The 144,179-nt window shown below is 44.5% G+C and overlaps 1 protein-coding gene and 1 long non-coding RNA gene across 12 annotated transcripts; both read right to left on the bottom strand.

The window, feature by feature from the left end:
* Nucleotides 1-26,059: 26,059 nt before the first annotated feature.
* On the bottom strand, nucleotides 26,060-135,610 carry ZNF532 (zinc finger protein 532). 11 transcript variants are annotated; one of them, XM_060029143.1, is made up of 11 exons: nucleotides 135,300-135,610; nucleotides 133,636-133,717; nucleotides 133,442-133,551; nucleotides 83,254-85,616; nucleotides 71,086-71,267; nucleotides 66,231-66,407; nucleotides 58,903-59,065; nucleotides 54,552-54,833; nucleotides 31,853-31,965; nucleotides 29,505-29,652; nucleotides 26,060-28,088 (listed from the first exon to the last, which is right to left on the bottom strand). In XM_060029143.1, exons 4-11 carry the CDS (start codon nucleotides 85,597-85,599, stop codon nucleotides 27,594-27,596), a joined length of 3,906 nt encoding a protein of 1,301 aa, XP_059885126.1. In that variant the 5' UTR covers nucleotides 85,600-85,616; nucleotides 133,442-133,551; nucleotides 133,636-133,717; nucleotides 135,300-135,610; the 3' UTR covers nucleotides 26,060-27,593. The 11 variants fall into 11 exon arrangements, with proteins under 11 accessions (XP_059885126.1, XP_059885128.1, XP_059885123.1 ...); XM_060029145.1 differs by having other exon boundaries at nucleotides 135,364-135,610; XM_060029140.1 differs by having other exon boundaries at nucleotides 133,442-133,509; nucleotides 135,364-135,610.
* LOC132436316 (uncharacterized) lies at nucleotides 92,440-94,581 on the bottom strand. The gene is made up of 3 exons (XR_009521765.1): nucleotides 94,335-94,581; nucleotides 92,642-92,734; nucleotides 92,440-92,451 (listed from the first exon to the last, which is right to left on the bottom strand). It is a non-coding gene; the product is annotated as an uncharacterized lncRNA (long non-coding RNA).
* Nucleotides 135,611-144,179: the final 8,569 nt, after the last annotated feature.

Here is a 144,179-nt window from a genome sequence, read left to right as displayed (position 1 = left end):
ATCATTAGTCTGCTTGGAAAATAGGATATGAACCCTCAAGCAATCATTGTCCAATTTTCAGCGTGGCAGATGGAGCTGGGTGATAATCTCCCTATCTTCATTGGCTAACAATTGTAAGACCATTTTATAGCATTAACATCAAAGAGCTTGGTTTTCTTATTGTTATTTTATACAACTGTTATTAGCCAACTCGTAATGTATTTTCTCTTAGTGTTGTGTGCCAGGCATAAAGTATATCTTTGTATGTAATAGGAGGCTGTGCTGTTCCTAGCTTTTTCCCCCCAAAAGTAAAAGAATTAACATGCTTTGAAGATAGTGAGTCCTGTGACCTCAGTCAACCTATTTAGTGATGTATTTGTAAAAGTTCCAACCCATCTGCTAGGATAACCTCAGATTCACGTCTCAGAGCTCTGTTTCTGGGAAAGGATTATGGGTAATGGGAAGTCCATTTCCTTTGGTATTCCAAACACTGATGGTGAGTCAGGAGTTAATGCTCAGGAATATTGGCTGGAACTTGACCTTGGATTCCCCACAAAGGTCATCCAGAGGTCTTGTCCCATGCAATGTGGTAGGAGGAACATCTGAAGACCTGTTTGGTTTGTGGACAACTACCTCCTATAATGTCCCATACTCAGGACATGCAAGCAACTTTCCACCAACTGTTTAAAATTTAACTTTTGCGAAACATCTTCATAGTTTGTTGTTTTTTCAATGAAGATAAGCAACCAGTGGAGTTGTATCAGGTTTCATATCATGAGTCCCATGTTCACCAGTCTTTTAAGAGTGCGTGTGTAGATCCCACGCTCACATGCAGGACGTGAAGCTTGCAGGACTGCCCTTGGAAACGCCCCGATGGAGCGTGGGTGGAGAGACACTCACTGGAAGATCCCAGCCTGTCCACATTTCCATTAAAAATATTGCTTCCCAGCTTCCCGAAAGGGTCATACACTGAATTTCAAAGCAAAAATGGGCACATTTAGCTTCCTTGTGTCACTTTCAAATGAATTTATTGGCATTCAGCTCCACCTCCTAAACCTCTAAAATTTAAATGATCGAAAAAAGAAGAGGCAAGTATTCAGATGGCGCTCTTGGGCCCACATTCTGCACCCACAGCCCATCTCTTCACTGAGGAGAACCATGATGTATGTTCTCACACATGACCTGTTGCTGAAAAAATGAAGAGTTTGAAATCTTTTAAAAAATAAATGCTGGGGGAGTAAAAAAGATGTAACTAAAATTTGGCAACTTTTCTTTCTCCTCCATACAGCCAGGAGAAAATCCTCATGTCTTAAAATTTTTTAATCCAATTTTGTAGGACCTTATTTTGGAGAGAGGTTTTTGATTGTTTGTTTTTTAATCTTGGGAGTAAAAGCGGGCAGTCATCAAGTTCCACGGTTAATGCCTCTCTAGCCCTGGTCCTGTAAAGCTCCTATTTTATTAGTTTGTGCTCGTATATGTCCTCTTCCCCTTCATTTTAAATAATTCATTTCCTTTCCTCTTTCTTCATCTCTCTCTTTCTCTTTCCCTTCCCCCAATACCCCCCACCCCCATGTTTGATATATATCGTCTCATTTGTAGGTGTTTTTATTTTATGTATTTGTAATTTATATGAATGGGCTTGTGCTTCAGATCTCCTGTTTCCACACATGTAACTCAGAGCTGGTGTTACTGTGCTCATCGAGTCCAGAGCTTCTGATTTCTGTATAATAACTCATCATCATCTTAGACTTAGCTATTCCCCGGGTGATGGACCCATAGATGGCCTCTAACACACAAAAACACACAGGGACAAACTCCTCATACGTATCCCTGTATAAACCTACGTGAGGCTTCAGCTCAGATATACACACCTGTGAGTGGGCTTGCTGGATCAGAAGGCACACAGATACTGTGTAAATCCCACCGGATTGTGCTCCAGAGTGACTGCCCCAATCTACATCCCCAGGGATGCTGACTCCTATCTCTTCTTTGCATCGTCCAGCTTTCCCATTTTTGGTGGTTAATGGATATAAAATGATATCCAATTGTTTGGATTTTTGTCTATCAAATTACAAATAAGTCAGGATATTTTTGTTTAAAATAGCTAAGCCATTTAAATTTTCTCTTCTTGTAAAGTACCTGTTTGTATCCTTTGCCCACTTCTTAATGAATTTTCTTTTCTTGATTTGCAAGAGCTCCTTATCATTCTATATATTGGTCCTATTCTACCTGAGTTATCGAAAATACTTACTCTCAGTCAGTTATCTGTCAGTTCTTTATCTATTGGTTTCCTTATTGGATAGAAATCTGTTCTTTTGAGCCTGTAATTTTTGTTCTAGTCTTGAACAATCTTTGTTCTAGTCAAGACTGACTACATAATTTGCAGGGCTAATACAGAATGAAAATGCAGGACCTCTTGTTTAAAAATTAATTAAGCATTTCAAGATGATGACACCAAATCACGCTAAAGGCAGCATGGGGCCCTCTTATGTGTGGGGCACAGTGTGACTGCAAAGGTCACATGCCTACGAAGCCAGTCTGATTCTAATACCAGAACCATATGGTTTTTATTATTACGGATTTGAGGTATATTAAGTATTTAGCCTTTAGTCATCTTTTCAAAGTTGAGCTAGTTAATATTTGTGGACTGTTAATCATTCAAATTTCAGAAAATTCGTATCCAGAAACTTTCAGAAAATTCATATTCAGAAAATTTTTAGAAAGTGCAGAAAATCTCAGAAAAAGTTTATTGAGTTCCTCAAATACTAGAATACTAGAATAATAGAATACTGATTGAAATCGCTTCAAATTTATTTATAGGTTATATGGGGGAAATTGACATCATTGTTGTATCAAGCTATCATTGGATGTCATGCAATTTACTAAAATCTTCTTTTGTGTCCTTATTTATAACTTTATATTTTTCCTTGATAATCTTAAGACAGATTACGTAAACAATTCCTAGGTAGTGTAGAGTTGGCTATTTTCCTCAGTGTTTTATTTTCAATTTTATTTTCCAACTGACTGTTGCTGGTGTGGAAAAATGCTGTCGATTTTTGTAATTTGTTCTGGTATCTGGAGAATTTGCTGAACTTTCTTAATAGTTCTACCTTCTTATTTCTTTCTTTCTAATCTTTAGACCACTATTTTTTTTTCCTTTTCTAGTTTTGGAATCAAAGTTACAGTCAAATTTACTGTAATTATAACTGTTTGCCAAGGGTCAGTGATTGTGGGGGGAAGGGGCTGCATACGTCTATAAAGCAGGAACAAGAGGGATGTGGTGATGGATGGTTATGGTCTTGATTGTGGTATGAGTTCCACAAATCTACACATGTGCTAAAATGACACAGAGCTGTACACACACGTACCAATGTTAATTTCTGAGGCATAGGGAGGTCAAGTCACTCGCCCAGGGTCACACCATTGTTAAGTGATAGAACAAGTAAGAAAACCGAAGCACAGAGATGATAAGTAATATACACAGCAATACAAATCTACCTCTTTTTAATTGCTAGCAAGAATCAGAGCGGAGTATTCAAAGCAGCTAATAAGGATCAGAGCTATGTGTTCAAACCCATTTTAATCGGAACCCATAACTTCTTGCCCTCTAAGATATACAAAAAGACCCTGTTTTTGTTTGTCAGTTTGGTATGTCGGTTCTTATATATAGCTAAAGATAATGATCTTCCTTAGAGTGAGTGGGGAGGAAACCCCAAATACAGCTGGGAAAATTATACAGCTCCTCTTGCCTTTCTGTCTCTGTCTTTACTAATAATTGGGTTCCCAAGGTGTAATGTAGAAATCAGGTTGAGGGAACTGCATGTTGCTTACATGAGTGCTCTTTAAGAAAGTGATATGTTGGGCTTCCCTGGTGGCGCAGTGGTTGAGAGTCTGCCTGCCGATGCAGGGGACACAGGTTTGTGCCCCGGTCCGGGAGGATCCCACATGCTGCGGAGCGGCTGGGCCCGTGAGCCATGGCCGCTGAGCCTGCGCGTCCGGAGCCTGTGCTCCGCAGCGGAAGAGGCCGCAGCAGTGAGAGGCCTGCGTACCGCAAAAAAAAAAAAAAGAAAAGAAAAGAAAAGAAAGTAGTATGTTATTTTGAAAACCTTCTGGCCATAATTGGGCAAATGGTCCTTGCTGAGCTGCCCAGGGTAAACTGACTTTCACCATGAACCCTCTCCTCTTCTGGCAAGTTCTGCTGCTCTGGCCACTTGGGCTCATCCAGTGGGTGTCTGTTATCACTGGCCTCATTTTTATGCTTCCAAGTATTCCAGGTTATTGCTGTGATGAGCGAAACTTACTTTCCCCTTTTCCCTCCCGTGAATGTGACCCTCCTTGGCTCTGACCACACCCAGAACCTTAGAGCTGGTATCCACAGTGACTTGTAGCCAGCGCTCAACTTTTAAGCTAAACTGCCTGAGTCACAAGATTGACCACATCCCTCCTCTCCTTACAACGCTTCCAAGGCACCATGAACAAAGTTAAAACGTAACTCTTAAGGGAGAGGTCATATTTACTGTATTAATAACTCGGATAAAGAATTGTATTCTGATCATATAAAAAACCCTTACAAATCAGTAATTTTTATTTTTTTCATTATTTTTTTGCATTTATATTGGAGTATGGTTGATTTACAAATCAGTAATTTGGGGGGACTTCTCTAGCGGTCCAGTGTTTAAGACTTGGCACTTTTACTGCTGTGGGCCCAGGTTCGATCTCTGGTCGGGAAACTAAGATCCCACAAGCTGTGCGGTGTGGCCAAAAGAAGAAAAACCCAAAACAAATACGAATCAGTAATTTTTAAAAAGTCAAAGAAACTGATTTAAAACCTGCTAAGGATATGAACAGGCAACTCTTGGAGAAGGAAATCCAAGTGACCAATAAATATAAGAAAGTTGTTCAGTCTCACCAAGAAACCACAATTAGACACCAAGTTTTTCTAGCCATGTGATTGGTAAAAATTTAGAAGGTTGATAAAATTGAATGTTGGTAAGAATATGAAGAAATAGTTCTCTCAATCCAGCCTCGTGGGAGCTAATCTCCTTCCTAATAGCAACTAAATTTTCTTTTAGAAAATTGTCACTTTCCAACTGCATAGAGTCTTGAAAAAATATCAAGGTGCTGTGTCCTCTCATTATGGAAGCTGATGGGAGCCCTGGAGGCCACTCCTGCGCTGCCCTCCTGTCCCTGTGACATGAGGTCCCAGGACTAGTGTGGAGTGAGTCAAGGCCTGAAGAGAAGCTTGGGCTTCATTCATCCACAGGTGGTTTCCTCAGAGGCTGTAGAACGTGCACCACTGTGGAGGCTGTTTGGACCTCACTGGTCCAGTGACCAGTTTCAAGCCTAGCAGGCCTTTCTCTCCCTTCTGTGAGCTGCCCATCGTCTGCCGATAAACTCCCCTTTTTGCTGAAGGTTGTCAGGGTTGTTGTCTGTGGTTTAACCGAAGGTTCCTTTCTAACCGTATCCCCAGTGGCCCAGCAATTCACCATCTCAGAATCTGCTCCAGGGAAACACATATGAGCAGAGAACTGCCAGATGCTTGTGGCATTAATGCTTGTAAAAGCAGAAAAATGGACACAAACTGTTAGGTTGAACCACATGAAAGATCCATTTTATGGGGCAAAAACAGTTTAATGTCAGTAGTTTCAAATCGTTCAGCAGGAAAAAGTTAAATGTTCATAGGCAACAACTAAAATGAGATAGATCTATATTTGCTGCTGTGGGAAATGCTCCAAGACACTGTAACATGGAAAAAAAAAAAGATTAAGAACAATAAATACATTTTTCAATTTTACAAAACAAAACAATATCTTTCTGGTAGATATAGATGAACAAAAATGCATGGAGAAAGTTCTAGAAGGATACACACCTATTGCTAAACAGCTGTTATCCAGAAAGGGGACTAAGAATTGAATGAGTGAACAAGAAAGACTTGAGCTTTGTATTGTTTCCATTCTTTTTGTTTGTTTGTTTGCGGTACGCAGGCCTCTCACTGTTGTGGCCTCTCCCTTTGTGGAGCACAGGCTCCGGACGCGCAGGCTCAGCGGCCATGGCTCACGGGCCCAGCCGCCCCGCAGCATGTGGGATCTTCCCGGACTGGGGCACGAACCTGTGTCCCCTGCATCGGCAGGCGGACTCTCAACCACTGCGCCACCAGGGAAGCCCTGTTTCCATTCTTTTACAATGAGAATAGAATCACATATTTAACAAATATAGTGTGTAAACAATAAAATATGAACAGAATTTTTAAATCAATATTTTCAAAAATTCTTCAAAGATACTCGTTCCATCCTCTAGAGTAGGAGTTGGCAAACTATGGCCCTGCTATTTTTGTAAGTAGTTTTATTGGAATACAGCCATCTCATTTGTTTACATATTGTCAATGCTGCTTTACTAATACAGGCAAGGTTGAGTAGTTGCAACAGAGGCTGTAAGGCCCACAAAACTGAAAATATTTACTATCTGGTTCTTTAGAGGAAACCTTTGCAGATCTCTTATCTAGAGAGGGGATTTTCAATCCTGGGCAGACATGAGAATCACCTGGGGCAATTTTTAAAAAACACTAAAGCCCAGGCTCCACCCTCACAAAGAATGACTTAATTGGTCAGGGGTGAGGCCTGGGCATTAATTGTTTTTGAAATGTTCCCAGGAGATGCTATGTGCCGCTAGCCTTGACTGCTGTGCTCTTTCAGATTAATTCCAGACTCCAAGCTCGGTTTAAAAGGCCTTTCGTGACCAGACCTGCCTGTAGTTTCATCGTCCCACACCCACGCCCATTTCCTCTGCTCCATTATACAGAACGCACCAGGCCCGCACTTGTCTGTCTTTCTGCCTGGAATGTCCCTCCTTCCTGTCTGCCTGGCAAATGCTGAATCATCCTTTGAGTCTGGGCTGAAAGATGGTCTGCCCAGGAAGCAGCCCAGACTCCAGCTTAGTGTATCAGACTAGAAGGCCTGTAGCTGTTGGCCTGTCTCCCCGTGAGGGAGGGGCTGTGTCTTCATCAGTGGATATTTCAGAGCAGGAGGTCAATAAACATTTGCTGAGTTAACTGAATTAAATTTTGAAAAAACTAAGTGCAGATGCCCCAAATCCAGCTCCACAAATGTATTGTAAGGTCCTCTGTGTGTCAGAAACAAAACTGGATGTACTTATTATAAATAGACTGCATGATTTCCAAATTCCCTTCTCCATCACTGAGTATTCCAAACTTGATAGCCTAAAGTTTAAGGATCTGGAACTATAAGAGCCTTTCTTGACCCTTGGATAAATCCCTGAAGGACAAATGTAGAGAGACACCTAATTCTTCACTTGAGAAGATTAAACGCTAGTTCTCTTTCCAATTGGTGTTTTGCTTTGTAAATGGATTGGATTTAGGGTTTTCTACCTGAGGTTATTCTGTATGCTGTGCATACAGAAAGAGAGGCCTTGGTCAATGGTCTTAAATTTTAAAATACGGATGTACTTACATCAGGAAGGTGAAGGCACCAGAAGCTTCTAGAATGCTGAGCCACAAACAAATCCTGTAAGCAGCGATCATCTTCAGCATTGACAGCAAATATTTATTAAGCACCTACCAGATGGCTGTGTTACACGGCAGATTTTTTAAAACTAGAATTGAACAGTCCTTGCCCTGCGTTGGATACACATTAAATGCTAAGCATCAGTTGTCAGTGGTCTCCTTGTGGATAAAGGATCGGAATGTGCTGTCAATTTGATATCCAGGTTCCTGAAGCAGGCTCTTCACAAACACCTCTTGGCAGTCCCCCTCGCGTCTGACCAACTATTAATCTTGGACTTCAAGAACGAGAATAGTATGTGTATTAGTTTCCTGTGACTGCTATTACAAATTACCACAAACTTGGTGGCACAGAAATTTACTCTCTCACAGTTTTGGAGGCCAGAAGTCCAAAATCAGTAGCACTGAGTCAAAATCAAGGTGTGTCACTGAGTCAAAATCAAGGTGTGAGCAGGGCTGTGCTCCCTCTGGAGGCTTCAGGGGAAAGTCCGTCCTTTGCCTCTTCCAGCTTCTGGTGGCTGCCTGCATCCCTTGGCTTGTGGCCGCATCGCTCCGATCTCTGCATCTGTGGTCACGTCACCTTCTCCTCTGTATGTCAAATCTCCCTCCACCTCTGCCTCCATCTTCTAAGGATACATGTGATTGCATTTAGGGCCCATCTGGGTAAGCCAGGATAAACTCCTCATCTCAAAATCTTTAACTTAAACATATCTGCATAGCTCTTGCTTCCATATAAGGTAATATTCACAGGTCCCAGGGATTAGAATGAGATATCTTTGGGGATCCATGTTTCAGCCTACCACAACATGGATATTTGAAATCCAGCTAACCCAGAAATTTCAATGAAGCCCCTTGTGTCACCCTTTCTCTATTCTGAGATTTTCTTGGTTTCAGCATCTTTTCTTCCCCTAGCTCCAGCACCCGTGGAGAGGCTGGGCTTGAGTAAAATGCCCTCTAGACTGGCAGCCAGATGGGAAAAGAGGCGACATTCTGAGAACGCAACTCATGTAGATGGTCAGTCCTCCACTGATGACCACAGAACAAAGGCAGGGCTGGGGCCAGTGATTGGCTCGCCCAGTGAGTGCCATCTATGGATTACCTCCTATGCCAGGAGTGTAACCACAGGCCTTGGCTTCCAGGGGAGAGGATGAGACACACAGATAGGCGACATGAAATAATCACCTCAAGAGATAAACGATGAGACCAAGGGAGTAAGTGATCAGAGTAGGAAGTTCGGCAACCCAGCCGTCAGGGTGGGCTGAGGCATGAGGACCAGGGAGAAGGGACTTGAAGGGTTAAGGAAGTTTCATAGCAAAAGTAGCTGCTTGGGGAAGATTTCAAGACTGTGAGGAGATTAGAGAAAACAGGAAATGAAAAACCCTGCAGGCTGCTTGGGAACCAGAAGCCTCCCTCCACCCGCCTCCTTCCCAGGAACAAAGTACAGGAAAATGCAGACATCACGTGAAAACATCAGGCCCTCGATATGCTAAGCAAAGTTTTAATTCCATATAAATAGATGCCCTCTGAAAGGCCTCCACTGCAGACAGTGCTACAAATGGGTATGCTTGGACTTGATGAAATGACCATGGGTGGGCCTGGTACATCGCAAGGAAAATGAATTCCAGGATCTACCTGAGACTGCTTGTTTTGCTTTTTTATTTTTGTCTCAGATAATAAACACATGCTTTTTTCTTCCGGATGGTGGTTTTGAGAGGCCACAGCTCCCTGCATTTGTTTCCTAGGGCTGTCTTAACAAATTTCCACCAACTGGGTGGCTTGAAACAACAGAAATTTTTTGTCCCACAGTTCTGGAGACTAGAAGTCTGAAATCAAGGGGTCAGCGGGGTTGGTTCCTTCTGGAGGAGAGTCTGCCCACTCCTCTCTCTGCGCTCCTGGTGGTCGCGGGCAGTCCTTGGCGTTCCTTGGCTTCTAGACACATCACTTCAATCTCTGCCTCAGTCATTACGTATCAATTCTCCCTGTGTGTCTCTGTGTCTGCGTGTGTAGTTCCCTCATAAGGACACCAGTCACTGGGTTAGGACTCTTCCAAATCCAGCATGACCTCATCTTAACTTGATTACATCTAGAAAGAGCCTATTTCCAAATAGGATCACAAATCCATGGTACCAGGGGCTCGGGATTCAACATATCTTTTTGGAGGACACAGTTCAACCCGCAACGCTCTCAGAGTGGGGATTCTAATCCAAGCCAAGGATGCTACTAACTAGCTTGTGAGGTGCGGTTGGGGAAGCTACGAGCCTAGACAGAAGCAGCAGCCATGTGCTTGGGGAAGGTGTGACAAGTTCATGGAGAGACAGGATGCCAGGAGGGTGGAAATTGGAGAACACAGTAGGCCATGGAAAGACCTGAAGAAATAACTGATCGGATGCCTGATGGGACCAAAGACACACAACATGGCTTCAGAGCCCCCTTTCAATAGTTTTTCTATTGTGTGGTCTGGTCATCTGCTTTTTAAATTATATACATTTATACCAACTGCCAACATAGAAGGGCATACACCCTTCTTAGTTTCCAGGTGCTCTTCCTCCAGAGAAAAGATGGAACCAGACAAGATATTCAGACAAGAGACATGAAATCATTATCCTAGAACACATATGATAAAGCCAAAGGCAGTCAGTTCCCAGATTAGAATAACTGAAAAGGATATATGGATATATAGATATACTCCTGCCTCCACATATATTTAATAAGGATCACATATTTACTAAATAAATTCACCATTTTATACTGGAGTCCAATATTAAAAACAAAGCAAGGAAAACAAGTAGATGTTGGAAGTGGAGAACCAAAAGTGGAGATAGAACAAAAGGGTAGGAAAAACTGTAAGAAATGGGGTCACCGGGATGTGTGGCCACACTAGTCAAAGTGAGCTTCCTGCAAGTCTATGGGTTTCCTGTGGCTGCTGTAAAAAAAGGTAACTTTGATTGTTGTAACTCTGTGGCTTAAAACAACATATGTTATTTATCGTATAGTTCTCGAGGTTAGAAATCCACAGTGGGCTTTTACAGGGTGCATGGGCTGATCTGATACACCCACCTCCCCACATCCCGATATTCATATGTTGAAGCCCTAACCCACATTACCTCAGAATGTGACTACATTTGGAGATAGGGCCTTTAAAAGGAGGTGATTAGGTTAATATTTATTTATTTATTTGTTTATTTATTTTGGCTGCACCGGATCTTAGTTGCAGCATGCAGGATCTTTTTAGTTGTGACATGCAGTCTTCTTAGTTGTGGCATGTGGACTCCTTAGTTGTGGCATGTGGACTCTTAGCTGCGGCATGCATGTGGGATCGAGTTCCCCAACCAGGGATTGAACCCAGGCCCCCTGCATTGGGAGCTTGGAGTCTTACCCACTGGACCACCAGGGAAGTCCCGAAAAGGGGTTTTTAGGTTAAAATGAGGCTGTTAGAGTGGGCCCTGATCCAATCTGACTGGTGTCTGTATAAAAGGATATTTGGACACACAGAGAGACACCAGGGAGAAGGTGGTCATTGGCCATCTGCAAGCCAAGGAGAGAGGTCACAGAGGAAACCAACCCTACCAGCATCCTGATCTTGAACTTCCAGCCTCCAGAGCTGTGAGAAAATAAATTTCCCTTGTTTAAGCCCCTCAGTCTGTGGTACTTTGTTACAGCAGCCCTAGCAAATTAATACAGGGGGGTGGGTTTTTTGTCTACTTTTGGAATCTTGTCTGACGTATGTTTTCACCAGTAATTACCAGTAAAACTGACATCCGTATTTTCAGCTGACCATCACAATGATCAGAATCAGGTAAGAAGCTTCCTTAAAATTCAGATTCTTAAGTCCAGCTCCTAGGGACTTCCCTGGTGGCGCAGTGCTAAAGAATCCGCCTGCCAATGCAGGGGACATGGGTTCGAGCCCTGGTCGGGGAAGATCCCACATGCCACGGAGCAACTAAGCCCGCGTGCCACAACTACTGAGCCCGTGCACCACAACTACTGAAGCCCATGTGCCCTAGAGCCCTTGCACTGCAACTACTGAGCCCACATGCCGCAACTACTGAGCCCACATGCCACAACTACTGAAGCCCACATGCCTAGAGCCTGTGCTCTGCAACAAGAGAAGCCACCACAATGAGAAGCCCGTGCACCACAACGAAGAGTAGCCCCCATTCGCTGCAACTAGAGAAAGCCCGTGCACAGCAATGAAGACCCAATGCAGCCAAAAAAAAAAAAGTCCAGCTCCTATAGGTTTTGCTAGCAGTGGGGTGGAGCCGGGCAGTGAAGATAAATGTTTAATAATCTGCTCTCTCCCCAAATTGAGGGGAAAATATATATATACATATATACACACACACATACACCATAAATTATACTGATATAAAGAATGTATAGCATAGTGTATTACTTTGCTCAGGCTACCATTACAAAATACCACAGACTGGGTGGCTTAAACAACAGAAATATATTTCCTCACAGTCATGGAGGCTAAAAGTTCAAGATCAAGGTGTTGGCAGGGTTGGTTTCTGCTGAGGCCTCTCTCCTTGGCTTATAGATGGACACCTTCTCTGCACCTTCACTTGGCCTTCCCTCTGAGTGTGTCTGTGTCCTAATCTCTTCTTATAAAAGCACCTGTCATATTAGATTAGGGCCCATCCCAACGACCTCATTTCACATTAATTATCTCCTTAACGACCCTGTCTCCAAGTACAGTCACATTCTGAAGTACTGGGATTAAGTCCTCAACATATGAATTTGGGAGGAATGCAATTCAGCCCATAACACGCACAGATTACAAATAATAATTAAATCAATAATATTCCTTGTTATAAATTCCATATATAGCCAACTGATTCTCACAGAATGCGTTCACTAATTTTTGCCAAACTCTCATATCTGTAGCCAACCTATGATTTTACCTATGACACCAGTGAGTGTCATCCCCACATAAATGTTGGGTGATATTTTTTGTCCACCTTAATGAGTAATACGGATGTGAAGCCAGAAAGATATATGTCAGAACTTCACTCATGTGTCCATGATGTGAGCAATGTTTTTGCTGAATAACAGTTTTTGGGTGCTATTTATAATGCAAAGGCTGTAGACATAACACGTTTAAGTTTTATTTTAATTTGCAACATTTTCTCCATCAACTTCTGAAGCCTAGACAGTCAACAAAACATCAAGCCCTGACCTACAGTGACTGCTGACTTGTGTGGTGAATACACTTCTACCACAGCAGACTTCAAGCTCCCAGCCTGATCCCTGAACTTGAGCTTAAAGGATGATGTGCGGTAGCACAGCAATACATTTCCACCAGACAGACTCAGTTCAAGAGTACAGACGATGGTCAAGTGCATACAACCGTTAGGAAGTGGTGAATTTGGGGTATTCATTCCTTTTGCTCTTAACATAATTTACTCAATTGTTTACTCAATTTACTCAATTGTTAACCCTTAAAAGTCACTGTGTTGGACAACCAGATTGAACATTTAACCCCGGCTGGAGCAGATTGGTGGGTGCAGGAATTAGAACATGTTTTAAGCGGCTGTAGATTTTCAGACTTTGGGAAACACAGCCTCTCCACTTCATAGGTGAGGAAACTTGTTCAGCAAAGTGACATGGCTTGGGTAGAGCCAACCGCACAGCTGACTATCGGCCTCAACAGGATGAGAGCCCAGGCATCAGGACTGCCAGCCCAACACGACGTCTGTGGGCAACACCTTGTCTCTAAAATGTGATTTGTTACAAGAAATGTACAATGAGGAAAGGAACAGGTGGGAAGGTACAGGCGATCGGGTAGAGAGAGAAAGGGCAGGAGAGAGAAGGATTCCCATCAGGAAGGACCATCCCTGAACCAGAAACAGATGAGTTTTAAGAAGGAAGTGAATACCACAGTGGTCAAGGAGAAAGAAAATTGAGAGAAAAAAATGATTAATCAGGAGGGAGGATGCCAGAGATTTTTTTTGAATGTTTTCATAGTCTTTTATTAATCATTCATTTATATATATGTGATTGATGTGGTATACACCTAATACACACTCTGAGTTCCAGGCACCGTGCTAGGTTTTGAGTTTGCAAAGGAAAACAAGATAGACAATCTCTCTCTACAAAAGAGACATAGCACCTCTCTCTCTCTCTGTCTCTATAAATATATGTTTATGTATAAATATATATATATATTACATATATACACACAGTTATCTCTACATGTTTTCCAAAAAAGTTATTATATTATACATATTGTTTTGTATCCTGATTGTTTTCCTTAATAATATACTAAGATTATCTTCCATACCATTAAATATTTTTCAAAGGCATTATTTTTAGTTCATAATATTTTATTTTCTAGATGCTCAATAGTTTTCAATCTAATTTTTCTCTTCTTGATAATGTAAGTTGTATCTACTTGGTTACAGAGATCTTTTAGGCTGCAATTTTTATATGTAATAAGGGATTCAGTGTAGATTTCTGTGGATTATGGAGTGTAAAAACAAAACAAAAACAAAATCAGAAGCAGAGGCGCCAGGGCTTCCCTGGTGGCACAGTGGTTGACAGTCGGCCTGCCGATGCAGGGGACACGAGTTCGTGCCCTAGTCCGGGAGGATCCCACATGCCGCGGAGCGGCTGGGCCCGTGAGCCATGGCTGCTGAGCCTGCGCGTCCGGAGCCTGTGCTCCGCAACGGGAGAGGCCACAACAGTGAGAGGCCCACGTACCTTAAAAAAATAAAATAAAGAGAAGCAGAGGGGCCAGAACAATGGCCTGAGGACTTCAGCAATGAAAGAAGGGATAAAATCAGACAGGGATCCAAGAGCGTGGCAAGATTAAAGCACACAAATACTGTTTGATGGATTCTGTTCCCGTTAAGATGGTGGGCGTGACAGTGAATGCAGAAGGATGGTGGGAAGGACGCACAGAAACTTCACTTTGGAGGTGTATTACTATACTCTTCCTTCTCATAAGCTCTATGCTGCTTAATCCGTCCTCCCACTGCCAGACTGAGTGTCTGTCTCAGGCTCTAATATCAGGCTCTCTCCCTGCTCCTGAGCTGCAACGACGCCAATTCCCTTGTGTAAAAACGTGTCAGCCTGAATTTCAAGAACACTTTCTCTCCACTTTATTCCTCAGACCCCACCCATATTCAGAGGTTCTCCTATTGTCATCTCTGTGTTTTGGATTGGGGATGGAGTTTTGAAACATTATTGTGCAACATTTCATATCTTAAAAAGGCATAAAGAGAAACAGTAAGAAACACCTATGTTTCAATCACCCAGTTTAAAAAAAACACAACTTGACCCATCGTTTGAGATCTGGTGGGTCCCCAATTACATCTGCACCCTCACCATGCCCACTGCAAGGCAACCTCTAACTGAATTTGGAGGTTATCATTCTCATGAATTTCTTTCCATTTGTACTACATACATACATCTCCCAAAGAAGTAGAGCACCTTAATTTGCATCTTTTAAACTTTACATACTATATATATTCTTCTACAACTTTTTTTTCTTGATGTTACTTAGGTATATTCCCTCCATATTGATACATGTATCTCTGCTTCGTTCCTTTTTTTGCTGATGACTATTTTTTTGGTCTTGTTTCTCTGGTGGCTGCTTCTTTAGACAGTGATTGAAAATGCAGGCTCGGAAATCAGATGATCTGGGTTGAAATCCTATCTGCACCACTTATTTCGGCAAGATACTTTACAACTTCGTGGTTCATTTATAAAATAGAGGTGATAATAACACCCTCCCCATGGTGGTGGGGTGCATTACGCCTAAGGGAGACAACTCTTGCATAGGGCTGGGGACAGTACCTGCCATGTAAAAGTACTCTCTAAATATCGACTCATAGTTTTGCATCCACATGACTGCCAGGAAAACCATGCTGAGAGCAAAGGTCAGAACTACGTTCTGCGCTCAAAAGTCTCAGGCAAGGGCTTCCCTGGTGGCGCAGTGGTTGAGAGTCCGCCTGCCGATGCAGGGGACATGGGTTCGTGCCCCGGTCCGGGAAGATCCCACATGCCGTGGAGCAGCTGGGCCCGTGAGCCATGGCCGCTGAGCCTGCGCGTCCGGAGCCTGTGCTCCGCAATGGGAGAGGCCACAACAGTGAGACGCCCGCGTACCGAAAAAAAAAAAAAAAAGTCTCAGGCAAAATGTCAAAGCAACGATGTCAAGTTTATTTGGGGTGCGTTAGAAAGAAAATCAGTTAAAACACTAGATAGTAGTATTCATCTGTTAAATTAAGTTATTGTCATCTATCCACTTATGTACATCATTCAATTCTTTCTTGGACCATTCAACACAGGGAAATATTTTTAACTAAAAAAAAAAAAGAATTTCAACTTTCAGATGCCTACAGATGAAACATTGTTGGTACATGACTAGAGTAACTTATAAGACAAATAAAGCATCAACAAGGCTGTGACTAATGATGACGGTAGGTACCACCACCGCATCACCAGAAATCGTTGCACCCTTCTGGATTTTCTTGGCCAGCTTATTTGGCGTGGGTTTGTCAGAATGTTCCCTGTCAAACAACACCAAATGTTGTAGCAAAACGTAATCAATTCCAAAATACAACTTGAAGGTGGTTATTGAATCCACTGGATTCATATCTCCCACCTTTTCATTAACTATCAGGACATATAATTCAGTGTAGAACGGCACTCGCTTCAAACCACGTGCCATTTTGAATGACTCAATATTAGATCAAAACTTTTGTTTTCTCTTTATAATGTATATTATGCTACTAAAGGTTTTCCAATACAAAATAAACTAGTCGTGCGTACAAAACAGAAATGGAAATTGCTATGATAGTGTTTCTGGCTTTGGAAAGAGCGAGTTTTTACATTTTTCCTTGTTAGTGGTTTACATCAGCATCAACAGTGAATCATTCTCCTAGAGAGGTTATCCCACTGAAAATGAATCTGATTGCCTGCCCCTTTCCTTCAGGAAGATACCAATATATGTCCCTTTATTTGTGAAAATAATTTTGGGAAACTAACAAAAATAATTACAGCCGCCTGAGGTCCACCCATACCACGCGCAAAGAGGCCTGGCTACCATTGAACTTCTTCCAGTTTGAGCCAATGCCGTCACCAGAACACTCCTCAGAATCTACTATCCAACATATAATGGGCAAGACCTGTTTCCTGAATAATGAAGCAATTCTTTACCAAAAGCAGACTAAATGTCTAGAAAAAGAAATAAACCAAGCCATCCCCTATGACAGCGAAATGTTATCAACTTCAGAATAGTGAACATAGTAAATCATACAGTTTACAAGTAATCCTCGTCATATTAAGAGATGGGTCCTCACGAGATTCCTTCTGGCTAGAATACCACCCCCGCTATTGCCTTCTGCAATAAAAATGCCTCCTCCCTCCTTGATTCCTGGAGCAATTTATAAATTGAGGATCATCTTCTCTTTCCTATTTGGTTCTGGGTTTTTTAACTCTCAGGAGTTTTTCTAGCCCCCAGCCCAAACCTGTCTGCCCTGTGTCCACCTACCCAACGGGTTAGGGAAAACCTACTTACTTCTTTGAGCATAGTCTTTGGGTTCCACTGAATTCAGATCAGAAAGGAATTCATCAGTGTCCTGCAGGCACTTGAGAGAAATGTTTCCTGCGGGAAAAACAAAAGGCAGTTGAAACTGAAAAGAGAGAAGACAAAATAGTAAGGTCAGGACCATCTTTGGTCAGGATCTTAACCTGTCAGGATAAAACTCCCCTCTTAGACAAAGAGCCTCAAATGTATGAAACACTAGTCTATAATGTGTGGTGGGGAAATGTGACATTCTCACCCCTTAACATGCAGAGACAGGCTGCGACTCCTGCGCCACCTGCAAAGCGGCTGCAATGAACAAGCCATGGAAACGGATTCGTATACAACTTGTTATTGTTGAGCAAAATCGTGCTGTGGATGTGAGGGCCGCTGACCACCTGGCTTCCTTTAGTTATGCAGATTAACATTTCCAGCTAACATGGATAAAACTAGATTTTCTCTAGTTAGATGTCTTGTATATACCTCTGGGTTTAAAAAATAAATATACCGAGGATGTTAAGTGGCAATATTTGGTTTTTATCTGAGAATGAGTGTGAATCCAACCTATATAACATTCAGATAAATGATAAGCAAAGAAGGACTTCTACGTCATCATCTGTTAATGTGTTTGCCGGCCTTGGAAGCCACACGTGGGAGTGATGAACTCCCCCATGGAAAGAGACGGCATTGCGGTAGGACAAATAAACACACCCGTCCTCTTGTGGGAGCTTAGGACACATGTCCTGGGAAGCAAATGGTGCTGTCAAAAGACGGTGGCAACTGCGTTCATCTACTTTAAAAAAACATAAAATGTGTGGATCTGGATTTCTCATGGTGTAAATATTTTCTTTCCAGAAAGCCTGTCCTTAAATAATAACCTCGCTAATTACATTTAAAATGTGATGCAAATTTTGTTTACACTGATGGAAAACATCCACTGTGACTCAGTTGTACTTCCTGGCTTCACAGCAGCCTCTAGCCTCCCAGACCCCTACCCTTTGTCTGAGTCCATTGGGGCTGCTATCACAAAATACCACAGACTGGGTGTCTTATAAACAACAGAAACTTCGGGCTCACAGTTCTGGAGACTGGGAAGTCAAGATGAAGTTGCTGTTCTGGTAAAGTTCCTCCTGCTGTCTTAGCCAGCACCTTCTGTGTCCTCATGCGACAGCAGGGAAGGGGGCAGGACACAACCTTCAGCCATGGAGTACAGGACATGAACTGGTTAGCACCAATTAGGCCCAAGAAGGTGGAAGATTCGACTTCCAGAAGACCTTGAGCCTCATTATACGCTCATTGTAATATATTTGCATATGCTAAGTGACACACTCACAGTCGCCATGACAGTTCCGAGGCTGACCATAAAAGGTCAAAATGTGGGTGGTGGCCCAGTTCCTGGAAATCCCTACCCCTTCTCTGGAAGAGTTGGAATAATCCTCCCACTTAGCCTGTGAAATTACCCAGCCCATAAACACTAACCACCCCACTTTTCCAGATGACCCGACACCCTGGGACCACTCTCGCCTCCTGAGACAGACCACTTCTGCCTATGGAATGTGTATCTCTGTCAGTAAACCTGCTTTCACTTTACTATGGTTCACTCTCTTGGATTCTTTTCAAGGACTCTCACTTGGCGGCCCGTCCCAGGGACTCACCCAAGACCTGGGACGTGACCATCCCCTCGCGTCCAATTTTCCTGGAACACTCACAGGATGGAAGTGGCGAGGGAGCTCTGTGGGATCTCTTTTAAAAGAGCACCATCTCATTCATGAGGGGTCCACCCTTAAGACCTAATCACTTCCCCAAGGCCCCACTTCCTATTATCATCTTTAGGGGTTAGGATTTCAACATCTGGATTTTAGGGGGACACAAATATTCAGACCAGAGCACACTTCCTTGTACACACTCCACTGTCTCTCATCTCTGTTCTTTTGTTCCTGCTGTGCCCTCTGTCCCAGTGCTCTTCACCCAGCTCACCTCCTCCTGAGAATTACTAGCCTACTTATTCTTCTAAGCCCTCTCGTCCAGGAAGCCCTCCTGGACTTCCCCTTGGGTCAGAATAGGTGTCTGTTCTCTGTACTCCCCACTCGCCTGGCATATTCTCTTTATCTCCTCACACTGAAGGCATCTGTTTTCTGTTTCCCTCTCTCCTACAGCCTAGATGCTCCATCTGGGCAGGCAGTGTGCCCTTTTTAACCTTTTGTGCTCTTCTGAGAGGCAGTTCATATAATAGCTAAGACCCAAAGCTGACACTTCCTGTGTGACCCAGGGAAATCTCACTGCCTCAGTTACTGCATCTGGAAAATTAGGAAAACAAGTAGCCTCTACCTCTTGGAATTGCTGTGTGATTTAATTAACATATTTAAAGTACTGCCAGTATCTGGCTCACCATGAATACTCAAAACAATTAGCTGTTATTCTCCTTATATTCAAAATGCCTACTACACACATGGCAGATGATAATATATACACCAGACACCCAGATAGTGTATACACAAGGGGGCCTTGCAGGGTCTGACCTATAGCAGACCCGTAACAAACATTGGCGATTTATTATTACCCTTTGTTATTGCTATTGACCTAAAGAAAAAGATTCAGGCATACAAGCTGAAACAGTTACAATGCTACTGGTGAATAGCTCCTTGAAAAAAACAGATCATTAGATCCACGTTACAAAGGGACAGTTTTGAAACAATAAAGAGTTTTCTCTTCAAAACTACCCAAAGATGAACTGGGCTCTTTCCAGGGGTATAGAGGTCTCCAACCTTGGAGGTATCCAAATAGTGGCTGAGCACTGGATGAGAGTGTTAAAGACAAGATTCAGCATCAAAGGGTCTGTATAAAAATTACCTTTAAGGTCTTCTCTGACCTTGAAACCCTCTGAGTCTACCTTCAAAATTATTTTCTGCCATGAATACATTGGTTGTTACTGTGCACCAGGGAGACTGTTCTTAAATTGAAGTAGAAGCTGAAATTTCAGTGCAAAAAATGAAGCGTAACATCCCATCTGGAACTACACAGAGAAAGCAACAACTTGGATTAAAAAAGGGACCGAATTTGGCCCCAGAAACCAGGGTTTAAGCTCTTCACTTTCCCCATTTGTAAATTCATAAAAACACATAATCAGCCTACCTCAGTTGTTTCCTAGTATTACGTTAGAGTGATAGGCAAACATTAGTCAGTGTTTAAGGTCTCCATTCCGTATGTATCTCCTGTGCTTACCTCTCTTTCAAAGTTAAAAAACAGTGAAGAAGGGGGAGGGATGAAAGTACTGGAGGTTTAGGTACTTTGAATATTCAAGAATGCTTAAACAGAAAAATCCCTGAAACGTAGATTGATTTCCAAGTCAGTTGTTGATATTGTGTAGTTACTGAAAATATGAAATTGCTGTTAGAATTCAGTATGAAGTACTCCACCTTTTGTCAACTGGGGGCAAAATATAATGAGCGGAACACATATCCACATTTTAATCATTAGTAATAAAAACCACCTAAATGATTTTTTAAATTCCACCTAAATAAAAAGGAAAAAGAGAATCTTACATTTCAAGATCCTTGTAATGTTTGTCCCAACCCTTAAGGAATAAAATTATGACTAATCAAGTTTCAAAGAGATTCAGCTGTTTTATGAAGACATTTTAAGCACCTGTTTTCCACAAGGCAATGAGCTGGGCATAAAAATAGGACCTGAAAATAAGTAACGCCTTCCTTTCCTGAAAGCAAGCCTCTATCATTTCCTGAGGCAGTGGCAATCACTGGCTGATACTGTTATTAATGCCACAGTCATTTTATTCAAGTAACTAGCTCCACAGAAAAGGAAGGAGCATTTGGCCTCTCATCATTTGGCAATGGACTTGAGAAAACAAGGATTTGTCTTTGCTGACAAGAGTAAGGGTCAACCTGATGGGAAAACTAATATCTGCTGCTCCCAGGTTGTAAAATTTTCAAAAAACGCCTCTTGCAATGAGAGGAGATGGTGAACGCGGATGAGAGCGCAGGCAAGAGTTCACGGAGCAGCTTGGAATGTTTCATCCAGAGGATGGCACAGGGTTAACAAATCAGCACACAGTGGCAGGAGGGATTAGCGCTGGGAAGAAAAATAAAACGCGGGTAAAGAAACGGAGAGTGTCGAAGCGGGTGTGTGCTGTTGGTGGGCGTGGGCACTTTGAGGGAGGTGACCCGGAGATCCCTCTGAGCAGGTGACTTCAGAGCCAAGCTGAAAGAAGGGGAAAGGCCCCCGTGGGAATAACCACAGGGGCAGGCAGTCCAGGCAGAGGGATCAGCAAGTACCATGTCCTGTGATGGGAGGAGGAGGGGTGCGGGAGGGAAGGATTGGGAGTTTGGGATTAGCAGATGCAAACTAGTAGACATAGGATGCATAAACAGCAAGGTGCTACTTGTCCCTATAGCACAGGGAACTATACTCAATATCAATATCCTGTGCTAAACCATGAAGGAAAATAATATGAAAAGAAGGTATATATGTATAACTGAATCACTTTGCTCTACAGCAGAAATTAACATAACACTGTAAATCAACTATACTTCAATAAAATATTAGAATAATTGATATCGTCATGTTGCTTGGATGGTGTCTTATTAAGAGGGAAGGAAAGGATTAAGCTTCTAAATGGCCCACCACAATGGCACCCCTGGGTCCAAGATGGTCAGTGGTTCCCGGAAGGCAGACTGGTTCCCAACTGGCAGAGATTCCGAGGAATGTCTACATTCTTTTCTTCCAGATCTTGGTTCTTCCTTTGCCCTGACCGACCAACAAAAGCAATGCTCTGTGTAATTCTCCATCTGCAATCACCATGACCATCGCCCCTGTGCCACCAGAATGAGTACATTTAAACTGTCCCTACTTTGTTGTATCACCTGCTCGAGAGTCAAAGCAGGAGCAGCATTTGGACCGAGTATTGGTCATCCCATGCCTAAGGTTAGGCTGCTGGGGGTCAGGGAGAGTGACCTTCTGGTTTCGGGAGTAGGAGGCAAGATCCGTCCCTCAGAGATTCATACAATGGTAGATTCCCAACCCCAGAAAGGGATCAGATACTGAACTGACAAAGCCAAGATAAATGTCCATCACCCCTACTTAGAGATGTGTCTTCTACCCTTTCGAAGACAGGGCCATTCCCTTTGACACATACAACTCTGCTTTTTTCTGACTCACGTCAACCTCACACCATTCTCTCCAGTCAGTGGATCTCTGCCTTCCTTGTTTTTTTCAAAAAATAGATGATGTTTCTTCTCCAGAAATAACCGATCCAATTAAACTTGACTCGACCTGAAGGTCAGGCAATTACTCTTAGGCTAAACCCACACCTTCTGGAACTGAGTTGGAGGTGTGATAGGGTGAACTCTAATTATAGACTGCCTCTAGATAAAAATATCATCTTGCAAAGGAGTGCGCTTAGAAACAGACTTGCCGTGGTAGTGTAATTTACACTTATAACTATAAGAAAAGCTCAAGGATAGCAGCTTATGATAAAAAGCAAAGCAAATTAAATAATCAGTTCCTTTAAATACTGTGAAACAGTATAAATAGTGTTGCTTTCTGAGTCAAAACTAACCTCATAAATTTAATTTGGAAACTAGCTAGGGAAGACTGACAGTAGCCAAGTCTCAAATTCGGCCTTACACCCAAAACATGTGGACCGAGACTGGGCTGTTCAGAATCAGTGCTTTGGGAGTAATGGTGACTACAAAATTACAACTGGCTAGTCCAGAGACTTCTAGCAGCAGGAGAAGAGGCTCTTTGCAGAGAAATAAGTTCACATTGTCATATCCCAAAGGTTTATGATTTAACTCTGTAGGGATGTGAGGTTCCTCACTGCAAAAAGAAAGTCAAACAAGAAGGTTCAAGGATCCATTTAAGCAAAGACTGCATTGTGCCAAAGCAGAAGCCAAGTTTTTAAGGAAACTAACTCCAGGTTCTTTATTTAAAAGATGTATGCTTAAAAGTAAGAGCTACAATCTGGGATCCTTACAGCATCTGATTTGCAGAGAGAGAGAGAGAGAGAGAGGGAGGGAGGGAGAGAGAGAAACTAAATGGCATAAATACCCTGCATTTGGCACTCCCCTCTTTATTTTCAGACAATTCTCTGGGACAGATGAATGGTTCCTTTAAGTCATATTTTATTTATGAAGTTCTTTAAACACATTTCTTTTTTCCCCTTCCAAGTAGGCATCAAAAAAAAAAAAAAAGAATAACAGTGTTCACGGCATGATGAATATATTATGAAATAATATATTAATCTCGGCCAAAGTTTTCAACAGGAAATTTCCGTTGGTCAAAGATCCTGGGACGGAACTCACTAGCCCACCGACCGTGAAGAGAGGCACCCATCAGAGCTTTGGGGTGGAACAGTTGTTCTTTGGAATACTTACTGGAGTAGGAGTCAGGAATTTGCAGAAAATGTGTTTGGGAGGAAGCAGTTGTCTATGCCAGGGATGCTAAGCCTGCACTGTCCTTGTCTTCGTTTCATGTTTTACCACCTTGATGGTATTCTTCTTTATGCATTACTGTTACTCAATTATTGCTAATAAAATCACCCAACCACACACATTCAAACAAAAACTAACCTTGAATGAATATCTAAAGTTCATCTGCCCCATGAACAGCTCTTAATTTTGACTTCCATATTTCTATTTAAGTAATCTAAACGTTGAAAAAAAATCTGTTCACGAAATCACCTAGGTCTGAACTTTCAGGCTTCTCTTCTTTCTCTGTATCCCACAGCACGAAATTTTCCTTGATACTCCTGAAATGCTACCTACAACTGCAGCCTCTTTCAAAGAGTACTTCCCCCACCCTGAGCCGAGTCCTCATGCCCATGTGGACCACTGTGTTGGCACCATAGTGACTTTGATTTCAACTTTATTCCTGTGATGGTCATTTATGCTGTGCCAATATTTTCAGTCTTCTGCTTTCCGGGCACGTGGTAGGATTGCACTTCTTGACCTCCTTGTGATTAGGTGGGACCGTTACTGGTTTTGGTCAATGAAATGTGAAAAGTGACATCTGTCACTTCTGGGCCAGAACATTCAATTGCACTTTCTGTCTGCCCCAATAAGCAGCAATTTTGTTGAAAGTGGGGTAAGGGGATCAAGAGATTTGGAGCAATGTCTCCAGTCTGAGCAAGAAATAAGTCTCAGGGGACTTCCCTGGCGATCCAGTGGTTAAGACTCTGCACTTCCACTGCAGGGGGCACAGGTTCAAGCCCTGGTCAGGGAACTAAGATACTACATGCAGTGGGGTGCAGCCGAAAAAAAAAGAAAGAAAAATAAGTCTTGTTATAAGCCGTTAAGATTCAGGGTTACAACCATAGCATAACCTAACTTATGCCAATTGATACACTCCCACCATCCATCTCTTTTTTGTTTAATAAATTTATTTATTTACTTTGGCTGTGTTGGGTCTTCATTGCTGTGCGCAGGCTTTCTCTAGTTGCGGTGAGCGGGGGCTACTCTTCATAGCACAGCCTGCGCTCAGGCTTCAGCACTTGTGGCTCGTGGGCTCTAGAGCACAGGCTCAGTAGTTGTGGCGCACGGGCTTAGTTGCTCCATGGCATGTGGGATCTTCCCGGACCAGGGCTCAAACCCGTGTCCCCTGCATTGGCAGGCAGATTCTTAACAACTGTGCCACCAGGGAAATCCCTTCCACCCTCCATCTTAAGCACTGTCACCAATTAATCTGGTAGTCACTCCCCTGTCCAAATAACTCATCTCTATCAGAGTACAAACCCCCAAAGATTGTCATTCAAGGCTTTTTACACCTTGGACCCAGCCTACTCTGTCAGCCTCGCCTCCCTTTCCCCACCAAAAGAGGAAATTCCTAAAAGTTCTAAAAGTTCCTAAAAAAAGTTCCTTTTAGATTCCTAAAAGTTCATGGAATGTGCCCCAGTTTTCTACCTTTGGTCTATGTCCTGTTTCTCAAATGCCCACATTGACAACCACACCCAGTATCTTCAACTAATGAAAAATGGGTAGAATTCACAAGTCCCAACGTGGATTTTTTGCTCAGCATTCACCATGTTAACCCAAGTATTCATGTCTTTTCATTAACAGCTAAGAATTTTCCACACTGGCTCTCTCCAGTTCCTTCTATTCCCCCTCTGGAGCTCCTATGAAACTTGTTAGAGCTGCTTATTTCGTCCTGGACTCCTATGCTCTTCCATATATTTCATCTCCTTATCTCTTTGCTGCATTCTAGGGAATTTCTTCACAATCCATCTTCCAGTTCGTTCATCAATTCTCTCTTCAGTTGAACCATCCAGGTTTCCTCCCAGGGCTACAGCATCGGGTGCTGTTTTTCTACTCTGGATTTTAGTTTCTTCTTCATTTTGGACCTCTGGGCCTATTTAAAACCTTTCCTGGATGCTCATCTAGGCATTTAATAGATGCCAATTTCGTATTACCCAGCACATCTGGGTATTAATAAGTAGACAGCCTCCCAAGTTATCTTATAAAAGTCATAGTGCCACAAACAAAAATTTCTAGTATTGTGTTTTGCATACTTTTTATTTGTTGAATAAAGGAGTATTTGTGAATATGTACATAAACACATAGAGCGAGCACTAGATTTAGAGCAAGAATATCTGGGTTCTAATACGCAAAGCCACTTACCAGCTCTGAGGGCTTAGGCCAAGAACTTAATGAGTTCAGCTTCCTCGACTGTAAAACTAGGCTATTAGACCCGTGCAGCCCACCACACAGGTTTATTGCAAGGTTCAAATGCAGAAACATATGAAAAGTGCTATGAATACAACTTAAGAGCAATACAAGTATAAATATAACAAGTAACAGCCATTGAATTTCAAGTTGAGGCGTACTTAATCACACCCTCGGGTTATACCGATGTACTGATGGAGTCGATATGTTAGCCGATTGCTAACAAGAATGAATATGCCGCTCTCCTGAGCAGGGAGAATTCTGCAATATCCCGTAGCCCATCCCCGCAATGAATCACTCCCTAAACTGCATGAAGATGTCAGCGACCCACCATCAATAACTCTCTCACGGAAGCACAAGGGCCAAATGTCCCACGTTTATTTACATATGAAATGTGTTTAATACAGTTAGGATGGATATGGTTAGTGCATGACACCTGACAGCAGCAAGACCTTCTGAGGAACCGAACGTCGACTACAGTATATCATGCAAGTATATCTATATATACACAAAAGAATTTCTTCTCTTAAAAAAAAAAAAGTACAAAACATGTTTAGGGATAAATACAAGATATAAAATGCAAAAGAAAACACAAAACACAAAACCAAAAAGTGTAACTCTCCCAGAGAACTATAAACGTTTGGAAGGGACAGAAGAGTACCTCGGCTGCACTAAGGAAGCGGAACTACCGATGTTAAAGATACTTATTTAAATGGCTGAACTAAACCCAGGTGGCTCAGTGCTGACTCGAACGGCCAATTGCGACATGCCGGCTGCTGCATCAATAAGGTGGAAGTTGTGCATCCCAAGTCTAAGTACCAGGACGTACGGCAGTAGCACCCTGAACAGGAAACGCCAACTCTTTAGACAGCAAAGGGTTAAGTCAATTGTGATTTTTTTTTTTCCCTGTCAAGAGCCAGAGAAATACTTGATATTTTTAGTTGTGTCTTTGCAATAGTTAATAAATTACATGACAAAAGCTTGACTATATAAATCTATTGGTCTAACTACGTATTTGTAACTTTGACAGTAGTCCAGCCCTTTCGCTGCTGTATCTCCTTGTGCTCTTTAGAAGTCAGCCTTGCAAATCGGCCCAGAAAGCCACCGCGGCCCCCAGCCACCCCGCACCCCCGTGTCTTCCCTTTAGGATATCCTTCTTCCCCGTTCTGAGATGGAATCAATCCACGTTCCTTACTGGATCTCTGGCCCAAGTTTTCATCCCCCCACTGAGGAAGAAGCGACCTGCAAGGCTGCTTTCGACACAGTTTGGCCTGGAGAAGACGCCACACGCCGGGCTGCGGTCCTGACGGGGCCGGCACCCCCTGGCGGAGCAGGCACGTTGAGGATAGTGCTAAGACACTTAAAAGTCCCTAGTGTTTTTGAGACCTACAATCACCTACGATTTATGTAGTGAATTCTAAAAATTAAAAACACTAAAAAAGGCATTATCGTAGCCTGTAATTAGTTAACCCATTCAAATCTGTGACATACAAAATGGTTTATTTGAATTCAGGAACTGCCCCTGATACTAAGAACTGTTTTAAAGAAACAGTACAAAAAGAAAAATTCTAACTCAAATTAAAAAAAAAAAAACAAACCAAGAACAAAACAAAAAAAAACTTCAAAACATTTCCCACTAAATACTGATATAAACATGTAACAAAGAGTATAAAAAGTTATTCATTTAAATATATACAAACTCTTTTCAACTCAAATACTGTTTTAATACTTAATCGAGGAGGATATACAGGAGGAGGCGGAGAAGGGAGTGGAAGGAGGATATATTGCAACAGCCTAGACAGTACTGTTAACTCTATGATAACTGCCAATTTTTTGTAAGAAAACTGTCTCTTTGCTTCCAACGTGGACCGGGACTCTCGGCGGGAAGGGTGCGCGGCTATTTCTCCGCTGAGCTCACTCTTTTGGATTTGATGAAGGCCATGCCGTGGGTCCGCATGTGGGCGTTTAAGGCAGCTTCCGTCTCGAACGTCTTTGCACACACTTTGCACGTTCTGTCCGACACGGGGCCGTCGGCCGGCGCGTCCTCTGGGCCAGGCTTGTTCTCCTGCTGGCTCTCCTCGCCGGCCCCGTTCTGCTTGGCCGCTGGCTGCGGCTCCTTCAGTTTGTGGACGATGAAGAGGTGCCGGGACAGGGAGACGTGCGACGTGTAGCAGAGGCCGCACTCGCGGCACTGGTGGGACGAGCCGTCTGACTTGTGCTGTGGAATGTGCTCGTGGAACTGCAGCAGGTTCTCCGTGGTGAAGCCGCACACGGCGCACTTGTGCACCTTGAACACATTAATCTTCAGCTTCTTCAGGGGCTGCGTGATGGCTCCTCGGGGAGGTCTGAACTCTAAAACGGGTTCTTCCAACTTCCGCTTGGGACTGGGAACCTTGGAGAGAAAAACAGAGCGGGTGACGCACTGAAAACCGGTCTCTGGGCGGGTGACGGGCGGTCGGTGCTCGCGGGCTCTGGGGCTGCGGGGAAACGTGTCCCAGGAGCGAGGGGGTGCGGGCTCCTTACGGCTGCGTGGCTGCCGCCCCACCCAAGGGTCGTGCCTTCCAGCCCCCCAACAGAGGTGGACTCAGCTCCGGGATGACCAGGCATCCTCCAACAGCCGGCTTGGTAGGACAGACAGGTCCCAGCCCTCGTGGGACACAGGCGCCAATGGAGTGACGAAGAGCCACGAAGGAGCCAGCGTGCAGTGTGGCAGGGACAGCCTGAGCCAGGAGGCCACACGGGGAAAGGGGCCCAGGAGGCGGGCCAGGGGGGCCGGGGCAGGGCGACCAGGTGAGTGTGCAGATGAGGCCGAGGAGAGGCAGGGGGCGGGCGGACTGAAAAGCACCTCGTGGAGGAGAAGATGTCCGCACTTGTGCTTCTCCCGAGACTCAGGCGGAGCCACCTGAGCCTCACCGGGTCTCCTAAGCGCCCTTTCCTGCCCACTCACCTTCCTCCCACCCCTTCCCCTCTGGCCTCATCAAATCCCCTCCCTTCCAGCTCTCTAAAAAGCCAAGACGAGGCGCCGCCCTGTCCTCCCAGCTCTGCAGCCGTCCTGCTTTTCCGCCTTGACCTAGGGCTGCTCCTGCACGTACATTCTTTAATTCCATCCCCGCCTCCCCATCACTTGAGGGAAAGGGTTACAATTTAATGCGACACGAGTCTGACTTGTATTCTGATTTCAATGATGAACTCCTTGAAAGCACACACAGGCTTTTACCCAGGAACGTTCCAGACGCAGCACAGGGCCAAAGACGGCAGGTCTCCTAAGTGCCTGCTTTACTGCAACAGCACTTGCGACACACACACACCGTGTACTCAGGTTAGTATATGTGCACTCAGGTTAGTATACGTTCTGTTGTCTGCTTCAAGTTCACTACCTACTGATAAGGCACTATCTACGGATCTTATCTTAATCCTTTATCAGTACAAAGAGAAGCTAAATGGAATCAATTTTGATTAGGCACCTCTCACAACCAATATACTGCCAATGAAGAGGAGTCTAGATTCATACAATCTCCTGGCTGAGAGACCACTTCTGTGAGTCAGCATAACATTTTATATGTAAGTAGATCAATCCCTAAAGTTGTGTCTGGAAGGATACAGAAGAAACTTAATAAAGGTTACCTTTTAGGAGCAAGATGAAAGCTCAGAACGAGTGCAGAGAGAGCGTCCCTATTATTTTAAAGTTTTAGACACAGTGTGAATTTTTAAAACTGTGTAACCGTAGAATAATTTAAATGCAAAAAAAAAAATGGCAAAAGCAAGTCAACACAACTTCACTGTAAAGAGAACACGTGCAGTGTTTGACCTTGGTATCTTCTTTTATTTCTGCTTCCTCCTCATTGGTGGCTTCTGTCATTTCTTTCAAGTCAGGATCCTTAATTCCGTGCATGAGTTGGATGTGTTTCTCCAGCATTAACCGTTTCGTGAAGGTACGCCTGGAGTCTGGGCAGTGCCTGTGAGGAAAAAGACAAGGAAATAACCTACTTGCTTTAAAGGAACTCACTGAGGCGCACATTCACTGCTGAAAGCCCTCAGCCGGCCGACAGCCCCGCTCAGAGGGGCCAGGGTCGTCTGCATGAGTACCACTGGTCCAAAGCGAAAGAGTAATTTTGCTATGAATCATAGTTTCCAATTGGTGGAAAAAAAAAAAAAACTCTTGCAGCTTTTGTTAAAAGTTTTCTATCAGTTTTTGTGTCCTTACAGGATCAGCCTAATTTGGGTCAGATGGAGTATTTATTTTCTGAGTTTGGTTAAAGTATTACTTGATTCGTTATTCTAGATGGCTGTAATTTTTAACATGGAGAACATTAAATTTCAAAAGTTTCCTTTCCAGTGACTCAGACGGTTCCCTCAGAATTTACGTCATGAGACACTCTGATAGGAAGAAAGTCCGTGCCTGACTCCTTCACGCTGGTGTTAACGATTCCTGTCCACTCTGCCGTAACACAGACAAGACAGACTGTCTCCCCGTCAAATTCCTCATCAAAGCACAAATGCAATATGCATGGTTAGAACCGCAGCGCTCAAATACATGTGTTCAGTCAGTCGATTAAAATGTAGAAAACTGTGAACAGATATCCAAGACAGGTCAATTATTTAAACTGTCATTTCAGCGTGTGCAAAATTATGTTAATTACGATTACAGTTCTTCTTTAGAAGATATGAATTTATCATTTTCTTAATCAAACAGGCCAAACACAGGTAAACGAAAGTTAATGACCATGGTGATTACAGATACGCTAAGCCAGACATCAGGAATACCACTGCAGCGAAGGTGGATGGAAAGTGCCTCACGGCTTATGAAGAACCAAATTTGCTGTCTTCAGAGAGGCTTCTAAGCATTTTATAATGATTGGCTCCCAATTCTGGTGTCATGTTAGAGACGCTCTGTGGGGCAGCAGTGGGAGTCAGCACCGACACCAAAGAACAGACGAAATAGCTGGACAATCCCGGCGTCTTACTGCCTTACAGGCACTTCACGAGGAAACGAACACCCCCGTTAGAGGAAGGACTGTGCCATCCACGCCAGCATTGCTTTCCATTTTCTCAGCCCAGGGTTTCCTCCTAAATTCACTGATTCTTTCAATGCAGTCTCAGCATACAGACTGTATTTACAGACTGTTCTCGTCTCACCAAAATCACTCCCAGCTTCAATTTCACGGAAGGAGGGTCCCTGTTCTCCTACCCAAGAAACATTCCCTACCTAACCAAGACACAGCAAAGCCCCGGCGATCTGGTAGCTGACTTTCTCACGTTCCCTCAGCCACGTGGTACACGGAGTCCTGCTTTCATCACGGCCACACGCTGGCTGTATGGCTTCTGTGTCGTTTAGTCCTCTTTTATGGGAAGTGCCTTAAAGTAAGTAACCCTGTTACATCACCTCACTTCAGGCATGTTCTGAGTGGGTGAGAAAGCTTTCTCACTAATAATAGTATGACAATCGCTGACCTTCATACACAAAGAGTCTCATGGACTGTCCACTCAGTGGGGTGGCCCACTCAGTTCCTTGAATTTGGTCTCTAACCAACAGCGTGTGCTGAGATGAGGGATGCACTGCAGCCGAGGGGCAAACGTCCAGCCCAGGATGACTCCACGACTGGCCCCACCACGGCCTGCTCGGAACCCTGAGTACATCTACCAGCCCAAACGGCTTACTGATGCTGCCAACTCCCTGTGTGTAAGAGACCGAAGAGCATCTCATTCAACCGTGCACCTACCTGCCCGTGAGCCACTTCTCCAAAATTCTCAGTAATAAAACGCCTACCTCTGTATAATGGATAAGAACATAGGTGGGAATTCCCTGGGAGTACAGTGGTTAGGACTCTGTGCTTTCACTGCTGAGGGCCCGGGTTCAATCCCTGGGCGGGGAACTAAGATCCCACAAACTGTGTGGCCAAAAAAAAAGAACAAAGGTAACAGATAAGAACATACAAAGGGTGGGCAAGGGGCTGCTCCTTTTTATTTTAATATTGTTAAGTGTTACAAACCAAGCAAGAATGGTCTGTCAAAACAAAATACAATTCCGAAAGGAAATCCATACACCATGGAGCAGAGAATGGGAAAATGAAAAGTTAATGGTGAAATGGGAAAACCTTCGAGAAGTTCCAGGCTAATCCTTTCACTGTGCTTCCCACATTAGAAATCACGACTTACGAGCAGGTATAAACTTTCCTGATGCCTTTGTGCTTGATCCGGTTGTGACGGCACAGGCTGTGGGATGAGCTAAAAGACTTGTCACACTGGCGGCAGGGGTGCTTCTTCATTTGCTTTATTAGGAGAAAAAAGAAAGAAAGACACTTGAGAGAACAAAAACGGGAACACTTTACAAATTAAAAACTCTTTTGTAAGAGTCTAAGTATCACTGCTGTTTAGCAATACAGTAACAAGACTAGAAGATTTTAAAGGTGTAACAGAGGACTTCCCTGGTGGTGCAGTGGTTAGCCTGCCAATGCAGGGGACACGGGTTTGAGCCCCGGTCTGGGAGGATCCCACATGCCACGGAGCAACTAAGCCCGTGCGCCACAACTACTGAGCCTGCCTGCGCTCTAGAGCTTGTGCGCCACAACTACAGAGCCTGTGAGCCACAACTACTGAAGCCTACACGCCTAGAGCCAGTGCTCCGCAACAAGAGAAGCCACCACAATGAGAAGCCTGGGCACCACAGTGAAGAGTAGCCCCTGCTCAACGCAACTAGAGAACAGCCCACACGCAGCAATAAAGACCCAATGCAGCCAAAAATCAATCAATCAATCAATCAATTTAAAAAAAAAACGTAACAGAAAGGGTGGGCAGGGCTGGAGTAATCATGGAGGGGTTCATTTCTAGAGAACACACTTTATCATAAGACTAAAAAACTATTTTTTTCCTTAAAAAGACTTACTGTTTTGATTGAACACAAACACCCAGATAGCTGAAAAGAAAACATTACATAAATTTTCTTTGCGTAAGAGACGTTATTTTTAAAAAACAGATAACCTAGAAAAACAATCTTCAGCAGATACCAAATAAAGCCATTAGTTAATTTGTTATATCCAGAAAGAACAGGTTTCCTTCTCCAATATGCCATTTTAAATTACATCTCTGGCTAATTTTAAACATTTTAGCTTCTCCCCCTAATAACTAATTATTGCTTAAATAAGGAAAGAGTTTTCCAAGAATGCTTTTTGTTTTAAATGATACCATTTGGTTATCTCAAGAACACAAGTTTGAAACCACTTTGGGGATATTGCCTGTTGGTATATGTAGAGTGTGTGTGTGTGTGTGTGTGTGCAGGGGAGGGACACTGAGAAAGCAAGAGAGCACGATCAAGAGATATATAAAAATCTGGGCTTCCCTGGTGGCGCAGTGGTTGAGAGTCCGCCTGCCGATGCAGGGGACATGTGTTCGTGTCCCGGTCTGGGAAGATGCCACGGAGCAGCTGGGCCCGTGAGCCATGGCCGCTGAGCCTGCGCGTCCGGAGCCTGTGCTCCGCAACTGGAGAGGCCACAGCAGTGAGAGGCCCGCGTACCACAAAAAAAAAAAAAAAAGAGAGAGAGAGAGATAAAAGTCAAAGTTTCCCACTTTGGCTAAGACATAATGTTAATTCAACAGATTCCCATGTGGAACCTCTGAAGTCAAATTAGTGGCTTAACATTTAACACAGATTATTTGGGCATGATACGCACTGCAGTCTGGAAGTAATGTCACATCACAAGGAAATGAAATCAAGAAAGAACTGTTCGCCTCGTGAATGAAACAAATTTGGCTCATCAGCCCTCGTAAAAAATGGGGATGAAGAAGGAATACGTTCTCACGTGAAATTGTGTTACTACTTTGGCAGTAAGAAGAGATAAGCAAGCAACTGTGACCTAAGTGATAAAGAAATGATGTTTTCTAAAAAATTATTTTTACATTAATCACCTGACAAACACATCCTTATTCAAGCTGGGAAGCAATTCTATTCAGGCGGCTGAGAGGAGTCCCAGAGATGGGCTGGCACCTTTTCTCCACCACTCACTAACCATGTGGTGGGGGAAAGTGTCCCAACCTCCATAAACACCCACTCCCCAAGCTGTCAAGTGGGGATCACAGCAGTGCCGTCCTCAGAGAGAGTGCTGGGGGAAGGGGGCCACTGAAGGGCTAGCACAGTGCTTGGGACACAGAGAAATCCTCAATATGTGTTACTTTATTGGTAATAAGAAAGTTACATGTCCAAGTTTCATTTTTTAAAAAGTGGAAAACACAATCTTTTAAATAAAACAAATCAGTCCGGCGGACGCTGAAAAGGTCTTGAGCCCAGACAAAGGCAAAGGAGGAAGTTCCTTCTCCAAGTTAAAGATGAAAGTCGTACCATTGCTTGTACTGCTTTCCTAAGCATATCCCCGGGATATATGCATATACATCATGTATCCCAGACTGTAAGAATCATCTCTGGGGAAAAAAAGACACAACAAAGCAAGTGACCAACTAGTGCCTGAGATATCCTGTCCCTTCTCCTTCATAAAAATTTTCGATCACATTGAATAGGCCATCCCTAGTCTCTTTTATTAGCATATGTAGCCAGAGAATGAATAAGAGGTTTCTTTTACAATAAAACTTTAAGTCAAGAACAGTCAGTTATGAAGAGTTCTACTATGTTTCAATAAAGGTTTTTAACATCTACAAATACCTAACTCCTGTTGAATTCTGTACATATAAAATGGACAATGTTAAGATCACCTGGGAGAGCTGAAACATAAGACATCTTTCTAAAAGCAAGACAGTTGTAGCAAATAATCATAAAGGAGGGAGACAACGGAAGTGTATCTTTCTAAGCACAGAACAGGGCAGAGACCTCAGAGACATGCAGACTGGATTTTCTATTATGGTGAAGATTTTAATATTCTACTTCTTGTTACTGTGTAGTTATATTAATATCAAATCAAAATTGTAATAGAGAAATATCAATAAAGAAATCCTCAGAAGATAATAAAATAAATGAAGAGCAGTTTAGCTAAATCAATAATTATTATTTTCAAAAAGAGTTGACGATGTATGAGATACTCTTTTTCAACATCTTTATGAAAAAAAATTGCAGAAATGAACTGTGCAATCTCAAAACAATGGGGCAAGGTTTCAAAATCACTGGTGACAAGAAAACTACAAGTTAAACTCCAGTTTCCAGATCAAACCTGCCATGTTCACCATACCTATCAAGACAAATGACTTTCTTCTTTGTTAAATTTTAAATACTAACTTGTTTAAAGGTGCTTTGCCTAATTTATCTTCATAACTTGTATCTTCAATATTATAATAGTTCATACTGCTACTTTATGACACAGGGAACAATTTTTAATCAAACAAACATGGGAAAAAACAGTATTAAGAAAGTGTAGGACTTCCCTGGTGGCACAGTGGTTACGAATCCACCTGCCGATGCAGGGGACACGGGTTCAAGCCCTGGTCCGGGAAGATTCCACATGCCACAGAGTAACTACGCCCGTGCGCCACAACTACTGAGCCTGCGCTCTAGAGCCTGCGAGCCACAACTACTGAGCCCACGTGCCCCAACTACTGAAGCTCTTGCGCCTAGAGCTCGTGCTCCGCAACAAGAGGAGGCACTTCAGTGAGAAGCCCGCGCACCGCAATGAAGAGTGGCCCCCGCTCGCCGCAACTAGAGAAAGCCCGCGCGCAGCAACAAAGAGCCAACACAGCCAAAAACAAATAAATAATTAACTTTTAAAAAAAGGAAAAAAAGTGTAAAAGTCTATCATCATTCTGTTTTCAAGACTTTTAATGTCCTTTACTTCTGCTGGCTCCAAGGCTGCATAAACTGATATCAACAGAACCAGGGCCTTAAGTGCACTCTTTATAGTTAACTAAAATCAGAAAAGAAATTTATGAATTATAAATTATTTTGTTTTTAAATAGAACTCTTTAAAGAAACAGTGAACTAATAAGCTGGAAGGGTCTGAAAATTCTGCTAAAACGTTAGAGCAAAATATCAAATAAAACACGTGGGCACACCTCCTGAACTGTCTCCCTCATCTCCAATTTCTGACTCTTTTACCTTTGTGTCCTGTAGGGAAGAAAGCATTATTATTAACTGCTCTTACCAAACAAACTCCTTTGTTCTACATGCCCCAGCCCTGGGCTCAGGTCTGAGCTCTGGGATTTAAAATGCCTCTGAGAGCCATTCTTTTCGGATGGCACTTGGTGGAGGTGGGCGCTCTCACGATCAGACATTTCCATGCTGATAACCAGTCCCTTCCTGTCTCTTGGCTTGAAGGCCTCTGTCTCAGGTGACTCTGAAGAAGTTAGAGGGAGAAAAGCCACAACTTCACACTCCCATCTGGCCAGACACCCACGCATCTCCATCTCTTCTGCGATTCCCTCCTCCACGAGATATCTGCCTCACACCAACACGCACAGGGCCTCCTTGACAACCAGCACACGTCCAGGAACAGCCGCAAGTTTAAGATTAAACGGGAGCGAAGTTATTCCCAAAGCACGCTGACATACATCCTTCAGCTCTTATCATAGCGGTTTCTATGAAAAAGGAAAATCAAACCAACTGCATAATTTACGCCTACCACAGCAGCAATCCCTCAGAATTTAACTCCTAAAACCCTGGACCCTTCCACTTGGGAATCTATTCTACAGATAAACCCGCACATGGTACAGTCAGTTCTGATTTAACACAATATACATAGAACACGTGCTCTAAATCATTGAACTATGCAGAATCAGGCAACAAAACCCACAAGACTTCCAGCAACAGTGAAGTTCAGGGCATAATTTTCAAAAACTGCCAATGACCCATTTAATAAAAAACTAAACTAGCATGGATTTGCACATGTTAAACGGTTAAGAAACACATATTAGGTGCTGCAAAAAATGTGGCACTTTACCTCGAAAAAGACCTTCAGTTTGCTTGTGGAAGTGAGCGCCAGGGGGCTTGCTTGAGTTTCTGTGAAGTGGTGTAAGGAGGGTTATCTGAAATTGGAGGGAAGTTGTAACACCAGGTGTGGACGTGTGTGACTCAGCCCACGGGGAGATGAGGTCACTGGTGAAGGCAGAAGGTGTGTGCACAAGTGTGCCGGGTGGACTCCTACACAACTCTGTTGCACAGTTTAATGATCACCTAGTGTTTCTCAGGGATGGAATCACACGAGTAAACTCGGAATTCACATTATGTTTCAATTGTTCCCTGATGTATCAACTACATTGGAACAAATCTGTGTTTTCAACACAGGCATTACAGCAGAACTGACTGTACATACAAGGTTATTCACTGCAGCCCTGTATGTAAGGGGAAAAGATGGGGAAAAATGTGGGTCCCTCCAAGGAGGAATGGTTAAATAAATGATATGCGCTCAAAACAATATTCTTGTAGAAAAGAATGAAAGATCTCAAAGCACTGGTATGAAAAGAACTGTAACATAAATTACATGGAGACGGAACCGGTGCAGAAAATTAACTTAATAAACTGTGTTCTGTGTTAAAAAGAGGTAAAAATGAGAACACAGATGCATATACGATGATACTGGCATAGAGAAACTTCAAGGGTGGCAAGGGTAGAAATAATGAGGCTTTTAACTGCATTCCTTCATATTATTTGGATTTTTGAACCATGTGAATATAGCTCATATAAAAAAATTATTTTTTTCTGTTGCCTCAAAAAGATCTTAGGTCAGGTTCACTGAGGTATTAATTTACGAAATGTAAAATTCACTTTTTAATGAGTTTTGGGAAATGGACACAGTTAAGTAACTGCTACTGCAATCAAGATATAGAACAGTTCCATCACCCCCCAAATTCCCACGTGCCCCTTTAGCGTCAACCCCTCCTTCCTACACCCAACTCTTAAAAACCACTCATCTGTTTTCCATCCTACAGTTTTGCTTTTTCCATTTGTCACGTACGTGGGACCATGCAGTATAATGTGTGTGGTTTTGTGAGCCTGGCATCTCTCACTCGGCATCACGCATCGGCAACTCTATCGAGTGCATCAGTAGTCCGTGCTTCTCGCTGCAGAGGAGTACTCCGTTGTATGGACAGACCCCTGTTTGTTTACCACTTACCAGGTGAAGGACTTCAAGGCTGTTTCCAGTTTTTGAAAATTATTAAAGTATACAGTATAAACTATAAACATTCATGGACAGGTTCTGGTGTCAACATATGATCTTATTTCTCTTGGGTAAATACCTAGGAATGGGATTACTGGGTCCTATGGTAAATTACATAAGAAACTGTCACAGTGTTTTCCAGATGGCTGTACTCTGTTTTTCCACCAGCAATGGATAAGAGCTCCAATGGCTCTGCAGCCTTCCCAGCACTTGATATTGCCATTTTGTTTTATTTTATTTTATTATAGCCATTATCAAGGGTGGCTAGTGGTATTTCATTGTGGTTTAATCTGCATTTCTCTAATGACTAATGATAGTAAGGTAAAAATTTTTCAGTTAACAGATAAAATACCTATTTATATGGTGTGCCTCTTCCTCCAAAGAAAAGCCCTGAACTCTGTTTTTAGTTTTTTATTTTGATTTCAGGAGGAATTTCACTCTCTTGTAAGGTCCTTGAAAACAGAAGCTGTGGGTCATCCATCCTTACAGCCCTGGCATTCAGCACACAGAAAACACTCAGTAAATAGTCACTGTGTAAATGAATAAAAGAAAAAAATAACTGAATACACAATTATCTACTGGAAAAATACGAGCATGTGCTACAAAGTGTTCACAGAATAACAAATTTACCATAAAGTCCTGGACAGAGAGCAAGCACTGCTTGTTTCTGGAAGATGGGTGAGATGCGGGCATGTTTAAATCCTGGTAAGAGCCTCTAAAAAACAAAAACACTGGGCTTCCCTGGTGGCGCAGTGGTTGAGAGTCCGCCTGCCGATGCAGGGGACACGGGTTCGTGCCCCGGTCCGGGAAGATCCCACATGCCGCGGAGCGGCTGCGCCCGTGAGCCAGGGCCGCTGAGCTGAGCCTGCGCGTCCGGAGCCTGTGCTCCGCAACGGGAGAGGCCACAACAGTGAGAGGCCCGCGTACCGCAAAAAAAAACAAAACAAAACACTGAGGACAGAGGTGGGGAGACAGGGAGGGACTCACACAGAAGGAAGAGCACATCCTCCTGTGTGACTGGAGATAAGGCTCTGCCCATAAACAGGTGCAATGCTTACACGGCCAGTGGTGGGCGGGTGAAGAAGGGATTGGGAAACGGAAGGAACTCCTGCCTGGCAGCTTCCATATCAAAGTGAAGTGATACGATGCATCTAGATGCTGCAGCGTTCACTTTCTTTCTCTTACTGTTGCCAATTATGAAAATAACAAATGGTTATTGCAAAATAAAAGACAATGAGATTGCTTCTAATCTCACCAACTGAGGTAACCACTATCAATTTCTAGCTGTATATCCTGCCCATGTCTTTTCTGGATACACGGATTCACGTGTACTTATGAGTCTGTATTATACATATTGATTTGTCACCTGATTTTTTGCTTGTAAAGCACACACAGCTACACATATTTTGATGACTCCACATTCTTCTGAATCCACCATCGTATTCTATTGTATAAATGGACCATAATCCATTTAAATATCTTCTATTAATGATTTAGATTATTTCAACTTTTACAGATAAAATTTTCTATAGTCAACCAATTATTTCCTTTGGATAGATTTCTGAAAATAGACTTTCAAGTTGTAAAAATGTTAAGGCTCTGTGTCCCTTCTTGCCGAACTGTCCTCAAAAAGGACACCAGTGACCTAAGTCGGTGTCTCTTCATCAGGAGTCTTCAACACCAGGTCACATTCTTCAACTCTGCCGAAGTCAATGGTAAAAATTCTACTGCACTTTTGTTTCTCTTCAATGCCTAGTGACGCTGGACATCTAGGCACGTACTCCTGAGCCATTTATATTTCCCTGGGGAACTGCCCGATCACATCCATTCTGCGGTTTTCTATGCAGTGAGGGCTGGAGACAGCAGGTGGGGAGCTCAGAGGGCAGACAACAGAGCCTTGCACACCATGGTGAGGGCTCTGGATCGTCCATGAGTGCGAGGAGGGGGCACTGAAGGGTTTGAGCAGAGGACCAATATGACCGACACAGTTTAGATGGGTCACCCCGGCTGCCAAGTGTGGAAGCAGGGAGCCAGGGCACAGGCTCCAGAGGAGAGATCCTGTGCCCTGGGCTTGGGAAAAAGGGTGATGATAAGTGGTTAGATTTGGTATGTACCTCCAGGGTAGATGTATGGATGGGCTGAATGTAGGTGACAAAGAAGAGAAAAAGAGGGGTCAAGTCATCATTCCAAATTCTTTGGCCTGGGCATCGGTGGAGCAGAGTTACCAGCTACTAGTTGGGAAAACAGGGGAGAAGCAGGATTAGGGAAGGAGAGGGATCAAAAGAGTTACGTTTTGGATACGTTAAGTGTGAGAAGCCCACTGGAGATCTAAGCAGAGATGTTAAATAAATAGGTGGTTAGCGTCAAGTCCGGATCTCAGGGGAGAGGTCTGGCTGCAGATACAGATCCGTGAGTCACTAGGACATAGATGCCACTCTGAGTCATGGGCCTGGATGAGAACTGTCTGAGAGTCAAAGGACACGTCAACGTTCATAAGATGATAAAGACCAAGAAGAGCTATCGATGAGGCAGGATGAGAACCAAGAGAAGACAGTGCTTAAGAGGCCCAGCAAAGAAAGCACTTCTAGGAGGACAGAGCAGACGAGTGCTTCAGGCAGGTCAACGAAGACGCCAACTGAGAAACCCAAGGCCCCTGAACTCAGGGACACGGAAGCACTGGACAGGTTGGCAAGAGTGGCTCTGGTGGAATGGGGGGACGAAAGTCTAAACAGGAGAAGGAGGCAGAAAACAGAAGGACAGAAAACGATTCCAGGGAGATTTATTATAAAGGGAGGGAGAGAAAAAATGGCAGTAGGGAAGGGGGGTGAGGAAGGCTGCTTTGCTAGGATAAGGGTACCAGGGCAGAGCTTTATGATGCTGAGAAAGATGCAGGAGAGAGTGGACGAGTGCGGGCGGCTGTGACACCCTCGAGTGGTCAACAGGGGGCTGGATGGAGCGTGCAGATGGATGGGCTGCCCTTACAGGGGGCGGGGACGCAGGATCATCCTTTGTAACGGGAGATGACACAGTATTTGAGATCAGATGCAACAGGGTTTTCACTGCACCGTCTCCTTATGTGTAAGGCAAAATCCAAACTTCTTGGCTTTCGAGACGGTCCACAATCTAATCCTCAAGCCACCATTATGACTACATCTCCTGGGACTTTATAAACCTTCCATTCAAAGCCTCTCAAATCCACATCTTCTGGAGACCATGACACATTCCTCCCTGCTCTTCTGAGACAGCCTTCCCTCTCCTGGATGCCCATTCACGCCCTTTCCCCCTCCAGCCAGCTCAGCTCTCAGGTCCTTGGTGGGCCTTCCGCTCTCCAGCCACCTGCCTCTCCTTCTCTTGCCCACATCCCATACAGCTACGAGTGAACCTCTGGAAACACACATCTCAATGTGTCCCTTCTCTCCCTAAAGCCCACCTGGCGTTCTCTGTAGCTTCAGGGAATGAGGCCGTTGGACTTGCCCGCCTCACCCATCCCAGCCTCCCATCACCCCCTTCCTAGAGCATCACCCTCCAGTACTACGTGCTGGCAGCCACCTGGCAAAGCCGTGACGGTTTGTACCACATATCCATTCTCCTCCTGCTCGTCTGCACACAGGGCAAATCCCTCTTGTGCACCCTCCAAATACCTCTTTGGATAGTATGAGGTAGCATCTCTTCTGTGCAGCCTTCCCTGGCATCTCCCCACCCCTGCCGATGTCCCACGGAACAGTGACGCTCAAATCCTGTACCTTAGATGTAAGTCTAATTCTTCTCTTCCACGTATCAAACCCAATTTTAATTTTTAATTTCACTCTATCCTCCCGTGATTTAAGGCTGGACTATATTTTATTGCTCGCTTTATTCACAGAGCCTCAACAGGTACTGAGCTAAAATCTGAATTGAATGCACCTTTCGCTTAGCACTTAATTACGTTCACACCTTGTGATGCTCCTGAGACTCTTGTTTCATACCCAACTCAAACTAGTTTTAGCTTTAAAAGTATTTATCCTTTATTTTTCTACCCAACTATAAGCATCTATAAGGCAAGAATTACATTTCACACTTGGAGCTCCCTCATAGCAAACACTATGCAATTTGATAAATATTTATAGAATAAAAGAAAGATACATATGGAAGAACATGGTGTAAAGCTAAACATTCCCTAAGTATGACTGAATGGCCTGTTCTAAGCAGTTGCAGAACTGTACATTATTCCTATAATATGCAAGTACCCAGAGGCACCAAAGACTTTAAAAACAAAACAGTCTAGACTGATAATCTGAACAGGTGAAAAACCTATCTATCTATCTATATATATATACATATAGTCTAATATATGCCTCCTGTAATATAAATTAGCTTCCCTACAGAATAAGAATGTACTCAGATTACATATAAATAACTCAATAAGTTGATTATTAAAAAAGAAATTCACGAATGAAACATGTATCATTAGCATATGTATTAAATAAATAAAAGGTATAATTTGCATTGTGAGGATTCTTGAAACTTTTCACCAGGATAAATAAAAAGTAATGCTTCGTTACGTATTTAATTCATCTGTTTCTATTAGATCCGGATACAGTCAGTATGTGCCCACAAAACTGTAACGCTTTCACTCTGTACGAGTATTACCTACAGTCACGGATGGTGAATCACAAGAAATAGCCCTGCTCACCCAAGCCACCTGTGCTCTCTTAGAAAATGCTCTTGTACGCACACAAGTAGAGTAGCCTTCCTCCGAAATCTGGAATACTGTGGGTCATAAATTCTAGTCTTTTCTGAGAGAATTTAATATCTAGGACACTAGTGAGATTTTCCAGTCTCACTACATCTAAGAATAGACAAATAAAAAGGTATTTAGATGAACACAGCACAGGAAGCTCAAACTTCGTACATGTGAAAGCACCAAGAAAAATAATTTTTGAGTACTAAACCATCCAAGCTTCCACAAACTGGAACTGCGTGGTTTGGGGGAAATACATACAGAGTATAAATTTAGACCAGAGGTTGGCAGACTTTTTGTGTAAAGGGCCAGATTGTAAATAGTTCAGGCTTTGCAGGCCATAAAGTCTCTGCTGCAACTACTCAACTCTGCCTTGTAGTTCAAAAGCAGCCACCACAGACAATGACGAATAAATGAGTGGGCGTGGCTGTGTTTCAATAAATTATTTACAATAACAGGTGGCTGGCCTGGGAACCAGTTTGCTAACCCAGATTTAGACCCCTGTCTCGCATTCTACAGAAAACAGAGCCAAGTCTCAATCATTCAGAACCAAAACTATTTAACAAAGTAAGTAATCCATCCGGGTAAGAAAAGAAAAAGTCATAACTACCAAGTAAGGAGAATTGTTTCCTTTCATAGGAAGTGCTCAGAACATGTCCCGCGCACCACCAGGATCTAGATTACTGAATGAACACTGAGTGGGAATCTGTGACCTCTGAGTCACCTTCCAGAGCCATCTATTTTATGATTCTTACCAAGTCAACCATGGCCTTGTATTTTCTTTGATGCCCCCACTTCGGGATGTAAAATTATTTTCTGGTTGTTTTGGGCTTCAAGGTAGTATCAGCTTACTGAATCGGGTGCTGAATTATTATTTTTTTAATTTTAATTTTTTATTGGCGTAGAGTTGCTTTACAATGTTGTGTTAGTTTCTGTTGTACCACAAAGTGAATAAGCTGTATGTATACGTATATTCCCTCCCTCATGGACCTCCCCCCACCCCGCCCCATCCCACCCATGTAGGTCACCACAGTCGGGTGCTAAATTCTTAAAATTTAAAAATCTGGTCTGCCAGTTGGGACTTAGGAACGTATTTTCCTAAAGAGATTACACATGGATGCTGCATTCCTGGTCAAGCACACAGAAGTCTCCTCACATCACACCACAATACCGCACCAATATTCTAAAGCCTCGCCACCATTCTCCGATCTGGTTCAATGAAGAAACCCAATCCCAGAGCAAACCTGGACACTTCAGGTCATAAAAGAAACTACTCTCCTCCCCTAGCCTCAGCCCACTGGATCTATACCTACATCTGCCTGCCGGGGATGCCACGGGCAGGGAGGGGACGCTGGGGCACAGGAAGGGACTGAGGTTTGACAGAGAACAGGGGGTGGGACCCTGGGAGGCTTCAGTCTGCGTCGGGGGCAGTGGAAGCGGAGAGGAGGAAAACTGCTCATTGGTGACAGCGAGGGAAGTCAGTCCCCGGCTTCAGGCAATGTTTTTAATAACAAACGTTCTTAGGCCAGCAAGTCCTGGTACATTCACCCAAAGCAGACGGAGACGGCCAAGTCTCGTATTCCTCCCATCTGGCAACAGCGCCAGCCCGGCATCCAGGGAGCCTCCACCTCCTAAACCTCGAGAGATAAACAGAAAGAGCCCAGGGAGGAAGAGTCTTCCTCGGTCTCCAAAATCACAGCAACCCTGCTGGGCCGTGCACTGCAAGCACCTGAACATCTGTGAACACCTCAGTCCCTGCAGGCGCGGGAGGCAGCCCTCTCTAACCAGGTGCTGCCTGTACGCTCCCAGGGCAGAGGACCACCGAGCTGTACTTCAAGTGCAAAGACACGCTGCGCTGCAAGGAACTATATTCAACACCCTGTGATAAACCGTAATGGAAAAGAATATGAAAAAGAATGTATATATGTGTATAACTGAATCACCTGCCTGTACAATAGAAATTAACACAACACTGTCAATCGACTATACTCAAGTACAAAAAAAAAAAAGATACCTTGTGCTGGTCGGCAGCACCAGTGCTTTAAGTTCGATGAGCTCACACTGATCCAGCCCCTTTTGGCCAGAGGCTTGCACCCGCCAGGCGGCAAGGTAAAAAATACAGGTGCCATCCACACTTCCACAAAGGAGTGAGAGTAGCCAGCCAGGGCCTGGGCCTGGCCACACTGAAGGCCCGGACAGCCTGGTTCTCCAGTACCCCATGGGGCCCAGGGCTCTCTGATTCATTCCACACTGTTAACTGAGCTCCTACTTTCAGTCACCAGGATCTCCCTGCTGTGTAGCGGGAAGATCACAGTCTGCTGAAGAAGACAGAAAAAAAAAAAAGAGTGGATGTCCCATTTATGACTGCAGTGGCCACAGGCAGGCGGAAGAACACAGAGGGGCCCCACGGGCACAGGGGCACTGCTGCTGGCCACAATTAGCTGGATCCACCTGGGAGTTAACCAGGCAATGAGGCAAGGACAGGGATTTCCAGGCAAAGGGAACCGAAGTGGCAAAGACAAGGAAGAGTGTGGTGTGTGTGAAGGGACCGTAAGCAGCTCTTCTTGCTGCAACCACAAGGCCTGGCAGGGCAGGTGTGGGAAGGCCCAGGGGAGACACCAAGGGCCTCGGGACTCCACCTCAGACAAACCCACAAGGGTCCACTCGTGACAGAAAGACAACGTTCCCAGGAGATGCTCTGGCAGTCATGCGGGGATCTACCGCTAAGCTGTGTTACCTGCTGCTGGGTCTGATCTCCTGAGTTCTGACTGCAGGGCGACTGGTTCTGTTGGGGACCCTCTCTATTGGGACCACTAGCAGCTCCCGCTCTGGCTCCACCAGCCCCTAAATCCTACAAGACTTTCAGAGGCGACCTCACTGATCTGAGACTTAACATATTTGCCTACTACTTTGTTATTATGTGTATTGTACATCTTTTTTGGTTTTTTTTGGCCATGCTGCAAAGCTTGCAGGATCTCAGCTGCCCGACCATGGATTGAACCCAGACCACGGCAGTAAAAGCGCCAAGTCCTAACCACTGGACAGCCAGGAAATTCCCTGTACATTTTTCAATTTGGGGTTTTATACTGAATATCCAATGGAATGTGCAGTCACATGCCATGTCCTACAGTGAAGCAGAAAACGTTCACCAAAGGAGCTCACAGAGAAAGCCATTCTTATCCTTTAGACTATGTAACTGGGCATATATAGATATATATTTAGGGCTTCCCTGGTGGCGCAGTGGTTAAGAATCCTCCTGCCAATGCAGGGAACACGGGTTCAAGCCCTGGTCCGGGAAGATCCCACATGCCGCGGAGCAACTAAGCCCGTGCACCACAGCTACTGAGCCTGCACTCTAGAACCTGCAAGCCACGACTACTGAGCCCACGTGCCACGACTACTGAGCCCACGTGCCACAACTACTGAAGCCCACGTGCCTAGAGCCTGTGCTCCGCAACAAGAGAAGCCACCGAATGAGAAGCGTGCGCACCACAACGAAGAGTAGCCCCCACTCGCCGCAACTAGAGAGAGCTCTTGCACAGCGACAGAGACCCAACGCAGCCAAAAATAAATAAATTAAATAAATGTATTTTATAAATAAATAAATAAATAATATATATATATTCAAAGTCCTTCAACTTTGTTTGCAGAAACCTCTGGTGAGTTTACAGAAAATTGTCTCCTAAAATAGCTGCAACGGATGTACGAGCAGATATAAATGTTTTACATCTAAGAGCAAATCTTCTGAAGCATCTGCAAAAAAAATCTCTTCTGGCTATAAACAAAATTTGGAATAATATTTTAGAGTCTCATTTGAGTCACATTTTCAAAAGAACTTAATCTTTCTTGAAGGTTTTATTTTTCTTCATTTTCTGTCCCTCATAAATTTCAGAAGTGGAAACTGGTCACTCAACTTGTCCTTTCATCTTCTTTGAATTTAGTGCCAAATCTCATAGCTCCTTCTCTACATCTGTAACTGTATTTTGGTTCAGTGAAACAAGGCAGAATTGCCGGGAAGGCAGGGGCTTTCCAAGTTCTTGTTCAGGGTTAAAAAAAAAATAGGTCTGCTAAAATAGTTTAACTGGAATATATTAGAAACTAACATCAAAGAAGTAATTATTAAGCTTTTTTTTTGGCCGCACTGGGCGGCTTGCGGGATCTTAGTTCCCTGACCAGGGATTGAACCCAGGCCCTCAGCACAGAGTCCTAACCACTGGACCACCAGGAAATTCCCTGAACTTTTTAAATGGAAGGTAATGCCCAAGATAAAAACTTGCTGCTTTCTACATATTTTAAAAGATATATTAACTCCTAAATTGAAGTGATTCTCCAGTGCCATCTCCCTGTTAGGCATCAGTAAGAAGTGAACAGTGAACACCCTCAACAGCTCATCATGCAGAGTCAACTAACTAATTCCTTCGGAGCAGAACTTCAAGGGACACATCGAGGGGAGGAGTGTGACCAAGTGTGACGCTGTCACAGTTACCCACGGTGGACCCCACCCAGGTCCCACCCGCCTCTCCACGTCCCAACCCCCCAGACTCAGACCATCAGACAAACTCTCATCCTGATTCTGCTCTCCCTGAGAGCCTCTACTGTAGGTAACGCCTAGAGTCAGGCAGCGGACTCCTTCACGCATTTCTGCAGGTTTCTGAGCTCTCTTTCTGCAGGAAGATACTCTATCTCCCAGGAAGCCCACTCCCGCTACAATCCACTCAGCCACAAACACAACCCAGGCAGTCTCTAAGAAACGGGAGCCACCCCAAGCATCCCGAGACCCCGCAGGAAGACCCGCACAATGAATTAACGACACCTCCCATCACTGCAACCACTCCAGGAAAGCCGTGGGTCCCAGCTAAGGAATCTGAGACTGTTACGTTCAACCTTCTCCCTAAACCATAGACACATGCTCGTTTAAGGATGACATAAACAACTTTAACCAAGACCGAACGCCTAAATTAAAGTGACGATGGATGGAAAGTCACATATTTGCTAACTGTTCCACATCGGTATTGAAAGATCCAATGAGACGAAAAGTAAGCTCTTTTTGAAATATCAGGCTTTCCTGCTCTGCAAACAGTAGCTGCTAGCATTACACTGGGGAGTCTGGATCGGAATCCTCCCTCTGCTGCTTACAAGCTGTAGAGCCTGGGGCAATAAATCAACCTTCCCTAAGGTTCCATTCCTCGCCTGTAAAACGGCATTCGTAACAACGTCCACCTTAGAGCCTGCTTCAAGGACAAGCGCACTACTTATCAAAATGGTGCACGCCACACAGGCAGGAAGTCCTCAAACCCTGTCATCTCATCACCCCACCTTCCAAATCAGCACAACTCACCGACATCATCAATAGGTGTGTCTTAATATGCTTTCAACTAAAAACGTTGACATTTTTACCTTTAAAGTTTTTGAATCACATAGAAGACTTTTATAAAACCATATAAACTATACTAATAAACCATGTAATAGAATAAAATATACTAAAATTATAATAAATGTATAATTTAATTATATAGTAAAATATATAATTAAAATATATTCTAAAATTTTACATATTATAATTGAATTATAATAAAAGAATAAATATATTAACAAAATATCAATTTCAGTGGCCAAAATTAAAAATAAGTCTCCTGAAACCAGCAATGATGTACATTTCTTGCACAAAGCATTAATATACAAACTCTAACTTATGTGACTTTCAACCCTTGGGTTCAAATCTGATGCCAAACATACAATCAGGTGGGAAACCATCCTTCACCAACAACTGACCAGGAATAGTGCAGAATACACAAGTGACTTAAACACACTTCTCCTGAGACCTTGAGCAATCACAAATAAGTTCTAAGCCAAAAAGATATGAGAAACTGATGTTTTTCACCTCTTGCCAGGGTGGTATAATTTTGGCAGAGTTAACACCACCACAGCTAAAAGACTGAGTTTCAGGATAAAACCCTATTCCTCTTCTTACAGTCATATTAATTAAAGGCCTTTTCGTATTGCTAAGTAACGCAGGCATAATGACAACAGGATGAACTCTAACTAAGGCTAAAAGAAAGTGAAAACATCTGGCAATTAACTGCAAACAGTTAACTGCAAACAATATTTTCATACTCTTAACTAATAATCACCACCACAGTAAAGCAGGAAGACAGCAACAAAAAGGAGATGTAACATTTTATTACATAATTTTCTCTAAAAGTGTTTCAGAAAGATTAAGGGAAAAGTATGCCCTATCATATATTTCATAAGCATGGCTAGGATCCAGGTCGGATGGGTGCTTAAAAAAAATATATACATAAACACACTCACAAACGTACACACACACAGGAAACTCAGCATCATTTAAAAAGGCAAATGACAGCACGCTCACGCCAAGAGCTCTGCTAAACTCCCAGACACTCTCATCGTTTCATTCTCCCATTTTCCGTTTCTGCCATTGCCCCCTTTTCACCTACACCTCTGAGTATGCTGAAAGTGTATTTCACAACAGAAGAGACGAAATAATATCAAGTATTCCAGGTCACGCGCAACCAGTACCAAAAAAGGAGGCGATGAGATCTGTGGACTTTTTTTAAAAGGGTTTACAAACCGATTAGAAACAGAAACATGAAGACATCCTGGAATAGTTTCCAATTAGGCACTGAAGAGTGAGACTCTAGGCCCAGTTGCGCATCTACTCACTAACGTTGAACTTTCCATGAGTTGTGTCACCTGCATTCACCCGCGACAGTGAGCATTAGGTGGAGTCTCATAAACAAATGCACTTGGGACCAGCCTCCCCTGCACCACAAACCAGCAAAGGTGTGTGCTCCAGTCAGATGAGCGAGGGCCACAGCAGGTCCCTGGTGATACCAGTGCTCTTGACCCTGTCTACACACCAGAATCACCTGGCCTAACATGCCAATGCCAGGTCCCATCCCCAGCATCGCCCAGGAAATTGGCCTGGGGAGCACATGGGTGCTGGGATTTTAGTGTTCCAGGTGATTCTAATGCGCGGTCACTCTGTTGGACTCAGTTCCACTGGGGGTCACAATGACTTTGTTCTGCAAGTTCTGCTGCAATTTACAAATCAGATCAACTGTGAGAAGAAATGCTTTTTGCAGATGGATGGAATGACTTTTAGACTATGATCGCATACAGATGCCTACTTCCTGGTAGCTAGGCCACCACTGTATGTATTACTACAGATGCTTTCATTTAATCCCGGTGTGAGTCTGAAAGGCATCCTTTCTATTCCATCCCTTTACAGGTGGTCACTTGGCTGCTGCCTGAATCTACCTGCCCATGACAAGTAGGGAGGTATTTCACCCACAAGGCTCCAGCTCCCCCGTAATTAATCACGCACTGGTCCTTCTATGGAGGATACAGGTATCTCAAGACAGCTATAAAAGCTCCCTCGGACTCCAACTTCTCTTCCTCCTTGCATTGTTTCCAGACCCTCACCCTTCCGGTTACCCTCCTAAGTGCTAGTGTCAATACCCACCTTCAGTCAGTGCCATGAGAACCCGGGCACACCACTTCCAATGCCGTAGCCACCGCACTGGGCATGGTAAACGTTGTCTGTCGTTTCCCCCTCCCCGGCCCCCCAGCCGGGGCACAGTGAAGACTACACTGCCAGTGGGTCTGCTCACATGACCTGTACTGGCCAATGGTATGTGTTGCATGTCACAGCCAGAAATATAAGGGCGTGTGATTCTCTAGTCTTTTTTCCCTACTGCAGGAAATGTTGAGATGATGGGGGTGAAAGAAATGGTCTTGATCACTGAGTCACTGGAAGGAGAGCTGCCCCAGAGAACCGCTCACACCTGTAACAAACTCTGCATGGGCAAGAAAAAAGCATTTCTCGTACAAATCGATGGGCTCTAGGGGCTTTTACTGCTACCTAGGGTACACCAACGGTTCTCAGAGTGGAGACCTATAAGAGATGCAAATTATCAGGCTCCATCTCAGACCTACTGCATCAGAAACTGTGGGGGGGATGGAACCCAGAAATAAAGATTTTAACCAGCCCTCCCCCAGGGGATTCAGCTGCACAGTCAAGTTTGGAGAGCCACTAGCTAGATTACAGCGCCAAATCAAAGGGCATCCGCCTCCCCGATGTGAAGGCTATCTCTGCAGCCACAAAGGATGGTGGTCTTAACATGGGCAAACAAAGGTGGAATGTTTTTTCACGTAAGATGACTAAACCCTATCTTCTCCACGTGATATCAGTGTGCTTGATTTATTTAAACCTAAATGAAACGTCTGTGTTTACTTGTTAAGATTTACCTTGTGAAATCCCCCCCCCCCCCCAGTTTCTTTCCCTACAGTCAAAAGTCACTGATAGAAACATTAGGTAAAATCTGATCCAGAATGGAAGCTTTCTCTCCAACAGAGCAATGAGTCATGAGCCAGCTATAAACTCAACGTCTCATCAGGCCCTTCTGGGCGATCCTACACAAAGCAGCACTGAGTGACCCTGTCAAAGGCTGTGCAAAACCCACTTACTCTCCACCTCTGGTGTTACTCTACCTACCACCAAGTACCCTGGTAAACGGAAGAAAATAAAACTTACCTGGAACTACCTGCAGTTAGGATTCACCACATTCTTTTTCCTGGTGCTCAGAACCAAGCTACTCGACAACCTGTTCTCTGAAATGGTTGGGCTCCGTAAGGCCAGAGGAAGAATTCAAACCCAAGTCTGTCAGGCTCTGAAAGCCCAGGCTCCTCCCAATTTCTAGACACAGAACTGGACCACACCTATACCCCGAGAGAACCTCAGCAAGTCTCATAAGGTCCATTTTGATGGCATCTGAGTCCCAGGATTCAGTAAATGCAAATCTGCTTTAGGACCTTTCTATTTAAAAGTTAATAATGGTCCCTTGATGGGTAGGGGTACCTGGCAGCAAATGAGAAAACGGCTACAGTTATCATAGATCACTGAGTAATTCTCAAGATATGAACAAGTACAGACAACTTTCACTTTTTTATTTACTATCAGGTGCCTTAAATTCTAGATTTATTTGATCTGTGAGAATGACCTCAGACACTATCTCATTGAGGGGATCCTAATCTGAGGTCCCCAGGACGCCCCTAGAGCAACCAAGAAAGTATCTCAGGAGGTACGTGAGCCCCTAAAATTGTATATAAAATTCTGTGTATTTGTACATTTATCTGGGAGAAGGCTCACAGCTTGGATGAGATCACTGGATTAATAATACTGACAAGCTCATCTTTCTGATTTCATATTTGAGAATAGTTTAAGTTCCTTGTTGAACAGGCTTAAAGCTTCTGTAAATGATACAAGAAGCTGAAACACTTGATAAGTGGCTGGATTTCAGGGACTGGAATACAGGCAAGAAACCAAAGCTATAAACAGAGATTTGGAAGTTATCTGCACATATATTGATATATATGAGAAGTGAAGCTGTGAGGATACCTGAAACTTCCCAGAGAATTACCAGGAGAAAACGCAGGAGAGAGTGTACTGTTCCACACTTAAGAGTAGAAAATGCTTTTAGGAAGAACTGTCAATCGGGTGAAATACTGCAGTGGGTCAGGGACGTAAGAAAGGAGAAATGACCACCTGCCTCGACAAGGAGGTCACGAGTGAGGCGGGTCTGGTGACGGAGCCCGCAGTGGTCAGCTGAGGAGCACAGGGGGTGGAAATGTGCGGAAGGCAGGGTGCCTGCTGGCTGTCCGAAGGCAGGAGAGAGAAAAGAAGGGGGCAGGAGATCTGAGGTTTGGGGACAGGAGGGAAGGAGGAAAGAGTGGGAACAGACACAAGGACGTCTGTAGGTGGGGTGTGGAAGCAGAGGGTCCAGTCTGACTCAGTGCGGAGAACTCGCACTTTGGTTTCTGACTCAAGTTCAACACTCTTTTCATTTCAAAACAGCTTATAAAGACGTGTCTTTCCTTCCCTCCCCACCTTCCTTTGGTTCTTTCAGGAGGCCCAAGTGAACAGAATTGAAGCTGTAATCTAACCTCATGTGCCTCACTCCAAAAGGCAGAGAGTCTCAACTTCTTCAAAGCTAATCCTAAAATCCTGCTAAGCTAAACATTTCCTCGGTGACGAGCGGTGCCCCGAACGTCAGGGCTCACACCGCGTGCGCGACGCGCATGCGCACACAGCCGGCTGTGGTCCCGCAGGAAGGTGTGCCATTTCATCCCACCAACTCTTTCAACGAGCTGTCTCTTCATGTTATATTCTAGACCCAATAATTGTCAGACGTGCAAGATAAAGATATTAAAAAAAAAAAAAGGAAAGAAAATAATTCTGAAAGGTTCCAAGTTGGTTACAGAAATCTCAAATGTATAAGAAATGAACGGTTCGGACTACCAGATAATTATTACCGTCTGCTCTCGTTTCAACATTTGTTAAATCCAGTTTGGATGCCAAGAAAAGAAGACTTTTCCTAGAATCATCACACTGGGCTCTGAAAGAACTACAGGTCATGTATTTATATACTAGGTTTATCAAGTATTGCTGCAAAAGAACTACCAAATATTTAGCACAAATATTCTAAGATGCTACAGCCCATGAGGGGAGCCTAAGGTTGAGACAGTTAAATGAGCGATGTGCTTGCTGCTACAGCCATTTATATTCTCTAAGTAACTAATTCTTACATGAGGAGATACTGAATTAAGTGTAGCTAGACAAAATATAATAAAAAAACATCTTTTTGCCATCTGTGATCATTGTGATCAACGCTCAAAGGCAAGCTTACATTGTTTGGATGGCAGGAAGGCCAAACATGCCAGCTTCATGAGTACCTCAAATAAACAGCATAAATGAGAATACAAAAGTAATGCTTTTAATTAATTCGTAAATGCTACAGAAACAGACTTTTCAAGGATCTAGTATATACTAATCACAAACCAATTCTTATGCACTTTTTACACAGGTTCCCCAAGAATAACTATTTGGTTTTATTGGCTTAAATTAAAGCAATAAGATGGTTTCTTTAAAAGTACAGTGTCATCTGAACCAAAAGTAGGACAAGCTGGTATTAGGTGCCTCAGGATGTGAAACAAAAATACAGCAACGATGACGTATTCCCATCTAAAAAATTCAACCTGAATCTAATCCAATTTCTAGGAATTATGGGATAAAGAGAAACAAACAATGTCAAAAGGAAGCAATTACCTAAGTCCAGAAATGTGAGGGACAACTACAGGACAGATAACCCAATTTTTCCAACATATACAGCACATTAAAAAATAAAACAAAATGGAAGAAGGAATGCTAGAGAATAAGAGATTTAAGTTATACAACAACCAAAAGCAAAGCAGACTCTTTGGATCCTAACTGGAACAAACCAACTTTGAGACAATGAGAGTAATATTAAAAAATAATCTTGCTATTTTTATTAAGTCTAATAACAGGCATTTAAAAAAATCCGTAGTAGTTAGAGATGTATACTTATTATTTTAAAAAGAAAAAGTATGCACACTCAGATTTTTCAGAGATTTTGAGTTACAGAGCTTCTCCTGGATGGTTTATGGCTGAGGTCCTTCTCCTATCACCAAACTCAGGAGAGAATCACAGAAGTCAGACAAATGTTACAGTTTTCAAAACACCCACTTTCTTTCTCTCCTCCTTTCTCCTTTGTTTGTCATAGAGCTAACAGGCAAATTCAAATGTTTTTAACCTTGGTTTATCATGGTTCTCCGTTTCCTCAGCTATAAACACGGCTGTGGTGGATAACTCCCTGCTGGCCCCGGGGAGGACAAGTGAAGGCGTTATCAGCAAAATCACACAAGATTATAAGGACTTGGAGAGTCTTTTTTTAAAAATTCTTTCGGCCACGGCACGCGGCATGTGGGATCTTAGCTCCCCCATCAGGGATCGAACCCGTGCCCCCTGCAATGGAAGTGCGAAGTCTTAACCACTGGAACACCAGGGAAATCCCAGAGAGTCCATTTTATAGACTAAGAAACTGAGGCTCAGAGATAATGAGTGATTTTAGAGGTCATCCTACTAATTACCAGCAGAGCCAAGCAAGCACCCACGTCTTGGAGTGTCCTCCTTACACTGACAGGGAGGATTTCACTCGTCACTTACCTTCCCATGCTCCTTCCTCACGTGGGAAATGTAAACATCTCTTTGCGTGAATAACCGGTCACACTCCCAACACGTCCACCCAGGACTGGCCACTTTCTTGGGTTCCAAAGATTTTTTCACGGGTGATGGGGATTTCTTTTCCAATTTCTCTTTCCCGTTCACGGATCTGGTGTCCTCTTTGTTTTGATTTGCTGAATTTTGAGTTGTGGGCTTAATGCTCAAAGGCAAGTTTATACCCAAGTTTGGAGGCCCTTCAATACTTTTCAATGTTCCATGCATAGACTATGTTATAAAAAAAAAAAAAAGAAATATCTTTCACAAGTCACACCACTAAAAGAAAGCACATGTGGACTATCTTACATTATAGACATTTCAGTATGATTTTATTTTCACTCAGAAATATTTCTTAATATAGCAAGATGAAAACCTAAGCAAGATATACACATAAAAAGAAATAAAGGAGTATTAACTTTTACAGTTGCTCTAAGTTATGCGTTTCTTGTTCCAAGTAATTTTTAAAAGCTTATTTGCTTGTGCCATTTTAAAATTTGAAAAGAAAGACTTCTGTATTGAGTCCAAATCATTCCTGGCACTCTGTCATCCCCCAATGTACCAGAGTGAGTCCTCTCTACCACAGACCACTTCTGGTGAAGAACATTTTACTTTCACATCTACCCAAAAATGTTTAAATAGGCTAATATACTGGTAGGGGTTCAAAACCCTTAGCTAACCAACTTTAACAAACACCTGAGACCAATGTGTTAATAGCAAACCTTTCTCCCTCCCTCGAATGTCTTTCACATTCTTGAAATACTTCTTACAGTTTGGGTTTTTGCTGGGGGGATTTTTGGTAATTTTAATCTCTCTACCCCTATCCCAATCCATCCCTTCTTACTGATAGCACCCAGACATGTGAACTATACACAGTAGCTGCTCAAAAAGCCTTTCTAAACTGCCTGTTTATTATCATTAACATAATAGCCTCCATAGCCTCAACTTAAACTCACAGGATTTCAAATTCCACTGGCGTAAAATTAGTGCAATTTGATCCTGAAGCCCTCGCTTTGGTTTCTGTTTTGTTTGTGTTCTAGAAGCCTGGAGTCCAAAAAGAGAAAGCAAGCAAATATGTCTGTGCCTCAATTTACAATTTATCTTTGGATGGGGCTGTCTCATATCAGTATCCTCTGAGTTCTTGAATCTTCAGAAAGACAACAGGACACGTCCTAACTCGTGTTAGCACGGCTAGTGCCCTGGGCCACAGAGACTCACACTGGCACAGACCTCAGCTCCCTACTCTGAGTGTTCAGGTAAGAAGCTGCTCCTCTGGCGAACTCACCAGCATACTTTCTCAAGGCAGGCTCTTCTCTAAATTGTACCAAGAATTAACCAACCTTCTTCAATACCGTCTCACCCCGGCGGGAAAAATGGGGCTTCTATAATTTCCTCATGAGCAGAGGTTATAGGTCTCCCCAGACAATCGTTAAACTGGGCTGTGAAAAGGGCCTGGGCTGAATGTCTAATGTGCCTCTGCAAAGAGAAAATCTGGGGAGAGATGTCATCTCTTGACACCAAACACTGTGCATTTGCTTCTTTTCCACCATGCAGTGCAGAGGCCTGTGTTTAAATGGTCCTTTTCAAAACAGAAGCCAAATTTTTACATTTTTAACCACTTAAAACCCAAAGAAAACAAACCCCAAATCTTCTGATATACTTTTCATAAGGTTCTAGGCAAATGCACTTTTACTAACTAAAAAGTTGAAGAGAGGGTAAAGTATCAAAGTATTCTAAGATAGCCTTATGCTATAGAAACTCCAGAAAGGCAGCAAAAAGTGCTGCTGTGACCACAGAGCAATGGAATGTGTGCAAAAATGAGAATTTCTGATTTACTCATTTTGTTTTTATATTTTAAGTAAAAATAAAATTATTTTTTAAGGATGAATGTCTTTTTTAAATAAAAGAAATACAACTTAATTCTTCTGGAATTAATGCTTCCTTAGCTCCTGCAACAATAAAAAACCTGAATGGGGCTTCCCTGGTGGCGCAGTGGTTGAGAGTCCGCCTGCCGATGCAGGGGACACGGGTTCGCGCCCTGGTCCGGGAAGATCCCACGTGCCACGGAGCGGCTGGGCCCGTGAGCCATGGCCGCTGAGCCTGCGCGTCCGGAGCCTGTGGCCACAACGGGAGAGGCCACAACAGTGAGAGGCCCGCGTACCACACACAAAAAAAACAAACAAAAAAAACCTGAATGACTATAACTTGAAGGTTTACTTTAAATGGAGATGCCAACATGGAGCACAGGGGTCCCACACAGTGAATAAGTCCACACTGTGGTGGAACAAAGAAATTATACAAATTGGATTAAATTGGGCAAATAAAAATCTACCTCTAAATAAATATGTATGTAGAGAAACAGGGTTCCTGGGCTCCTTTCTCTTAATTTCTTCCTCATGAAAAACTGAACAGCGCTAGTATTAGACAATGTAAATAAATTCACAAGCTAGATATATACATACATGTAAAAAACAAAAACAGGGTGCCCCTAAAACTAGCTTTATCCTTACCCAGCCCCAAACACGTAAGGGCAGGATAATATTTTCAAACATACAGAACATACTTGAAATAAGAACAAAAGTGAGCATTCCCACTGTTTTTGTACCATGGAGTCTCGTGAAGGTTCAGATGAATAAACACAGTTCTCTCCTCCTTGTGGCCACAGGGTTTACCAGTTTTCTTCAGTCTCTATTTCTTGGAACCTTGTATTCCTCCAAATTCAGTATTAACACAAGGAAGACCCTAACCACAAGTCGGATGACCCCACTTCCAGATGTAACACGAGTTCCAGAAAACAAATACTTTAAAAGCCTCTAAGAAGCAACTTTTCTTCTTTTCCTCGCACCCCACCCAACCTGCATATCGTACATGTAAAATATCTGGGTCTGATTCCTATGCCCCTGTGTTTTTATTAGCAGTATGTAGTTTCTCCTGATCATTCATTAAATATTTATTGTCAAGATAATTTTGTAATTTTAGTAAGAATCTTTAAAACATCTTCAGAGGATTTTATTGTACTTAAAGTGAGAATGAGGAAACACTTCTCCCATGCATTTTCTTCGTCCTAGTAATGCCACGCCGTCACCACCTTCACGTGGCTTCTAGTGAGTGGCTTCTAGGGAGTGGCTTCTAGTGAGTGAGTGGCTTCTAGGGAGTGGCTTCTAGCGAGTGGCTTCTAGGGAGTGGCTTCTAGGGAGAGGCTTCTAGGGAGTGGCTTCTAGGGAGTGGCTTCTAGGGAGAGGCTTCTAGGGAGTGGCTTCTAGTGAGTGGCTTCTAGTGAGTGGCTTCTAGTGAGTGGCCTCTCTGAGAGGTTTTAGGCAGTTATGCTCATATACACTCAACACGGGAACTTTCAAGAACTAAGAGTCCATTCATTTAACTAACATGAGGTTAGAATAATTTAGAGACTTGGTTTGCTATTTAAACTGAACTTTTCTGTATAATACATTTAAAAACAGAAAAACTAAGAGAAAGAGGGATTGAGTTTATGTAATACTGGGTCTGTTCTCTTTTTAAAAAGGAAGTCACTTTAATCTCTGAGAGCCAATGGATATTATCTCCTAATGACACAGGAATCAAACTGCTTAACCTCTCACAGTGGACAGTTAAGAGGCTAGGACTAAGCTCTGTCCTTAGTGAGCTTAAAAGGCTATAAAGAGATTTAGGTGCCCCTTTTGGGGACTGGAGAGTGGGTCGTCCAAACTGGACATTTATTCATTTCATTAACTGAACACCCAGCAGGTGCCAGATACTGTGCTGTATCCTGGACATTTCACTGTCAGTTTACATGCAAACTTGATTAAAAAAAAAAAGACTACAAGATCCAGGGCATCAATTATAATGCAAACTTAACTGCTTAAGTAATTTCAAGGGAAAACCTTCATTTTTCTAAACACACCAGTATTTATACAAATTAACATAATTCATCAGAGTCCCTGTCTATTTCTAAATCCTACATAACACCAAGTTCTCAAAAAAGTAAACTTCACAGCCTTCATTTTCACATATGGGGGAAAAAAAAAACCTAAAGCTTGATTATTCTTTTAAAGTCAGGGCATGCATTTGTTACTTTGCTTTGATTTTTCATGGTATGCAGACCAGGGCTCGGGAATAAAAAGCATCCCTCAGTTAAGTGAACTCGTGATGACAGCATGTTGTAAATTGCTCATTACCAACGACCAGCGTCCATCCCTTCCTTTGACAGAGCACATGCTTTACCGGAATCTGCAGCTCAGCCTTGATTTATGACCAATGAATGGATCTGCGGTTCATTTAAAGGATGTAAGAGATGCGCACACACCTTGATATGGTCCATCATGAGTTGCTTCTGTGCGTATAAGAGAGAACAGTCTGGACACTTGAAAACAGACACCTTCTGGTTTTCGATGTGTTGGTCAAAGTGGCGATACAGCAGGGTTTGCAGGGTAAATACAGTGTCACACATGGAACACTTATATATTATTCTAAAACAGAAGAGGTGCAGGGAAATGTCAGTCAGCCCTCATCTCTCAGGCCAAAGGAACCACTACTTCACATCCAAGAATTCAGGAGGCAGAAGCAGCAAGAACAGACAAACACAATAAAAAGAATAGAGCAGTTTAGCTTTGAAACAAACTTTCGAAGGCAGCTGGCATCACTGGAGTGCAGCTCAACTTAACATTTTGGGATAGAGGCACTGGATCACATTTGCTTAGAAATCATTCTACTACCCACAGATCTACAACTGACATGGTTTTACAAGGTCTTTACTCGTAAGCTACTTTAACACAGAGCAAAAGCATCCTTGATTTTTTTAAAATATTTTTAAAGATCAGACAAGGAACACAGCCTGATGGTAGTACCCTAACTTGAGAGAATTTGACTGATGAACTAAGCAGGCCCACACGTCTTGGATGCCTGAACACACTGTTACTTGTTCCAGGTTTTCTTTCAGAGTTAGTAGTAATTTTACACTTGAACATCACTATTTCTGTACCTGTTCTTAACAACGAAAGCCCTGCACCAGGAAGCAATTATGCATGAAAATAAAGACGCATACAATAAAATCCACAAATCAAATGCTGCTTCAACACCTGAGTGCCTACTGTGCTCTAAATGGTTTAAAATACTCACTATCCACTACAAACCATTTCCCTACCTAATATGTTACTACCAAGCAGCCTCCTGAAGTTAACTCAGCAGCTCTGAACCTTCTGGACATAATTCCTTTATCCATCCACACTTTCCTCTGGCCGTCAGGAGAGAGTCCTCCCCGCTGCCAACCTTTGCCCCCAGGGATTTACTGGGTCACTGGTGAGCGCGTCTGCCCACAGGAGGTCACCCTTTCCCAACAGGGTCGTCCTGGGCCTTAAGGGAGGCCCTAGGGACACCTGTGTTTCCTCTGAACAACCAGGATCACCAGAACAAAGAATACCGAAGAGCAGCTTAGGAAAATGGCAGAGAAACCCTGACCAAAGGTGTGAGCCACATGAGAAAGAAAAAGCTGAGGTTGTTTGCTATTTCTACAGAAAAGTTAAAAAAAAGGAATGGCTTTCTTCTTGAAACCACTTGTCTCCTCGTAAGGTTTTCTTAAGAGAGCACTTCTCACGTACCTTCGGACTTCACTCTCTATTTCTATACCCCAAAATTATAGATTTAACTTGTTTTCTCTTTTTCCACATGAAATTTATGAATTTAATTGGCGTGAGTGACATGTTTTTAGAAGGTCCTGACATGTCAGTTACCCTGGCACAGAGCACAAGCACCCTTGATGGGAGAAAGGTTTTTTTTTTTAAGATCAGACAAGGTTTACAGGATTTCATCATTCAGCCCAAAGGTGGTACATTAATGATGTGTCACCCTTAAGTCTACCAGATGCGACGAAGATGTGCATCTCCTCACTGTCTGAAATAGCTTAGAGCTGGAAATAACCCAAACGTCTAGTAATATAAGTAGTTAAATAAGAACAATAATGTATGATTTTTTTAAAATTATGATGCAGACATATACCAATGACATGGAATGATCTTCATGCAAATTAAAAAACAGGTAACAAGACAGTATGCGGGATACAACCACATTTGTTTAAAGGGTATAGAAAAGAAACAGATGGTATATAACTATCATAATCTCTGCTGGATGGTAATTTTTTATTGTTTTGCTTGCTTACATTTCCTGATTTTTCTGTAATTAGCAGAATAGCCTCAAGAAAAGTACTAAGACTTACTAGCTAGGCTAAATATTTTCTCAGGACTCTATTCTTACACTTTCAGAAATAACTCTTTCATGAAAAATGGCACGGCTTGTTTTATTCATGCTACATTCCTTTCAGGTTCTGTTTGTTTTGCTTTGTTGCCTTCTACTGAACTGCAAAGAAATTATAAGACAGGACATAATCTATTTACTTCAGCATATTTCTGAGGAACAGGTTTTTGGTGTAATACTGGAATACACCCTACAAACCACTAACAAATAACCAGGGGGAGGGACTTCCCTGGTGGTCCAGTGGTTAAGAATCCTCCTTCCAATGCAGGGGACGCAGGTTCGATCCCTGGTCCGGGAACTAAGATCACACATGCCGCGGAGCAGCTAAGCCCTCGCGCTGCAACAAAGAGCCCGCGTGCTGCAACAAAAGATCCCACATACCACAAGGAAGATCCCACATGCCACAACTAAGACCCGATGCAGCCAAATAAAAAAATTTAAAAAAAAAATTAGCTATCCTTAAAAAAAAAAAAAAACTAAGGGGAAATGGTGACCTCACAGTGCAGAAATCTGGCCGCTGCCAACTGGACTAGATGATGGAGGGTAACATCCCTAGAAGGACAGGTAGGCGGTGAGCATCCTCGATGGGATTTGATGAGGAGATTCCTGCCTGAGAATGTATCCTGAGTCCAACTATGAGAAAGCGGGGCTGGGCCGGGAAGGAGGGTCATCCTCAGAACACAAGACCGGTATCCTCTGCTGGATGAGAGGGGGAAAGACTGAGCAACTGCTCCAGATGGAAGCACGCTGATGGGACAGGACAATTAAATGCAAAATGTGCTCCTGGACTAGATTTTGTACCAGAAAGAAAGGGAAAAAAAAGACAATATCTCAACAACTAGAGAAATTTTCATGGGATCTATGAACTGGTTGGTAATGTAATCCATGCTGGTTCCTGGTTGGGAGGCTAGATGGTAGTAATAATATACATGAGTGTCCTTTTGGGGAGGAGAGGCAGAACACACTCAAATATTTATGTCATGATGCCCCATTATTCCTAAATAGGAGACAGGGAGAGATACAGAAAGAAGAAAATGAAAGGATGAAACAAATGTCAGAAATGCTAACAACTGGGGGATACGGGTGAAGGGGACGCACGAGTTCTCCACAGTGCTCTTTCAACTTTTCTGTAAGATAGAAACGATTAAAAAATTAAAAACTGGGGGCTTCCCTGGTGGCGCAGTGGTTGAGAGTCCGCCTGCCGATGCAGGGGACGCGGGTTCGTGCCCCGGTCAGGGAAGATCCCACATGCCGCGGAGCGGTTGGGCCCGTGAGCCACTGAGCCTGCGCGTCCGGAGCCTGTGCTCCGCAACGGGAGAGGCCACAACAGTGAGAGGCCCACGTACCAGAAAAATAAATAAATAAAAAAATAAAATAAAATCTGGTGCTAATGTCAAAAAAGAAAAGTCCAAATAAGGGTACCACGAACCTGACAGACATAGTGATAGGCCGTGACCACAGAGCAGACTCTCCAACTATTGCTACAGTGCAGGAAAGAACCACAGGGAGACTGGCGGGCAGAGAGGAGGGAGGGCTTTTGTTCAAGACAAGGAGACCAGGACTTCCCTGGTGGCGCAGTGGTTAAGAATCTGCCTGCCGAGGCAGGGGACAAGGGTTCAAGCCCTGGTCCGGGAAGAGCCCACATGCTGCGGGGCTACTAAGCCCGTGCGCCACAACTACTGAGCCTGCACTCTAGAGCCCGCGAGCCACAACTGCTGAGCCTGCGCACCTAGAGCCCATGCTCCACAACAAGAGAAGCCACTGCAAGGAGGAGCCCGCTCACTGCAACGAAGAGTAGCCCCCGCTCGACGCAACCAGAGAAAGCCCACATGCAGCAATGAAGACCCAATATAGCCCAAAATAAATAAATAAATAAATTAATTAGAAAAAAGACAGGGAGACCAGTGCACACAAAGGTGGAGTCTACACGGGCACAGCATGCTGGGGACACTGTGGCTGGATGCAGGGGAGGTACTCTGAAAGATAAACCTAAAAGTTTGACTTGACCCAACTGCAAGACTGAGTGAATGGCAGGATAACTGGACTAGAACAAAGGAGGGAGGAGGTGGCTGAAAAAAATCTGCAGGGGTGGGGAGGCAGGGGATGGAAGGTAGGGGAAGAAAAACAGGAGGTGGAAAGGAAAAAGTCAATCCAAAAACCCACCCTCAGTCAGGACAGAGTGCTACCCTTGAAACAAATGTAAAAACACATGAGTAAAGGATTCTAAGCTCAGAATTGCTGCCAACTGCCTCCATCACCACTGAGTGAGTACAGCCAGGTACAAGGCACCATCCGAGTAGGACACGTCCCCACACCTCCATTAGGTGAATCTGCACCACTGCCCCCTCACAGCTGGGACACGGGCTCAGAGATTAGAGAATCTGCTTGATGCTGTGTAAATCCCAGGGCCGTGCTTTAAATTCAGCTTCATCTGAATCAAAGTCCTCCACCACGCCGCTACTGTAGTTTTGTACCATTTTATTTCTTAGGAACTTGCTCCAAAACTCCATCTCTTGGGACTTCCCTGGTGGCGCAGTGGTTAAGACTCTGCACTCCCAATGCAGGGTGCCTGGGTTGGATCCCTGGTCAGGGAACTAGATCCCATGTGCCGCAACTAAGAGTTCACATGCCACAACTGAGGAGCATGCACGCCACAACTAAGGAAACGGCGAGCCGCAACTAAGGAGCTTGCCTGGCGCAACCAAATAAATAAATCTTTTTTTAAAAAAAGGAAAGAAAGAAAAGAAAAGAAACTGAGACATAAAAAATTAAACAACTTGCCAGTAAATGGCAGAGCAAATAATCTGGATTCAGGGCCCATGTTCAATCACATAGCAATCAGCTGAGCACTCATGATAGGAGACCCAGGAGTGTCATGGATGAGGGCACTCAGACTCTTTAAAAAAAAACAAAATGGAACAAAAAAAAGAACAACTCCGTCTCATACAATTCTTCACTTTGAAGTCCTCATTGCTCTATTTATATACATTTAGAAGAGGCAAATGGAAGGAAGGGAAAAGCACCCAAAGAAACGGCTGGTTAATCAGACGTCGAGGAAGATATAAAAACAGTCACAAGACTGTATCCCCATAAAATCTAGTAGTGGACATTCAAAATGATCTTAAATTACCCAGAAAAGATTAAAGGGTGTTCAAAGTTCCCTTTGACACAGCAGGGAAACATGCCTGACCACACAGTGGAAAACAAAGCACTGGAATGGTACCTGCACATAATAATCACTACATCTGTGAAATAAAAGTCTTATGTTGTGCTTTTCAAGTTGAGGTGCTGGGACTCTTCATGGGTGTATTTTCAGACTTCCATATATTCTCTAAAGGAAATGGGAGGTGGGATTTTTATATTGATCTTTAAAAATTAATGTAAATCATCTGCATAATTTTGAGTCATTTGCATAAAACCACCTTAACCAAAGATTTTGAGTCATTTGCATAAAACCAGTTAACCAAAGACTGCTGGGAGATTTCATGCCTGATGTTCTACTGGTGTGGGAGCTACTTATTTACGTGGGGCTATAACTTTAACAGAACAGAGATCTAATGTCGAACGAAAGCTTCTGGGTCAAACGTAGGCCAAGCAGCTCCCAGCATGGCACAGGAAGCCAGGCTTTATAGAGTGTGCATAGGGAAAGGTGGCACCTGTAGTACGGGTGACAATCACAGGGCCCGAGGAGCAGCATCTGCTGCTGCAGTGAGGTCTTGACTCATTACCCTGAATTAATGCTGTTAGCTGTGCTCACTGGTCTGGGAGTTTTGTTGTGTTTTACTTGTAAATCTGTTTTAGTTTTATAGTTTAAAACTCAATCGTTAATGCCTATCTTTGGGCTTGCACCTGTTAAAAAATGACTGTAGTAGAGAAAAGTTTTTAAGAAAATACTGGAATGATTTTTTTCCTATACATTACTCAAATTTGAGGAATATTGTTTTAGTTTGCTTTAATCGTTTGCTATGCTGTATTCCCAGGTAACAACTACTGTTCCAGATTTCATGCACATTCCAGTGAATAAAGTTTTATTTACTTGAATAAAAAAAACAAGTCAAAAACTATATTCACCGGGGGGGTTGTGGGGGGAGAGAGTAGGGGGTAGGGCAGACTATGCTATTGTCCGAAAGGCTGATGACCAGGAACACTGAAGGCTGTTTAACTGACGTTTCACTAATGTCTGTCTTCGGAGTCAAGACACCAAGTCGTATGTGGATCCCCTAATTTGTAATGTGTTTCATTTTGAAGATCTACAAAGATCAGAGTGAAGGTCCTATTAGAATAAAATTCCATTTTCTCATAGTTTTTTAGTAAACAGAGTCACTTCTATCGTGTTTAGCCAATGACATTTCCCCCAAACTAAATGTTACATGAAAGCCAGACATACATAACATGGCATATCCACATATCTTCCCCCAATGCTTCCTTGATTATAGAGTTTTAGACAAAACACACCAATAGGTTTGAGGCAGCAAATCTAGCCTCACATAATTATCAAATTCCACACTGCCGCAAACAACACAGGAAGAAAGTGAACATCAGGCCGGGCATCTGATCCAGGGCTGTGTGCACATCCAGGGACCAAGGAAGCAGGGGAGGTGCCGAGGCTACGGGCTCTCCGTGTGCCAGAGAGAGGGGCCACGTGCCATGCATTTTAAAGACCTCACCCTGCTTTATCCTCACACAAAAATCCTCACACAAACCCGGGGACAGAAGCGTGACCCTCACTTTACAGGGGTCAGTGCCGGCCCAAGGTCACTCAGCTGGTGGGTGGCAGCAGGATTCTGACCCCAGCGCCCTCACTGCCTCGTCTTTGCGAAGCTGGCCACCACTGCAGGCGGGCAGCCCGTAACTGCCTGCTGAAACACAAACTCAACGAGGCAAACACTGACAAAATTAAGAGCGAAATCAAGCAAAAGATGAAATTTACTTTTTACTAATCAAGGATTTACATCGGCTATGAAGTTAAATGCAGGAACCAGTGTCTTAAGTAGACTTCATCTTATAAATGTTACTGTGAAAAGTGTTTAAGAAACTCTGAAAATTGAAAGAGGACAGTTTTTTACAGTCTTCCAAGAACCTATTAAAATCGTCTTAAGAAAAAGAACAAAATCATCTTAAGAAAAAGAACAAAAATGATAAACATTCACTTGTTTAGCAGAAACTGATGACAAGCGCATGAATGGTAAGTGACATTTTAGGGCAAAGAGTCCCCCCTGGACAGGACTGAGAGGTTTAGGGAGTTACGAGCTATACTTCGCAGAGCATCAAAATCTGCACAGCGGCATAACTTTTCATATCTTAAATTATATCCCACAGAACTACCACCTCTTCTAAATTACTAATAAAGGAGTGGGGTAAAAGGCGAAAGGCAGCATGACTTACTTTGGCTCTCCTATCTTGATGCCGGGATGCTGCGTGTAGGCATGAGAATGTGTACTTGGGGCAGACTTAAACGCCATTGGACAAATAGGACACTTGTAGAAGACTTCACAGTGAGAACCTTGAATGTGAGACTTCAGTGCGGCCACATCAGAGTACACAACATTGCAATGCACACATCTGTTAGAAAATAAACACACAGTCGTTAGCACGAGACCACTAAACATGTATAACTTAACTGTGTAAAACTGGGTAAAATGAACAAATAGCCCTTTAAGGTTCTTAGGAGCTTTTTTAAGCGTGTGGGTTTTTTCTGTTTGTAACAGATCAAATTACTTTTATATATTTGAGAAGGAAGACCATGAAGAAGAGAACTAAAACTCCAATGGACTATTTTCTGAGCATCTTTCAAGTTTCTAAGAATGAACATCCAGACGCCAGGCTGTGGTGAAATCAATGGACCATGGGGCCACGTCAAGGCCAGCAGCACAGCAAGACCCTACGACTGCTGGCTTTGAGAGGACCCCCGCACGCTGGATTCTGAGGTTCCCACCCATCCCCAATACCCAAAGGAAGAAAGCTTTGCTGTCTAATCCTATATGCCATCGACAGAGGGACCCAGAGGAACAAATGAGTACTGGCTCCAAAGCCACAGCCGCTGTGTCGTGACCACACAGGAGGCACTGAACGTTCCTGGAGGCTACAGAGAAGGTCAACCACCTAGTGTGTTTGTCTCCTGGAGATTCAATTTAAGTACACTTACATTTGTTTAACAAATGACGTGAAAGATAAACCATCTGAAAAACCAACCTCCCTATGTAAATTGCCTATCTAACCTCTTCTTGAATTTCTAATAATTTGATGATTAGCTCACTCCTCACTCAAATCTAGTCTTACAGAAACAAACTTTAGAACTTGGAGACACTTCCCCCCAGCCTCACCTTTCTCACGCAAGGACGCCCAGCACCCCTTAACAGTCCACCCATCTATCACCTAGTCTTCCTTCTTTGTTCACACCTGAAAATTATTTGAGAGTGGTCTCTCTGTCGACCCTCGACCCTCGAGGGTCTGCAGGGGCAGACCTTTCACACACCCGGCAGACGTGCCCTGGGTGTGAATGTGAGGGCTGACCTGGGGTAGGAAGACTGCAGTTGGGGCTGCCTTCCAGGGGCAGCGCTCGATGGCGTTGACACCTAAGACACTTCTGTTCTTAGAACCTCCCTCCAAATTCAAGGAGCAGCTTCCAGAGTCATACACGAGTGACACACTCTAAACTACACGTGCTCTATAAAGCCTGCCATGTTAAGCTTTGCGGGCATTTCATAAAAATCATAATTAATGCCTTAGCATTTTAAATGACTTACGGCATCATGTTCAGCAGCATATACATTAAAAGCACTGAATATAGGAGAATAAATACAGAATGCTCCTCTGTCCTATCTACTTGACCTACTGTTTTAGGCAATGAAGCCACCCAAGCACACTGCAACAATTTTGAGTTAACTAGAACCTGGGTTTTCTTGAACAGGTTACTGATCCTCTCTGGGCTGGTTTCTCATTTGTTAAATGAGAAGAGTTGGAATAGATAATTTTTTAGTCCTTCCCAACCCTAGAAGCCAGTAATTCCTATGAAAGAGGAAGATAACACAGAACAAAAACAGATGGGTTACTAACTATTAAACAAAAGAATCTGCTACATTGTGAATCATAAAGTATTTTCCCCATCAAGAGTACAAAGGTGTATTCAAAGGGCAAAACACCAAGGAAGGGCTGTTTCTCTGAAGTCGCCTGGAGAGGAAGATTTAATCTCTAAGAAAACAAGCAGGAGGTTAGAGAACCTACAGCTGATAAAGGAGGTGGCTAAGGCTTGGTCCGAAGAGCCTCATGGAGGCAAGGGAAAGCCCCCCTCCCCTAACGTAAGGAAAGAAAGGAGAAAAATTTAAAAGAACTTGAAAGAAAGTTGTAAAATATCTGCCTACAAGTGGAAGAGGCCAATATGGAACGCAAATAAGACACAAAAATAGAAGGAGAATTTGAAGGGTTCATACAGCATCCTAATGCTACTAAAAACCCAGTCTATTAATAAATATTTAATATAGCTGAAGCCCTGTGTGTTCTGGGTACCCATTAAGTTTCTCTTCATTAAAAAAAAAATTTTACAGTATACAATCCTATAATTCCCCTTCCTAGATGCAGATCTAGTGGATCAAGAAGCAGAAAAATTCAGAGAAATAAATGACTTTTACCAAATCAACCAGAAGCTAGAAATGGCCTCCTCACTATCTGGGAGACGCAGTGTATGATCAGGAAGAGAGCAGACAAGGCACCAAACCAGGAAGAGGCTGGGATCCTGACACAGTCAGGCTGGGAGCCACGCCAGAGATGCTCCTCCGGCTAAAAATGAAATAAAAAAGTTTTTTAATTGGAAAAACTATGAAGCCAAAGAAGGAGGGGAAAATGTACAAGGTCAAGGGTCTGCTGAACCCCAGACAAGTAGCAGACTGGACCATTATTTGGAACAACAGGAAAAAAACTCAGGTCGAATTCTGTTCTATTACCTAAAGAGGTAAACATGAACTAAACTTCAGAATGTACCAACATAGTGTTTTTTTATAGCTCTTGTAACCCCCCAAATGCAAGAAAAAAAGTCTATACTAAACACAGAAATTTTAGTAAAAATTCAAAGTGCCAAATTTAAGCAACTCTGTGAATGAGGGGGGAAAAAAAAGAAAAGAAAAGCAAGGGATGGTCTTTTCCAAGTTGAGTTAATTACTTTTAGCTTGCCGGCAGAGCTTTTGTTTTAATTTAGAAAAGATACCAGGAATAGAGCTTCCCTGGTGGCGCAGTAGTCGAGAGTCCGCCTGCCGATGCAGGGGACGTGGGTTCATGCCCCGGTCCAGGAAGATCCCACATGCCGCGGAGCGGCTGGGCCCGTGAGCCATGGCCACTGAGCCTGCGCGTCTGGAGCCTGTGCTCCGCTCCGCAACGGGAGAGGCCACAACAGTGAGAGGCCCGCGTACCACAAAAAAAAAAAAAAAAAAGATACCAGGAATAGCTAGCATTATAGGAGTCTTACTTCCTTTATTCATTCCAACTTAAGTTCACTTTCATTATATTAGAAAAATCAACTATAAATATCTGAGGAAATTGGCATCCGTTAAAAGAACTGCACTTGTAGTTTTATATTAAATAAAGAATCCAGTAATAAGAGTTTCAAAACATGGGATAAGAACCAAAGTATCACTGTGTATGAATTCTGTGGAATCGAGGGCACCTTCAATGTGGAACATTCCTCTTAAGCACTTAGCATGCTTTTGGACTATCCTGTTTTGCTCTGTAACATGCCCACAGAGATGGAGGCAAACATCACACCCATTTTACAGACAGGGCACCAAGGCACGAAAAACACATGAATTACCACACAATGAGGAGTCTAACTGGTACAAAAACCCTGGTTTCTAAGTTTCCAAACCAAAGGTTTTCTACTAGGGTGGTTGCCGATCCATTAAATATCTGTGCATCACAGGTTTGGAGGCGTGAGATAAAAATGTGAACTAAGTCTTAGTGTTAGAAACATGGACTGAACCACCTAGAAACTGGTGATGCCATAACGTAAATTTAACTGAAATACAACTTTTAAATCATACCGACTGGCCTTCATTTTTATAAAACATCATATCTGTATCACAATTAAAAGAAAAAAAATAATTGTATATTAACAGTCTAACATTAACAATACCAGGTGAACAAATGTTCAAGTTTAAGATAAATACACAATACAGTAATACCTCTATTTTTTTTTTTTTTTTTTTTTTTTTTTTTTTTTTGCGGTACGCGGGCCTCTCACTGTTGTGGCCTCTCCCGTTGAGGAGCACAGGCTCCGGACGCGCAGGCTCAGCGGCCACGGCTCACGGGCCTAGCCACTCCGCAGCATGTGGGATCTTCCCGGACCGGGGCACGAACCCGTGTCCCCTGCATCGGCAGGCGGACTCTCAACCACTGCGCCACCAGGGAAGCCCCAGTAATACCTCTATTAACAAAGACACTGTATATCAATGACGTGTTTTCTTGGTGGACCTTCACTGGATCAAAATGTACAGGAATAAAATGTTTCTAAAAGGTACAGGAATGCATTTCAGAAGGTCGCAAAGTGGAGGATCAAGTTCAAATGCATCATCGCTCAATACTAAACTAACATTTAGATTTGTCAGATGTTGTAAAAGACTAACATTAGCCTTGTCAGATGTTGTAAAAGACACATCTGAGAATATTAGGGGGCAGTGAAAGGGGTCACGGTTAAGATGTGCAGAGATGAGGGAGAAGCCTGGACTCAGGTAATGGAGAAGAAGGAATAAAGGAAGGTGATCTGGGGTGGAAGGCTCTTCCACAAGAGCGGTGGTAGGAAAGGACACACACCCAATCCTTTAACAAGACAAGATAAAAGTAAGGGACCATGCATACCCTTTCTGTTTTGATGAGAGCAAGTATTCAGAGGTACAGAAATGCACTGCATTCTTGCAGGGCTTAAAATGCAGAGAGCGTGACAACAGAAGTATGCTAGAAAGGGTACAGAAAGTATAAAGGCTCTAACAGTCAATCAAAGCCAAACCTTACCACCTGCACACTTTTGCTTAGAAGGATGGGTCCCATTGACCCTCGGCTTCCTGTGGACCAGAGTCAATACCACATACAGGATTCACACAGATCAACTCGACTACAAATGAGCCAGGTTCCCAGAGGATCTGTTAATCGAGGTATCACTGTATGACCCTGAAAACGATGTGCACAGACCACTCAGAACCCTGTGCCCTCAGACGTGAATAAGCTTTATTTGCACGGAAATGAACGATATACTGACCGAAAACCAACTCTCCGCGTGTAGTGCAGACAGTTCTTGGTGACGTGGGTCTGGAAGTGCACCGACCTGCAGATGGCCCCGCACTCGGGGCAGGTGTAGGGAGATTTGTGCTGGTGGATTCTCTGATGAGATGCGTAACTGCACTGGTTAGGAAGCAGCATCTGGCAGACAGTGCAAGTCTTCTAAATAAACCAAAGGGGGAAACAGGGTTGGTCCTACGAAGTATTTTCTAATATGCAAAGAAGCTTGGTTAAACCTCAAAATAAGTATACAGCGGTCATTTCAAATACTACGATAATTGATTTCCAAAGAAAAAGCAAACTTGAAAGTTAAATGGTCAATGTAAAATGTTCCTGTAAAATACAGACAATATGTACTATGTAGTCATGCTCATCCCAAAGTACGATGTAAAGAGACTGTTAGCATTAGGTAGACTTCCAATTTTGTTACGTTTACATTTTTTTTTTTAGTGTGAAGAAGAGGTATCCTTATAAAGTATGTTAGTAAATCTACTTTAATGTATAATTAACTTTAAAATACAAGTTTATGGGCATCTATCTTGACAGTAGAGCTCCCACAACTCAAAAAGTTTCTTCAAAATAATAAAAATAAATTAGTGGTTAATCCAGGTTTCTTTCTTTCTTTTTTAAATTTTTTTCACTTCAGTTATTTGAGATATGAAACACAGGAATGCAAAAAGAATGGCCGCAGCAATCAGTTGTTCTTTTTTGCACATGAACTGGTTTCTTAAGTGGATGAACTGATCATTATGACTTATGATTAAAACCAACGAACCAAGTTTAGATACATAAATTCAGATATTAAATTGAAACTTCACAGAGCTTAAAATCTAATCACATATAAACTAAAACAGATTGAAATCCTCTTTGGAAAGGGCTCTACACCATTCACTACCCAGGAAAAACTGGAACACACTACATAGTTTTCATCCCCTTAGATATAAGCACTAAACAAACATGGCATGTTTTTAAAACACAAAAAACTCAAAGTAAGTATAAATAGAGAACTCAATTACTTCCATTCCAAAAATAAAGCTAACATAGCAGAAGATAAAATGTGTCTGAATACTATCTGGACATTCGTGCCACAAGTATCTACTACTACCTTCTAAAATGTGTAATTTTTATTAAAGTCAGTTAAAGAAAGCCTCAAAATATAGACTCCAGCTAAAACTGAAACAATCTTTTGTACTGACAACAGAATTAAGACATTTTCAAAAGACTTTTTATTCTTTCAGCTATTGCAAACAAATTAAGGTTTAAACTTCTGAGGAACATAAACTAAGAAAAATCAGAAACTCACTTGAAAACTCTTTCTTGGTTCTCTCCTGAAAGGCCTAAATTACAAATTTTATCCCATAAAATGTTTATTGCAGTCACAAAATAAGAACATTACAGGCAGCTATGATGAGGTTAAGCATCATTTAAAAATAGCATTCCTTTTCTAATAACACATATTCCAAAGCCACAGCAACGAAAACCAATCAACAGATGCATTAATTATAAGATCCTGGTGACACCTACATTATCACAGGTAGTCTGTTTCTTTGAACGAAGGTCTTCTATTCGCTTTTACCACACCGTCATTCATCCCAGGCAGTGAATGATAATGTCTGAATTTCCACAGACATCTCAGAATGTCTTGCACTTACTTAGGAATAAAACCAGTGTTTTCTACACTCAAGTCAAAACATTTTATGTTTATCATATGTATTGAGCCCATTCCGCTCTAAGCCAAGTGGTGAACTAGGTCCTTTAAACAGATGAACTTCGATACATCACCTCATCTGATTCTCATCATAACCTATGACGTGGATAATATTATCTCCAGTTTACAGATGAGGAAATGAGGTTTAGAGAAGTTAAGAAACTTGCCAAGACCTCACAGCTATGAGGTGGAAGAACCGGGATTTGAACTGGGCTCTGAATAATTAATTCCAAGGCCAAGGGAGGAGTAGGGTGGGGGTCCACAAGGAATAAACAAGCAAAAACGCGCCCCACCCACCCACCCCCCCGCCCCCCCCCCCACCCCGCCGCCGGGCAAATGCACGTGAAGGACAGAGGACCGCTGTCAGGGTTACAGGCCATCCCCCAATCCACCTCCGCAGCTTCTCCTTCTCGGAGAGTCATGTGGTTCTACCACTTTTATTATAGGGAGAGACAGCAACAAAAATAAAAACAGGAGATCTAAAAAGGAGACAAAGTATGTGCTCCTTAAAGCTGAAGAGAAGTTTCACATGATCTCTCATCAAGACATGTTAACAAACACGCTTCACGATACACATAAAATTCACAATGAATTACTTAAACACGCTCCCCTACTGGATGCCCGTATGTTTGTAACACACGTAACTATAAAAATAGTTATGGACCGGTTGGTGGGTGAAAGAGCTCTGTTACTAGCAGGTCAACTAAAATAAGTATCAAAATTATTCAAGAAGAGGTTTTGTTAATTAAAGTGCTCTTTACGATAGAAATGTCTGACTGCAAAGACTATGAAAAATGCTTTAGAGTAACAAGGTCACCCAATTACCAACCTTTCAATAGCGACCTCTCTCGCACCAGTCCTTGGAGAGGGGACGCATTCCCTTCACACTGCACTGTGCAGCGGGGCGCTCCCTGTGGCCCCAGGGCTCTGTGAGAGCAGGCGGCAGCCTCTGCCCTCCCTGTCCCCTCCACCACTGATGAGCTACAGGAATCTGCGCTCAGCCATTTCCATGGGCTGAGGCGCCTCACCCACTGTAGGTACAGAAAGAAGTACAGGCGAGGGTGGGAGCCAGAGTGGGCTACAGCCCCAAATCACAGTGCTTCCATATTGCTGAAATGGGAGAATTCAGTGCCTGGGAAATCACATCAGATTAAGTTCTACTCTTTAGTTTGCACACACGGATGCACGTGTATTTGTGCGCAGACTCTGTGCTGACTCCCACGTTTCCGTTTACCTGTTCCCACTCCATTCCATCTTGAGAACACGCAAGTTGTCTGGACTGCAGACGTTCTCTTCCTGGATACTTGTGTGCTAGCAATAGTTTTAGGGTTTACCTAATTGCTCTCCCTCCAGTTTTATCCACCGCCCCTGTTTTAGATAATGTGCCCTCTCTGCTTCCTGAGACAACGGTGACAGATCTTCACAGCACAGAGGAGCAGATGCCATTAGCTTCTCTGGGATACTGGGAATTCACAGTAATGACACACGTTCTCTGGATCTGGGGAGATGCATTTGAGGATGGGGGCAGGCCAGGATTTCTCTGTGGTCTACAAGAATCTGTCTTTTTTTCCTTACTTTAAATCAAAGAAACAAAAATGTATCTTAAAACTCTAACTCTCTACTATACAAGCTGAGGCTACTTTCGACAGGATAAAGCAGTTTAACGTGACAGGACCTGCCTTCTGAACAGAAAACAGTATAATAAAATGCACTTAAATAGTCTCGTGTGTCTTTTGACAGTTTACTTATGTCATCTGAAAATGGAAAACGTTTGCAGTACTTAGGTAATAAGCGGTTAATTTCTAGTCTGGGGCAGACTCATTTGCTCAGAGAACTGCTACTTTTTAAACTAAAACATTATTTTTCAATACTCAGGTAACATGAGAAAGCTGAAAATAAAGCTGAAAAGTAATCACACTCACACTTGACAGCTACCTGCATTGCACCCTTCTCTGCCCAATCCTGGCACAGAGAGTGAAGGCTAGGCCTCCAACGCAGGCGGTGAGGAACGGGGTACACTGGGGCCCTGGTAAGGATTCAGATAGCCCTAGGGCTCGGCACCCTCTCTGTATACAGGAGGAATTATCTGAGTAACAAGGAAAACAATTCTATGTGTTTCACCTCATGTTTTAGGGAGAAGAGGAGCAAGGGAAAAGATGAGGAAGGCTCGGGAAATGTGAGTAAACATAGCATCTACTCATGCTTACATTTCAAACAGACCAAAAGCCTGTGACAGCATGAGACCCACTGATCCAGAGGTCAAAACACTGTCAACTTAACAGTCAGCCCAGATGCTAAGTACACTGTTTCTGCCTCACTGACAGCAGTTTTGTAATTTTCCATCTACAGTATAATTACCAAATAATAGTAATAATAATAAAAGTATACCAGTTTGTTTTCTGGCTCTCACTTTCACCCAGTTTCACAATGAGAACACAGACAAAGCACTGCATTTCAGATCTCAGTTAAATGGAAGTAACACAAAGCAAGCATTATAGCAGAAATAACTGTATATACCATTGTTCCCAAAGCTAGCTGTTGGTGCTGGTTTTGTCCTCAAATCATTCTGCACTAAAAATCCCTAATAAAAGTTGACAGTGAAATGAGCAAATTCGCAGAAAGCAGTATGGTCCACACATATAATCCACTCAGATGACAATCGCTCAAGAAGACGGATAAATTAAGAGTTGATAACATTAAACTATCAACTGGGACAGGACTAGCCTGACCAAAATTAATAGTAAACGTTTAGGAGAGCAGGGCCAAAAACCAAGCTAATGATGGTGTTTGGGGTGGGCGCGGGAACTGAGGCGGCCCCACGGCCTCCAGAAGCAGCTGCTGGGGCAGAGTACGTCTAGAAATGAGACCTGGGGGAGGCTGCTCGGGATAATTTAATACACCTGGTATGTTCTAGTAATGATGCCCATAAACTCCCTGAACCTGAACTGAATCAGCAACCCCCCAAAATAAGGACCGTGGCAGATAAGTCACCTTCACTTGCACCCTTGAAGCTAATCTGAATGTAACCCCAGGGTCCATTGTCAGAAGACTCCTATGGTCCCTGCAGCTGTAAAGTTCTATGCTTCTACAGCTTAGGTTACCAGCATCAGAAACTGGAAAGAATAGCTAGCAATAAAGAAATCTTGCCTCAGGTTCTGAGTTGGCCACTGATTGGGCATTTGTCTCTTCAACTGTGAAATAAAAGAGTTGAGCAAAGGACCTATGACATCCTCTGATTCTACGGCTGATACAGATTCTACGGGAAGAAAACTGATTTTACCAATTCGGAGGTTATAATACGCGCTTCCAGTCTGTACTTGGCTAAGTTTAGTTGTGGTTTTACCAAGAGGTGAAGCAACAACATTCCAATAAGTTTAATTTTCAATTATTAAAACTACAGTTGTCAGCTCTTAACTACTTCATGGAGAGGAGGGAAACTTCTCTAGCCCCTCCACCCACTCCTTTTTCTCAGTGTGCCCCAAGGCAGGAATTATTAATGAGATAGGGTGGAACATAAACCGACAACCAGGGCAGTTTTACCGGGGTTAGAAGTCGATGTCCACGTGCTCCACTCTTATTGCACCGCTTGGTTCAGGGCGGCTGGGAAGGGCATGACCCATCCCAGATGCTCCATCGCACCCCCACTCCTCGGGGCTTGCTCCTCGGCAGGGTAAGCAGACGGAGGCAGGGCAGACTAACCTGGGCCCGAGCTTGCCTGGGGTCCTGGCTCGGATTCAGGCTCGGGGGATGCAGGGTGAAGAGGGCTTCCAGCTGAACCACAGATTCCCACCCGGCTCGCCACAGAGACCTGCATGCGGGTTCGCTGAGCACGGGGCCAGCGAATGATAAAGCGGCACTCTGAGTCCCTGAGTCCATCATTCCCTTGTATAGACTGGCCACAGAATACCTTTAAGAGAAGGAGTAACTGACAAGGCAGAATTCGGCAAATGCCACCCAAACCTTACTTTATCCCATGACATGCTGGCTCCAGAGCCTGAGCACGTATGTACGGGGTGACGGTGAGAGGGGGTTTCGCACAGACAGCCACAGCTGGTGTCAGAAGAAAAAGAAACCCTTCACCGGGTTCAAACAAGCGCCCCTGGACCAACCTGGAAAAGGAGCCTTTCGAACCATAAACAGGGGTGAAAATATAAATGGGGAGAAAATGAAAGATAAAAAGAGAAGGGAGATGGTGCCTGCACTACTCCAAGAAGCCATTCTCAACAGAAAGGCTGAGGTCTGAGGAGGCCGCGTTCAACACACAGGAAAGGGGGAAGAGACGCTCACTCCTGACAGCTGCCACAGATAGGCCAAGATGGAGGGGACCTCACTGAGCAGGGGACATGCCTCAGGCTCAGAGAGGAGAGGAGTCCAGAGTCAAGTGGAATGCTGTCGTCCCAGGAAGCCTGACTCCAAAAAGCGACTGAGAACCACAGGCCGGAGGGCCTCAGGCAGAGCCCAGTGATGTAACCACACATTCTCTCCTGGAGGAGCTGTATTTGAAAAAGTAGAGTGAAACTTCCACTTCCAGGGAAATGCAATAGAAGCACCTCTCTCTATTCCTTCCACTAAGTACAACTAACACTCCTGGGCGTTATATATACAACAAACATAATGAGGCTCTGGAAGGCAGAGAGGAGGCAGGCTGGCGAGGCACCTCAGGTCCCTAGTGATGAGTTCTCCGGGGTTCTTTTTGCCTCACGGATCCCCAGATTTGGAGCTGAGGAAACGGGGAACCCAGGAACGCCAAGGGGCACAGACAAAAAAATCCCCAACAAAAGCCTGCTATCTTTAGCCAAAGGATCCGGAAAGGGGAAGCCTAGCAAAAGACAATTACTGCTCTACTACAGCCAAACACCCCAGGAAGCACTGCGCCCTCACCCATAGCACGCCAAGTCCAGGTGGAGCCCAGACCTCCGCTCCTGAGGCTGTAATAAGGTGTCCTAGTACCCTCACCCAGATAGTATCAGAGATGGCAGCAGGGAAGTGGGACCTTCATCCCTACCAAGTGATAATGAGTCCCTCCACCAGCCCAGCGGGTGTTTAAAAAAAAATCCCAAAAAAAGAAATCTCCAGGCCCAGATGGTTTCACTGAAGAATTCTATCAAATATTTAAAGAAAATCTAACACCAGTTATAAGTCCCTTCCTATATGAATACAGATGCAAAATACTAACAAAATATTAGCAAATATAATTCACAATATATAAAAAGAATTACACACCTTGATCAAGTGGGATTCATCCCAGACATGCAAGGTTGGTTCAATATCTGAAAAATAATCAATATAATCTTTCCCCCCAAAAAATACCCTAAATCCAATAACGAGTTTAACAAAGACAAGGGATACATGATAAATACACAAAAATTAATTGTGTTTCCATATATTAGCAACGAACATGTGAACACTGAAAAATATAATACCATTTACACCTGCCCACGTGCAAGGGGGGCAGGGGGGAGGGGAAGCACCAACAAAACGTAAAGAAAGAAGGAAAGCAAGCAAACAAAACATGTATAGGGCTTGTATGATAAAAACTACAAAATGATAAATCAAAGAAGATCGAAATAAATGGAGAGACATTCTTTGTTCATAGACTGAAAGACTCAACATAATAAAGAAAAGACTTCCCCCCAAATTGATATACAGGTTTAACATAATTCCTATCAAAATCCCAACAAGAATTTTTTGGTAGATTATAGACAAGACTCTTCTAAAATATATATGGAAAGGCAAAATAACCAGAATAGCTACAAAACGATTTTGAGAGGAAAGAATAAAGTTGGAGGAGTCAGTCCACCAGAGTCCCAGAAATGCCTCCACAAATATGCCAGCTGACGTCTGACAAACTGCAAAGGCAATTCAATGGAGGAAAGGCAGCCTTCTCGACAAGTGGTACTGGAGAAAAAGGACATGCATGGGGCAAAAGAAATCTCCATCCAAGTCTCACACATTATACAAAAACTAACCCAAAACGGGTCACAGACTTAAACGCAAATCATAACACTAAACTTTTTTTAGAAAAAAAACATAAAAGAAGGTTCTCAGGATCTACAGCAAAGTGAACTTAGACCTGACACCAAAAGCACAGGCCGTAACAGAGAAAACTGATAAATGGGACTTCATCAAAATTAAAAACATTTATTCTGCCAAAGACCTCATAAGATGAAAAGACAAGCCACAGACTGGGAGAAAAGACTTGCAAACACATACCGACACAGGACCAGTATCTAAAATATATCAAGAACTCTTAACACTCAACAGTAAAAACAAACAAAAAAACGAATTAGAAAATGGACAGAAGAAGAGACATTTCACCAAAAAGGATAGGCAGATGGCAAATAAACACAAAAAGGTATTCAACATTATTAGCTATGGAGGAAACACAAATTAAAACCACAAGATATCACTACACACCTATCCGGATGGCTAAAATACGAAATGATGCCACCACCAAATGTCGGTGACGATGTGGAGAAACTAGACCACTAATACACTGCTCTTGAGATTCAAAATTGTACAGCCGCTGTGGAAAAGAATTTCTTGTGAATATAAATATGCAACTACCATACAACCCAGCACACAAAAGGATTTACCCCCGAGAAAGGAAAACTCACGTTCCCACAAAAACCTGCAGACAAATGTTTGTGGCAGCTTTATTCATAATAGCCCCAAACTGGGAACAAACTAGTGATACATCCAACAACCTGGACGAATCTCCAGGGAATTACGCTGAGTGGAAAAAAGCCAGTCTCAAAGGCTACATACGGTATGACTCCATTTATATTACATTCCTGAAATGACAAGATTATAGAAAGGAGAAGAGATTAGTGGCTCCTAGGGGTTAAGAGGGAGGCAGGGGTGGGAGGGAGGTGACTGGGGCTCTAAAAAGGCAATATGAGCGACTCTTATGGTCGTGGAAGGGCTCTACGTGTTGACAGCATCAGTGCCAACAGCCTGGATATGATACAGTTTAATAGTTTTGCAAGATGTTACCATTGGGGGAAACTGGGTAAAGGGTACACAGGATACCTCTGTATTATTTCCTACCATAATCTACAATTACCTCAAAATAAAAAGTTTAATTTGAAAATGGGATGATCTGAGAAGACTCAAGGTGTTAATTAGCACGGAATACTTTCGGCATTATCACATAAAATTTTTTAACTACCTTGGCAATTATAAGTAGAAGGTGGGCAGGAGAAAGGAAGGGAGGAATAGGAAAATCCCTGATGGGAGGCAGGAAGGGAAGGAGGAAGGAATATCCCCGCTGTCAGTGAACCGGCACACCTTTCTCTAGGTCTGGTAAACTCACACGTGGAAAGGCACGGAGCAAGGGCCCGGGGGCCTGTTAGTCTTGCCAGGGCCCTGAGGTCACACCCTTTAACCTCCAGAATCAACGCTAGCTGGGGTCAGTACAGGAAGCTGTTGTACATGACTCTAAGCCTACGTGCAGACGTAGGGAAGCCCGGCCTGGGCAGACCTGAGAAGAGCCAGAAGAGAAAACGGGCAGCTGCGGGCCCGCGGCTGACCCTGTAACGGTGCCCACCCCCGGGCAGTGAGGCAGCCTGCTCCGGCTCAAGTTCACGCACGAGTCACCAGGAACGGGGAGGCCAACGGAGAAACGGAAAGCAAGACAGAAAGAAGGCACTCAGGCAAAGACTGGTGCTTGAGGTGCCCTTAGATCTTCTTACAAAATTGAGAAGTTGAACTATGTGTTGTAAGTGCCCTCGTCAGAGAGGAAACAGTTTATACAGGTGGACTTTTTCCCCCACACTTAAATTTAAGTTCACAAACTGTAAACCGGCCAGCGGTTGTGTGAATAGCAAACTGGAGAAGACGAAATGAAGAATTTTTCTCTTTTCTCTCCCGTCCTTCCTGTCTTCAGCCCCAGCCTCCCATCGCCATGGGTACCTGATGCCGCGCCAGAGGCCAACCACAGGTGGGGACCACCCGAGCTCCCGCTACACTTGAGGCTAGGACAGCAGGAGCTGCACGGATGCCACTGGCCTCCTGGGGCTGCAGGAGAGACTCGAGGAAGGTGTTAAGGAGGCTGAAGAAGGGGCAGCCGCTCCGCACCCAGGGGCGCAGGCTGGGCGGCCGGGTGACAGACCAGACCAGGCTGCCCCTGGGTGCGCAGAGCCCCCGGCAGAGCCTGAGAAGAGTGGCAAGTTGTGGAGGGGATACCGTGGTGAAGGGCAGCGTTTGGGTGAAAGCAGGGGCACTAGGAGCGGGAGACGTGCCTCGGGGTATGCTGGCGCCGCCAGCCAGGCGGTGGCCGACTCAGGCGGCAGCTGAAGCTCACTCGACAGAAATGCTCTTCTCGGGTGGGCTGAGTGGACCCTAGCTCGGCAGAGTCAGAGGAAGGAACCAGAACACGGTGACTGTCCGGCCTAGTATTACCTGGCCCTGGAGTTAGCATATATTCTGCCCTGACTCATCCCTCAGTGCTCCAGGGGAAACGGGGGAGCTGCGCTACACACCTGTCCCAGCAAAATACAAAGAGTCAAGGCAAAGCAACCACCCACACAAGAAGAGACGTCAATCTCTTTCCCTGAGGGAAAGCGCTTCCCTATTTGACCCCGGTTCAGCGGATGAGCCTAAATGGTTAACAGAGAACAAAAACGAGGGGAAAACAGGGAAGAAAAGGTCCCCAAGGGAACAGACATCTCTCAAGGCAGCTCCACATGCCAATACGGACCAGCACACGTGAGCCGGGACATACTCCACCACCTGCACAAAATACCAGCAGAACAGAGAGAACTACGGAAACGGCTTTTTCTTTTTCTTTTTTTTTTAACTGCATCCTTTTAAGACAGAAGGAAAGACTGCCCCTTTGATGAAACGGTGACCAGGTAAGAGGAACCCAGAAAGAACCCAAGCCCTGTCACCAGGACGCGCTTGGGGGGCTGCAACAATCACTTCTTCTTGAACCAGCTTAACCACCTGAGCGCTTTACCGTCAGAGCCAATGAAACATGTAACATCCAACGTTCTCGACGCAAGAATGTTCTCGAAACTCTTTATCGCCTCCATTTCCACTCAACTGAATGTCCACAGGAAAAGTCACTGAGGTATTCTTGATCTTTTGTTCCCCAAACTTAAATCCTACAAAGAACTTGACTCAGCAGTTGCCCTTGGGGAGCTGATCACGGTGACAGTACCAGACGTCTGAACCACAGCATAAAGCTCCTCGTCACAAGACAGCGGAGGCAAGTAAGGGAAAGATCAGTTTACCACTGGGGCTTCCAAAACAGAAGTTTGAGCCAGGGTATATATCAGCTCAAACCAGCGCCCCTTCCAATATCACACGTTTCCTGGTTTGCACAATAAATCATATGGTCTCTCTAGCTTGAATTAGTTTCACTCAACATGCCCAGTTACTTCCATATATCTGTAAAACACATTTATCTACTACCCAGAAGTTGCCTCATGGAGAGAAGCAAATGGTAGAGATAAAACCGCCGACTGACGCGCACTGTGAAATACATCTCACCAACACCAACCTACACTTCACCACAAAAAAACAAACCAAAAATGCCACAAACAAGGGATTTCCCTGGTGGCACAGTGGTTAAGAATCCACCTGCCAAGGCAGGGGACAGGGGTTCAATCCCTGGTTCGGGAAGATCCCACATGCCACAGAGCAACTAAGCCCATGCGCCACCACTACTGAGCCTGCGCCCTAGAGCCCATGCGCCACAACTACTGAGCCCACGCACCGCAACTACTGAAGCCCGCACACTCTAGGGCCCGTGCTCCGCAACGAGAGAAGCCACCGCAACGAAGAACCAACGTAGCCCAAAAAAGAAAAAAAAAAAAAATGCCACAAACAAATTCAAAGGTATTCTATTTAAATGGATAGGTTTTCCGTTAGAAGGTTAAATTCACTGCAGTGGAGAATATTACTGAATATACCAGACCAACACCTTAAGTAAGCAGGCATGCCTGAAAAGTGGGTATCAACTGGGTGTGTTTAACTGTAAAAGACAATAATTATAAACAACAACAGGAAATTTTTAAATCCCACAACGGTCGCCAATAAATGACTCAGGAACGCTGGTGACGTAGCCTGACTTGAACACTTAATCCAAAGGGTCTATACTATCACTCGCTAGAGCTCAGACTTCCAACGTAAATTCCAATCACCCAACAATTAAGAACTCCTTTACTTACCCCACATCTAAGGTGCCATGACCCAACTAGTACACAGCTTCTGTCTAAAACAGTCATCTTCAAAAACACTGATTTTTAAATAAGATTCATATTTCAACACTGCTTTATGCAAACAATCCTCTCTCACATGTGAGTGTGTACACAAATAGACACACACATCCCCCCATTTAACTGAGCTCCCGCCCCTAAAATCCACGGGCACGGTATAGAGCACTCATGTCTACAGACTCATCACTGAAATACCAAAATGTAAATGATACTCTACTTGTCCACTTGTATCTGCAGCCTGCTGGAAATGAGTGGCCAGCGACGTCTCATCCTGGAAAACTTCATTACACTCCAAACATTTCAGACTATGCCTACAGAGCTTGGATGGGTCTTCATCCAGAGGCATAGCTGGAATGATGGGTGTGCTGGAAGGGGCTGATATGACTGTCCCGGTTATGCCAGACTGAATTTTTGTTACAGTGTGTGTGCCGGCTCCCGAGGAGCTCGGGAGGGCGGAAGATGAAGCAGGAGTATTGCTTGATGGAGAAACAATCATCTGATCTGCTGGGACTGGCTTCAAGATCAAGTGTGAACACTGCATCACCACTCCCTTCTCCTTGTGCCCGCGGGCATGGGACAGGAGACTGCACTTGTTGTAAAAAACGAGGTTCTTGGTGCAGTGGTTGCACGTTACTTCGATGCGCACGCTGCGCCTGTCGTAGTGTTGGGTCAGGCTCTTCTCGAGGGCGAAAGAGTCCCCACACTCCAAGCACTTGTAGCCGCGGGTCGGTAACGTGATGCCCGCGTTCGCAGGAGGACTAAGGTTGGGGATGTAAACTGGGACTGGGTTGACGCTGCTCAGCACCTTGTTGAAAGCTTCCACCACAGAACTCTGCAGGGAGGACACCACCTGGACCCGCGACACCTTCTTGGGTGGCTGTGAGGCCGCGGCACTGATTATTGCCTGCTTTATTTGCTGCTGAGGTTTGGTGAGCACCTGGCGGAGCTCGGAGGTGGCCTGGGCGCCCTGAGGCAGAAGGTTAAGGTTGGCAAGGTGCACAGTCTTTGGCACGAGTTTGGCATTGGCCAAGCTGGAGGCCGGCACCACGACGGTCTGCTGCTGGATGGCGTTGGCAGCTTTAATGATGGCACTGCTGGCGCTCTGCACGGAAGCAGCAGATATGACCGTGGCTTTGACCGTCGTGTTGTTGGCGAGCTTCAAATTAATGACTTGAGACCCGGCCGTCTTCACGGCCGACACCGGGAGGAAGGCAGTCGCCACAGGCTTGATGGTGACCTGTTTGGGGGTCAGCTCGGCGGGGGCCACCGCGTTGGTAACGACCGCCGATTGCAGAGGCGCCCTGGGCGGGGAGGAAAGGACAGCGGCCGAGGTCGGAGACGACAGCAGCGACGTCACGGACGCCACCATGGACCCCGTCTGCTCAGAAGGCTTTTTTCCGGCATCGAGATCGACTTCAGGCAACACCCTCGTCACTGTTCTCTTGATTTCCCCAGAAGACGTCTTGATGGTTTTTATGCGGACTTTGGGAATTGCTGGTGTTGACCCTGCAGGAGAGGATGGCGATCCCTTGCTACTGTTCTCACTGGAAATGCTCCTGGGACTATCCGGCTGCTTAAGGGATGCTTTTTTCGTCCCATCGATGAGACTCTGGGATTCCGGAGACTTTTCAATGGCTCTAGGGCTATCGTTTACTTCTTTTGGTAACGGAGAGGCCTCCCGGGAGTTGGTCACTGGTTCTTTAGAGGAGTCCGAAGCGGCCTTTTTAGCACTAAGAGCCGCAATTGCAGCGATGCAGGAAGAGAGCTTGGAGGATGGCTTGGTCCTCGAGGGCACCACACCGCCGAGGGAGGCGTCATTCTTCTCCGAGCTCAGCTTGCCCTCGGGGACCCTGTTTTCAAGCACCTTTTCAGAGTTTTCCTTCAGTTTATCCTCCATTTTTCTGACTTTGAAAGGTTCATAAACACTCAGGTTTATAGAATTTGTTTCCGTTTCTCTCTTGACAACTTTGTTTTTCTCTAGGTTGCCTGGCGTAGAGATGCCAGTTTTGCTTAAGCCTTCTCCCCCGAGTGCCTTCAGTTTGTCATAGTCCTGCTGGGGAACCGACCCTGTCAACACATTCGATCTGAAACCGGAGCGCATGTCCTCTTTGTCCGGGGGGTCGTCCACCTCTATCTTCTCATCGTCGTCAAACTCTTCAGCACTGGAGATGGGGCTGAACTGGCTGAAAGCGGAGTCTTTTAAAGTCACCTCTGAGGTAGGCACGTCTCCTTTCAAGGACTTCGATCCATCTTTACTGTAAGTGTCCAGAGAGGACGCCGAGAGAAACCCGTTGTGCAGGCCGTTGCCGGTGGGATTGTGGCCGTCCTTCTCTGCGCCCTCGGAGGAGTCGATGTTCCGCACATTCTTCACAATAACACTGACGCCGACGTCGGAGGAGGACGGCGTGTGGGAGTCGTCGTCCACGTGGGCGTTCTGCTTGATGTGGCCTTCCTGGTCGTCGTGTCCAGACTCAATAGCTGCTTTGGGATCGACCATATCTGGGATGTCAAATGCTGCCAGGAGGTCATCAAAGTCTGGGGTCTTCATATCCCCCATGGTCATGAATTTGATCAGATGTTCTGTTAAACGAACAGAAAATAATTCCATCAGCAATGAACATGCAGATAAACACCCCTATGGGACTTACACGAACAGTGATGATTATCATGAAAGAGCGAGTTGCCAACTGCACTTATTATAATGTCAGGACATTGAGCCAAAGTGAACAAGCATCTGGAGAACAGGTATAAAGCCCTGACGATTACAGCTTTGGAGTAATTCCTCCAAAAGGCCGTGCAGCACTGCCAGCGTGGAGCCTCTCTAACAAGCTGATCAAAACTATTATAGCACGAAGAGCAGGTTCTGGTGTTAATGACTAGAAAATGTTATTTATCATTGGATTCACCTCACCATTTTCACAAAAAACTACTTCCAAACATATCTTGATCTTGACAGCATTTAATTCTACTGGCAAAACTATTGCTAACACAGTCACCGTCAGACTTGGGGTATCACATGAAAAGCAATAGATTACAGGCAAAACCCCAATTACAGATTTCAATTCATCCACAGAAGTGAGCATCCCAACCCAGCACAGGCCGTCTACTGCTGATAAAGTTTCAAAAATCCCCCAGGAGCTCATTCCATCACGTTTTACTTAATCTTAATTCCCTCCATTATGTTAGGGAAAAAAAACACTCTCCAGGCAGAAAAGTGCAGTGTCCCTTCCATCTCCCTCCCCAGTCCAGTGGTTTCGCTAGTTAAGGGAATGCACAGCTGTTTCCTAATCAATACTCAGCCAACACAGTCTTGCAAATGGCTGTGGCAGCTGAGAAAGGCCTTCCACGAAATTACTCCCAGCACGTTGACAACATGGACCCAAGTACGTGACAGAGCCCGGGGGAGGAAGGCCCTCTCTTTGGCAGCCAGGCTAGATCAGGGTGGACAACAGTCTATGAAGAAGTGCTTTCATTGGGGCTTCCTTGGTGGCGCAGTGGTTGAGAGTAAGCCTGCCAATGCAGGGGACACGGATTCATGCCCCGGTCCGGGAAGATCCCACGTGCCGCGGAGCAGCTGGGCCCGTGAGCCATGGCCGCTGAGCCTGCGCGTCTGGAGCCTGTGCTCCGCAACGGGAGAGGCTGCAACAGTGAGAGGCCCGTGTACCGCAGGAAAAAAAAAAAAAAAAGAAGAAGTGCTTGCATTAATGTGCACGAAGCCCTGGATGGTAGAAGGATGGAGAGTTTTAGGAAAATGGACAGTCACAGCCGTTACTAAAGATGAAGGATATATAAATACACAGACTGCTTGCGGTCTTTACAAGGGGCCCTTCCACTGTAGGGGAGCTCTTCCTCCTCCCTGAACCCCCAGAGCACTCCATCTTATGATTCGATTATGCTCTGTATGTATTAAAGTGTGTGTGTACTTGTCTCTTCTTACCCACTGGCCTGGTCAGCTGCCTGAAGACAGGCAATGTCCCACTTGCCTTTGCACCATAAATGCCAAATAACCAACAGGACACAAGTCAGGGACCACAACACAGGACTTACAATAAGAACAGGCCTTGACCCTGCTCTGCAGACAACTCACTGCCTCTGAGACCCTCAGGAAGTAAGGGGATCTCTCTGGGCCTGTTCCTTCCTTCTGCCATGGAGGCCAGCAGCCAGGAAGAGAAGGAAAGGGAAGAGGATGAATGAAAAACTGGAAAGGGAAGGAGAGGGAGAGAAAGAAAGCAAAGGAGAAGAAGGGAAGAAGAGAGGGGAATCAAGAAACAATCAATGTCGGAAGAAACAAGGATCACAGCTGATCTTAGGCAACTTTCAATGGAAGAATCGGCCTAAGTGATTTGTAGACACCTAGACTCTTTCCTTGTCAGTATTTACTACATCATTCCTCCTTTAAGTCTGCTTTAAATCACTGAGAAGTTGTCTTTCATATTTTACGAAAGTATTTAATGATTTTTTTTCTTGTACTATCTGTAAAAAATCATGCATTCCTAATAAAAATAACTATAAGAGGATCACAGTAGGATTTCTACTCAGGCAACAATAAACATACCCGTGAAAATTCACATTAACCATAAATCCATCATCAGTTGCTAAGACACCCTCAGCATATTCACCCACTCTGGGACACACCCAAATACTTCAAAGAATTTCGTTGGGAAAAACTACTGTTGAAGATGAAACAAACACTTACGGTTCAATAGGAGCTGAAGAATAAATCACTTTCCAGGGCTTCCCTGGTGGCACAGTGGTTAAGAATCCGCCTGCCAATGCAGGGGACACGGGTTCAAGCCCTGGTCCAGGAAGATCCCACATGCCACGGAGCAACTAAGCCCGTGTGCCACAACTACTGAGGCTGCGCTCTAGAGCCTGCTAGCCACAACTACTGAGCCCACGTGCCACAACTACTGAAGCCCGTGAGCCTAGAGCCCGTGCTCCACAACAAGAGAAGCCACCACGATGAGAAGCCTGCGCACCACAATGAAGAGTAGCCTCCACTCACAACTAGAGAAAGCCTGAGTGCAACAACGAAGACCCAAAGCAGCCAAAAATAAATAAATTTTTTTAAAGTGCATTAATAAAGAGAGAAAGCAACAGAAAATATCATAAATAAAAGAATAGATCACTTTCCATGCACTTATGTCTCAGAAGTCACATGTACTTTTCTCTAGATGGTTTGCTTGGCCTAGAGAGAACACTCTGGGCCACTTTTCTCCCAGATGGGTGCCTGCAGGACCAGACAGGGAATAATGCACCCCCGGCATCAAAGTACAACACTTCTAAGCATATGATGACATGAAAACATCTATATGAAGTCAAATCTAGCGAGAAAGTTTGATATTATGATTTTCTTTTTTAAATGAAGCTGAACTGTAAAATGTGGGCAATGAAAAATCCATCTGTCAGACAATATACCCACTTAAGAGTCCACCCACTTAGGAATAATCCCTGAATGTCACCGTGTTATTTATTTATTTAATTTATTTATTTTTGACTGCGCTGGGTCTTCATTTCTGAGCGTGGGCTTTCTCTAGTTATGGCGAGCGGGGGCTACTCTTCGTTGCAGTGTGTGGGCTTCTCATTGCAGTGGCTTCTCTTGTTGCGGAGCACGGGCTCTAGGCGCGCGGGCTTCAGTAGTTGTGGCTCGCGGGCTTAGTTGCTCCTTGGCAAGTGAGATCTTCCCAGACCGGGGATCAAACCTGTGTCCCCTGCACTGGCAGGCGGATTCTTAACCACTGCGCCACCGGGGAAGTCCCTCACCAGCTTTATTTTTAAGCATCATACTGCCTTTATAAATTGAATACTCACAATAAAACCACCATTAGCGAAGCGTCCCTATGATCTATCTTTACCAGCCATGATGATCCAAGTCTGTACACCACTTTTTAGAGAATTCAAAACATAGACTCATGAACCACCCCCAAAACCCCACTGGAGTCGAATGGGCCTGAAAGGTGGTTTTTTAATGCCACCACTTATCCAAATCTGGGATCCAGCCTCTGGATGTCCCCAGTGGTGGCTGGGCTCTGCCTAAATCCCTCAACCCTTTCTTTACAGCTACATGGGATTTATGTCATTTGCCCTCTCCTTATGATTTTCGTGAGCAAAAGACGTCATCCAGTTTCACACCATTCATCCTAGAGGGCAGTCGGTTCAGGAACAAAAAGAACATAACAGAAAATTCAAATACTCAGTGGGTGGGAGGCCCAGAACACACAACCACAAGAAATGATAAAAGGGTCACCACGTGAAACACAACTTGCTAAGCGACTGGCAGTTCACACTGGCAGTGCAGCTGGCAGGCATTCTGATGAATACTTGGAAGATTAATACATGATTCGTACCATCTCCCTCCTGTTTACACACAACAGGGACCTGCCTGCTTTATGGACACACAGGTGCTCACATATGGCGGCGACAGCAGCAGCATTAAATCTTATCGTCAATGGTAGGATGTCGCCCACCACACTGCCGTTATCTTTTCCTATCTGCATAAATAAAGCAGAGTGAAGGCTTAGAAAACCCCAGAGAGGAACTTCCACATCTGCAAGCCCCCCAAGGAGTCCAGAAGACATTCCTGATGCAGGAACAACTTTTTCTGTGGACATCTAGGCATACCTGCCCCCACCCCCCCTTCCTCCTAACGCCTAAGATGTATACACTTTCTCTTTAGGGAAGAAGATAAACCCAGATGAACTCTTTGGGGTGAAGTACTGGGACACTGTGGAGAGGTAAGAGTGAATTAGCAGCAGTTTAAAAACATATGAGTCAGCTCTCCTAGTTCACCTGAAAGAATAAGGTGAAAATGCACAGCGGGCATAACAGGCCAAGTGCAGCGGCTGCTGAAAGCACATCGCATTGTCTGAAACCCAAGACCATAGTGGCGGTGAGTTCACCTCTCCCGGGCTGTATAATCGATGTAATAAACACCGCTGTCTGTAACTTCACACTTCTTTTTTGGTTTATAGAAATGTTTGTCATGCCCACAATCACACCGTCCTATTACTACCCTCACCCTTCCCACATTCTGGAAGGCAAGAGTGAATTTACCACTTGGGGGGAAAAATGCTTAACTCCTGCTTCATTTCTCCGTTCTATCAAGTACAGAGAGAAATGTTTATGTTTGAAAGTTTTCTTTACTTTTGTTCACCCCAATTCCTAAGTACTGTTTTAAAAATAGATTCTTCTGCTTAAAAACATTACAAAGATAAATCTCAGTCTTCTCGTTTAAAAGATAAGATAAAAAGATCTCATTTTAGCTTCCCTTTCCCTCAACAGCTTGACTTTCAAACAGAATTAGTTTTAGTTATTGCAACAATGTCTTTCATCTCATTTAAACCCTGTAAAATACAGCTTCCTTCAAAGGCACTAACAGTCTTTTAATTTAAAACTAAACCCCCTATAAATAACGTATAATTCACTAACAGCATTTGTGCTTGATGTATAAAAGTCCTTTCACCTTGAAAATGTCTTGGGGGGGGGGAATGCTAGGCCTGTTTATAAAAAAAGAAAATCAAAGAACTCAAGTCTGTCACATGGTCACTCTATTCCCTCCTATGACACAGACAAAACACTTCCTTTCCTACCAAAGTCTCTTAAAATTATAGTAAGCTATTTCATCTTTGTTGGTAAAAGTCAAAAGTTATCAAATCAAAAGAAAAACTTACGAAAAACCCATTCACCCCTTAATCATACTTCTTACACTTTGCAATAAGAAACTGTTCTTCATGAAGGCACTTGTCAATTTCCAACTAGAGGATGATGGCACAGAAGCTCCCAGTCATAAAGTAACCACTGAACCCAACTGCAAATAATCCCCAGATACACGCCTGCAAAATGAATACGCGAAGGTCAATGTGACCGGTGACAACACATCGGCTTCCCCATGTAAATGGAGAAACTAACATTTTCTTTAATGAAAATCAATAAACGCTAAGTCATAATAATCCTAAAGAAAAACAAATCCAAGCCTACAGATCGCCTCAACAGCATTACACAAACTTTTCAAAGAACAACCATGATAATCCAAGGTCTGTTATCCTTCTGGGGGACTGTATTTGTCACTGTTTTCTGGCACTTATCTGGCCACTGAAGCCCTTTTCGAAGAAGTAATTCAACAGATTAATGAATCTAACTCACATTTCTAACCTTCATTTCTTCAACTATGCAGTGTTCTTATGTGTGTTGATATTATGCAATGCTTCACATTCAGTTTGCTGCTCACAGGAAATGACTTAGCACCCTCAGGTTTCATGTCTTCAAAGAAATAAGCAGGGGGTTGGTTTCTCCCGGCCTCTACCTCCCAATCCCTGCCTTTCCCCTCATACTAGTACACACACACCCTTGGGCTCTTCCTTCTTCACCAATCCCTTTTCACCTTTAGCATTTTCAACGCCCTCCATCATGACATCTCTTCAACCACAAAAGAGAAAAAGACATCACATCTCTTTTTCCCCAACTGACCATTTCCTTCTCCCTCACTTCAATCTGAATTGCTTATCAGGGAAAAATATTTTCTCACTGCAATTCCATCCCCAACAGCAGGTTCAGTTACACAAATCTGCTTCATGCTTCTTTGCTCGCTCTTCCTAAACCAGCTGGGAAACGATGTCAGTTTTGTGGAGTTTAAAACAAAAAACAGAAACAAAACGAAACACCTGATGGGCTATGTCTCTGCCTCAGGGCTGCTCTCTAGGGAAGGGTGGGGGATGGACAACGAGACTGGGCCCCAAAAACTGGCAGACACTTAGGTCTCAAAAAAATAATAACTAAAAAAAATACACAAACACACACACACACACGAATGGCTACGTGCGTATAGCTTTGAGGGAAAAAATAAGCAATAATAAATGGAGCTATGGAATCTCTTAAATACATGTTAGTTGAAGGCCCCATACAAGTGCCAAAACGCCAGAGAGAAGTGTTTATTTTATCTCCATCCTCCACATTCATCAGGCCCTGGGTGGATCTGGACGGTAAGCCAGGGCACCATGTAGGTCTGAGGCTCCTCTCCAGCCACTGGGAAGAAGTGTGACCCAGGACCACAGAGCGCCCAGCCCCTCTCAGCTTCCAGCACTGGCGGGCATCCCCCCCACTCCCTGCACACCACCTGCTGAGGCCAGAAGAACTTCACTTTCTAAACAGCCCCCACCAGGTTAGCTGCCCACGTGTAAAAAGACAGTTTACACATAAGGTGAAAAGGAAAGAATATACGTTTTAATTCTGTATGAGTTAATAAGAAATTAGTAAAGGCAGCTGCTATCGTCCAGAATAGATATCTTCTTGTTTCACTGAATCCTGATGGTATCAATATTAACATACAGATACTCTGGTCAAGGCCGTGTTTTCTTCTTCAGTTAATACCTAATATTCCTGACTTGAAAAACCACCGATGTGAAAGTTCAAACTGCTTCTGGAAACATAAACACAGAGGCACTGCATCAGGGCACAACCTTGGGAAAGACAAGAATATATCCAGCCCCTGCCCCTCCCTGCGGGTTATCCTTCACTTTTCCCTCAAGGCTACACCGAAGAGCGCCTCCCCTTCCCTCCTCCACCCACCCTTCCTCCCACAGGAACAGAAGCAAATGGTCCCTACAAACCTCAGCCTCTTCCAGAAGCTTGACTCGCAGTTCTTGGCCTACTCCTCGCATCACTCCCCCCAACTCCAAGCACTCACAGGTCAAACGAAAGCTCTGCAGTAAAAAGCTCCTTTGCGTTTTCCACATGGTTCTGCAGCTGTCAAGGGTACCTCCAGAGAGGACTGCAGCAAATCCCCGCTCCTCGTGCCCCAGGCCGTCCTCTGTGTCACTCTGCCCCACCACCCTCTCTTTTCCTTCTCCTTAACTCCCACCCTGCCAGGGGACAGAGGCTGTTTTCCAACCTTCCCCTGGTACCTACTCCACACCTCCTTCTTTCCACAGTCAGCTGCGAAGACAACAGGCAGACCCCTCCCCACGGTCCGCCTGCCCCTTCAGACCCTGCCTGGTCCGCACAGCTGGCCTTTCCCAGCTGGTCCTCACTGGGAGGTTGCTGCCCGGCTCCGGGGCTTTTGGCCACTCCTATTACCTCTACCTACTGGCTAAAGAGACGTCCCCCAGCCTCAACCTGGAGACCCTACCCTTGTGCTCTGTCCATGGGCACGCTGCCCTCACAGTCAAGTTCTCAGTCGTCGGGGAGACCCTACACCGCCCAGCTCCCTCCCCACCCCTTTGCTACCCACTCGCCTGAAACCACTGTTAAGATCCAGGCTGTAGGGGGAAACGTGGAGGTGACAGAACTGTTCTGTACCACAACTGTGGGGCTGGATACACACGTCTATGTCTTTGTCAAGACCCAGAGAGTTTTACTGTGTGTAAACAAAAAATAAAAGCAATCAGGAATGAGGAGAGGCCCAAAATAAGAGACCAAGTGTAACAAAGAACTAACTATATCACAAGCAAATGACGTAACACCCATGCTGAAGAGACCGTATGGAGGAAAAGAACCCACCCAAGTAACTTTGGAAAACAAAACCTTGACTGTATACTGTAAGGTTACAGAGAAAGGGAACTGTACACAAATAGTGCCCTCCACTTAGTTGAAAACTGCTGAAATTTGAGTAAAGTCTATGGTCTAGTTAGCATTATACCAATGATAATTTTTTAGTTTTGATTAATATGTTATCATTATACAAGGTGGCTAGGGAAAATTGGGTAAAGGGCACCTGGAAATTCTTTGTATTATTTTTGCAATTTTTCTAGAAGCTAAAATTATTCCAAAATAAAAAGTTAAATGAAAATGCATGCGTTCATTTAATAGTGTATAGCTACTAAATGAAATAAAGCGAGTGCCTCACAGCTAGAAAACACTCCAAAAACGGTCCATTCCCATTCTTTGTTGCCTTGTGCTGGTCCTTGTTGCCTGTGGTTCTTACTGCCACTGCCTTTCAGCAGAATTTCATTTTCCAGCCATCTTGTCCTCTCGTGGACCCTGCAAGCACTGCTAGAAGCCCCTCGGGTTTCCCCTGACTCCCTGGCTCTTCCCCTCCTGGGTCCCGTCAGACTCTGTCACCTACCTTTGTCCAAAGGCAGCCTCGGCCACCCCTGTGGTCACAACAATCCCATATATTCACAGAACTCACACACTTCTACCTACAGCCCTAATTCTGCCTTCAGAGCCACCTTTCCAATTGCCAACTTTATATGCCACTTGACTCTCCCAACAGGAGGTCAAACTTACACTAAAGCCCTCCTTCGTCTTCCCTCCCAACCTGTCCCCCGTCCAAGTCCTATCCACGTTGTCCATGACACTCACCTCCACTAGGAAAACAGTAAAAGCCCTTCACGTGCTGCACTTCACACACTGCGAAACACAGACCCCAGTTTTGAAGGACCTTACTAGGCTTTTCACAAACGCAGCACTGAAATACATAGAGTAAATGCTGAATTTTTCTACGCTGAACAGATTTCTTTCTGCAGGACAGCCTCTATTACGCAACAAATATTGTAAGTCTCCAAAAAGAGGGATGCTATAGTTCCCAAATTTTGATCTAACCATAGGTCGTTTTTTCTGATCTGTGAACACAAATGCCAGAATGATTTCCCAGATGGCTGCACCAATTCTGTTGCTGCCACCATGCATTAGAGTTACTTTAAGCCCACCCTGCCCCCAACTTTATAAATATTTATGACACACAATGATGACTTCTTATACAACTTCTACATTACTAGAAAGTTTAAACTTTTCCTAATACGGTTTGCTTACTAGCTGTAAAAGAAATATTTGTTCTGTGACTGATGAATGAATGCATGGAGGGAGATGATGAATTTCCTATTTACTTCTCTCTGCAGCTCCATGAAATCACTTACCGACCTACGTTCTTGTCACTTAATAAGCAAGAGCATACAAAAACCCATCCATACAGTTGCCTAAAATAAACTAGTTTCTATGGACAAACCCTGGTGAAGAGAATGAGCTTTAATGTCCCAGCGACAACACACAGACAGCGGGTGTGAGGCCCAATGTCCCTCCCAGCACTAACGTTCCCTGTGCTCTCTCTGGCTTCTTTGTGTTGGAAAGTTTTCCACCTAAAAATGGAGATAACAGCATACACCCAACCCCAGGGCTGTGCTATTTAGATATCTAGAGGGAACTTTGTCATGATCAAATACACTACACAAAAAGCACAGAGAGCATAACATTCAAACACGGAGGGCAGGTGGTCAGACATTTTCAAGGCATGTTCCTACTCTTTTCATCCCACAACCAGACCAGAGACCTGCAACCACAGCCAGGAGACCCGTGTGGCTGACAGGTTCCTCGTCAGCGTCTGGATCTGAGCAAGAAAAGAAAGGAGCCTAAGTGGGCAGCACTCTCAGCAGGGGGGCTGGTAACGAGGGGCTAGGGGTCAAAGGTCAGGGGCTCACCCTGTCCAGCACAGAACCCACAGGCTGAGGCGTGAGCCTCAGTCAGGATCAGAATTAGAGGCTGAGGTGCAAATGACCCAGCAGGTCAGAACCAGGGGGGTGGACAAAGAGATGCTCAGACCAGAGGCGTGGGGCACCGCCCTCACTTGAGCTCCGCAGCGCCCAACGGACAGCAGAACTATGGACTAGCAACTCCATGGTGGGCAAAGCTTCCCACGAGCAGCGGCAGCAAGCTCGGCAGCCACAGCTGAAAGGATTCTGGCTGCTCGGTGCCCTGCAGAAGACGTACTGTCCTCCAGATGCAGGGCAGGCCGGGGGTGAGACCTGCCTTCTCCAAATCCTCAGGACCCGCACGAGTAAGTTTTCCCCACGGGAGATCCAAGAATTTTATCAAGCTCTAAGTTTTGAGTCTCAGTTAGTAAAATAAAATAGAATAAAAAACTGATTAATAGGGCCTCCCTGGTGGCGCAGTGGTTGAAAGTCCGCCTGCCGATGCAGGGGACACGGGTTCGTGCCCCGGTCACGGAGGATCCCACATGCCGCAGAGCGGCTGGGCCCGTGAGCCATGGCCGCTGAGCCTGTGCTCCACAGCGGGAGAGGCCGCAACAGTGAGAGGCCCGCTTATGGCAAAAAAAAAAAAAAAAAAAAAAAAAAAAAAAAAAAAAAAAACTGATTAATAATTAATGTGATGTGGGGAACAGAAAAGAAAATGTGTATCTCTGTTTTGAGACAAGGAGTAAAGAAGAATATTCACTTCAGCTTACAGCCCCCCCTCACACTCGATAGCAAGACACATGCTCAGAAGGTTCTCAGGCAGGGTTTCCCAGGAAGGACAAATACAGAGAAGAAATTACATCCGGAAGATGTGAATTTTATATCATTCCAGTTGCCTACACTTTAATTAATCTCCTTCATTTAACTATACTGCTACCCTTGGCACTCTCTACCATCTAAGCTGCACCTTAAATTGGGGAATGATAAATGCAAGCCTCTAGCTCCCAGGTCCATTTTATTTCAGCTGCTTATTTTGCCTTCATAAAACCAAATGCACAAAATTTAATTTTAATAGGTTTTTAACTATCTCCCTAAGGTTCATGAATCTGTAAAATTCTTGTAAAAACTGTATTAAAAGACAAATCACAGACCAAAAATATCACCCACCCAAATGCAATCTAAATTTGTAGCCAGATTCCTATGTAGTGTTGATACTAGAACACAAAACACGTTTTTAAAATATATAAAAGCAGCTTGATTGCCCATCCAAGGAATAATTTTGTATTGATCTAGGCTAAAATTCTGACAGCTATAAAAACCAGATCTGGGGACTTCCTTGGTGGTGCAGTGATTAAGAATCTGCCTGCCAATGCAGGGGGCATGGGTTCGAGCCCTGGTCCGGGAAGATCCCACATGCAGCAGAGCAACTAAGCCCATGGCCACAAATACTAAGCCTGCGCTCTAGAGCCCGTGAGCCACAACTACTGAGCCACAACTACTGAAGCCCGCGCACCTAGAGCCTGTGCTCCGCGACAAAAGAAGCCACCGCAACGAGAAGCCCACGCACCGCAACGAAGAGTAGTCCCTGCTCGCCGCAACTAGAGAAAGCCTGGGCACAGCAACGAAGACCCAACGCAGCCAAAAATTTTTAAATTGATTAATTAATTTAAAAAAAAACAGATCTGGGCAACCATATGAAAAGATTTGACAGGAAAATGAAGAAATGAGTCATGTGAGGTGAACCCAGCACTGGGGCAGATGCCTGGCAAAGACCAAAAGTGAGGACAGCCAGCACCGAGACCTGGGTTTCTAACACTGCTCTCCACTAGAAAAAGAGACCAGCGCTCCTTGAAGAAATGGCCAATTCCAGCACTGGGCAGGAAATGCACAAAATGAGCCTGGAGCATTCTGTGGTGCCAGAAATTAAGGAAGTGCTCCAAAACAAGACAAAAAGAAAGGAAACAAACTGCATGGAGAGGAGCATGTCAGAGGGACACAGAGGTGAACTGAAAGAGTTCCCAACGGCTCAAGCTGTTACAACACAAGCAACAAATAAAGCAATACTGGGTTGTAACCTGAAATATAAAATAAACATCCATGAGTCCGTACTGATACAAATGATTGAATAAATGGGGAAAGGCAAACAAATCTGTGCAGAACTCCAAATAACTTAGGTAGATGCCCTACCCTTACGGAGGCAAAGAATAATCCCACTCCTTAAGTGACTCTCCTCCAAAGACGACAGTACGGAAAGGGGAGAGAAAAGAGTAACTCCACAGTGGAAAGGCCTCACCAACACTACCTGAGCCAGGTGACCAAGGGCAACATCAACAGTGATAAGTCATATGGATAGTATGTCCCCTTGATGTGACAGAACAGCACGTTATCCCAGAAACACATCACACCCCAGCCTAACCACAGGGAAAACAGACAAATCCCAACTGAGGGACATTCTACAAAATTACCTGACCAGTCCTGCTCCAAACTATCAAGGTCACAAAAAACAAGGGAAGTCTGAGGAACCGTCACAGCAAGAGGAGTCTAAGGCGACACGGTGACTAAATGCAATGTGATCTCCTGGATAGGATCCTGGGACAGAAAAAGGACACTGGGTAAAAACTGAGGAAATCTAAATAAAGCATGGACTTTAGTTTTTGTTTAAAAAGTAAGAGAGATAATGAATAGTTAAGAGAGTGGGGGAGTATTAAAATGCAAAGAAGGGAGCTGGGATGAGCAGAAGTTGGGTACTTCTATCCTTTTACTCCCAAAGAACGTTGGCGAATGGCATTACAAACAAGAAGTAATTCCTAAAATGTTTAAATAACAGCTCTGCATATGTGGAGATTAATTTTCCATTTTATCCTCTTACCAATAAGCTGCCTCAAGGTCAGCCACTGAGCAATCAAAACAGCTTAGCAACTTTTAAACCTAAGTTTATTAGAAATAGAATTTCTAAAAGTTTGCATTCCCCATGCTTTCTTGCACACAAAATGATGGAGATGACCGTTTGCTACTACAGGCAGCCCCAGCCTGTGGCCAGAGACAATAAACGATTTATTCGGTTTCTCTTTATGCCCAAGGTGGGCAGCTGGACTACTGAATCACTCACAGTTAGCCGTATAAAACAACAGCCTATGTGGGGACTTCCCTGGAGGTCCAGTGGTCAGGACTTCCACTGCAGGGGACACAGGTTCAATCCCTGGTTGGGGAACTAAGACCCCGCATGCCACGTGGCGCAGGCAAAAAAACAAACAGCCTGAAAAATAAGTCCCTCCTAGCAATTTGGTTATACAGGTCACGTGGAAAGAAATGAATCATTTACCCCTCTTGTCATCCTTCAGGTGTCTTCTAACAAGGCCAGCCTTTCCTTTTTTACAATAACAGCATAACTGGGTTTTGCCATTTCAGAAGTTAACAGCTAAAATGGGAACTACTGTTTCCCTTTAAATAAATTATAAGCAGTATAAGTTCCCAACCAAATATTAAAATCCACACATATCACGAAGCCAATGTAATTAACAGCCCACATACAGGAAAGCAAAGCAAGGTACGCATTTCATTTTTTAAAACTGTGATAAAATTTACCATCTCAAATATATACATTTACTTTTTATATGAAATTTTTCTCTCTCACCAAGTCCTGTATCTTTTCCTTGGCAATGTTACATCCATGCTGAACATAATCCCTGTCACTCCTCTCACTGTGGACCATCCCATCTTACACCTAGAAAAACACAACACCCCGTTCTCTATGCTCTCATTCAGAATTGCCAGATTAATCTTTCTAAAACTACACTTTAATCCTATCTATCACTCCCTTCTATTAAAAATCCTTGAACCAGGGCTTCCCTGGTGGCGCAGTGGTTGAGAGTCCCCCTGCCGATGCAGGGGACACGGGTTCGTGCCCCGGTCCAGGAGGATCCCACGTGCCGCGGAGCGGCTGGGCCCGTGAGCCATGGCCGCTGAGCCTGCGCGTCCGGAGCCTGTGCTCCACGACGGGAGAGGCCACAACAGTGAGAGGCCCGCGTACCGCAATAAAAAAAAAAAAAAAAAAATCCTTGAATCACCTTCCAAATTAAGTCCAAATTCCTTGGCCTGACACCAAAGACCTTATTCAATCAGAGACCAACCACTGTTCTCCTTGGGTGGGGGGGTGGGGGACACACACACACACACACACACACACACACACACACACACCTTTCCTCCTAGGGCCATGCTATTTCTTAACCTGGAATCTCTCTCTCTCTCTCTCTCTCTCTCTCTCTCTCTCTCTCACACACACACACACACACACACAGACACACACACACACACCCCTCCATTAGCCAAGGATGAAGAACCCATTCCTCAGGTTTTTCTGAAGAAAGAGCCTTAATTTCCTCATCTTTCAAATGAGAACTAATAACAACTTCCATATCATAAGACTGCTGTATTTAAGAAAACAATATGTATGAAAAGAACCAAACACGTAGGCGTTAAAATGCTATTTTCTTCCTCTTTGTCTCTTTGTTAGAATAAAACAAACTAGGGGGAAAGAAAGGAAAAATGAAGAAATGTTCTTGAGACAAGAAAATGAAGTAGTTTTGAGGTGATGATGGTCTGACTGGAGAAAAAGGAGGAGGAACATTCTTGGGTACTTACAGAACGATGCCCTGGCTCTTTATCACATCTCATTTCATTTCGAAACGCTGGCCCCTCTCCTAGTGTAGATGTGCCTCCAAGGCCTGCTCTCGGGATCACCCACTGGTGGGTCACCTGGAGTTCATACATTGAAAAGAATACCGCTTCCTCTTCAAGGGCAGCAAAAGGAAACCATAAACAAGACCAAAAGACAACCCTCAGAATGGGAGAAAATATTTGCAAATGAAGTAACCGACAAAGGATTAATCACCAAAATTTACAAGCAGCTCATGCAGCTCAATAACAAAAAAACAAACAACCCAATCCAAAAATGGGCAGAAGACCTAAACAGACATTTCTCCAAAGAAGATATACAGACTGCCAACAAACACATGAAAGAATGCTCAACATCATTAATCATTAGAGAAATGCAAATCAAAACTACAATGAGATATCATCTCACGGTCAGAATGGTCATCATGGTCAGAATGGCCATATCATCATGGTCAGAATGGTCATCATGGTCAGAATGGCCATCATCAAAAAATCTACAAACAATAAATGCTGGAGAGGGTGTGGAGAAAAGGGAACCCTCTTGCACTGTTGGTGGGAATGTAAATTGATACAGCCACTATGGAGAACAGTATGGAGGTTCCTTAAAAAGCTACAAATAGAACTACCATATGACCCAGCAATCCCACTACTGGGCATATACCCTGAGAAAACCGAAATTCAAAGAGTCATGTACCAAAATGTTCATTGCAGCTCTATTTACAATAGCCCGGAGATGGAAACAACCTAAGTGCCCACCATCGGATGAATGGATAAAGAAGATGTGGCACATATATACAATGGAATATTACTCAGCCATAAAAAGAAATGAAACTGAGCTATTTGTAATGAGGTGGATAGACCTAGAGTCTGTCATACAGAGTGAAGTAAGTCAGAAAGAAAAAGACAAATACCGTATGCTAACACATATATATGGAATTTAAGAAAAAAAAAATGTCATGAAGAACCTAGGGGTAAGGCAGGAATAAAGACGCAGACCTCCTAGAGAACGGACTTGAGGTTATGGGGAGGGGGAAGGGTGTGCTGTGACAGGGCGAGAGAGAGTCATGGACATATACACACTAACAAACGTAGTAAGGTAGATAGCTAGTTGGAAGCAGCCGCATGGCACAGGGATATTGGCTTGGTGCTTTGTGACAGCCTGGAGGGGTGGGATAGGGAGGGTGGGAGGGAGGGAGATGCAAGAGGGAAGAGATATGGGAACATATGTATATGTATAACTGATTCACTTTGTTATAGAGCAGAAACTAACACACCATTGTAAAGCAATTATACCCCAATAAAGATGTTAAAAAAAGAAAAAAAAGAAAAAAAAAAAAAAACTACAAATAGAACTGCCATATGACCCAGCAATCCCACTACTGGGCATATACCCTGAGAAAACCATAATTCAAAAAGAGTCATGTACCAAAATGTTCATTGCAGCTCTATTTACAATAGCCCGGAGATGGAAACAACCTAAGTGTCCATCATCGGATGAATGGATAAAGAAGATGTGGCACATATATACAATGGAATATTACTCAGCCATAAAAAGAAACGAAATTGAGCTATTTGTAATGAGGTGGATGGACCTAGAGTCTGTCATACAGAGTGAAGTAAGTCAGAAAGAGAAAGACAAATACCGTATGCTAACACATATACATGGAATTTAAGAAAAAAAAATGTCATGAAGAACCTAGGGGTAAGACAGGAATAAAGACACAGACCTACTAGAGAATGGACTTGAGGATATGGGGAGGGGGAAGGGTAAGCTGTGACAAAGCGAGAGAGAGGCATGGGCATATATACACTACCAAATGTAAGGTAGATAGCTAGTGGGAAGCGGCCGCATAGCACAGGGAGATCAGCTCGGTGCTTTGTGACCACCTAGAGCGGTGGGATAGGGAGGGTAGGGGGGAGGGAGATGCTAGAGGGAAGAGATATGGGAACATATGTGTATGTTTCGCTGATTCCTTTTGTTATGGAGCAGAAACTAACACACCATTGTAAAGCAATTATACTCCAATAAAGATGTAAAAAAAAAAAAAAGGGCAGCAAAATTTCAACTCACAAAGCAACTCACTACGTCTCTGACTGCCCTATAACACTCTCTTAATTCCGAAGCTCTGTCCTCCAGTCGAGGATAACCAAGGACTAGCTGCGGTCTCACCTGCTCCCTGCCTAACCCTGGGCCAACCCACACCTCTGGACCATGTTCACACGCTGACTGACAGGTCACCAGAGCCCAGCTCAGACCAGGCCCCCCCCAGAGGGCTGAGCGCCAGCCTGAGCAGCCATAACACGCCATGGGCGGATGAACGCCATGCTGGGAGTCCAGCATCATGCCCCCAGCCAGGAGCCCCCATCCTAGAGAAGCAGTGTCCAAGTCCTAAACCAACACCAACAAGTCACTACACCAACAAAAGCTAGAGAAAAACAGGAATGCAGACCGGGCTTGGAGAAAAGTCAAAGCAATCGTGGGCTAAGTGCCCCCCATATTGTAGCAGCATCTACCTCGTAGCCACCTAATTCTCTGGAAAGATGAGATCCCTTTCTTCAGGGAAAGAGGAAGGCAGGCAGTCTTGGAGGTGGGAAAGGAGAGGACCACAGCCTGGCAGGCTGTGAACGCAGTGCGTGAGGTACAGAACCTGCAGAGGAATCCTGGAGTCCAGAAGAGATGGGGGCAAGGCTCCCTGGCAGCTGCCCCAAGGAGAGGTTAGTATCCACTGTCAATCCCAAAGGCCATGAGAACTTGTGACCCTGTATTCATCACCATTTATAACAGGTGATGTTGTCTGTCTGTGTGTCTGTCTTCTCTACCTCACTGGCTCAGTCAGAGCTCAAAAGTCCATTTTCTAAAACTGCCCAAGGGCAGGTGTTGACTGACTAGTGAATGCACGAGAGTGAGAGCTGTTAAGTGACTGAAAGTAATACCCACTTTCCAAGCTCAGAGCCTCAACCTAGAAGGTACCTGGGGGCCTGGATTCAGAGGCTGACCTGCCAGCTCCAAGTCACCTACCCCATACAACCACTATTCAGACACTTGAAAACTCCAGAAGCCAAGAGAACTTGAAGGCCACTCGTCTGGGCTTGGCAATTCCCAGCTCTGAAAGATCAGAGGTTCCGGTCAAGCAAGGGCATTAAACAAGGGAATTAAAAAAGGCATTAAACAAGGGAATTAAAAAAGGCGGGGGAAAAGAGAGAGAATACAAGGAAAATTCCCACGTCTGTCAAAGGGTACTTCAGTCAATCCTCAGAATGCAGAAGCAGAGAAATGGGCAGAATGCTTTTATATGTTAATATTTTATACATGGCAAGAACTTGCCACGAAAGAAAGTTGACTGAATTCATGAGTTTCTTACCCTTCCCTCCTGAAATCCTACAAAGATGACATTAAAAGTATTTTTAGAAAGATAAAAATAGCACATATAGACAGAAAGTCGATATGCGGTTGCTTAGGGCTGGAGAGTTGGGAGAACTAGGGAGAGACAACTAAAAAGCACTGTATTTTTGTTTTTATTTTTACTCCATTTTATTTTACTTTTTTATTATTTTTTAAAATTGAGGGACTTACCTGGTGGCACAGTGGTTAAGAATCCACCTGCCAATGCAAGGGACATGGGTTTGAGCCCTGGTCTGGGAAGATCCCACATGCCGCAGAGCAACTAAGCCCGTGCGCCACAACTACTGAGCCCGTGCGTCACAACTACTGAAGCCCACACACCTAGAGCCCGTGCTCTGCAACAAGAGAAGCCACCGCAATGGGAAGCCCGCGCACCACAACAAAGAGTAGCCCCCGCTCACCACAACTAGAGAAAGCCTGCGTGCAGCAATGAAGACCCAACGTGGCCAAAAATAAATTTAAAAAAAAAATTTTTTTAATAAATAAATAAAATTGAAGTATAGTTGATTTACAATGTAGTGTTAGTTTCTGGTGTACAGCAAAGTGATTCAGTTCTACATATATATCTATTCTTTTTCATATTCTCTTCCATTATAGGTTAAAGATATTGGATATAGTTTCCTGTGCTGTGCAGTAGGACCTTGTTGTTTATCTCTTTTGTATATAGTAGTTTGTATTTGCTAATCCCAAACTCCTAATTTATTCTTTCCCTGCTCCCCTTCCCCTTTGGTAACCATTGGTTTGTTTTCTATGTCTGTTGAGTCTGTTTCTGTTTCGTAAATAAGTTCACCTGTATAATATTTTAGATTCCACATATAAGTGGTATCATATGATATTTGTCTTTCTCTGTCTGACTTACTTCACTTAGTATGACAGTCTCTAGGGCCATCCACGTTGCTGCAAATGGCATTATTTCATTCTTTTTAATGGCTGAGTAATATTCCATTGTGTGTGTATATATATATATACACACACACACACATATATATATACTACATCTACATATATATATACATATGTGTATATATGTGTATATATATACATATATACATATATACATATATATATACTACATCTACATGTGTATATATATATATATACATATATACACTACATCTTCTTTATTCATCTGTCAACATTCACTTAGGTTGCTTCCATGTCTTCGTTATTGTAAATAACGCTGCTTTGAACACTGGGGTGCATGTATCTTTTTGAATTAGTTTTCTCCAGATATACGCCCAGGAGTAGGATTGCTGGATCATATAGTAACTATATTTTTAGTTTTTTAAGAACCTCCATACTGTTTTCCATAGTGGCTGCACCAATTTACATTCCCACCAACAGACAGGCTTTCTTTCTGAGGTGATGGAAAGGTCCTATATCTGACTGTGGAGATGGTTACACAACTCTTGTGAAAAGACCAAAAACCACTGAACTGTATGGTACAAATGGGTGAATTGTATAGTATGTGAACTGGATCTCAATAAAGTTTTTACCAAAAATATACAGTATACACCCACAGGATAGGGCCATGAGAATGGAGCCAAAGCCAACATAAGACACCAGTAAAGTTTTGGGAAAGGGAAGAGGACAGTGGTCGAGAAGTTATATCCCAAGGTCCTGCAGGAGGGCGCTGCAGACATGGAGGACAGTTAGTCCCAGGGACTTCAAAGAAGCTCAGGCCTTGGAAGGAGTGGGGTGGGGCTGAAAACAGGGAGTAGATGAAGTCCGCATGTCCTTGTATGATGGGCATGCCCCTGTAAGAGCTCCTGGATGGTGCTCCGACCCTCTGCTACCTGGCACAGCTGGGGGAAGGGCAAGAGGAAAATTCTCTGGGTTAACCAAAGCCACGGAGGCTCAAGGTTCAGAGCCCCCATGGTGAGACAGGAGATGGAAAAGCCTAGCCTTCCCTTTCCTCCACCCCTAAGGCCAAAAGCCAAGTTTATTCCCCAGGCAGAAGAATGGACCCTGAGAAACGAAAGCTCCAGGTGCTCATCTGTGGGATCCTTCGGTGGAGAGTCCGGGTCCATGACTGATCACAGAGAAGCCCAAGGACGGGTCTGGGCGGGCACCGCTTCCAATGAGCTTGTCACAGTCTCGTCCTTAAAGATCACCAGACCTGTGGGAAAGCCTCCCACACAAGACAGACCAAAGTAAACAAACAAATAAAAGAGCAAAATGAGGACAGAAATGCCTCCAAGAGTAGAGAAACATATGGACGTGCATAAACACTATCCTCAGAGGAAAAGAGCAGGAAGTTATGGAGAAGCAGCACCCAAAGAACAAGAAGGGATGTTTGGAAAGAATAAATAGTAATAATGAAATAAAAGATAAAACAAGTAAAAAAAAAAAAAAATCAAGGAAATCAGGGTATGTCTCAGAAAAGAGATCTGGACAATAGGAGAGAAAAGGCATTAAAAGTAAAAGTTCAGGGCTTCCCTGGTGGCACAGTGGTTGAGAGTCCGCCTACCGATGCAGGGGACACGGGTTCATGCCCCGGTCTGGGAAGATCCCACATGCCGTGGAGCGGCTGGGCCGGGCCCGTGAGCCATGGCCGCTGAGCCTGCGCGTCGGGAACCTGTGCTCCGCAACGGGAGAGGCCACAACAGTGAGAGGCCTGCGTACCGCAAAAAAACAAACAAACAAACAAACAAAAAAAAGTAAAAGTCAATCCAGTGGGTCCAACGTCTAATAAGAGTGCTTCAGAAAGAGAAAACACAGAGACTATATTATCAAAGAAATAATACAGGAATATATCTCCCAAGACTAAAGGAGCCAAGTCTCAGACTGAAAGGGTCCTCACAGAGCTGCCAGACACATCTGAATTTCAGATAAACGACAATTAGTCTTTCCCTAGAAGTACATTCCATTGTTTATCTGGGCATCTTTTTTTTTTTTTTGGTTTAACCTGGCAAGCCTCTACCTCTGATGGCCCAGCACCTCATATGACAAACGTCCACACCACAGCCAAGTTACAGAACACCCCAAAATTTAAGAAACACAGCAAACAACAGTACAGGACTTGGTGTGCCGCAGGCACTGTGGTGAGAGCTCTGCTTGTGATTCCCCGCAACAGCCAGGGGCACTCAGTACCTCTGCCTCCAGACAAAAGGAGCCTCTGCCCGGGGCCCAAGCTTCATACAACCCGTTTATCTAAACACGGAGGTTTTTCTTTTTTCTTTTTTCAGTCTCAAAGCCAAGTTTTGTTTCTGTTGGTTTTTGTTTTTAACTTTGGAAACTGGCTGGGTGACTGGGAATCATGGGAAAGAGATAGATGGGGTGAGGGAGGGAGGGGCATTTGCGTGCAGATCGCAGCCTCTGCCCCGGGGTGGCAGAGCCCCTGCGGCGCCCCGCCCCCCCCAGAAGGTGCAGGTTTGGGGAGGTGCTTACAACTGCCTGGATAAGTCTCAGTCAGAAAAAGCTCCAGACAATTATCCCATTGGGAGAATCCACCCACAGCCAGGCTCCCTGGGAGGCTTGAGCCGCTCAGTCTACAGCTGGTTCAGTGGGTCCAGGGCCAGCGTCCAGCGGGGCCGCCCGTGCAGGTTCCTGCCATCACTCAGCTCACGGGGCTGCTCCAAGCATGAGGGCGTCTCCAGACTTTGGGTCTTGAGGGAGACGCTGGAGGAGCAGGCTCCCAGGCCCTGGGTGAAAACAGGGGCCAGGCCATAGCTACAGCTTGATTTAAACCTTTCAAATATTTAGGCATATGGTATATACCTTTTAAATATTTAAATGTATCTCTTAAATATTTCATCATCCCTTTTAAATATTTAGCCATCTGGCCTCCTTTTGTGCTCTTACCCCAGGCCCTGCAACATTAAGGGCAGGCCTGGGGGCCATGATTATCATTATCATCCCTGTTTTGTATATCAGGCAGGGAACGTTTAAGTATGTTGCTCAAGGACAAGATGGCCAGTGAAGGGGAGAGGATGGACGAGAACCCAGACCTTCTGCGTCCACAGCCCAGGCTCATCATCCCCACGAGAACAGACAGCCAGAAGGTAATTTCTAAAATGAAGAAGTCCAAATTCAGCAGCGTAAGAATATTACTTTGCAACGAGAATAACGGAAGAACAGATCAAAGAGCTGACACTGACTGCCTACAGGGATAAGGACTGGAAAATACTGTTGGATTTTTTTTTCATCTATGTATACAAGTATTACTTCAACAAAAAATTTAAATTGTTAAAAATCATTAACCATCTTAACTTCACATCACCTTCCTCAGTGTAAACAACTCAAAAATCACTCTGTTCCTCAAGCCTCGTTTCTCCAAAAATACATCAAATGTGTTCATGGCTTTTCCGAAACAGAAATGCAAATGTGAAAACAGTTCACTGATTGTAACCCGTAGGCTGTTCCTGCACTTTGTGTGGTCTCAAAATTGTTTACAGTGAAATACAGCAAATTCTATTATTTGTCCCAAAATGTTATGTAACTGAAAACCCCAAAATAGTCATTTTCGATTCCAAAATTAGGTGTCATGAGAAAGAATTTTTTTAATGTATTTTTCTTTGTTAGGTCTCTCTTCCCCAACCTCAATGCTTTTAGAAGACCCTTACTCAAGTGAGAGTTAAAAATCAAGGGAAGGAGGGACTTCCCTGGTGGCGCAGTGGTTAAGAATCCGCCTGCCAATGCAAGGGACATGGGTTCGAGCCCTGGTCCAGGAAGATCCCACATGCCATGGAGCAACTAAGCCTGTGCACAACTACTACTGAAGCCCGCGCCCCTAGAGGCTGTGCTCCGCAACAAGAGAAGCCACCACAATGAGAAGCCCGCGCACGGCAAGGAAGAGTAGGCCCCGCTCACCACAACTAGAGAAAGCCTGCTCACAGCAACGAAGACCCAACGCAGCCAAAAATAAATAAATAAATTTATAAGAGAGAGAGAGATGGTCTATCGAGCGATAGATTCAAAAAATAAATAAAGGGAAGGAAAAACGGGGAGAGAAGAAAAGCTTTTGGCATTCAACTACTTTTAGATGATCTATATTCTGAAAAAAATACCTCTTACAAAACTGCTTAATTCAGAAACAGCTTAACTGTTCTGTCAAACTTACCCAATCTAAGAGCAAACATAATGAAATGTGAGTAACAATTCCCCCTTAGACCAGGACCAATATCAAAGAGAAATTCCAACCCAGAGAATTTTTTGTGTTTCTGTCCAAGTCCTGGGGGGTAGAAACAGAAAGAAAAAAGAAAAAGGCTTACAACCGAAGGCTTGACCCCAAAACAGAACTATGGCCCTTTGAAGAATATATTCTGTGCAGCCTTTTATGTCTCTAGCTAACCAGGCTGCCCAGTTTAAAATGGAAGGTCACATAAGGCTGAGATCTTGTCTCCCAACTTGTTCTTTTGCTGGTTTCTCTTCATATGCTCTATTCCTCTGCCTACTCTATCTTCTTCCTGTTCAGAGCCTCCTGAAGACACCTCTCTCTAACTGATTAATCCCAACCTGCTCCAGTCCGTCCCAAGTTACTGGTCTTTTCAACATTTATGTATATCGTATGTTGTTTTATCTCTATAATACCTCTAAAGAAGGATTTAAGGTGGTTTACAGTAAGAGATTCATATATACGGACCAAAAACTGTGCGGGGGGCTTCCCTGGTGGCGCAGTGGTTGAGAGTCCGCCTGCCAATGCAGGGGACACGGGTTCGTGCCCCGGTCCGGGAAGATCCTACATGCCGCGGGGCGGCTGGGCCCGTGAGCCATGGCCGCTGAGCCTGCGCGTCCGGAGCCTGTGCTCCGCAACGGGAGAGGCCACAGCAGTGAGAGGTCCGCGTACCACAAAAAAAAAAAAAAACAACTGTGTGGGGAGGAGGAATATAAAGATCATACGACTGAGGATGTCCCAGGTATGTGCTGCAACCCTCCTTCCCACCGGACACCAGGGATGGCTCGGCTGGGTCACAGCAGACATGCCAGAAAAAAACTGCTACACTTTCCACTTATCTAAGGTACCTGGAATAGATGAACTCAGAGAGACAGAAAACAGAACAGAAGTTACCAGGGGCTGGGGAAAGAGGGGAAGGGAGAGTTATAGTTTAATTGATTCAGAGTTTTTGTTGGGGGTGATGGAAAAGTTTGTTGAGGGTGATGCATTTAATGCCACTGAACTGTACGCTGAAGAAGGGTTAAAATGAAAGCTATTATGTTACATGTGTTTCACCACAATTTAAAAAAAAACAAACCTGCTGCACTGAACAGGGAGAACAAGTTACAATCAATTTTTGAATGACGATTTGAGAAGTGTATTCTAACGTCCGGCTCTCTTCTGCAACATCTTGAAATGGGCTGCTTATCAGCAGAGGGCTTGTAACCTTTAACAACCAGCAGTCTGAGGGGTGGGCAGTCCTGATTTTTAGTGTTTACCCATTTCTGTGATTTAAATACTCCCACCATGATACATTTCCAGGTACTGATATGACATCCCCGGGGGGTTGAGAAGAGGTACCTGCGACGGGCACGGTGTGCTGGTGAGAGGCAGCCTCAACTCGTTTCCCACCATCGCAAGTCCCCAGAATGTGCTCTCTTTACAGATATTAGGAGGGAAGGAAGATTCTAGGGTCCCATGGTTAAACGAAGTTTAAACTGGCTTCTTTACCACAAGACATTCCACAAAATGTGGGAATCTTTCTTCCCACCTCCTTTGAGATCTTCAACAGAGCAACGTGCATCTTGAATCACAGAGAAGGGCTGGAATGTGGAATGTTTCCCAAATCTATTTGACCCCTGGACCTTCTTTTCCTTGGAGAACATCTCAGAGGTGCTCCATGCCTTCTGGGAAATACCACATTCAAGAAATGAGTCTAGGAATTCCCTGGAGGTCCAGTGGTTAGGACTCCTCGCTTCCACTGCAGGGGGGAAGGGTTCCATCCCTGGTCGGGGAACTAAGATCCCGCAAGCCTCTCGGCGAGGTGCAGCCAAAAAAATTAAGAACCAAAAGAAAGAAAGAAGTCTATTCACAAGCAGACAGCCCCACACAAAGCAGAGACGGCCAGGCATGCAGAAGATGCCTAGTCTCTGTAGACCACCACCAATGCCGGCTGCGATTGGCACACGCTGTCAGACAATCCAAGTGGGGCGAGCCAACTGGGGTCAAAATTTAGTGACAATTTACACAGAAGAACGCAATTAGAGCCTCTGCTCATTGGCCCCGTGCCACAGGGATGTTAGACAAGAGGGGAAAGTTCGGGTACAATTTCTCTTGCCCTTTCCTGTGGGATATTAACTTTTTTCCAAGTCCCACAACACAGTTCTTATGATTCCAGTAGCACCTCCCTCCAACTTTAATGTACATTAACGTCTAAAATATTCCAGGTAGGGCACAACATTAACCTAGATAAAACTGCCAAAATATCTAGAAAAACTTGATAGGCTAGTTCTGATCATAAAATGCCAAGGAGTGCCTGACAATGAAGCGAGTAAAGGGAGGATCAAAACTGCAGAAAAGGGCTTCCCTGGTGGCACAGTGGTTAAGAATCCGCCTGCGCGGGTTCGAGCCCTGGTCCGGGAAGATCCCACATGCCACGGAGCAACTAAGCCCGTGCGCCACAACTACTGAGCCCGAGTGCCACAACTACTGAGCCCGTGAGCCACAACTACTGAGCCCGTGTGCCATAACTACTGAGCCCATGAACCACAACTACTGAGCCCGCATGCCACAACTACTGAAGCCCATGTGGCTAGAGCCCGTGCTCCACAACAAGAGAAGCCACGACAATGAGAAGCCTGTGCACCACAACAAAGAGTAGCCCTCGCTCACCACAACTAGAGAAAGCCCGTGCACCGCAACGAAGACCCAACACAGCCAAAAATAAATAAATAATAAATAAATAAATGTATTAAAAAAAACAAAAACTGCAGAAAAAGCAAATGATTAATTGATTCTTTCAGGAAGAGTAAGGAGGTCAATACTCCTAAAGCCTCGCCAATTAATACCCAGAGCGAGCCATGGTTTATTGGATTTGATTAATGAGAATATTATTTCACTTATTTTATTATTTAAACACTTCCTAAACAGAAGGCTTTCCACGATGAAAATCATGGATTTATGCTTCTTTGCAAAAGCGCTGATAATGAGAAGACAAATGATGGACTAAGAACAAGAAGACAATGGGGATCCACTACAAAGGTACCAGCAAGACAGCACGGGGCCGTGGAGCATCTCTTCCCTCTCTAAGCAGTGTGAGTCTAGAGCCAGAGGAAATGGCTCTTCTACCGCACTACCAAAGACAGTCAGTACAGGAGAAGGACAAAGCCACGATAAGCCCAGTGAACTCTGCCGGCTTTCCTGAAGGATTCGGATACGCTGGAACCACCCAGCTGATCCACAGTTAAATTCCAACGGTGCCACCATTCCACCCCACACAACCACTGCTCTCTCTGGCTTCCACACAGAGACGCATAGGCCAAACAAACCCTTTGAAGATAAAATACTAAAGCCAACCGTTTCACGAGGAAGCTAGGTCTTCAAGCAGCTCTAATATATTAAGTAATAAGCACTTAGATCCAAAAATGTATACAGCTTCCTAATTACCTCATTTCTGAAAGCTAACCATTAACTTACTCCACAATGGGAAGAGATTCACTGACGTCTAAAAGTAATGAGAAACTTCTAATTACTCTTTTGTTTCTTTGAAGTACAAATTAGAAATTGCTGATTTGATAGCCTGGAATAACCAACTTGCTCTCAGTTTACTGACAAGCATTCCTTAGACGTTCTGTGTAATGAACACTACAGCAACGATAGGGCAAGAAGCCCATCATTTCGTCCATCAGCAGCAGAACCTTGAGTCCCTCTGCATGAATTCCGCTGCACTAATAGTATCCTACCTCCTCTGTCTTCTTCACCCCCCACTCAGGGACCTTCCAGCCAACACAACCTCTTAGATTCTTAGATTCAAAATCTCTACGTGAACATCGCTACGTCGTCCTTAGGATCACTCTTAACTGAATGCCCAGGTAGCATCTTTGAAAAGAGCTTTATTTAGACAACAGACTGCCATTTATTCAAAATACCTCGCTTTCTTTCCTGGATTTTTAAAACATTTTTCTTGTAAGAGTAGTATATGCTCTTTGCCAATATTCTAAAAAAAAAAAAAAACAGAAGTATAAGCAACAGAAAGTCAAAGTCTCCAGGAGGCCCACTTGAATCACTGATAATATTTCGGATACAGACTTCTAAATGCACGCATAAACATAAAAACACATATATAATTTTAACATAATAGGCTTTTTTTACGTTCAACAATATATCAGACAACTTTCTATGTCTATACACGTCTCCATCATGTCACAGACATACATCCACGTTATTTCAACACACACATTTGTTCAGGAGTACCCTTTTAAATACAGACTTTGATCTATTCCAAAAAGACTCTGCCAAAGCACAGAACCGCAAGAGAAAACTTTCTCTTCAAGAATTCTTGTAAAAATAAGAACACTTCAAAAAATAACCTTTAAGATATACAGTGCTGAGTTTCACCCATTTGCTTTAAAATTCTGAAGATGTATTTTTAACTCATGTGATAAAGTGAAAGATGAGGGAAACAGAGACATTAAAACCATTTACTCACGCTCGTAAAGCGTAACCCTTGTTTACCATGTCTCAAAGAGCAATTTCTGTCATTCCACTCATCAAGAGACCACATATTCTTGACTTCAGAGTAAACCAGGCTTGCCTACGGAGAAGTAACCATATGCATGCATATGCCTGATATTTGGTACTCCTTTACTTTCACTTTCCTAAAGGATCTTAGCCTGAAGGAAATCTTTTCTAGGCAATTGACTACTTCCCCCAAGTCAAGCGAAGTATGAACCCAGGAGTTCACCAAGCCTCAGGAGAGAGGGCAAAGTGGTTTAGGCTGGCACTTACTGTCCTATCATGCCAGGGTGAGACAGAAAATGGTATGGTCGACAATGAAAAGCACTGGTCAGAAGGACAGAATGAGGTAGCTAGTCAACTTTCCAAGGCACCTTTAGTCAGACTTGGTATAGATAAATTCTTATTTTAGGTAAAAAGTCTTAAGACATATGCAAAACAATAGACCAAAACCAAGTATAAAAAAACTTTAAAACCCCATTTATAAAGCATAATCCATTTTATCTGGTGATTTTTAAAATATCCTTAAGTACAAAGGTCCCAGGTCCCAGGAAAAAGGAGAAAAGGGAAGGAGGAGAAAAGATGGCTGAACAGAGAGACAGAGGGGGAGGGAACAGAACATGTGTACCAAGACATTCACAGTTAAAAGAGTGGCTGGTAGGAATATAGGTAGTATTTGATATGTAACTCATAATTTTTAAATTTAAATTATATTTTAATTTAATTTAAATTTAAAGTACAAAGTACTTTTAAATTTCTCAAAAAAGGTTGGGGGGAGAATTCCTTTGGGGAAAGGTGGGGGCTGGGATGAACTGGGAGATTGGGATTGACACATACACACTACTGATATTATGTATAAAATAGATAACTGGGACTTCCCTGGTAGTCCGGTGGTTAAGAATCCACCTTCCAATGCAAGGGACGTGGATTCAATCCCTGGTGGGGTAACTAAGATCCCACGTGCCTCGGGGCAACTAAGCCTGCGCAACGCAACTACTGAGCCTGCATGCCACAACCAGAGAGACTGCGGGCCGCGACTACTGAGCTGGCGTGCCGCAGCTAGAGAGCTCGCATGCTCTGGAGCCCACGTGCCACAACTAGAGAGAAGCCCATGTGCCACAACGAAGAGTCCACGTGCCGCAATGAAAGATTCTCACATGCCACAACCAAGATCTCACATGCTGCAACTAAGACCCGATGCAGCCAAATAATAAATATCTTTAAATTAAATAAATAAAATTTTTAAAATAAATAAAATAGATAACTAATGAGAACCTACTGTATAGCACAGGGAACTCTACTCAGTGCTCTGTGGTGACCTAAATGGGAAGGAAATCCAAAAGAGGGGATATATGTATACGTATAGCTGATTCACTTTGCTGTACAGTAGAAACTAACACAACATCGTAAAGCAACTACACACCAATGAAAATTTAAAAAAAAAAAAAAAAAGAATTCCTTCAACAGGGCAATGCAGAGTCACGGAGATTTCAGCAAGCAGATACCAGGTACAGTTAAAGGTCAAAAAACTAACTAGAAGTCATTAAAGAGGTAATAACCACCCTTCTGGTGAAAAAGAGTAGGAAAGAATGTGGAAGCCTGAGGCACACAACATCTGGATATGCCCCGGTTATGACAGGGGAGCACTGACAACGGTACTTCATTTTACTTAGGAGTTTATATTTTCTAAGCACCTGCTCCAGTCTGGGAAAACGCCCTTTCAAGTTGAATGTACAAGTTAATGTGATGCTGTTTTCTTAGTAACTGTATTTTATAGAAATAAAGTCAAATATGTCTATGAAGAGGCAAGTAAAAGTAATATAAAGAAAAAGTAAAAGAAAGACAGCCCGCAGGATGGAGGCTCCACCCTGACAAACACCCTTCTTTATATGTGACGCCCACCTGGACACAGGGAGCCCACGAGGAGTTTACTCACCTCCACTTACCTAACTTCAGAGCTTTTAGCTCTTAAGTGTTATCTAAATGCTTGGGAAGAAGGGAAGGAAGAGAGGAAAATCAAGGAAAGAGAAAATATGGCCCACAATATGCTGAAGACAGGAGGAAAAGGGAAGGAAAGTCTGAATCACATAATCATTTTTTTAACTCAAAATGAAAATATTCTATTCCATCTTCACAAAATTAGAAAATATGCAACACTGAGCCATGACAGGGTACGTCAGAAGTGGTTCTTTACTTTCACATGGAGTTAAAACGGATTTAATATTTGATTTTAATTTGCAGTTGGCTAAAATGTTCCAAAATGTCCCATTTTCCACATTTTGCTTTATTAATGAACACCCCGGAGTTGTATCCTGAGTCTGCCTGTAGAAAATTAAATATCCCCTGAAAATTGTGTTTTATTATTCAAGTGACTACATTCCTTTAAAATGCATTTGCGTTTTTGTAACTTAGATCAGAGCATAACCCCAGAAAACCCTCTGTGTGGAAGACAAACTCCTGCTCTTTCCATCTTCTGTTTACCCAGGTACAGGACATCCACAGAAAGACAACTGGAACGGCAGAGCAGTAAGAAATAATTTTTGAGAGCGAAGCACAAAAACATCAAACGGAACTAACAGAAAGATGTCTGCAGAGGGCTCCTTTGATTTCAAAGCCCCTGCCCAGAGGACAACCAATCTGCATGGGATGTCTGCTCCTCCCCGGCTGGCCCCGCGGGACTCCTGGATAAAGCAGCTTTCACAGAGCTCGCCCTCAGTCACTTCCTCAGGAAGTGGGACTAACCACAGCTCACCCCCCCACCCCACCCCCCCCGCCCAGCGTGGTCCTAGGATTTGGGAAAGGACACTTTCACCACGACTGGCTCATCCCGCAGGGCAGAGGCTCCCGCGCGCTCAGCCCTGGGGTTCTGGCTTGGCTTTGTGGAGGCCCCAGGGGGAGGGGACGGGTCCCGCACTGCTGCCGAGGACCAGTTTATGTCCCTCTTCTGCCACCAGACCACCTCCCCGACACCAAGCGCCGGAGACTCAGGGTGCTGGACTGCCCCGTGACTGAAGCCGCACCCGACATACCCAAATTAAGCAACTCCAGTCCATCCACGTGACCGCTGTTTTCTTTCCCTGCGCAAGAGTCAAAAATAGAGTTGTGCTGACTTGCCGTGAGCGCCAGGGCTCTCAAACATGGAATATCTACTTAACCGAATACACAAAGCGTCCAAAAATACCTGTCCTGTGTTTTTCTTTAGAAAGCAGAATGTAAATTTGAAGGGCAGGACTGCCCTCGGGTTAGCATTTCAACATGATGGCTCTGCTAGAAAAGCTCGAAGGCCGGAGTCAGAGCTGACCAAATACCAAAGCCCTGCGTCTGAAGAGCTGGCTCAGTTCTGCCCAGACAACTGTGTGAAGGAGTAAGCGGCCGGCCAAACCCGGTTATTGAAACTCAGCCACCGGTCTTCCCAACGGGTGGCCTTCCTTTCACCTCCAGGAATGCCTTTGGGAACCAGGTCACCTACCTGGGCCGACGGTCTCTGCAGATATCTGGCGCGAGACAGTAAACAGGTGTTTGGGGCAAGGGGCTTGCCCAGACACCCTCCAAGTCTAATGAAAGAAAACCTTCAGCTGAGGAGATTACAAACTATGGGATTCTCTCTCCAAAACCACACTCACAACCAAGAAATTCTTAAAGTCCAGAAGGAAAAAACCTGTTCTTTCCTTAGCTACTCCCAAGGGAAAAAGGGCCAGGATCCCAGTTGCTGGATCTGGAAGACATGCCATTGATCTTAGTGCACAGGCGCAAAGCTTTAAACCAGAGAAATAAAATCTTCCAAAGTGAGGGGCATCTGTGTAAAAATGTTTGGTGCACAGTTATTTGCAATACAGCAAAACACTGGAAAACGTATAAATGTCCAGCAGCAGAGAAATGATTATATCAATTACGGTACATCCTTTTTCTTTTTTAAATTGTGGTAAAATATACATAACATAAAATTTACCATCTTAAACATTTTTAAGTGTACAGTTCAACAGTGCTAAGTACATTCACATTGTTCATGGTACATCCTTTCTGATGGAGTGCTATGCACTCATTAAAAGTAAGGTAGAGCTATTATAGATACTGACATGGAACAATCAAGATACACCATTTAGTGGGGGGGGGGGAACCAGTTCCTAAAACAATATATACACTACATTAAAATCAAAAAGAAAAAATAAGCATACTGCATTGTACATGTTTATACAGACAGTTATGTAAAATAAGCATACTGCATTTTATACATTTATACATACAGATACGTAAAATGTATAGATACGTAAAGTTCATAGAAAGGCTCAGGTTTCACACTAAACATCTGACGCCTGAATCCAGAAAGGGCAGGGGCAGGATGGTTTTCAAAGTTCACCACCTAAGCATTTTCACAATCTCTTACCTACAGGGAAGTAGATGAAAGTTTACATTTCCTATGAACTCGGGGAGAGTCAGAATCATCAACCTTGGCAATTCTGTCAAAGGTACTTTTGCAAGCGCTCTATCTCCCACTGGATATTCCACATTCTTTTAACTAAAAGGCCCCTGTGCCGGCAATTCACTAATTTGTCCATGAGTTTATAGAAATACTGAAAGGGTCTGGGCTAAATCTGTCACCATTAATAAACTTCAGAAAAAGTCATTACAGCCTCTGCTTGAAGTGGGTTATTCAAACAGTTTCAATGATGAGAGAGCAAGAAAAAAATTTCTAAATTTCTTTGCTATTAGTTGGATACAAAATGTTTCGTGTTTGGTGAATTCCAATTATTTCAAAACTAAGAAATCACTTACAGACCCATTTAAGTACTAAAAACAAAAGATCCTGGCTTAAGAGAAAAACTCATGAAGGCTTCAGAAACATTCCTTTGGCATTTTATAAATGCCACACTTTTCAGTAGCATCTCTATAATTCTAGCTTGAAGCAAAGTATAGATTTTCTAAATTAGAGGTGATATTTTGAGAGTACAGACAGGAGAGCTTCAAAGTAATTTTCCTTTGTCACCTGAATAAGTCTTCCAGATTTTTGCACAAAAATCCTAAATCCTGCACAGAAGCCTTTGTCCCTGAAATGCTCCCATCAAACCAGCGGCTCTATCTTTTGCTGTTTTGTATTCATTTTACCAGCAACTTTTTTATTTTAAATACGAAACAAGCTATTTGCAAACATTTTTGAGACTTCCAGCGTTAGAAAACATGGAGGCGAGCCCTAGCAGCTGAAGGTATCTTGCTCTTCTCTGGGGATTTCACAGTCCAGCCACACGTGCTCGCCGGCTTCCCTCAGAGGTCTTTCTTTTGGAATTTTTACTAGCCCAGTTTTGAAGTGTCGTCCTTGCTACAAGGCTTTGAGTCAGTGGTTCTCAACGGGGGTGATTTTGCCCCTCGTCTGCCACCACAGACATTTAGCAATGTCCAGGACGTTTTTGGTCGGCACATCGGAGCAGGGCGAGGGGTGCTACTGGCACCCAGCGGGGTACTGAGTAGAGGCCAGGGACGCTGCGAAACATCCTACACTGCACAGACAGCCCCCAGACAAAGAACTGCCCAGCCCCAAATGTCACCAGTGCTGAGGGTGAAAAGCCCTGCTCTGCATGAACAGACACTCCCCTTATCACCTGTTCTCCTCCCACCAACACCTAATCCTCCTAAGATCACGAGAAACCTGCTCCCCTTGCGCATGCACACCAGAGCCACCTCCCAGCCTAGAGAGGGTGGCGTCACCACTCCAGCTACCCCTCCACTTCCTCTCCCACCAGCTGAGGAAGGGTGTAGACAAAGGGGCTCCCCGCAGGGTTATCACAACTGGTCCTGAATTCCAAAATGAGGCCATTGCCTAGTCTTGCTAGATACCAAATTCACTTAAGGCATTTTTGGATTTATGAAAGGTAGTACTTTCATCTATAAAACATGACTGAGAGCATCCCCCAAGGTTATCATTCACAGCATGTCTACAGGCTGCTGACTCTAAAAGAAAACTCACTTAAAGTTCTCTTCCTGGAGTAGACAGAAAACAGAAACACACAGAGAAAGAGAATTGATCATATTTTTGTCCAACGCTATGTTCTATTAAAAGGAGGAGGAGGAGGAAGGTGTCTGTTTCTCACAAGGCCCTCCCTCATTTTTTACTAATTTCATCAAAGACAACCGACAGCTTGGAACAATGGTCCCCCAAGAACACTCCTCCTGCTGTTCAATTTCCACCAAAAAGGCGAAAGAAGGGATTCTACAGTCTAGGAATTTGGGAAGTGCTGGATTCAGCACCCCCACACACACCTTTCTTTTAAGGCTTCTCTGAACCTGCCAAGTGCTGATGTGAACTTCTAGTGCGAAACTTCATTATGGGGCTCCGGTGCCCAGGCTGGGAACACTACCCAAGCTTATTTGATGCTGGAAGCTTTCGGGGGGAGACATCTTTGGGACATATTTGAAACAAGGTCTAATCAATTATGCCCTCCTTGGAGGACGGTATTAGGAAATAGGAGTTCTGCAGCCGAGTGTGAGGGAGACGCTTCCTGCCCGTGTTTCTGAACAACTCTACCTCCATGTTTTTCTTGGTACTTCCTCTCCAGGGGCACCTCTGCATCGACCCAAGACAACTTAAGGAAAGGACAAGAGAGCAGAATCTCCAAATATGGAGGAAGAACAAGCGGTAGTATTTCTAAAGGGACTCTGCCGTAGAAATGACTATAAAAACAGTGTTTGACCGGTTCTGTGAGTACTGCCAAGAGGAGGCTATCTGTGTTGCCAAACGCACATGCACACAGGTAGGCACGCGTTTACGGACGGTAAAGGAAGAAAAATCAGGGGACCAAGGTATCTCTTAATGTTCACCTACTCTCAGTAGCCATAGCCACATCAGGTTCGGGCAGCAAACAAGACACACCTCCTGAATCTTGACAATAGGAGAAATACTGGTTGACCCAGAAGCCGTGGCTTTGAACCTCAAAGATATCTGAGCCGCCCACTGATCAGCTATAGACATGACACCTCTAAACCACAGTACGTTGTGGCAGCTAAAACCTGGGCTTTGGAATAAGACAAACTGGAGTAAGTCCTGGCTCTGCTCTTTAAAAGTTACAAGATTCTGCGCACGTTACTTCTTTAAGCTTCTGTTTTCTTGAGTAGAAAATGGAGATGGTAAGATCTACCCCACAGTTATTGTGAGAATTAGATAAAACAATCCAGGGAGGTGCTGGCTACAGTATCTGGAATATAGTAAGTACATATTAATGTGAGTTATTAAAACATCAAAACAAGGCCAGTGATAGAATTCTAGCATAGAGAAAGCCCTAGAAGAAATTCAGCCACAACTCTGATGCCCCCAAATAGGGGACGATAAGGACACAGATGCCACCAGAATTCTCAACAACTACATGGAGTTAATAATGAGCATCCTTCACTCAAATGCCTCTAGCAGAAAGGCAGCCCAGCAAGGTCTTCTAAGAAGCCAGCAGAGGCAGGACACCATTTTCCTATCCTCAATGACCTGAAATTAGAGCACTGTGTAACCAAAGAAGTTATAGCTAAATCTGAAACTCCAACAGAAGTCAACAATACCCTAATGCCCAAGATTAGGAGGAAAAGAAATTTTTTAAAAATCTGTGAGTCATCTAAATGAAAACCAGCAAAGCTTAATTATTACTACTCAAGTACTAAACCATGTGTTTAATCATTCCCCCAAATGAACGTTGGACAGCTAAACCAGACTTGCATTTTGCCAAACAGACATACACCTGTGAGGGGCCTCAAACATTCATACACTCACACCAAGCCCCCGCCACCCCCCATGCGAGTCCTCACATATACATCTACGCACCCAGGAGAGACCCTAAACATGACGCTTGAACAATTCCTCCAGCCATTCGGCCAGTTTTCCTACCTCCAGCGCCCCAGTCCAGTGCATTCCTCAGACACGTGCTATGCATTTATGGAGCAAATACTGAAAGCTAAACATTCTGTTTTTGTGATTTTTGAGTAAACACAAAATAGAGAAAAGATTGCACTTCTACATTCAAAAGAGCTCGTACACCTTGGCTCCTATACTGAAGAATGTAAAAGGTACAGGCGTCGGGTCCCAAAGAGGCAGCTGTGAACACCGACTCCAACAATGACTGGCCGCTCAGCCTGGCGTATCTGTTCATCCTCGGGGCCTCAAGTGCCTCAGGCATAAAATGGTTTAAGGCCACCCACTTGTCAGGGTTGCTGTGAGGCCTGATGATTCAGAAATCCAGAGTGTCTCCAAACAGACACAGTTTCCTTCACTGCACTTTCCCAAAGTGACCAAGTCACCCTTTAGCTATCTTCCTTGCAACTCTTGTTTTCTGAGTCATTTCCTGCCTCAAAATCTCTGTCCCAGCCTGAAGACTCTGCCCGGCATCCTCTGCACACGTCTTCTTCTCATGCCAGGCGCTAAGCTTTCCCATCATTTCCCTCCTTGGGTCTGCTTTCCCTTTTTGTAAAAACTCCATCCCTCTATTTTTCAAAACTGCACCCGAAGTTTATCTTTACTGGAACCGCTACTTCCACGCAATGTTTCCTTTTTTGTGTATTTCCTCCCACCTCTACCTTTAGAAGCCAGATGAGCCTATCAGAGAACAGTGTGAAAACCTGACACAAATTCCACTCGTTTATGGCTGAGCTGTTTCCTGACAGTAACGAATTACGGCAATGCTACAGGCTGCGCTCCCTAAACGGTGGAGTCGGAGAGCAACCCCGGGCTCTAGGCTAGAGAGGAGAGCAGATGAAAGACGGGACAAACCAAGGAGACCCCATCCTGACTGAAAAAGCCAACAGCTGGTCCACAGCATCGTCGTCACGTGTGAACAAGAGCACGTTCTATAAAAGGCACCCCCCCCTTCATTGCCTCCTTTTGGCCTACAGCCTGTTGAACTTCGCTAATAAACACGAGCAGCTCGTATTTTCACAGCCTTTACTCATATACTTACTGGTGCACCGATGTGAGAACAAAGGCGGCCGCCAGACCTTGCTCTTCGGATGACATTCTCTAGAGCATCACATCGTACAATGGGGAATGCCTGGACCAGACGCACCAAAGACAGCTAACACTGCAGCCATTTGCCGTTATGATCCCTCTACTGTAGCAGACATTCCTCAGGGTGTTGCACAAGCCCACTGGCCACCTCCTCTGAAACTACTGTCCCCTGTTTAGGGTCAGCAGTAACCCTGCCCTCCAAGCCACAGCGGATGAGACCAGGACCAATTAGGTTTTTGGTCTTGAGAACTGGCAGTGAGACTGAGGAATACAGGTGATGTCCACCGGCGGCTTAAACGAGGACGCGGGGACACGTGGGCTGTGGGACAGCCACATGCTCAGGAAAGAGAACGCCGCTGTACCAAGGGAGAGGCACAAAGTGACAACTGAGGACGCGAGGCCCTAAAAAGAGCAAAGAATAATCTTAGAGCAAGATGATGTCTGAGTTCCCGGTTTCAGGTCCTCGTGGCAGCAGCTGGGGCCTAACGGCTAGCTCCCTTTCTTATGGTGTTGGTTTAAACAGCCGTGTCCTGATCGTGTGTCCTCTAAAGTCAAGCAAACTCCAAACGATCTAGTGTTGCAATGCCTTCCCACGTGAATCCTGTCTACAAGGAGCTACTGCTTCTCCCAATCCGTCTCCTCACCTCGGCCGCCTGAGCTGTCCTTGGTTGTCACCATCCCAAGTGAAGGCCACCTCGTAAGGCTGGTTCCGATTCAGTTATCCAGGGACCATGGGCACTGTATCTCCTACTGTGCTCACTCACTCACCTGTTCACTAACTCGCTCCACAATCATCCCGTGGGGCTCTCCTATGAGCACAGAGATCGTGCACATCTCCTGGTGCCTGTGGTCCTGGACTCTTACATGCTGCGCACTCCCGGTTCTTTCCTAGCTCACTGCACTGGGGACCAGCCATCTTTGCTTTGCCTTGTGATGTTCTCTGCACGTCTATCTGCCTGGTCTTTGACGCTGACTCCTGGCATACTCCAGTAAGGCTTCTGACTCACTACCCCACTACATCCTGAACTCACCCCCAACTCAGGTTAACATCCACGGTTCCAATCCTTTTCTCCAGGGCTGCCTCCGTGGCCATGCCCGTCCTGAATGCCCAGACTTGTCCCTGCTCCCCGCACGGCAATGTGACACCACGGACGACATACTCACAGGTCCAAGACACGTACCTCCACCACCCCAGGCAGGGATTCTGCACGAAACGAGGAGCTGACGGATTTAGCCAACAATTAATAAATCGTATTCAATGTGCTGGATCCATGTATCATAGAACTCTGTGTCCAAATGTCCAGTAAGAGCTAAAACTCAACTAGGATTTCTGTGAAATGGGAGGCTTTACTTGTAGAGAGATGGGGTGGCAAACTATCTCATGGAACAGATACCATTTTATCCTTACAACTAATCTAATCAATGTCCATTCCCAACATCAGAAACAAGCCAACTACAGTTTCGTAGTCTACAGTTTATCGTTCAGACGCATAACCAAACTCCTTCCTAGAACTCAATCTCTTGTTTGGCCCAGGCCCCGGAGTGACCCTTCCCAAGGCATCTGGATCCAGGGACTCCAGGGTGGTCGCCTTCATCAGGCGCTGGACAAGCAGGTGGTGGGGATTAGCCATTCTTCAACACGGCCCTGGGAGGCGGCTCATTAGGACTCCCATTCTAAGGAGAAGTCACAAGTCACCCAATTCCTTGTCAGGTATGGAGGCAGAAATAGTGGCCGGCTAACAGCTCCGAGTCCTCACCTCCCATCAGATCCCAAGTCCCTGATCCAAACATGGCACAGTCACCCTTACGTGCTGATTTAAGGTCTGAGAGTCTTCATCACAATGACTTGAAATGGTTGGAGCCCTGTCGTGTATCTCCTGGATCTCATCTCAATATTAAAATCACCTTGTCTCATCAGACTAGATGCCAAGGGCTCAAGGTAATAAAGCTGGAGTAACGCAGGTATGTGGGAACAAGAATAAACTGAGGATCCAGTCAGACCCCGTGTACCCAGAAATCAGTGTTCACGCCAGACTGGGCGTCCATGGCTGAAAACCAGGGCTGACCCCAACTGCACTCACTGGCATCAGATGCAAAGCGAGGGTGAGTTCCCACAGTCAGGCAAGGCTGGGAGAATCAGATCACTCTGGAAGCAAAGGCAGCAGGTCTGAAACCAAGGGAAACAGTGGAGACTTCCGCTACTCAGTGTGGTCCACAGGCCAGCAGATCACCATCACCTGGGAGCCTGTCAAAAATGCAGAATCTTGGGCCCATACCAGTCCTATTGAATCATTATCTGCATCTTTTAACAAGACCCCCAGGTGATCTGTATGTAAATTAAAGTGCGAGAAGTCCCATCTGGATAACAAGGGCACCCAGGAAGGACATGGGACTGTGGGCCGCAGGTACAGGACAGCAGCGGCAGGTAGGGAGAGGCAGCAAGAAGCAGGGAAGAACTCCAGAGCCAGCCAGACCCTGGTCCAAGTCTAGGCTCAGTCTCTCACTAGTGGTGCCACCCCTGGTCACTTAGCCTCTCTTTAAGTCTCCCTGGGGATATCCTACCTTTCAGGCGACAGTCAGTGTAAAGCATCTAGCACCCAGTAAACTTGCAGTAAATGCTAGTTCCCTTTCCATTCAGAAGCAGACACCAACCGGCACGCATGTTTAAACCCCATAACCCGGGGATGAATTAGGAATATCTGGGAGAGAAAGGGAGCCCAAACTAGGGGAGAATGAGTTTCTCTAACAAGGAGACCCTAACGTAGTTCTTACACTATCTTTTTCAACCAAAAGAGGGACTCAACATCAATAAATATGAACACTGCAGGGCACCAGTGGAGTTTCACTGTTAAATTTATTTAGTTATCCAGACCAGCACTGTCCGACAGAAATAGAATGAAAACCAAATACATGGTTTTAAATTTTCTATTCCTATTTTTAAAAGAATAGAAGGGAGGGAATGTTGTGAAGTAAGTTTTAATAATAAATTTGATTCAACCAAAATGTCCTTTCAACATATACTATTAGTGAGACATTTTACATTCTTTTTTTGTATAGGTCTTCAAAACCTGGTGTATACTTTATGCTTACAGCCCATCTCAATGAGGACTAGCCACGTTACAAGTGCTCAAAAGCCATGTGAGGCTGGTGCCTGCCGCACTGGACAGGGCAGTCCTGGACAGAAAGGTCCCGGGGATCCCTTCTCCACTCAATCTTCCATCACCTCCAAATCCCAGTGTGCAAGACACAACTATCTGGTCCCTGCAAGCGAACATGCGCAGGAAAGGGACGGAACAGAGGCTTGAGCTACCTGCCATATAGTCACGATCAAATTTTGCTTGTTTTTAAACTCTGGTTGACATAAATTACACCAGTAGACGGACAACCCAGACTCTAGCCACTCGCCGACTGGGCTGAATTTTTCTGGGAGCAAAGACAGTTGTAAGATTACAACTACAAAATTTGTCCAAGATTTTCCAGCTACAAAAGGAAGTGCAGCCAAGTAGGAACAAGTACTCTTACCTAGATTTCACCCACTTTCACCGGATATAGGGCAGCTGTAACTGAAAACCTAAAGGCAAGGCAGGAGACACTCACTGTGTAAGTTTTCACGCCCCACCCTCCAAAAACAAAAATCGCTACTGATAAAGGAGGTAAAAGAACAGGAGAAACACTACCTTCCAAGACAGAAAATGTCCGGCCTAAGGCCCTTCCCCTATAACAGGAAGCCTCAGGAACACGATAGCTAAGATTTTAGGGAGGTCTCATCGCGCACCAGCCACTTCCCTAAGCACTTCATATGCATTTAATCTTCAAAACAACCCTCAAGAAAAGTATGGCTTAGAATTTAAGTAACTTGCTTGAGGTCTCACAGCTAGCCAGGGGCAGAACACAGGTTTATATCATTGAGGGCTGGGCAGACAGGTATCTATCAGTGAGAGCTGACCAAAGGCAACTGAAAATCTCCATGGCCTTTCCACCCCAATTTAAGTAGAACACTAGCCATAATCACTTCTCAAGCTAGAGACCTCAAACTACCTTCCCCACTCTTGCTATGTTAAATCAGCAAAACCGTTACGAACCAGCTCATCAATGAGTACCTGCGTGAGGGCTTCATGTGAATCACTCAAGCTCTCAGGTTCACAGGATGTAAGGACTGTAGGTATGAGCTGGCCTACATATACCATCAAAACACATATGAGAAATTCTGCAAGGCAGAGAGAAAGGAATGATGGCAACAGTCTTAGACCAGGAGGTCTAGAGTGCTGGGTTCTAGTTCCAAATGTGCTATTGATATTAACTACCTGCTGAACCACCACCCCCCGGCCCCGGCCGGCACTGCTCCCGATTTAGGCTCACTATAGAAAATAAGGAGATAACTGTAAATATTTAATGTATTTCCAGTTTTGTGATTTTTTTTTTAACACAGAGCTAGAAATTTTCTAACCTAGAAGTTTTTCAAAAATTCTTACTGCTCAGATACCTAAAGAATTTATTCCTCACAGAAGAAAATTATCAAAATCAATACCCATTACCAGACCCATGAGTCAGCAGGAGTTTGGTTCCCTAGAAGGTAAGACTGACTTGAGAAGACAGACATTCAAGAACCACACCACCTTGACTTTACCTTTAGGTCTCTATGAATCCTTCAAGATGCTCAGAATCTCTAATTATGTACAGTTGTAGTAATATCTGACTGAAAACAAAACCTGCATTTGGGGGCCCTAACGACCATCAACTAGAGGATACTTGGTGGGGAAGACTTGGGACAGCTAAGAAGGCCACTCTGAGTTCATCTAAAAATTACTTATTTCAGTCTCCAGATTTCGATTAAGTAGAATTTTCTCTCCCCCCTCATTCTAAAACAGGCAGAATTTAGAACTTCCTGTCTATAGCAGATGATTCAAAGAATTCTTTAAACTATGTTTCTGTGTTAGAACAAAAGATTTTTCACAACACCACTTTCAGTTTCCTTTGATTTTCTTATCCTTTTCAAAGAATAGATAAAACAAAAACACCTCTTGGTTCCTTCTCCCAATTTGTACCTCACCCTAGTACCCAGAAAAAAACATTTAATGAAGTCTTTCCAACAGGTTATTCCTAGCACTGTCCGTCTTGGGTGTAGATACAGATTCTCCCCTCTCCGTGATGACTAAGGCCAGGAAAACCTGCCTAATTACAAAGGCCCGCGACTGTGCCTCCCGCTTCTCCATGACACACTCACCGTCCTTAACGGCCACTCCCAACGCAAGAGTCTTCGGTGCCTTTGCTGTTTACCAGCTACTTGTGTCTCTCTAGCCTCCTCCCCCCAAGCACCTTCCATGGTTTCCCCTTGTCCCCAAGGCAGAAGAGCCCAGTGACGAGGAACATGCTTCAAATTCTGCCTCCACCACCATTTCTTTTTTCTTTTTTTAAACATCTTTATTGGAATATAATTGCTTTACAATACTGTGTCAGTTTCTGCTGTATAACAAAGTGAATCAGCTACACACATACATATGTCCCCATATCCCCTCCCTCTTGCGTCTCCCTCCCACCGTCCCTATCCCACCCCTCTAGGTGGCCACCACCACTTCTGAGCTGGCACACCTTGGCCAGGATCTTGGCCTGAGTTTCCCAACCTGCACCATGGGGATAACAGCATACAGCTCACCTCATCGTCTTGCTATTAAATGCAGGGAAAGGCCACCACAACGGACTGTGCTGCCTGCAGGTGGCAGCTACTAACACGTGGTCTGCCTTTCTGGAAATGTCCTGCCCTCCAACTTTCTGAAGCATGCTTCTCAAGCTCTTCAGCCCCTACCTCCCCTTCATTTATGCTTTTTACTATAGAAACCATTATGTTATGGGAGCCCAAACTCAAACCTTTTCATACCTTTCTTCTATCATCTCTGTTCTGTATTAGTTGCTGCCAGTCTAGACCTCCAGCTCAAACAGATCTGGGAGGCAAAGGACACCCCGCGGGCAGGCAACACAACCCAAACCTGAACTCACTGTATCAACACCTCCACCTCCCAAATCTTTTCTGCCTCCTGAGTTCAGATTCTGAGAGACACAAGTAACCCGTGGCGGCAGGTAACCTCAGAGAGCTGCCTCTGCCCCTACCCCTCCATCACGCTGCATATCCAGTCGGGGCCCAGCACACACACACCTGCACCTGATGCAGTAGCCACCTACCACTCCCTCCCCACGCCAACGCCTCAGAGGGAGCCCTCCTCCTTTCTCCTGCACTGCTGGGGTGGGGCCTCCCCTCTGACCTCCCTGCCTCCAGCCAGAGAAGTCCTCAGTCCTCATTCCATCCTCGTGGTGCTGGCCCAGGACCTCTGTCATGAAGAGTCTTTCTGCCTCTGCTCTCTACACAGGGAAGCCCACGCTGGAATGGACGATATAAAATGAACTTCAGAAGCCTGGCCCTTGTCAGCCTCGTAGCTTCCTCCTACTCTCCCATCCCCACCTGCGACACCAAGCTCTCCCAGGGCCTTTCCACACGCCACTCCATCGGGCTCTCATGCTCTTCCCCCAAGTCTCTGCCTGCCTTACATACTCTTACTGATTGTGCTCAGCAGCCACCTCTTCCAGGGCTCCTCCCTCCATGCTTGGCACTAGGTGGCCTATTCACATTCCTATCATAGCATCTGTAGGCTACTTCCCACTAGGTTTTCCTCTCTGGATTCCTTTTCCCTCGGTCCTCCCAGTGCCTAGCACAACGTCCGGTGCTTAGTAAACACGCAGTATCTGCTAAATGGATGAAATAATCCCCAAATTAACAATGATTCCCACTTCTCGAGCTCCTCTCCCTCCACACGTCACCATAACCTCTCCTGATCCTGAACACTGCTTTATCCTCTAAAAAAAACCAAGCTGCTTCCAAAATCTCCCTACTTCAGTGCTCTGATGTTGCTTAAATACTTTCACTTCTTTAAAAGACACAGGGCTTCCCTGGTGGCGCAGCGGTTGAGAGTCTGCCTGCCGATGCAGGGGACACGGGTTCGTGCCCCGGTCCGGGAAGATCCCACATGCCGCGGAGCGGCTGGGCCCGTGAGCCGTGGCCGCTGAGCCTATGCATCCGGAGCCTGTGCTCCGCAACGGGAGAGGCCACAACAGTGAGAGGCCCGCGTACCGCAGGAAAAAAAAAAAAAAAAAAGACACAAAAGCTGAATAATAACTTCAAATATTAAAATAACACCAATATTTTGACAGTCAATAAATCAGACAACTTATCATTAACGGTAAGTTCTTTCTGCAGCTAAGATTTCAACGGAGCTCTTTCGTACCCCTTTCCAAAATTTTGATTCCATTATTGGTTGGTGTTTTATGGAACCTGCCGAATGCCTCTGAGGAGATGAGGAATAACTGCTGAAGGGAATAAAGGCCATTTCACCACTGGCAGGTTCTTGTTTCCACTTTCGGCTAATTCCAATTAGTTCTGGGTTATAAAGCCTGTCATCCCGTTAGTGAGTGGTCTATTATCATGAACATCTCTCAAGTGTCTTCAGATAACATTTGCTATGAAAAATTTACTTGGGCAGTCTTAACTGCAGCTGACAAGGCTAGATCTTTTTTGTGAGGAATGACCAGCTGAATTTACTTTCATTCCTAACTTCTAATTCTTATCTACTTACCATATGACCCAGCCATCCCACTCCTAAGCCCTTACCAAAAACTTATGTTCAGACAAAAGACCTGTATGCAGATGTTTATAGCAGCTTTATTCCCAAACACCAAAAACTGGAAATAATCCTAATGTCTTTCAACGGGAGAACAGAGAAACAAACCGTGGTACATCCATACAGTGGTCGACACAACTTGGCAATAAAAAAAAGAACCACGTATGGATACAGAAGACAACATGGATGCCTTTCAAATGCACTTTGTAAGTCAAAGAAGCCATTGGTATGGCATTCTGGAAAAGACCAAATATAAGGGCAGAACAAATCGCTGGCTGCCGGGAGGCTGGAGTGGAGAGAAGAGTCTGACTGCAAAGGGACAGCAGGAGGAAAGTTTTTCAGGCAAGGGAACTACTCCCTATGGGTAGTGGTGGCGCATACACAGCACTACACGCTTGTCAAAACCCATAAAACCATGGGTTTTACTGTATGTAAATTTAAAAGTAAAAAAGGGTAAAAAGTTAATTATTTAACCATGACATAGTTAAAGATTATACGCCAAATACAGGCATACCTCCTTTGCGCTTTGCTTTACTGCACTTCACAGATACTGTGCTTTTTTTTAACAAATTCAAGGTTTGTGGCAACTGTGCATTGTCAGGTGATAGTTAACATTTTTTTCAGCAATAAAGTATTTTTTAATAAAGATACGTACGTTGTTTTTCTAGATACGCTACTGCACACATTACAGTACAGTGTAAACATAAATTTTATACATACCAAAAAACCAAAAAATTCAAGTGACTTGCTTTACTGCGATCATCACTTTCTGGTGGTGGTCTGGAACCCAGACCCACGGGATCTCTGAGGTACTGCCTGTATAATTAACACAAAGGTGTGGATTTCCTCGACGTTAAACAGTGGCTGTTGTTATTATTTTGTTGCTACTGTATTGCACTGATGAGGAAGAAATGTTAGGGGGACGGGGTGGGGGGCAACCCCAAGTCTTTCCCCCCTCCCCGTGCTGGCAACCTTTGCGAGGCTCCACAGGAAGGCAACCTCCACCCCAGCTGTGAACAGCTAAATGGAGTTCCACCAAGGATATGGGAAAGCTTATTCACAACCAACGGGAGACAGACGGTACCCCACAGTACAGCCCAAGAAAGCATTTCAAGGGAAGAAATAAAGGCGGCGGGGGGGGGAGGGGGGAGAGACTACAAATCCTGAAGTTCTAACTCATCCTAGTCAAAGGTATCAGCAGAAAATTCCATCCACGTGTTGGCTGCAGCATTCCTAGACCCTCCTTTAGAAAGGAGTCAAGGTGGGAGGTGGGTGGGGAATCTCTTTGTGAGAAAAGACAGCAAAAGAGAGAGAGAGAGAGAGAGAGAGAGAAGGCGAGCGAGAGTTCTCCTAAACCAGGAGGCTGAGAGTTCTAAAAACCCTGGATCCAACGTTCTTTAACATGGAAAAAGTGATGCTAAGTAGGCAAATGATAAAAACAAGCAAAGGTTCACCACCCAGTGACTCTTTCCATCGGACCCTCGTCAGCCAAACCGACGCATTCTTCCTCCAGAGGGGACGGCCCGCCTGGCGTCCTTGGAGACTGCCCCAGGCAATCCCGAGCAGGCGCTGGGCTCCGGGCTCCAGGTGTGGCTGCCCACAGGGCGACAGATGGGGGGGGGGACCCGGAGGGCGCCAAGGGTGGGTGCCACCCTACTCCCACCTGGCTCTTCTGGGCAAGAGGATACTGCGGCTTCTCCGCACTCACATTCCCGAGCCCAGAAAACTCTGTTCCTCTCCGGGAGACCTGGGCCTGCCACATCCTCAGAGCCCAGCATGAGATCGCCACCTGAGACAAACCTCCAGCCAAGATGGGCTCCTGATTGCAGCCCTGGAGAACCAGCTCTCTGACCTGCAACGGCTCTCTGCAGCTGGAAAGTGGAAAGACGGGCCTGCGTGCAAAGCAAATGCTATTTTCCAGGCGCCTTCTGGGGGGAGGGGGAGTAACAAATCTAAAAACCACAGAGAGTAAACCAGAACGTTCTGGGACACGCCACGCCTTACAAAAAGGGCTTTAAAACATCCTATCAAGAAACAGTCACTGCAAGGGGTTAGCTGTCAAAGGTAAATAAAAATCACTGACTTTCTAAAGATAGGAGTGAAGGACTCAATTATAAAACAGCTTATTGTAGTATTAAGCTAATTAAGGTTTATCACATTAGCCATCTGAGTTTTAGTTGGCACCAGAAAAGCAGGAACAGCATATCATGCAACGTGGATTGGGATCTGCTTTGCAAGCAGATTTCTGCCACATTCAGACACAGAACCTCTGGCAGTCAAAAATGTTGCAGAATTGAAAACCAATTTTCGCACAGTGATTTGTCAAGAATCTTGTTCCATCACGTGAGCTATTTACTGGTCTCCCGGTCCGAGATTACATTTATCTCTATTAAATACCACACAAAGTATTCTGAGCTAACCATGCCCTGTTGTTTCTCTTTTGCCAGTTTTATCACAAGCTGGATGCTCTGAAATCCTATGAAAAACATTTCAACAATAAAACCCTTGCATACTTGACACATTTCACTGCAGATATTCTGCCCACCAACTGTCAGCACAGAACCCATTCTAAGACCCTCGGCACTTCTGAAAAGACTGCTCTGCTGAATGCAAAGAGGAACAAAATACCCTCCACAGAGTAGGGGAGAAATTTGTTTTCAATCGTGTCTTCTATGGGCTCCTCTTGACTGTACTTTTACCAAACCAGAAGACAGAACTAGTTCTATCCGTTGTTGGCGTTCATCTTGGATTTGATTCTGGAACTGCTGGTTTCCTGTTTGGGGAAGTTGCAGTTCTTTTCACAAGGAACCCCAAGGCGAAATGTTTCTTATTCCCCTGTGCGGTCTCACTGCCTTTGTTCTTTACTTTGCTACCACTGATCACTGCTGCTTCTCTCTTCTCCTCTAAAACCTCTTTTGGTTTTGGAGGATGCATAAAAAATGCCAGCTCAAAGCAAACTGTCATCCTTTAAGGCCCTGGACATTTTCTACCATCCGCTGCTGTAAAGCTCTGAGTTAACAGGCATCTTTGCACAGAGGAAGCCAGACTACCCAGTCTTCTCCTGGCATTGCATTAAGTATTCCATATTAAAACGTATGCCACAAATAATCCAATGGCAAACTCACCGTCAACACCCCACCCCCGCCCAAATCAATAAAAGCCATTCCACCACTTGACTCAGAGTGAAAAGCCTTTCAGGTTAACACACAGAGCAAGGTAAAAAGAAAGGTGATGAATGAACAAAAGGCAAATCTACCTGCAGACTCCTCAGATCCCAAAAAGGTGGCTAGGCTGCCTGGATTTGACAAAGTCCTTCCATTTCCCTGTAATCATCGGGAAAATGCCCCATGTGTACTGCTTTAGTCTTATGCAAAACAGTGCATTCCCCACAAGGCCCTGACGCCTACCATTCTCTTCAACTTGCTTCTTTTCAGGCCTGCCTCTTATAAATGACCAGCCACATGCGATTTAATGAAGTCATTCTGATTTCGCCTTGATAGCAACACTATCATAAAGTCACCCTAATCCCATTAAACTTGGCTAAACGTCAAGAGTATTTCTTCTCCACTCTCCACCCAATATTATCTCCAGGGTACCAATGCACTGTCAATCTGTGTCTGAACGGATCTTCAAATAAATACTTAAATTCATGCTCAAAATTATCATAGCTCACCTTGTGAACCTTGACCTTTTGGAAAGACTTTGGACCAATGTTCAGTTACTGTCACACGGTTGCATTCTCTGCAAATATGAAAGGGTTAAAAGCAGCCCCAGTCAACAGGCCTACAAGGAAAAAAAAGACAGCATGTATGCCTTACAGCATCACTGGAACGCATTTATGCTCATTTCCTAGAACAATATTGTTACCTTTTGGCCTTCATAATAGTCAGAAGCATCCCCAAAACCCTTTAGTAGCTTCTAAAAGGAAAAGCACAAAACAGAACATACCCTGCAAGAGAAAAAAACATGCAAAGTAGCATTCTCCAGCAACAAACTATTATTACAAATCCATCAGTTCATTTTGGTTTTGTTTTGTTAAAAACATAGAGGAGAGAGAGAGAGAGTGAGAGAGAGAGAGAGCGAGCCTGCAGAAACCAAGTGTCCCCACCCTAGCAAGGCACATTTTTTTCTTTAATAAGGGTCATAAATCTCAGCTCCTTGTCCATCCCTTAAGCAAAAGAAAAAGGCAGGAAAAGCCCAAGTAATCTCAGACCTTGCAAACCTGCACATTTTCCCCCATCTTCTCTACACAGACTCTTCTAGGGCTCCATTAGTCACGTACCAGTGCTGTGTGGTGTCTAAGTGTGCATTCACATACTGTGTTGGGATGGTCCCTTCCTGCAAGCTCCTCTGCTTTTGGCTGCCATGAAGGGAGGAAGCTGCTATCCCACTGTAGTAGCTCAGTGACTGCATTGTGCTCAGGAGCTGATCTGCCTCAAACCAGTTTCAACCGGTTCTGGTCACCCTACATAAAAAAGCTATGGCAACCCTCGCTGAGTTGCCAACAAGTCCCTGAAAATCATCAGCACAGGGAGGATCTCGCTGGGGGTGGCTGCTCCCTCTTAGGTCTTGGTGAGGACGGGAAGGTCATCGTGGGTCCCCTCCACCGGCGCACAAGCACACAGCCCTGGAAGGGCTCCCCTCACGAGCACCCCAGAGCCCCTCGGGCCCATCCCCCCTCCCGTCCACCCCAAAGCCCACCGCAGACACTGCTGCCCCTCCTTCTCCTTCCCCCACTTACCTCCCACAACCTGGCTCAGATCTTTGTGTACGTGTGTGTCAGTGTGTGTGCTCTGGGTTGGTGGCTGACAAAGAGCCCCCAGGAAAGCAATCTATGTGTGTCTGCTCACCCTGGCTGCGTCGGCGGCAGGGGCCGGCCTCGGCCTCCTAGCAGAGTGCTGCGGGCTTGTTGACCAGGCTCCTCTCTGCCTGTCACCCCCCCACCCAGCCCCCTCCTCCCGTTCCTCTCCTCTCTCTCGCAGCCCTGTCACCACCACCAGCAGCCCCCCAGTCTCCTCCTCCTCCTCCGACCTTCTCTTCTTTCAAGCACCTGGGGGGAGTAGTCCAAATCCCTTCACCTCGGGCAAGAAGTCTAGGGCTGCCCGAGGTGGAGGCGGGGGGGTGGGGGGGGCGGACTCGGGGCCAGTGGGACAGAGGGGCACAGAGGCCTTTTAAAAAATCCGCTGCGCAGCGCCAGCGCCGGAGGGGGGAGGAGGCGAGCGGCGGCGCTCACGTGGCCCCCCTCTCGGAACCTGCGGGGCCTAGCCAGACCGGCTGGTCCTCGGCCCCCCCAAGGAGGCCGGCGGGGCGCGAAGGCCGGCCGGCCCCAAGGCCAGGGTGGGACAGGCCGCGGCCGTCAGGCCCAGGGGCCGGAGCCTCACGCGCCGGCCCCGACCGCAGGGCCGGGCACGAGGGGCCCGCGCCCCCGCCCCTCGCCGGAGCCCGCCCGCGCCGCTTCCTCCGCGGCCCTGCACCCCTCGCTCGGCCCGGCCGCCCCCTCGCCGCCCCCCGCGTCCCGGGCGCACACCCACCCCCTGCCCGGGATTGGCCTTCGCAGCGGTCAAGCCCGGGCGTCTGGGCCGCAGCTCGGATGACCTTTGTTCAGCGCGGCGCCGCCGGCGGCTGCTGCTGCTGTAGCTGCTGCTGCTGTCGTCGTAGCGGCGGCGGCGGCGGCGGCGGCGGCTTCCATGTTACGGGCGTGTCAGCCGCATTCCCGCTGCCGGGGTCGAGGTGTGCGTGTGCGGCGGAGGGGCCTCGCCGCCGCTGCCGCCGCCGATGCTGCCGATGCAGCCGCCGCCGCCGCCGCCCGGGCCGCCCCGCCGCCGCCGCCGCCGCCACCGCCACCGCCGCCGCCGCGGCCTTGCGGTGCGCCCGGCCCGGGCCCCGCGCCTCCCCGGGCGCCGCGCTCTAGGCCGCACGGCGGCGGCGGCGGCGGCGGCCCGCCACGCCGGGGCCTACGATCGGGGTGCGGGCCCGGGCGGCGGCGGCGGCACCGGCGGCTCGGCCCGAGCGGCGAGCGAACAAAAGGGAGCGCGGGAGAGGGGGAGGGGGCGGCCGGTGGGGGAAGGGAGGATCGGGGAGAAGGAGGCGAGACGCGAAGCCCCGCAGCCCGCGGGCGCGGACGCTCGGCCGGTGCCGACTCGGCGGAGGGAAGGCGAGCCGCGCGGACCTGCCAAGTCTCGCCCATATGCGGCCGCCGCATCGCGGCTTCGCCCCGGAGAGCGGGGTGGTGGTGATGGTGGTGCTGAGGGCCTGCTGCTTTTTCCAGCGGCATTGCAGGCTCTCACCCAGTCCTTTTAATGGCCCCAAGCCGCAACTTACTCGAGTGGAAGGAAGCAAGGCCTCGCCAAAGATGGTTGCAAAAGACCGCGAGCCTCTACCCAGGATCTTGAAGCCAAGGTGGTGTTTTGTTATCCTCGTAATGGTGGCCAATAAGTCAGAAGAGAGCACGCTATCTTCAGATGCATTAAATCTGGAATTCTCCCTGGAGGTGGAAGAAGGGGCTCTCTTCTGGGTAGTTAGTGGTTTGGAGCCCTTTTCGCCTTAAACTGAGCCACAAAAGAATGGAAGACACCCCCTGGGGTGGGGAGAAAGCCCTGGTGTAAAAGACACACGTTTTGCTTTCGGAGAAAAAGCCACTGGGGCCAGATTGAAACATGGCATGTTCAGTTCATGTAGCTTTTTTTTTTTTTTTAAATGGGGGAATGATATTGAGTAAACAAGATGTAATAGCCAAGTCTTTAAATTCACGAAGGGAGATGTGTACAAATGTAACAAGCACATATTGTACATACAGCAGGTGGTCACAGCCTCCAGAACACACACACACAAAAGATACATACATAAACCCCGTAAAGACTACAAAGGTGTATAATCGTTACCACGTCCGAGATGGAGACAATATATTAGCACCAGATCAGGTATGCTGTTCATATAGCCTTGGGTCCTGGTTCGTACAAGGTTCACAGACGTGCACTCGGTTGAAAGGTTTTTTAAAAAACGAGGAACCCCCAAATCAACCGAATTGTGCTTACCCTAGAAATAGGACAAAATGGAAGGATCTGAAAACAATGTCACCAACACCTCTTAAAAAGGCTCACTCCTGTTTGATCGGACTGTGAAGATACTAACGTTACTCGAGGAGCCGTGAAGATTCCCAGCACAGGAAGCGTTTCTGTGCTTTATTTTAAATTACATTAATTGGTTAATATTTGCAAAGTGTGCTGCAAAGTTTTCTTTTGTTAGTTTTTTTTGGGGGGGGAGGGTGTTGTGTTTTTTTGTTTTGTTTTGTTATCTCAGTGTGCCTCTGCTTTGCATTAACTTCCATCGAGGAAGCCATTGTTCTCTGTTATGGGGTCATTGTCTGATGTAAATTGGAAGCAGCATTTTTGCTATTTAAGACTTTTCATGTAAATGAACTGAATGTTTCACGGAAGAGTTGTTGGTCTTTAATTTCAAACAGCAAATTGTTTGGAGTTGCACGTAAATTGGGACACATTTACACGTGTTTAGAAGGACCTATGTAATCTGCACATTTTGCCAGCCACGGGATCACATTTATCAATGTAACAAAATGGTGAAATTGAACCTCATCTTCTTTTAGCCTGAAAACGGTGCCAGTACTCTGTGGGTTGAGTTTCAACTTTACCTGGGCTTGATTTCATTTGAAAGGAGGCCTTTTTTCTTCTCCCGAAGGTGGGCCTTTATTAATATGCATGTAAAAACATTACGTGCAGTGGAAAGGATACAAGGCCTTGCTTATCTGAAATCGTGATCTACTACACATATTACGATGTATGGAATTTCATAATGTCCACACAATAGTAAATCCTAGCTTTCCTCGATTTAGAATCTTTGTTTACTTAGAATACCTTCTTACCCCTCCCCCAATTCCCTTCTCCTAAAGAGTTGAAAGCACAGCACAAAGTGTTTGAATGGTTTCAAGAATTGTACTTCCAAAACTCAAGTCTGGATTGCTTATCGCAGGAGCCTTCGGTTGTAGAACCACCTCACATGGCTTCAGAATATCATATACTTTTTGAGCAGAGCTCTTTACAAAGCCCAGTATTTTGGTCAAGCCTCGGAAATTAGTTTGAAAGCACAATTCATCATTTGCACAAACAGCAACAGATAACATTGCATCTGCTTTTTAAAAACCTTAACCAACCAGAAGTAAAAGATAATAATTTCTTGCAAATTATCTCAGTTCTCTTTTTACAAAGAGGATTTCAGAGAAATCCCTTTGCCAGGTAGATCAGTAGTGAAAAGCAAAGCACCCATCTTTATTCTATGAAATCACTGAATTTCACAGCAGAAAAAAACAATGTTTAGTGTAAGTTAAAAAAAAATAGCACTACCCCTCTTCCAAAAATTAATACAAAGGTTCATTCTATTATTGTGCATATGTAAGGCTATCTTGGGCACCACCCTGCTTTGGGCAACAATAGAAGTAAAGAATGAAATAAACTATTATTTGACTGCTGTAGATACGAAGGGGCAGAGCAAAGAAATCATATTATTCTTCTGTCAAATAGAAACTAAAGGAATTCCAAATCCTTTGGGATTTTGTTGTTGCTGTTTTTATTGCTAACTCTTAATGTCTTCGTTTATTCCTCCAATCAGTGTATTGCAAAATCCCAGCATTTTTTTTTTGCTTTTTTTTTTTTAAACCTTTTGTGGTTTGAAGCTGACTTTGTAGACGCATATAGATATCAGTCTACACATCATACTTTTCCTCTGAATTCCACTATGAGATTGGGAAATTCCTTGGTTAGGCAGAGCACACAAAAGGTGTGTTCCTTGAGGGAAAGGAGAAGGAAAACAAAAAGAAAAGCCTTTTCTTTATCTCACCATCAAAAAGCCCGACAAACCACTCCTTAAACTGACAGCCCCCTGACTTGAGCCACATATTTCGTAGCTCAAAACTAAGACTAGGCCTAGGAGTTTATAGAGTTTCATATGTTAAATTTGTTGGCTTCTTTTCAAAGGAAGTATTACACTATTTAACACTAGCATTACAATTTCAAGATCTGTAGCTGAGTGGCCAGCAAAGGGGAAAAAAAAAGTCCATCCTACGTCTTCAACAAAATATTGAAAGAATCAGAATTTTTTAATCTTTTCCAAAAACATACCTTTGAAAGAAATCATAACCAGATTTAAGTTATTATTATATTAACCTGCCAGATATAGACTGAGGGGAGGTCTAGGAGAGGATTCCCCTTATTTTTTGTTAGTTATTTCACAAACAGATTTTCCATAGCAAAGCTACCTCCCCTTTCCCAAACCTTATCTGGAAATACCTGCAGAGCCTTCACTCAGAGACCTGAAGGAGGTGGGGGCTATGTCCTATTAAAAGGTAAACTGAGACACATTAAAATTTTTAAATGGGGATTTGAGCAAAAATCGATTCCACTAGGGCAGTGCCAAACCGGAAGTGCTAGGGGACTCCACCTACAGAGGCTGGGGAGAGGCATCGGGAGAAGGTGAGGACTCAAAGCAAGGAAATTATTTGATTGGCTACAGCTTAAAACCTAGTTGGCTGTTTGTGATTGGCCGTCCTTATCGGTTTTGATTTTGTAACCTGGAGGTATTTCCGGGCTAAGATTTTGGTTTATTTAAGTAAGTGGCATTAGAGCCACCTCAGTTTAATGGCCTCCTCATTTAATTAATTTAACGGTGCAAAGTTGGGCATTATTTAAGAGTCCCCCTAGGTATCCGAATGACCTCCGAATTCCTGGGCCCTGGATGAATTCGCTAATCTTCATCTCCTACTGTCTCTTTAGGCCTAAATGCTGAAAAGCCAGCCTTGCCTAAGGAAAGAAAAGGATAGGGACCGAGGAAACGGTTGTTGTATGAACTCTAGAGAATCAAAGAAGAGCAAGAAATTTTGGGATTGGGATACCAGCAAAGAGTCATCTTCAGCAACTATGGGCCAACAGACAATACCTGTTGAGAACTTTGTAAGATTTCCTAACCCTTTGTAACTTTTACATTATGTCTGGGCTTCTTTGAAAGAAACTGGTTGTTTGGGCTTTTTCCTACTAAGAGGAGGAGAAGAGAAAGAGGAGAGCTAAGAAGGTATATGAGAAAAGGAAAGACAATCAGACTTAATCCTTTAAGGAGGAGAAGCTAACACATAGGAAAGGGGACTTACTTCCACCCAAGAACGGATCTCATTGGTTCCCTGCAGCACAGAGGCTACCTGGGCACTCTATATGTGCATCTTCATCTTTGCATCTTCCGCCCCCCACCATCTGTAGCAGTTAGCCCAATACCTTGTACATCCCATACTTGAAATTAACTAGTTATTTGTGAACTAAAGAATGGATAATAAACCCACAAGTACCTAAAAATAAGCATGTCCCAAGCTAAACATAAGATCTTTTGCCACTGTAGTGGATACTGTAAGCGTTTTGTCTAGAACCATCTTTGGGGTATACACGCCCATCCCCTAGCTGCTGAGACTATTGCTAGCTGACCACTCACAACTGAGTCCCCGGCAAATTGCCTTGGCTATTTTGTGCCAGGTTCTGTGAACTGTCTCACCCAAGTTTACACTCCTCCCCCGGGAGCAGCCAATGTCTGGCTGATGTAGCAAGACCAAGGCTTGCCTTAATTTGGGCCAGTTCTAAAGAGCCATCCTAGCTCCAGAACTCCCTGGAAACTGGCTTAGGCCTCAGTCTCCACAGCACTGTGGGTCAACTCCTTCTACCTAATCTGGCCTTCCTCACTCCCTCACAGGTGGCTCTCCAGAGATTATCCAGAGCCTATTTCTAAGAAACTCAGCCCCAGACACCAACCAAACCAGATCCACCTCCCCCTTGATTCTGCCACCTGATGACACTTACTACCTCATCTATTCCATCCCCATGTGCTGAGGATTCTACCTCCCGAGGATCTGTTGATTCCAGTCCCTTCTCTCCATATCCATCACCTGGACTCAACCTCCTGCTCATCCCCTCAGCTCAAAACTGGTCCCTAACTGATCTTCTTGCCTCCAACCTGCCCAACTTCCAATACATTCTCCACACCGAGAACTCTAGGAACATTTCTAAAGATGCCAGCTTGTCACCCCTCTTTGCAAACCTTTCCATATCTCTCCATTGTCCTTAGAATAAGGTCCGGGCTCAGAAGACTCTCCATGAGTCAAGCCGTTTGCCTGTCCACATCCCTTGCCCTCCCTCCTCACACTCTAAGATCCAGCCTTGTAGAACTTTTCGTTCTTTGAATGAGACCTGATGGCTCTCGCTGCCAGGCCTTCACAGCGCTGTTCCCTCTTTCCGGGAGGCTCTCCCCACCCTTCCCAATCCCATTCGTCTAACTAACTCCCATGTATCTTTAGGTCTAAATTTACGTCACTCACTTGGAGAAGCCTTCCTTGACCTCTCTCTACATGTACAAGCTGAGTGGCCCTGACATGTCCCTAAGTTATTCTTTTCACGTGACACTTGCTGTGCGGCTTGCAGGATCTTAGTTCCCGGACCAGGGATTGAACCCCGGCCACCATGGTGAAATCGCCGAGTCCTAACCACTGGACCATCAGGGAATTCCTGACACTTGAGTTTTCGGCTCTCTCCCCATGTGACAAGAAACCTGTGAGATCAGGGACAATGATACTTTGGCTCACTGAGGTCTCTCCAATGCCATCATCACATATAGAAAGACATTGAAAAATTAGGTGTTCAGAACATCCAGATTGATTAAACGCCCGTAGGGATTTTTTTTCTCAATGACATTTGGAGATAAGAGATGATTAAATACAATTTTTGCTAAACAATGGTAAGTTTATTTAACACCAAAAGACCCAAAGCCACATATCACTAGGGAAACATTGGTTATTTCTGGAGAGGTAGAAAACACAAATATAAACCAACAAATGTTAAATTAGGAAAATAATAACCAGAAAATATGACTGCAAAATAAAATACATTCATTTGTCAGCAAACAGTTGGAAGATGCTTAAAAAATATTGCTGTAGATTTGAGCAAACACATATTAGAATAAATTACACAGTGTGGGAAGATTGCTGTACTGTTGAAAGAGAAGAGCAGCTATTTCTAACATGCCACTGCTTAGGGTATATATGCACGATCCCGTTCCAGTGATGACAGAGCTGTACAAACTGATTTTTTATGAACAACTAAATAAAAAGTTTAGCAGAGAAGGTATATTCTCAATAATAAATGATTTCTTTAATGGAAACAATATATGATTTTTTAAAAACTCATATATTGAGTTTATGTTATTGTAACAATAACAACCAAAGAAGCAGCCACTCTCCAGGAATTTTTAATTCTGGGATTAAATTACAAAACTTCTAGCACATAAAATCGATCACTGAATCATTCACAGATAAGCTACTGCAGCCAAGATATTGAAGCCAAAATTTCAGAGATTGCTACAGGATATCATCAGTGAGGTTAATTTTATTTTTAAAGGGGGGGTGGGGGGTATAAGAAGGACTTTCCTGCCAGAAAGACTCAATCTTGGACTTTGAAAGATGAGGCATCACTACTGAAATCTTCGTACCACACAGTGGTTTGCTGGATATGTTACAGCAAAGAACTTTATAAAGATAAGCTATTCGTTGTCCTCTTAAAGACAGTAGTTTCAAATCTGCTGTCCTTTTCATTAGTAAATGCTGTCCATTACACACTGCCTGGCAGATATTTTGTTAGAACAAAAAAATGCGTGCGAATTCCCTGGCGGTCCAGTGGTTAGGACTTGGCGCTTTCACTGTGGTGGCCAGGGTTCAGTCCCTGGTCGGGGAACTAAGATACCACAAGTCTCTTGGCAAGGCCAAAAAAGGAAAGAAAAAAAAAAGCTTAATCTGTTCTTTTAAAGATAATGTTCTAACCATGAGGAAGAAAGTGATTACTTTTAGAAAGAAACTCACGCTATGGAGAGAGCATTTTAGATTTTAGAAACAGATGTTTAGCAATCACTTGTGATTTGGTGCTAAAAATTATGTATGAATGTTACCTTTAACAACTATCAAGTATGTAGTTTATATCATAAAGTGAATTTTCTAAACTGTTTAAAAAAAATACAACTCCCAGATGAAGAGCTTTGGTATATTTGAACCTATTTGTTTAAAATATAAAAATGCAATTGCAACATATTCCCATTTACAGGAACAACTGACTGACATTGGGAAACAGCGACTCATCACCCAAATTTCCACTCAACCTTTTGCACAGATGGTAGGTGGAATTAAAAAGTGAGCATTATCGGGCTTCCCTGGTGGCGCAGTGGTTGAGAGTCTGCCTGCCGATGCAGGGGACACGGGTTCGTGCCCCAGTCTGGGAAGATGCCACATGCCGCGGAGGGGCTAGGCCCGTGAGCCATGGCCGATGAGCCTGCGTGTCCAGAGCCTGTGCTCCGCAACGGGAGAGGCCACAACAGTGAGAGAGAGGCCCGCGTACCTCAAAGAAAAAAAAAAAAAAGAAAAAGTGAGCATTATCATTAAGCACTCGGTGAAAATGATGCACCTGTTCCAATGGTACATACATAACTTTTCCCACTAAGACAGCGTTTAAAACAACCAACGTAAAAAGAAACTGAATTTAGAACAAGATCTTCAAATCACTTTATCACAATGTGTTCTACCAAGATTTCCCAAAAAGATGCAGGTTGAATACTAAAAGTTTTAATGAGAGCAAAATACTTTGTACTGCTCATAAAGAAAATTAAATTTTAATGACATTGTTTAGTCCATCATAATTTCAACCTTCTTTGACTTCTGTTTTTGCATATAATTTGTAACGTACAAGACATATCAGGATAGTACTCTCTGTGTTTAATTTATAAGTGAATATATAGGTGTGATTCATCAAGAGTAAAAGCCACTGGGGACTTCCCTGGTGGTCCAGCGGTTAAGACTCCACGCTTCCACTGCAGGGGGCACGTATTCGATCCCTGGTCAGGAACTAAGATCCCACATGCTGCGCGGTGTGGTCCAAAAAAGAAAAAAAAAAGAGAGTAAAAGCCACTGGACTTGAAAATTTTCCTTGAGTGGACAAGCTCAATTTTTGCTAGATAGAGTGAACACTTGTATTCCTTAATTTCACTGCATTGACAGTCCAGATTTGGGGAAATAAATAACCATGATCAGATAAATAATCATCATCACACCCATCTTGAGTTTCCACCTCAGCCTCTCACCAAATATAAAGGCAATCAACTGTATCACTTCCAGAGGATTCCTGGATCCTCCCTTTCCATCAGCGCCTCTCCTCTGACCTTTCCCTCATTTTGTCCCTCCCAGTCCATCACACAGAGTATTAAGTCAACTTGACTGTAGCATGTGGAAAATTCAGAGCATAAACCACAACCAGTTAAACTAGAGTAAGTCCCCTACCTACGAACCTTCAAGTTGCAAATGTGTGTTCGCATGTCCAACTACATAAGTT

This window comes from Delphinus delphis, chromosome 13 (assembly GCF_949987515.2).
Source record: "Delphinus delphis chromosome 13, mDelDel1.2, whole genome shotgun sequence".
In the NCBI taxonomy this organism is placed as follows: Eukaryota; Metazoa; Chordata; class Mammalia; order Artiodactyla; family Delphinidae; genus Delphinus; species Delphinus delphis.
This window is presented reverse-complemented; position numbering and strand designations above follow the sequence as displayed.

Bases quoted from the DNA above. Each gene is read 5' to 3' on its own strand.
- ZNF532 (XM_060029140.1), bottom strand. From the start codon at position 133,664: ATGCTTCTGACTATTATGAAGGCCAAAAG. The intron at 29,653-31,852 runs GTAAGTCGTGAT...TTTTCCTCACAG, and splicing joins AGGAAAGTTTATACCTGCTC to GCACTGCCCAGACTCCAGGC. The intron at 28,089-29,504 runs GTCAAACACTGC...TTTCTCTCCAAG, and splicing joins AAATAAAAGAAGATACCAAG to GTTCCCAGTCCCAAGCGGAA.